This window comes from Labeo rohita, chromosome 7 (assembly GCF_022985175.1).
Source record: "Labeo rohita strain BAU-BD-2019 chromosome 7, IGBB_LRoh.1.0, whole genome shotgun sequence".
NCBI classification, from domain to species: Eukaryota; Metazoa; Chordata; class Actinopteri; order Cypriniformes; family Cyprinidae; genus Labeo; species Labeo rohita.
The window spans coordinates 18,051,001-18,180,557 of record NC_066875.1 but is presented as its reverse complement, the minus strand read 5'-3'; the positions used below and the strand labels follow the sequence as shown (position 1 = coordinate 18,180,557).

The window sequence follows — 129,557 nt, the reverse complement described above, 5'->3', positions numbered from 1 at the left end:
GCTTTGATGACTGATGATATGAAAAATTCAAAAATAGTTAAAAGTTACAAAAATAAAAGTTGAACATAAGTTCACAAATAAAATGTTTTTTATTATTATTATTATTATTACTGCCTTGAGTTATTATTTTGGAATAAATGTAAAATGTATAAAAAACACCAACCTGATAAGATTTTGTACTTGTATTAATAGAGTATTAATTACATAGTTAATGTAAAAATAGCAAATAGAATTTTTTTTTTTTTTCCGTATTTAATGTTTTTTTAACCAAGAAAATGTGACTGGGTCATAAATTCACATTTGATATATATACACACTTGATATATGTGACCTTGGACCTCAAAACTAGTCATAAGGGTAAATTTTTTGAAATTGAGATTTATACATCATCTGAAAGCTGAGTAATTAAGCTTTCCATTGATGCTAGGATGGGACAATTTTTGGCTGAGATACAACTATTCGAAAATCTGGAATCTGAGGGTGCAAAAAAATCTAAATATTGAGAAAATCACCTTTAAAGCCTTCTTAGCAATGCATATTACTAATAAAAAATTACATTTTGATATATTTATGGAAGGAAATTTACAAAATACTTTCATGGAGCATGATCTTTACTTTATATCCTAATGATTTCCTGCATTAAAGAAAAATCAATAATTTTAACCCATACAATTTATTTTTGGCTATTGCTACAATATACCTGTAGTCATGATGACTGGTTTTGTGGTCCAGGGTCACATATACAAACACACTTCTGCTCAAAAATGAAGAGTTTTTGAATGCTTTGATATATATTCTACTCTCTTACTCCCTGCGCCAACCAGCAAGACCACCTCGACAAGACATTCGGTGCTGCTTAGCTAAATCAGATTCTATATTAAGTAACTTCATTGCTGCATCAATGGTGTCTCTTCTTTATTTTCATTGTAGCTGCTGGAAACGTCATTCTGTTTGTGGATTGTGTTACTGGCTACAATGATAAACACTGATAAACACATTGATCACGATGTGATGGACACATACTGTAGCCAAACTAAGCACCATGGGTAAATGCTGAAACAAGGCACTGAGCTAGGTCAGACGCTGTCAATTCCAGACACATGAAGTGATATTTAAATCCACATTATGATCTCAGTAAAATAATAGAACTATATGAGAGCAATTATCATGACTGCCACAATAGCCTACACAACAGTCTGCCTTCTAGACATCCTCTATTCGTTTGACCAGGACAGTACTATTGACCCAGAAATGTTCTTCTGTTGAACATATTTCCTCAAGGCTCCAGGCTATCACATCATCCCCAGTTTTGTTGTGAAGGCATGTGTAGACATATGCAACACTTGTTCAATCTATAGTTCCTTTATACTTAAAGAAGACCACCATTGTGCAAGTTCTAAGAAACTCAACATTATTAGCAAGAGATAAGAGAGAAAAAATATCAAAGTAACTTCACTGTTCATTACTAACACTATAGCACTATAGGTTTTGAATAAGTGAGCACTATTGAATCATCCCAACATCCTCAACGCAGTTTTTGAATGCTACTGCCTGTCAAGGAGGTATGCCTACTCTACCACATTTTTTACTTCCTGTGCTGCATTCCAACTTGGCAACCCTTTTTATTGCACATTTAAAAAAGTGGCATCTAGTTGCCAACCTTGGAAATCATCTATTAGTAAAAATGTCGTAACTAGTCTGAGCCGGTAGTGTCATGGGTGCTGTGCGGGAATGTGCTTCATGCGACCCAAGTTTGAATCTGGATTTGTGGTGGTAAAAATTGTGGATGTAATTACTTACAGTTGATTCTGTGATCAGCAGAATTGGTGTACTAAAATTGGTACTGTACAGTACACTTTTATAGTACCAGTTTTATTTTAATCATATTTATATGCTATTGTAAAGGGACAGTTCACCCAGAAATGAAATATGCCCTGAAGGGATATATAAAAGATATTAAAATAAATATGTAAAAATACAGATCACAATGCAAACTGGAAAATGTTATGAACTTTATAGTCGTCGCAATTGCATTGACAACATCCTGGATCAATACTATTCATGTACCGCAGTGTAAAATTAAATTATTTTACATTTAACCAGTTTATTATGGAGAGGCACTGAAATGTAGACATTCGTTTATGTGTTTTGTACATTAGCATGGACTCACTAACTTTAACATTAACTAGTTTTAGTTGGAGATCCCTTGCTGAAGCACAATATGACATTAATGTTATCCTTGAGCAGATGACAATTGTAACTTGATGAGAGTATGACAACCAGAAAATGAACATTTCCGTCTTCATTGTTGTGATTTAGCTCAAAAGGGAAATGTATATAAATAATTACAGTTAATTAGGATTAATTACAATTATTTATATCAGCTGCCAGTAGTAACTGTAGCAGGATTAATTTTCCGTCAACTAATCTGTTCATCCAGCGAACATTCAGTATGATTATTATATCAACTCTAAGAAATGATATTTTCTTGGCCACAGAAAATAACTTTCTTAAAGTACTGTTGTATTAGAGCATGTAGCTCAAATCGGAATCATAAAGGGACATTAATTTACAAGGCAAAATCAGAATCAAAACTCATGTAATTTGTGCACGAGAGTTTTATTAACGAAGGACTAACACATAACTAATCTAAACAAACAAACATGAAATCACTCATACATGGGGGAATGGTCAGTGAGAAGCAGTTAGAGAGAGACAGGGAAATGAAGCTATGAAAAGAGTCAGTTAACCACCTGAGTGAAACCATCAGTGCTGTCTACAGCTTATACTAAACCTCTGTTTTGTTTAGTTAAATGTACGATACTTGCATTGCCTTGGTTGATGAACAAGTGTCCAAATGCAGTCTCGGGTGAAGGTCTTGATGGTTTGGAGCAGTGGTGGTTTTGGAATCGTGATCACGTTCTTCTGGGTCCGAAGAGTGATGAACTCCAAAGATGTTCTGAATCGATGGTGACTGGGAGTTTCTTCCCATGTGAAAAGTGAAGAAGAACTAAAAGCTGAGAGGGACCCAGCTGAAGTCCTGTGATCTTTGGGGAATGGAAAGACAAGGCCTGGTGCACGCTTTGGGAAGTCCTGAAGAGTTCTAGCTCATCCTCCTCATCCTCTTAGGTCACTCATATGAGATGAAAACACGGAAGAGAAATGTCTGTTTGAGGACATTTCATGAAGATGAATTCCAGGGTTGAGTGCCAGTGTCTGGCTCTTTGTGGTCGAGAACCACAGCTCTATATGTTGAGGCCTGTCGGGCCCGCCGGGCACGCCCTGTGCCGGCTCAGGCTCCCCGTGGGTTCCTCCTCACGGGCAACAATCGGAAGATTTTGCAGAATAGCGATGAAGAGAGAGAGAACAAGCTCTTGGGATGCATTTAAAGTCTCTGGAAGCTACACCTCCAGGAGGTCCGAGAGCCAATGGCGATTTTCACCTTTGGAGGGAAAGTTTACGACTCTTTGTCTGTGGGCATAGTATTTTGCATATGTTATTCGATTGGGTGTTGATGAAAAACTACTAAAGTTTCTTAAAACACTAATATGTTGCATAGGTATCAGCATATAATATACAACATCTTTTAGATGATCAAAATACAAATTCAGAGAGATCAAACATGGCATAGGTGTTATACTACACTACAGATCTATCATAACAAATGCATACAACAGAATACAATGAAAACACAAAAATTACAAGGCAGTAATAGTAAAACTACACAATGACCTGGGCTATGTGTGACAGGAAGGTCAAGGACAGGTTTGTCTGTGAATGAATAGGAAGGAGTCCATTTCCTATAGCAGTATGTTTCTGTTTTAGAGAGATTTAAGTAGGGGAAGATTCTCTCTACATACTTGTAGGTCGTAAAGTTTATCTGATCTGGCTGAGGTATCCTGATTGCCATGGTAACCAGGGGCTTGGTGGGCCATTGGAGACGTCCCGGCAGCCAGTGTTGTGGATTGAGTGAGGGGGTCTGTGATTATTTGTTAATTCACTGAAACATTGATTTAGTAAATCGAATGAACAATTGTGTGTCTGATTGGCCCAAACGCTACATCATTGTGATTGGGGTTGAATGCTTAGGGACTTTCGCTCTGTTTTGGTTGGATTTAGCAAATGGAATAAAATACATTTCATTGCCTATCGTCTCAGGATACCTGGAATCAGTGTTACAAGTACCCCAGGCACATCGTTCATCCATTTTTGTAGCATAAACACCATCAATGAAAGCTTCGGATCTTCCAATGTTTCTCTATGGTGCTGAAAACAAAATATGTCCAAGTTCTGGCAAAGACTACAGAAATACAAAGAGGGTTCACTCCTATATTTATGAATGGGAGAAACTGCAATGTGCAATATGGTGGAAAAGTCCCACCTTCTAAATGAAAAAGCCTTTCTAAATGTAAAGTCATTGCGTCACTGCAGCGGCCGTTATAAGCTCCGGTTCCCATAGAAACCTGAGGCTAGACCAAGCGGCAACCTCCCGCTTTCTCTATTGAAACCAACACGGAAGTGACTTGAATTGCAATTCATCGACTGGCCGCTAGAGACTGGCTCCAAAAAGGAGTCAATCCCATGTTACAATGGCCAACTTTACAGCAGAAAAAAAAATGTTTACAGCCTGGTACAAAAAGTGGTTTTGGCCTTCATGTCAGCTGTGAGGGGGGTGAATTTTTTTTTATAACTCATTCATTTAAATTATATTAGGCTTTAAAGTTCTGCATAATTTAGAGCGTGGCCACTTGAGTGACAGGTGGATTGCCGCTGCTGTCACCACTGTCATTCTAGGCGCGTGGTTTCAGCAACCAGTTCCATCCATGTCCCATAAGTGCGTTATGACTGCACATGCATATTGGCTGGTCTAGCTTAAAAAATATGCGTTTTAAATGCTATTTGAGTATAAGAAACAACATTCATAGGGTAGTTCATTTCAGATTTTGTTGCTGATTTATAATATGTAATTTAATTGAGAGTTCAGCGAGACGTGGATTCCCCCATTCATTTAGATAGGACTTGGTCTTGTATGAGCTGCCTGGAGGCGTTGCAAATATGGCCACCGAGTAAACAGAAAGGGACTTTGGTTCCGATCCACATGCAACTGATATTAAACTGCCATTGGCTCATTTGCACTCGAGGGGAGGGGCTTACCGGTAGGTCAATTACTCACCCTCAAACCTGACCTTCGTTCATCTTCAGAACACACATTAAGATATTTTTGATGATATCTGAGAGCTGTGCCTTGTTTACGAGCAGAGGAATGCACACATGCGTCACGGTACTCTTGATAATGGTGGCAGATGGTGACGCGGGGAGAAGAATAAAGTTGTCATTTTTGTTTTGTTTGCGCATTTTTATAGTTTCATAAAATTACAGTTGAACCACTGATGTCACGTGGACTATTTTAACAATGTCCTTACAACGTTTCTCAGTCTGGGAACACTGCAGTGCATTGCTGTCAATGGAAGGTCAGAAAGCTCTCAGATTTCTTCAAAAATATCTTAATTTGTGTTACGAAGATGAACGAAAGTCTTATAGGTTTGGAACGACATGAGGGTGAGCAATTAATGACAGAATTTTCATTTTTGAGTGAACTATCTCTTTAATATTTTTGATTAGATTTTAATTTCAGTGTAAGTTTTAGTGATTTTATGTATTAACATGTTTGTTATATATTAATATTTATCCAGTTGTTTTTATTAATAGTAGTACTTCAACTTAAAGTTATTTTATTTCAGATATGCTGCCAAGGCAACATTTCTAATTTTCATTTAAATGTATTTAAAAAATCAAACATTTATATATATACACTACCGTTCAAAAGTTTGGGGTCAGTACATTTTTATTGTTTCTTTTTTCTTTTCTTTTTTTTTTAAAGAAATTAATACTTTTATTCACCAAGGATGTATTAAGTTAATAATTAAAAGTTTATTAAAAGTTAATAATAAATAATTTACATTGTTATAAAATATTTATATTTTGAATAAACACTGTACTTTTTAAACTTGTTATTCATGAAAGAATCCTGAAAAAAATCACAGGTTCCAAAAAATATTTGGCAGCACAACTGTTGATATTATCCAACACTGATCATTCTAATAATAAATCCGCATATTAGAATGATTTCTGAAGGATCATGTGACACTTAAGACTGGAGTAACAGCTGATAAAAATTCAGCTTTTCATCACAGGAATAAATTCTATTTTAAAGTATGTTAAAATAAAAAACATTATTTTATATTGTAAAAACATTTTGCAATATTACTGTTTTTTTTATATTTTTAATCAAATAAATGCAGCCTTGATGAGCATAAGAGACTTCTTTAAAGACTATTACAAGTCTTACTGACCCCAAACTTTTGAACGGTAGTGTATATATATGAACAGTTCAGATGCAAAACCAGCTAAATCCATCTGATGTATTTCTTTAAAATAAGCATTTCTTTCTGGCTACTTTGTATAGGTTTCTATGCAAGTACTGGTACTTCTGATTGGGCTGAAGCTGGAATTTAGCCAGTTGGAAGTAAAAGTATTAGATGGACGTATAATATGTGTCAGGAGCATTCACTCAGTATCATTATTTCATTTTTGACCGAGATGGCTCTTAGCTGGTTTTGCATCTGAACTCTTCATATATATATATATATATATATATATATATATATAATATACATAATTATTAAATGATTTATCTAGTCTAGATAATACCCTTATTCCTCAGCTGGGGTCATTTAGAGCCCTTTGAAGCTGCGCTGAAACGGCATTTTTAACCTTCAGTCCGTTGAGCACCATTGAAGTCTACTATATGGAGAAAAACCCTGAATGTTTTCCTTAAAAAGTCTTTGCGACTGAAGAAAGAAAGACAAATATATTGGATGACATGGGGGTGAGTAAATTATCAGGAAATTTTTATTCTGGAAGTGGAGTAAACCTTTAATGTGTGTGAGCTTCTGAACAAATGATATACTGTGGTTTTCTTTTATATATTTTATTAATAGTTTTTGCAGTGAAACAGCTAACAAATGACAGCTTGAGCTATCTGTAATTAATAATAATAATAATTAAAAAAAGCCCAGAGTAGATATTCAAACATTTTGTGCTTTTACACTGCAGTCAAAGAATATCGGGTTTCACTGAAATTATTTTTGCCATATGAAACCATAGGCAAAAATGGACAAAACCAATTTATCATATTATCCTGTTTAACCTTTTTTTGACCAGCATTTCTGTAAACTATCTATAGTTAAAGTGTTAATGGTAACACTCAAAATGACAGTCACATTAAGACATTTCAGCCATATTGCAATTCACATTCCACACAGATACCAATTTGGCATTCCATATTGGATGCACATGAAAAAAATACAACTTCATACAGCTTGATAAAACATTTGACTAGAAAACAGTGTGGCACCTTGCTTTAAAGTAACTGAGAACATCTCAGTCAGACACTAGAACAGTAACATTTTTTGCAAGTTTGCTGTTCTGCTCTAAAACCTGAATCCTTTAATGATTGATTTTTTTTTTTTTTTTTTTAAGAAGATTAAAAGAAAATGTGTCTGTACATATTTTTAAATTTTGTTATGAACTGTTTATTATGTCATCATTCTATTTTCTCAGCATGACTGTATAAACCAGCATTACTAATCAGTAAAAATATGTAACCATCATTCAGCTTTTACATTTTAAGACATAAGAGACATTAATTGGAACAACAGACAATGAGATGGACTGACATCATAAGCACTACGTGTTGATATGATAAAGCTTCTCCATGAATTTTCCCAACCGTTTATTCAAGTTAAGGCACCTTTAAAAAAAATAAGTGGACAAGGCTGCAAAAATTAAAGGGATGTAAACGTAAAACTCATCCAGCATGCAGTGTCCAAATACTCTGGAAAAAAAAAAAAAAAACTATTTTCAAATAAGTCCTCATTTTTCGACCAGCCAATGAACTTTTCATTGCTAGGTTTTTACAAATAAAGAAACAAAAAATTGCTCTGATAAATATATTTTGGTAACATCTGAAGGAACACTCACTTTCCTACAAGATAGGGATACTTAGAAACAAATTGTTTCTCTCTAAGAATAGATTAGGTAATAAAAATGTTCATTTTACATATAACATATACAGTATTCAAAGCTCATGCAAGCACAGTTTGCAAAAGATCAAAGAAAACTACTATTGATACTCTTTTGGACACGGATATCTCAATAAAAACAGAAAAGTCAACCGTTACATATTTGGAAGATACAGGTTGGTGGTCTACAACAGGTTTAATAAATGTACATTCAAGGAATCTATCCTTCAAGAAAGGCACGAAAGGCATACTCAGAGTAGTGCAGAGAAGACATTTAAACTGATGATGAATGTGGTCTAGGCTTCACTTTGTATGAAACAGTCTGTCAATTCCCTCTGAGTTTCTATTTGCCGTAGAACTTCTTGTTAAGCAGGAAAATGAGGAGGTTAACATTTACAGTAGCCCGATCGAACAGCTTCATCACTGCCACACCCTCGTACTGCAACTGCAGCAGGTCCTGTTATTAAACACGACAAAAAAAAAAAAAAAAATACATATCAAACATTCCTTCTGATGACATGACGTACAGAAACTGAAAATATCAAGAGAAGAACTTTCACCTGGTATTCTAACATTAATGTCTCCAAATGGACTCCCATGAGCTTAGCTTTCACATCAAACACGCCTACAACCTCAGATGGCGAGATCTCGAAAATTACATTCTTATACCTGTAAAAATAGGAAACAAACGTATCGTTACAGAACAACGAGAAAATGTATGTAGATACAGTGCCTTGCGAAAGTATTCATACCCCTTAATTTTTTCACATTTTGTTACGTTGCTGCCTTATGTTACACTGCTTTATATTACTTTTTCCCCACACATCAATCTAGCATTTATATGCATTTATACATCAAAGAGCATTTATATGCATTTATACTGCTTGTACATGTTACTAAACTTTGAGTGAAGTTAACCTGTGGCCAATTCAATTGAATGGGTATGATCTGGAAAGGCACACGTGTCTTAATAAAAGGTCTGAACATCTGAAATGCATATCAGAGCAAAAACCAAGTCCTGAGGTCAGAAGAATTGCTTGTTAGAGTGGTGACCAAGAAGCAGATGGTCACTCCAGTTGAGCTCCATTATTATGTGTGGAAACAGGAGAAACCTACAGAAGAACAAACATCACTGCAATACTCCATCAATCTGGTCTTTATGGTGGTGTGGCAAGACTCAATCCTTTCCTCAGCGAAGACACACGAAAACACACTTGGAATTTGCAAAAAACACCTAAAGGATCCTCAGACTGTGAGAAACAAGATTTTCTGGTCTGATGAACCTCAATTCCAAGCATCACGTATGGAGGAAACCAGGCACTGCTCATGACCTGCAGAGTACCAACCCAAAAGTAAACTGTGCTGGCAGCAGCCTCATGCTGCGGAGCTGTTATGCAGTGGCATGGACTGAAGGACTCGTCAGAGTAGAAGGAAAGCTCAACACACCAAAATATTAAGATATCCTTAATGAAAAACCAGTCCAGAGCATTCAGAACCTCAGAGTGGGCGCAAGGTTCACCATCCAACAGGACAATGACCCTAAGCACACAGCAAGAGTGGCTTATAGACAACTTTGTGAATGTCCTTGAGTGGCCCAACCAGAGCCTGGGCTTGAACCCAATCAAAAATTTCTGAAGAAACCTAAAAATCTGCATCTGCCCCCATCCAACCTGACAGAGCTTGAGAGGTGACGAGGTGAGGAGAAGAATGGCAGATAACTGCCAAATGCTGATGTGCAAAGCTTGTCACATCATACCCAAAAAGACCGAGTTAAGGGTATGATATACTTATGCAATGTACTTATTTCAGTTTTTTTTTTTTTTAAATACATTTTCGAAGTTCTGACAAGTCATTATGGTGTATGCAGTGTAGATTGATGTGGGGGAAAAAAGTAATTTAAACCAGTTTACCATAAGTCAGCAAAAGAAAATTGAAGGGGTATGAACACTTTCACAAGACACAAATAGATGAACTCAAAAACACAACCAGAAATCGCAACTCACTGATTTGGCTGCAGATCCTCGATGTCGATGAGCACTCCCTTCTCATGCAGACGGGCTGCTGTGTACTTCTGCGAAACCTGCTTACTCTTCTTCGCCTTATTGTCTCCAGGTTTCTTAGAAACTCTGTGTGTGAAGCAATGGCATTTTCCATGACCGTAAGCTAAGAGCTCAACAGCAATTATTCAATCACAGATAACGACATAAACCAAATACTCCAAACACTCGTCACTCACTTGCCCTTGCTGGCTAGGTTGTCCATGCAGGTCTTGATGTATTGATTGTAGTAGTCAATCTGCACATTGTAGAAATTGGTCTTGGAGTTCAGGGCAGAGTTGGTCTGCTGAAGCTTCACCAATTCTGCCTTTCGCCTCTGACGGTATCGTCTCTGGTTACGGATGTCCTACAAATATAAATCAACGAATAAATCAAGACGCTTTAAATGTAAAACAAAATGGCGCATTTGAAGTTTCATACTCATGTGTGACCCTGGACCATAAAACCAGTCATAACGGTCAATTTTTTGAAATTGGAATTGATACATCATTTGATAGGTGAATAAATAAGCTTTACATTGATGTATGGTTTGTTACGTTCCATTTATGTATGCTTTGATGTATAGTTTGTAAATATTGTCAAATATGACAATATTTGTCCGAGATACAACTATCTGAAAATTTGGAATCGGAGTGCAAAATAAAAAATAAAAAAAAAGTTGTCCAAATTAAGTTCTTAGCAGTGCCTATTACTAATCAAAAATTAAGTTTTGATATATTAACAGTAGAAAATGTACAAAATATCTTTAAGAAACATGATCTTTACTTAATATCCTAATGATTTTTTCCATTTAAAAAAAAAAAAAAAAAAAAAAAAACAGATAATTTTTACCCATACAATGTATTTTTGGCTATTGCTACAAATATACCCGCACCACTTAAGACTTGTCTTTTGGTCCAGGATCACATATGGTCTGAAAATCCTCAAGGGGATAGGAATGGTACCTTGGCGATGTCATTGATAAGATCCTGGTACTTCTTCTCAGGATGAACTTTGCCCAACTCTCCTAGCCTTTGCAAGTTGCTCTTGATTTTGTCCTTCTTGCCTTGCAAGGTAAGACTGTCATCCACAACTGGTTTGGCTTGCTTCATCTTCTCCGGGGTCTTAGCATCACGAATGGCTCGTCGCTGCATGGCACGCTGATACTCGGCTTCCTATTGCAAATTAAAAATGCAGATATGAATACAAACACCACTGGTTTGATGAAGTTTTTTAGTTGTAAATTCTGCAAAAAGTACCTGCTCTGGTGAAGCTACCGTCTCCAGAATCTCAGTAAGCGTCTCTCCTGGCTGAAACCTGATCACATCTACTATGAGCCTCTTGGTGCTAAATGAGAAAGATGAAAGGATCAAGATTCATGTTAAGTACTTCAATTTAATTCATTAAGTAAAAACATTGGTTCCAGAACGTAGCAACCTAGCGTCAATCATTTCCAATGGAGAGCAGTACCAATTAAAACTTGGAAAAGTTTGGAAATTCTTTGCGAATGTTAGAAATAGCTGAAAGGACTGCATTATTTGGACTGAAACATGATTGCTGCCTTAAAAGGCACCTCATTAGGTTTCATAACAGAAGAATTTAAGTAATTTAACATTGTCCTTACTTGAGGAGGAGAGTCTTGGCGTCCATTTCAGCATTGGCTTCATCAGGAACATCAAATTTGTTGGTGAGGGTGAGAGAGACTTCTGTCTTACCCATCATTTCCTTATTAGGATCATCAGCGGGAAGTGGGCTCTCACCTGTGAGAGAAACAACAGTCCATGACTCTGACTCTGCAGGACCTCAGGTGTCTTGAGACATTAAAGCATTTCTTAGAGGCTCACCTATTAAAGACTCAATGGTGGGCACCTCTCCCAGGTCATCTAGCAACTCATGGATAGGATCATTGTGATCTGGTGCAATGGCATCCTGGTGATCTAGCAAGAGCTAAAGAAGATACCACAGTATGTTCAGTTCTGAAAACCAACTTTGCTAGATGTGATATACCACAAAGATGTTTCTCTTTCTTTCTTCAGTCAAAAATAAAGTAAGGTTTTTTGAGGAATTGTTCTCCACCTAGTGGACTTCATTTTTTTTTTTTTTTTTGTCCACTACTGCCGCTTCAAAGGGCTCTACAGAATCCCAATAATGGTCTTGTCTAGCAAAACAATTGGTCATTTTCCAAAAAAAAAAAAAAAAAAAAAAAAAAAGGACAATTTATATCATTTTTAACCACAAATGCTCATCTTGCACTAGCACTGTGATGCTCATCTTCACGCATTGCGCAATGACATTGGAAAAGTCTGGTTCTCCGTCCATGTGCTTTGGTTCAAAAAGGTAAGTTAGGGCAAAAAACAAAAAAAAACAAAACATCTCATTTTCTCATCCAACTTCAAAATCGTTAGACATCACTGTTGTACCTTTTTTTTGTAAAGGGTGTTTGATTTTATTTGCACATTCGCTTTGTACTTCCTTCTACGTCACAAGTGCATGATTACGTAATACGCTACTTCTAGATGAGAATTTGTGGCTAAAAAGTATATCTTTTTTTTTTTTTTGAAAATGACCTATTGTTTCACTAGGTAAGACCCTTATTCCTCAGCTGGGATCACGTAGAGCCATTTGAAGCTGCACTGAAACTTCAATTTGGACCTTCAACCCATTGATCCCCATTAAAGTCCACTATATGAAGAAAACCTTCCTCCTGGAATGTTTTCCTTTTGACTGAAGAAAGAAAGACATGAACATCTTTTTATTCTGGAAGTGAACTAATCCTTTAAGTCTGGTTACCGTGTGAGTGTTGATGATCTCCCCAATGGAAATGTAGATCACAGGCTTGGTCAAGGTGACCAGGTCAGAGTACTGATCCACATTGAACTTGTCTTCCAAAGATGGGGCGTCACAAGCAGACAAAAAGAAACGTCTGGAAGACAGAATAGTTCTTGCATCAGTACGGAAATAAAGAAATAAGAAAGCAAACAGATGTGCTTTGATGTCACTTCTACCTAAATTTCTGGTAGGAGTTAGAGAGGTATTCATTGATGGGGTTCAGATGGGCATTGTCTCCGAGGAACATCTTGTTGGAGGCTGCGTGCTGTAGCATTTTGGCGATTGATCCCAGGTTTCGCCTTTGTTCTGTGGTCAACTGACCTCCAGCAGATAGATCAATGATGTCAAAGGCATCAGGAGCCACAATGGCGGGGTTCATGTAGCGGTAGTACAGCAGGTTGCCCACAATCTTTAAAGATAAAAAGGATGAGTAATGTCCTTTTTTTTGGTTTTAACAAAAACAACATCTGTGCCATTTCTTAAGGCCTATTATCTCTGTTTCTATCTTCTACAAGGGGGTAAACAAAATTACTGACAGAAAGAGAAGCAGCAAGGCAAGAATAAGAAAGATGTGGCTCACCTGGACTGGGTGCTCATCAAAAACCTCTTGAAAAGGGTACAAGCAAGGGCCAAGAGGACAGCTGGAGCCAGGCCATAGAGAAAGAGAGAGACAGAGCATGTGTGGAACAGATAGATAGAAATAGAGAAAAGAGGAATCTCTTTCCAGAAGAAAAGGAAAGAGATGGAAACCACATTTATTATTCAAAGTGAGGAGACTGGAGTACCACAGAAGAGAAAAGCAGAGAAATGCTCAAGATTCAGCACAATGTTCCACAGTGGGACAGAACTGATATGGGGAAGCAGCGGGTGCCAGTTTAGCAAAGAGGTAATCAGAGTGTTTAAGACATCTGAATAAAGCCTGTCTTGGTTTGGAAGCTAAAAGCGTACAATTACATCAGCCAAATGCTGTACAGGAATAACACTGCTGTGATTTCTAACAGCTGTGATGTAACAAACCTTCAAAAGCTCATCCTCTGTGGCATCAGGAAACCTTTCGTTAAGTGTGTCCTTCAGCGTCTTGGCAATGAACCGCATACCATATCTACAGGGAAACAATGAGTCACACACGCAGAGGCTTACACAAATGATTCTTAGTTCGAACATTTGAATATTGCTTTAGATTAAATACCACTTATTCCAAAAAAATGTGTAGTGAATGTAAATACAGGTAAGGATAAAAGTTTACATACACCTTGCAGAACTGCAAAATGTTAATTATTTTACCAAAATAAGAGGGATCATACAAAACGCATGTTCACTAAACACTTAAAAAAAAAAAAAAAAAAAAAAAAAATTCAGGTAACCACACGGTATTAAGAATCAAATGTATATAAACTTTTGAACGGGTTAATTTTTATAAATTCAACTATTATTTTCTCTTGTGGACCATATGTAAACATAAGGTCAGTACTAAATAAAAATAACATGCATTTTGCATGATCCCTCTTATATTGGTAAAATAACTAACATTTTGCAGATCTGCAAGGTGTATGTAAACTTTTGACTTTTAACTGTAAGTCTACATGTGAACAAACACTTAGTAATACTTATTTCATAATGTGGTCCATAAAGGGTTCATACACAATAACATGGTAATAGTTCTTGGATCATTTCAAGTCAAACATGAATAAATGTTCTGATGAGCTAGAAGTCAGTAAACTAGTCAATTCATAACTGCATCATAATTAATTCATAATTGTTAATTGTGCTCTAATGGATTCAGTGAATTATTTATTTGAATGATATATTTAGCGTTCATAAATTATTAAAGGGTTAATTCACCTAAAATGAAAATTCTAAAATCAATTAATTTCTCACCCTGATGTTGTTCCAAACCTGTAAGATCTTTGTGCACACAAAAAGTAGTCAGGGGTCCCTGACGTCAATCGACATAACGTCTCCGTTCCCTCATTCAGGGAACGAGGGTTACATATGTAACCGAGAGATTCCCTTTCAGTCAGTCATGTTCGATGTGACAGCTCTCTGAAGCTCTCAGATTTCATCAAAAATATCTTAATATGCGTTCTAAAGATGAACGAAGGTCTTACGGGTTTGGAACGACATGAGGTTGAGTAATTAATGACTGAATTTTCATTTTTAGGTGAGCCATCCCTTCAAAGAAATGATTCAGAGAGTCATTCATAGTATGTTTTTTTAGTTCAACAGGTAAAGAAAAGGTATTATAAAAAATGTGTTGTTTTACGTGGTATTCTGCCCTTTTTCTAGTTAAGTAAGAGCAGCAGCACAGTGCCACTCTTTAGCAGTGGTTTAATATAGACTGTGCACAACCGTGAACAAAGAAACAGCTCATGTAACAGACATGTATTTGAATATTCAAAACTGGGCTTGCTAAAAGTCATTTTCATATATTCAAGAACAATTTAATGGTAGGTGAGACTAAAAATAGATGCAAGACATGAAATTTGTTGATTCTCAGAAGGAAATTCAGGTGGTGAGATTTTATCAACTCACGGGATTTTATCCACAGAAACAATTATGGCGGAGAGGAATTTGTCTGTGACCGTCCTCATGTTCTTGATGGAGGCTTCCAGGCGGGTTCGAACCTCCTCGTGACTCATCGCCTGTTCTGGTGTCACATCATACGGCAATTTACTGCAAAACAGAATTACACGGTCATTGAAACATTAGGTAGCAAGTCATTTAGCATTACATTTGATTTTTGTGTCCAGACTGAATAAAATGAACTTCAGTCTTAAAGGAGAAGTCCACTTCCAAAACAAAGATTCATATATAATGTACTCACCCCCTTGTCATCCAAGATGTTCATGTCTTTCTTTTTCGTAAATTTTTTTTGAGGAAAACATTTCAGCATTTTTCTCCATATAATGGACTGATATGGTGATTTTGAACTTCCAAAATGCAGTTTAAATGTGGCTTCAAACGATCCCAAATGCGGATGTAAACTATCCCAGCCGAAGAAGGGTCTTCTCTAGCGAAACGATTGGTCATTTTCATTAAAAAATAACAGTTTAAATACTTTTTATTTGCGAACGCTCATCTTGCCTTGCTCTCATTAAACTCAGTTTAGGGACAGTTAGGGTATGTCGAAAAACTCTGTCAACTTCAAAAATAATTTCAAAGTCATCCTGCATCGCTGCAGAAGTACTGACCTAGTCTATGCAAAGTGAACATACAAAGAAGATCAAACACACTCAACAAAAAAGGTAAAACAGTAATATTGGAATACAATTTTGAAGTTGAGGGAGAACTTGAGATGCACTAACTGTCCAATGAACCGGAAAAAAAAAGTCAAGGCAGAGTAAGACAAGACAAGTGTTTGACATTAAAAAGTATACAAATAGAACTTCTTTTATGAAAATAACCAATCGTTTCGCTAGATAAGACTCTTCTTCCTCGGCTTGGATTGTTTACAACCGCATTTGGGATCGTTTGAAGCCGCACTGAAACTGCATTTTGGAAGTTCAAAATCAGGGCACCATATCAGTCCATCATATGGAGAAAAATGCAGAAATGTTTTCCTCAAAAAACATAATTTCTTTATGACTGAAGAAAGACAAAAACATCTTGGATGACAAGGAGGTGAGTACATTATATGTGAATCTTTGTTTTGGAAGTGGACTTCTTAAATCCATTAAAATTTATATTGATTATTATTATTATTATTATTATTATTATAAGTATTAATGATTGCTAGTAAAACTGCAGCTCTCAGCCAGGAGGCTGGGGGCTACAGAATGATTTAAATTTTTTTAAATGAACAAATTATAATTAATATGTTAAAATGATCAAGCCCTAATCTAAATTAAAATTCTAAAAACACATAGAATCAAGACTAAAATCATATATTTTTTTTTTATTTTCCCCTCAATAAATACTGTTTTTATTATAGTACAGACAGTTCTGTATTATAAAACAACCTGTGGGACCACAAAATGAATACTTAATAATAATACTTTAAAAGAATAAACCACATGAATAATTTGATACATCAATAAAAGTTTAAAAACAAGCAGCTTTGTCATAACTACAGCAGAAAATATTGAGAAAGATACTGTGTCGGACAGTGATGACCCTGAAAACACACCTGGCCTCTCCAGTTTGACTCTCCATCTGGTTCACCCAGCTCTTGTATATGTCGACTGGGTCAGTTTTAATGTTGAGTGTCTTGTCATCCATGATTTCCTTCACGACCGGAGCCAGGATCTGCCGAAGTGCGTTCTGACCTCGGGCTCCTCTGTTAAAGCTCACCACCATCTTGATGACTGTTGGGTTTCCTGTGACGATCTCCTGGATTTGGTCCACTTTTGACCTGCATTTACAAAACAAATATCACTGCGAGACCACAAAAGATATAAACGTATCTTGATAAATAGTTAAAGAGTACATAAAACATGGAATATCATGCAGTTCCTACTTGATTTCCTCCTGGAGGGCTGTTTTGAAGAGATTGAGCAAGAGGTACTCCTCACGCTGATTGGAAGCGTAGTTGTACAATGTGAAAATGACAGAATCCATGAACTTGGTGGACTTGTTCTGTGGCATCTGAAAGATCAGCTTGGCCAAATAGGTTGGATTTGTCTAAGGAAAACAGAGAGGGGATTTAACAGAACTGTTGGGACACTGACCAATACAATTCTTGGGTTAGAGCTGATGAGGTTTACCTGTAACAGGTAAAAGAGAAACTGATACGCCTCCAGCTTCTCCCTCTTCTCTTTACTAAGTGCTTTCAGGCCTCCTTTCTGCTTGTTCATCATCATGAGGTTGGACAGCTCACCCTTGTTCTTCTTGGTGAGCTTCTTGCTGTGAGACACCACCTCCTGAAGGGTGATCTTGTTTTTCACCAGCAGGCCGATCTTGATGTCCATCAGATTAAGGTCGTTCTCCAGCTGCTGGTTGGAGCGGATGTTGGTGATCACCTCTTCTCTTAGCCGCATCAGATCCAGCTCTTCCTGGAAGTCCTGGTCGCTGTGATCCAGCAGGTGGACAAACTTACGAACGACTGCCATTGGAGGATCGTCTGCGTTGACTGTTAAAGACAGGATTTATGGCGTTCAGTGGTAGTATACTCATACTAGTTGGAATCAACAATTTGAAGGTATACGCTTTTCTTTTTCTTCTGGAATAGCTAAACAAAAACAGTGATGACTCATCCTGCACTCTTATTTCTGTCCAATTAAATGTTCCTCCACTTAAAGGTATAGTTCACCCAAAAATGAAAATTCTGTCATTCTGTCTTGATATTATCATAGTCACATGACGATATGAAACGATATAGGTCTTCCAGGCAAGAAGTGAAGATTTGAACTCTCTTTGAAGTGTAGGAATTAGAAAAGAAGTATTGGAATTTCCCTGTTTTAGTGTAAAGCAAAAATAATATACCTATTATGTATACATTTTCATTTATTTTACATTGCAGTTGTTTTACAGTATATGGCTATTGCTGTCATAGGAATAACAATAATATAAAATTGTTATTATTGAATTATTATATTCTAATTATATTCTAAAACACCAGTGTCAGTGTAATTCAGACTGAGACAGCACAGTATATCACAACTAAAAAGAGGGTTGAGACCTCTTTAAAGTTTAGGTACAAGCCAATTCACTGACCTTTTTTCTGACTTAAGTTTTGGGTTAGATTAGAGCTTTTAATTTTGAATTCTCAAAGTGCATTAGATAGAAGAATGTAACTTTAAAATGTTTTTCCAAGTCTTCATTCGTATTTTTTAAAATATCGCAATAAATATTGTACCGTAGACTTCATAATCACAATATTATCGTATTGTGCGAATTTGATAATGTTCCATCTAGGGCCCTATGATTTCTGCGATGTGGAAAACGTGGATGGAATCACGAAATCCAGATGTAAAAACGGAATTTACTGGATAACGCGGAATGTCACGGAATTTGTCAAATTTTGAATTAATTAATCAAAAGTTGGTCATTACACTTAAATCAAACCACAATATGGACTAGTATCTGTAAATATTATGGCACAAATATACAATTTAAATGTGAATCCTGCATGTTCTGCGTGTCTCTGTTTTAATGAATGAAGCAGATGAGCGGGTTTGTTTACTACACACACTGAAGTGCACAAGTGACGCTCGCGGTGATTTCAGCGTCTCACTAAATGAGGACAAATAAATGAACAATATCTGATAAGAGTCACTTCATGAGCATATGACCATTCCTTTTTAGGAAAACTAGCGTTATATCATATACACGCAGAAATGTAAATGTAGACATGGCAACTCGTCAAAATAAAAGTCTGGTTTAACACACACACATATATATACATATACATACATATACATACATACATATACATACATACATACATACATACATACATACATATATATATATATATATATATATATACATATATATTACTACTATTACTAAATGGAACAAACATTATTTTTTAGGGTATAATCACACAACATTTCTTGCATGTTTTTTGTGCTAAATGAAATTAATGTTTTATGCCTTGATTTGATAACCAGAACATTTTAAATTCAAAACACAGAATTTCTGAGGGTAAAAAAACCTTTCATAAGGCTATTTTAAGAATAAAGTTGAATAAATTAAGTATCCATTCAAATAATTAGACATGAATTAGATATAATTAGACAACATTTAATTTAACCATTAAAAAGAAGTTGAGAAAAATGAAAACGGAAAAAAAGGAATCCAGAAAAATAAAAATGGAAAAAAAACTGAATTTGGAGGAAAAAAAAAAAAAAAAAGGATTTCATAGGGCCCTATACATTCCTACTGAATAACTCTTTTATTCTGCAGAACATTGGTAACATTGGTAACCAAACAGTTGACTTCCACTGTATAAAAAAAAAAAAAAAGCCTTACATTTCTCAAAGCAAATTATTATTATTATATTATATAAAGGTTGGGAATGACATGAGGGTAAGTAATTGAAGGCAGAATTTTCATTCATGAGTGAACTAACAGAACAGCAAGAAGCAAAAAACCCTTTTTGATGTGACATTAAAAAAAAGCCTTAAAGAAAAGTAAACACAGAAAACAATTATGGTGATCTTCAAGTTTTAACAGCAATCAGAAACAACAATTACACAGCTTCAAAAGAAAAAAAAAAGTTATCTGGATAGAAATTTGAGGCATGTTCTCAGTGAGAGGATGTGAAACAGAATTTGAAGGAAGTACATGAATTACTTACTAAGTGTTTTGTAGTCATCTCTTGCTTTGTTTGCCCGAATAAAAGCCTGAATTTTCACCACATCATTGATCTGCGATGAGAAAATTGAATGGAGAACATTAAAGACTGACCACACTGCCATCAGATTATATCAACTATAAAAATATACAAGTCCTTTCATTTTGACTTAAAACTCACATGGTCTTTGAAGTACTGCAGACGATCTCTGTATTTTTTGCGAGCTTGGTGCATCCTGACCATTGACTGAATCTACAGAAAAACATCATATATTTATCCAAATTCAGATTTTACCACATTACCAATTTATCTTCATTGAAATAAAAGGAAGAAACACGATAATTAGGTGTTATACCACTTATTGTCTGCCATATGTTGTATAGCAAGGAGTACAATCCATGTCATGCTGCTGCTCATCATTGTCTTACCTTGACGGCATCCCCAGCGTGATCATTCAGGTACTGCTTCCTGTCATTGTAATTCTTTCTCTCCTTATAGCCTCTCCAGTGGGCCTATAAAGCAGAACCAGAAGGTCATGATTGGCTTGGCCCAGACCCATTGATGTTATTCTTGCTATTATTTACATTAATGCCTTCCGGTCTCGTTTAGGACTAAGTGAAGAAAACAAAAGGAGAATGACCTGTATGCATGTAACGGACGGCTCCTGAGACTTCAAGAACCTAAGACGCTCTTTCATTCCGCGACGCACCAGAAAACCACGGCAACGGGCTTGCAACTTGGCGATCAGACTCTCATTGGCCAACCACAGTTGCTCTCGGTTATACGCTGTAGTTACTCCTGACACAACAGACTACAAAGACACAGCGGGTAAATCAGCAGAAGAAAAAAATAAAACAACATCAACATAACTGTACATTTCAGCAATTATATTATTAGATATATTATATCATAAATAAACACCGGATGAAGATGTACCTGTATTTCCTCCTTGTTGAGCTGAGTGTTGTTTGGAGTAAATTCCGCAGGCTCTTCCCAGGTGCCTTGTCCAGTCTTGAGGTTATAGTAGTAGTTGTGTCCTCCCTTCACCCAATGTTTCATCCATTCACTACCATTATCCCCTATCAAAAATCTCTATTACTTTCTCCATCACAAAATGTAAATGCTATGTTGAGATATCACCAGACAGTTTAAAACTAATTCTTTAACTGAGAACTTGAGTAGAAACAGAAAATGTACTTATTTTAATGTATATATTCCTACCAAATATCAAAGAATCAACACCAAACCCATCTCACCTTCCTTTTTCTTGTCCTCTTTAATTCGAAACAGGTCATCCTGGTAGGTCTGAGCACATTCAGATGTGACTCCATACAGACCAGCAGCAGGTGAACGCAGGGCTGCCAGTGTCTGAGCAGAGTCCTTGTTATCCACAGCCTCATTAATGGCCTGGACCGCCTGAGAGACTGAAGATGGACACCAAGATCATTCTTTAGAAAAACTGAAATGATTCTAAGAACAGAATCCTCTTTTTAATTTAAGAATCATATTTATATTCAAGCTGAGAGAGGTACAGACTAAAGTAAATACACAAACATAAAAGAATCTAAGTTCTGAGTTTAACAGTATAGTACACTAAGATTTAAATGAGCATTTTTACATTGCATAGCATCCTCTGAGTCCTTGTTGGCTCTTAAGATCGCACCCTGGATCTCATCTAACCAAAGCACTGCAGAAGGATCTCCGGTTTCCTGTAAAGATAAGAAAAAAAAAACCCCAAGAAGTCAATTACCAATGAGTAACCATTTCAAAGAATTAGGATGTGTTCTCATTGCTGTAGTCAAATATAATTTACACAAGGTCCCCACACTTCGTGTTCAATTCATTTCTATATTTTATGACTTTTGCAGTAATTTTGATGACTAAATAAATATTTTTAAGACTGAATTTATAACAAGTCATTTCTAGCTATAAAACACGAACTAAGCATAACAACAAGGCTTTTTTGTTTGTTTGTTTTAAGATTTTGGGCATTTTTGATTTTATTTTGAGGGCAGGATCAGGACAGGTCCTCGAGCCAGGATTAAATCTTGGGACGCCCATAGCGCAACAACACTATGTCGGCACACTTCCCACAAGGCTATTGGTGCCAACATAACTACAAACATTTACATGAACTATTATACACTACCAGTCAAGTTTTTGAACAGATCAATTTTGTAAAATATAATGTAATGTAATATCATGTAATGTATTCCTGTCACATGATCCTTCAGAAATCATTCTAATATACTGATTTGCTGTTCAAGAAACATTTTTTATTATTATTATCAATATTTAAAACCGTTGAGTATTTTTTTTTTTCAAAATTCTTTGAAGAATAGAAAGATCCAAAGATCAGCATTTATCTGAAATAAAAAGCTTTTGTAACATTATACATTATACCATTCAAAAGCTTGGAGTTAGTAGAATTTTTTATTTATTGTTTTTATTTAGCAAGGATGCTTTAAATTGATCAAAATTGATGATAAAGACATTTATAATATTACAAAAGATTTCTATTTCAGATAATTGCTGTTCTTCTGAACTTTCTATTCATCAAAGAAACCTGAAAAAAAATATACGCTGTTTTCAACATCACAGTAACAAAAAAATGTTATTTGAACAGCAAATCAGAATAGTAAAATTTCTGAAGGATCATGTGACTGGAGTAATGATGCTAAAAATTCTGCTTTGAAATCACAGGAATAAATTACATTTTAAAATATATTCAAATAGAAAAATATTTCAAAATTGTACTGTTTTTGCTGTACTTTGGGTCAAATAAATGCAGGCTTGGTGAGCAGAAGAGACTAAAAAACATTAAAAATCCTACTGTTCAAAAACTTTTGACTGGTAGTGTACATACATTTCACACTTTTGAAGTTGCAGATTTTTAAGGACCATGGGAAGATTTAAAGATAAAGCTCTGTACCACCAAACAAAATAGTATAAAATAATCATGTTTTCAAAAAAAAAAATTCAAGCAACTCCAACTAGATTTTAGTTTATATTCGATTACAAATACCACTCATATTGACACTAGGTGTCAGTCAAACCTGTAATGAGATTATTACAGACATTAAACAATCCATCTGTTGACAGTTAAAACATTTTTAATAGAATTAAAGTGACGGTCCCCCCCAAAGTGTCATAACTTACTCACCCTCATGTTCCAAACCTGTATCACAAAAAAAGCCTCAGTGTCTTTTTGTCCATACAATGAAAGTAAATGGGGTCCAGTGTTGTTTTGCTACTCAGTAACATTCACTGTATGTTTTTTTTTTTTTTAAACACCTTTTGTTTTCCACCGAGTAAAGTTCAGAACAACATGTGGGTGAGTAAATAACATCATTTTTGGGGTGAACTGTCACTTTAATTCCATTAAAAATGTTTTAACTGTCAACAGGTACAGTATGATGTGATGATAAACACATCAAGGTCATTTAATAACAACAAATGAACTGGAAGAAACAGTGTTTCATTATTCAACAACATACCTGCCAAATTTAGATTAAAAAAAAATAGCACAATTTCCATCTAGAAGTGCTGCACAGAGTTAGAAACAAGATCAAGCTGACGGACTCAAATGCAGATCATGTTTTTTGTCTCTATAAATTTTCAAATTTTATTTGAAGGGAGTGTTGATTTATTACTACCACCACCAGATGGTGCAGTTGCCCGCTTATGGGAGTCCCTGACCGCATGCTGAGCTCAGTTTCCGGAGTATGATTTGCAGCTCTCTGATTTGCTGAGTGCAGCGTCCCCCCCTCTTTGCAATCTGCCCGCCTTCTTGCAAACGTACAGCAGCGGCGCGCACCAAACCTGAGGGTGTGGCAAATTGTGCAATAGAGGAAAACGTTGTTCCTTCAGGGTTGATAAGACTCTGCTTCACTGCACTATGTTTTATCGGCTGTATAAAGCTAATGCCTGCTGGATTAGAGCGCAAATAGGATTTAATGTGTCCCAACGGGGTGGAGTAGAAATGATCAGGATCTGAATATGTGAATAAAGTCTGCCAACTGTAACTAAGGAAGTGAAAAAGGGTGTGGTGTAATGTCCAAGATTACATTACCATCTCTTCTGGGCCTGTTTACAACATTGAATGATAAAAGAGGAACTACTTCTATCTATTCCAGCTAAACTTTGGTGAAGCTCATCGTAAAATGCTTATGTAGGACATTTAGCACAGGATGTTGTGTAAATAGAGATGTACTTCTAAAAAGCATATAAATAACAGAAGCAAAACAGACATTTTTGTGTATGAATATCTATAAATATTCCATGTCTGCGTGTGCGTATAGCACTTCACACTATTGTACGTCAACTTCCCAAAAGTATTTCAAATCAGCTGTTCATTAACACAATTAGGGTGTGATTTTTTATATTTTGCTCATTACAAGAATAAGACTTCCTTGTGATTAGGTAAATCAGAAATGTCTTGAATCGTTACTGTGAGGTCACATGTCACTTCATCCTTTGAGATTTTTGTTTAAAAACATAACATCAAACTTTTTTCCTAACCACTTCCTGTGTCAGTTGGAGCAGATCTGGTTTTGTCAGTGCTTTACACTTCAGTGACCCAAGCTAGCGTAAGCCTAAAGGAGAGCGTGATGTCAGTGCTAAAAACCCTTTCTTGAGCCACGCCAGCTAATGGGACCAGAATTTTGCCCTTTTAAGGCAGAGAAAAAGTCATAAGCTATGTTATTTCCGATGCTTGTGCAAATCGTGGCTAAAGGAAACACTTTGTTTTTCCAGCCATGTTTTTTTTGGGTAGCACGGGCTCAGCTCTGACAGCTATTATGAGTCCAAGAGACAAAAATTGCTTTTCATGTGATCCACTATTAAAAGAGTGGTTAGTGACGTAAAAGGTAAATATCACTAACTTAACTCAAAATAACTGTTTCCAAATAGGTGAATCAAACTGATTTAAAGATTTGTTTTTCCATAACGCCTCTGAATGAGTATTCTGGGGGCTTGATCTCAAGCTGTCGTTGTAAAAGACAGCTCTTGGCCTCAGACTTTATTTCAGCTCTGAACCACACTGGCACACTGCTGTGGTAAACCATGGCCTTCTGTGTGCCCATTCACCTGCATGCTTGAGGTTTCAGTTTCACGTCCACAGGAAACACGTGGGGCGTGGCCTAAAACACTGACTAGACACAAACCTGAAATATGCTACACATGAATCTGCTTCTTCAGTGAGCCTCAGATAAGGACCAAAATGTCCTATTATCATATGCAAAGGTGGTATGTATGATACCTGAGGTGTGGGAGATCAAGTGTTATTTGTACATTCATTTGAAAATCTAAGGGGGCTTTCTAATGAAGGGGGGGGTGGCTAATAAAATCCAGACAAAATATGGGGGTGATGAACGAGACGGTATGAGCTTAGATGATGTCATTAGACTAGAGTCATGAGATGCTCACAGTGACAGAAACTCACATGATGCATGCTGAGAAAGAGAAATAAAAAAGAAATTTCAAAACTGCTTAGTGTAAATACAATCTGTTTCAGAGTGAAGCACAGCACTGTGTTCTTTTACACACGAGCAGCTCACGATCCAGTGTGTTCAGTTAAAAGAGTTATGGTTTCATTTTTGAAAAATAAAAAGTATATTATATTATTCTTTTCTAATACTCACCTAAGGGCGAGTACAACTACATTATAGTGCCACGTTAAGTTAAAAAAAAAAATAAATAAATAAAAAAAATTTTATTCTTGTAATTTCAACTTTTTTTTTGAATATTATGACTTTTTTCTCAAAGATAAATAATAAATAATAAAGTCGTAATATTTTGATAATAAAGTCAAAGTGTTTCGAGAATAAAGTCAAAATGTTTCAAATAATAAAGTCAAGGGGGGTATGCTGTAGCTCTCTTATTTAACCCTTTTTAATAAACTACAAATATATGTGGGATTATTAGCAGAAATCATACCATGCGTCATACTCGCGGGGACAGTATGCTTGGAAATAATATTTCATGTCTTCCATTGCATTCGTTATTTATAGTGCACCATCCCCCCAATAGCAATAAGCTTTGTGCTTTTGGTACTTTTAATTTAAAACAAAGTCCCCGCTTTCAAAATCTGTTTTATAGCAAAAAACAAACAATGTGTCTTACAATGAAGGTTTTTTTTAAGCTCTTTAATGTGGCGTAACAAACCACTATATTCATGTGAATAAATTCATTAAATTATACTGTTTTCTTTGGGAAAATTTCACCACCTACTCCGCAAAAACGTCTGTGGCGTCCAACATTTCATTCCTCACATGTATTTAATTAAAAACAACAATAAAACTATTTTAAAATTGTAATTATAAATGTTGTCTATTCTAAGGTATATAAAGTTCACAAGCTGTTTTAATCACGGTATAATACAGTAAAAGATTGGACATAATATTTAACGTCTTCCGTTCATTATTTGTAACACGCCAGACACCCAGTAATCACAATACAATTTTGTGCTTTGTTGCTTTTAATATAACACAGCTCAGCCACATTAAAGAGCGTGAAAATACATTATGGTAAGACATATTGTTTGTATTTCAAAATACTACAACTTTAATCTTGTAATTACTACGAATAAATTCTAGTAATTGTAACTTTGTTCTCGAAACATTCCGACTTTGTTCTCGTAGTGTTTCAACTTTATTCTCATAGTATATTGACTTTATTCTCAAAATTGTATGACTTTAATCTCGTAATCATAGATGTGTTTTATTTTTCAACATGGCACTAAAATGCCATGGCAGGCAAATAATTTATGACAGAATTTAAATTTTTGGGTGAACTATCCCTTTAATAATAATAATAATAATAATAATAATAAAAATAAAAATAAAAAGCACAGCAAGCCTGGAGCTTTTCCACATTTTAAATCACAATTACAACCAGGGCTCTGAACCAGTTCAAGGAACGAAAACCAGAAACGAACAAAATTTAACGTAACAGAACCAGAACCAGAAACCGGTATTTTTTTCAGCTCGAACCAGTTTTTGAATGATAATAATACAGAAGAACGCAGGAATGGAAATGTTAAAATATCGGAGCGATCCAATTTAATTTTTTTTCCGTTTTCAAGCCCTGATTCTATCAGGAGGAAAGAAAAACATTAATTTTTTTGCCTTCCACTTTCAGACCTCCAATGATAAAGGCATTCCACCATCTGTTGGGCAAATAAACCAAACTCATTCTGTGAGTAAGAACAAAGTTTTAAGCACCCTCATCAGATCATAATGCTATTGTGTTTTCAGAGGTTGAAACAAGCTCCCATTAGTGTTTGTACAGAAAAGGAAACAAAAAACTAGACAAAAACCGGAATCGGATATGAGAGGATGAAAGCAGTGCGTGTGGCCAACATGTTGAACAGTTCAAAATAAATATTAAATAGTTTATATTTTTACAGTTGCAGAGGCAGGGTTTTGTGTGGGCTGTGTTATTGTTATGGGTCTGTACTGGTATACATACGTGGGCTTTCTCTCTCCGTGCCTCTTGTAGTATATCATAGTAATGCTGAGCCAAAGATGGATCTATATCTGTTAACTTGGCGGCTGGGTTCTGTAAAGCAGCCATTGTCTTCTGTAGGTCACCCTCATCCAGAGCCTCGTTGATCAGACCAATAGCAGCAATCCCTAAAGTCGCAAAAGGACATGCACACTGTTCATAATGCAGCACTATTTGAATTCGCTCCAATAATACTGAGGACAAATGTGATGCTTACTTTCATGCTCCTCTTGAATGGTACCGTTGACCTGGTCCACACAGGCCTGGATGTCATTCCAGGTGAGATAGTCACTACCCTCTTCACGCGCAGCTGCCTTCAGACGCATCAACTCATCTATATACCTGCAGGAAAACGACAAACAGTGGCTAAAACCAGGAGACAAATCAACACTGACATTTACAACCTATTTTGCTTCCGTACTTTGGCATATTTCTAAGCAAAAACAAAAAAACAGCAGGACGAGACCTGATTTTAGCCATCAGAAATGGATTTGATCATGAAAAGTGGGTGTTGCATACAAGAATAGAGCCAGATTTGAATGAGAGTTAGGTGAAGTAATGCCTAAATAGCTATTTGGCTAATCGTTGACAATTCAATGGCCCATGAAGCCTGTGACTTTCAGCTGAAAGGAAAGTAATTTCAGAAACTGAGTAAGCTATTGTATTTTGATGAAAGTTTAAGATTGTGTTCTTTAGAATGACTGATTAATCATCCAAGATAAGACCAGGAATGTGTCTTTACAGTAAACAGGACCAATTCCAATCACATGTTGGCTTCAACCGTACATGTCACTCTAAGCCGTCCCATATCCTCACCTCTGGGCGTACTCGTCCTCTACATTGCTGAGGCCGGTGAGGGTGCTGCTGAGCTGTTTCCACACAGTTGCCCTGTCCCCTACATTCAGCGCCTCGTTTATCAGCACCACCGAGGACAGCATCTCAACGGCAACCAGCAGTTCGGGGTGTGACAAAGAGCCCTGTGCAGTCAAGCAAAGCACAAAAATCACTCAGACTAAACTAAACGGTTACAGGTCGTCAACTTATGTAAACTGGATGTAAATTACTGCCATTCTAAAACATAGTAAGATACTTAAAAAGGCAACATAGGTAAGCAAATAGGCTGAGATGTGCCACTTTGACCTATTCTAAATTCTAAATCAGCATCTCAGAGAAGGAAATCCCATAATTCAATGTGACAAACTCAAGTGGAAAAAGTTAGCAGCCAAGGTGAAAAATCAATAACAGGGCTGTCACTGTACCAGATTTTCACTACAAAAGAATTCAGGATAGCACCGTTATTGCAACAGCTATAGAAAGATTCATCTTTAGGTAGCGGAAACAGAGTTTGTAAAATTGAACAAAAGGGTACAAAAACCTGTTGATCACTAGGCTTTTGTGAGTTTGGGTTTATTATAACGTTCATCTGGGAACACAACACACACTATTTCATCAGATTTGAAAGGTAAATTATTTATAAACCTATGCAAACACAGGAGAATACATCATTATCTTTCTCAGTATGCTAACTGTTAATCACAATTTGAAAATAAAAGTTTAAATCCTCACTCTGAATTTACACATTTTGATGTCCACACATTTAAGAAATTGCAGTGGCTATAGGGTAACAAAAGGGCACAAAAGGTTCAAAAACCTGTTGATCACCACCTTTTTTTTGGCAGGTTTTTGTATGAAAGACCGTTTCCGCCACTAAATAAAAAATAAAAAAGGTCACTGCGATTTTTTTTTTTTTTTTGTTTGTTTTTTTTTTTTTTCACCATTGTATAATACAAACTGTATAAAGTTTGTCTAAACAAAGTCAGAATTGTGAAACATAAATTTGCAATTCTGACTTTTTAAATCTCACATCTCACATCCCTTTATCTCACATTTCTGACTTTTTTCCATGCAGTTGCAAGTTTATATCTTGAAATTCTGACTTAAAATTGTGAGAAATAAGCTCGAAATTGCAGGTTATAAAGTCCAGTTCTGAGGGGGGGGAAAGACTGATATTTTCTTAGAATTGCAAGTTTATATCTCACAATTCTGACTTTGTAACTCCCAATTGCAAGTTTATATCACGCAATTCTGAGAAAAAGGTCAAAATTGCGAGACACCTTATTTGATAATATTAAATTCTGGATATATTCAAACTTACATTAATAATATAAATGGTTTACTCTATGCAAAATTGGAATGTTTTACTCAATATTTGTGTGCCATTTATTTGTAAGCTTAATGCTCTTTACGGCTGCAGTTACTCCTTGATTTTATTAGAGTATTTGATTTTTAAAAATCCTCAATTGCATTTTGCCCGTGTTGAGCAATTGGCAAAAAAATGGAAGTGGCACATTCCACATATTAAACCAACAGAAAAATCATATAAATAAAGCATAATGCTATTAAGAATTCACAAACGCTATGATTCAATAAATATATGCAATGCACTTTATTTACAAACGTGTAGGTTATGTACGTGCATCTCAGAGTGGCTCCGTTCACAGTAAATGCTGCTACACAAACTGTTATTATTTACATGTGTGGTGCATCTCAAATTCCATCTCTGCATGTTGTTGCGAGTTTGGGTGTATTATAAGGTTATTCTGAGAATGCAACATGCACTATTACATCAGATTTGTAAGGTAAACCATTTATAAACCTACACAAACACAGGAGAATACATCAGTATCTTTCTCAACTGTTAACTGCGGCTTCACAATAAAATTTCTGAATTTACACATTTTGATGTCCACATATTCAAGAAATTACAGTGGCTGTAGCTTTTCTATCATAAAGAAATGGCCAAATATTAAAGATTAAGTGGACATTTGAATTATATGTTGTTGCCAATATTAAAAAATGATTAGACTGCGCTGTAAAGTGTAAAAACACTCGTCAGCAGGCATGTGTTATAATGTGTAATGTACATTAACTCTATTGTTTACAATACATTATCTCCCAGTTTCACAGACAAGACTTAAGCGTAGTCTCAGACTTAAATGTAAGTCTGAGCTGATTCACCTGAAATAAACTTGCACTGACAAATCTTAAAATATATGAGTGCCTTTGTTTTGTCTTAGGATGCACACCTGTTTTTTTCTTTTTTTCTAACTCATGTTTATAAAAACTACTTAAATGTTTTAATTGAACTATGACCTAATCCTGGCTTAGTCCAAGCCCTGTCTTTGAAACCAGGCCTGTGTATTTTAACAGTTTTGTTAATAGAACTATATGATTACTTGCTTTTGATACTTTATTTGAACTAATTATTATTGTATTGTATACGTATTTTAAGTTATTTTAAAGGCTATTGTTCACTTAGGTCTGCTTTTATTACTACAAAAAATATATACAATTATCCAATTACTCGATTTAGCATCAGAATAATTGACAGATTACTCAATTACCAAAATAATTGTTAGTGACAGCCCTAATGCTCTGGCAAAATGCAACTGATAAACTGTACTGAAATCAAGAGCTGGTGGCTTTGTAGAGAGTTTCAAATTGATCACTTATTAGAGGCCAAGACCTTTAGGATGCTGTCTGTGTAGGCCATAGGCAGCTAACTTTGTTCTGCAGTTAATGTCCCATTAGAAGGATGGTCACAGCAAAATAACCAGAGTGGCAGAGTGAGCTGAAATTGTGTGGACGTGAGTGTGTTTTAACCTCTGCGCTCTGCTGCTGCAGGCTGGCGAGTTCTCTCTGGTACAGATCTGCAGCACTTGGGTAAACCTGTGGCAGCTGGGCGTCTGGGTTCATCAGTTCATTCACTGTTTCCTCTGGTACACCTTTTCTAATGGCAGCATTAATCCTCTCCACTGCTCGCAGCACTAAAACACACACACGCACACATCTTATTGTTCTTTTCAAAGAGTGACAGCTGTAGGACAGCATTAACGACACATAAAAGAGAGACAAAGAAAACACTGATGTCTTTCTGATGTACCGTTCTCTAAACATACAAAAGTACTCACGGGTTCAAAAGAATGCAGTGATACAGAAGGGAGTACATACATTTTTGATAGTCTGCTGCTTGTGAATTGGCTGCATCCACTCCACTCTGTAAATCCTCCTTCATCAGAGGCTCTCCTGGGGCGTTCTAAGCATGAGGAAGAAAGAAACAAACCAAAATTGATAAGATTAACAGCTTCTATTTTTTACAGCTCAGTTTGTATTACAATTCAGTTTTGGTTTCTGAAGCTTGGTGCTGACGCGACCGTCATAGTGACAACAGCCAATCACTTTACTTTTCTGGTGTTGCATGAATGTGATTAGTTAGTGTGTGCACTAGGGTATTTGCATAAGGTGATCCGATTGGCTGACGCCTGCACTGGCGCTTGAAAAGTTGAAAGTTTTTCCAACTTCTGCTGCGAGCAACGGCAGTGGCGTGACACGACAGATCCACAATACAGTTCGGCAACGCATGACACCCATTCAAAGTAAATGAGAAGCGTTAACGCTGATGGGCTGTTTGAATGGGGCGTAATAGGGAAGCAACAATTAAGAAATCTTTTCAGTGCCATTATCGCAGGATATTTTTTTGCCACATCAGCTATTGCAGGATAAACTGTTATTGCTGTTATTATGGTTACCATAACAAGCCTATATTTCTGCTGAGCCCAGGGTTTGTCAAATATGTGCTGTGAAAGGAAATTGATCAAATTCTTGCAAAGAGACACCACACCATGCATATGCACTCCATATTTAGAAGGGATCATTAGACAACATATTAACCGTGGTACAAAAGTGTACCAAACTTTTATTCCCCTCTTGAGTAGCAGAAACTGTTACCTGTTCCTTCTGCTCTCGATCTGCCAGCAGCTGTTTGAGGTACCATCCCTTGTTCTGAGCCTGCACTGACTGCAGGCCTAACGCAGGGGAACGGAGAGTGTTATACAGCTTGTCCTCATCGGCACTCAACAGAGCCTGTTCTGCTGAATTCAAGGCTTTGTTCACTGAGAAAAAGTACAAACACAGAACTCAGATCACATCAGCAAACTCAGAAGAACATGAAAAGCTGGAGGTAGACATAGGTGAGGTACATACAATTGACTTTGTTGATGTTTCCCTGGATTTCAGCATGTGTGAGCAGCTCATCGTAAACATCCCTTTCAGCTTCAGCATTCTCTCCAATCTAGAGAATAACATACATTTATACCATTATCTTCATACCAGTTTTCAATTCATACACAATGGATAGACAGGTTGTTAACCAAATAAATGACAAAAGCTGAAAAAAAATAAAAAATAAGTTTAAGTACTAAAATTACTAAAACTGAAAAAAGGTGAAAAATCATCATCATACTAGTTTTCAATTCATACACAATAGATAGACAGATTTTTTTAACCAAATCTAAAACTATTAAAAACATTTTTTGTTAAATGACATTTAGCATCTATTTTAAAAAATAGATTAAGAACTTAAATTTAAACAAAAATTAGAAGTGTTGCCTTGCAAAATAACTGAAATAAAGAGTTTAAGTTGAAGTACTAAAATTACTAAAACTAAAAATAAAGTTAAATAGAAATGTTAAATAAAAACAAACAAATAAAAAGTATAAGCACATAAAACAACTAAAACTTAAACTAAAATTATACTAATAATCTAAAAAACAAAATCTAAAAATAAAAGCTACTTTAAAATATTAATAAACACTATAATAGTATATAATTAATACTGAAATAACTCATTAGCTTAATAGTTTTTCAGCCTCTGCATTCTCTCCAATCTATACCAAAAAAACAAACATTTATACCATTTAACTGAAAAAAAAAAAAAGTTAAAGAGAAATACTGAAAAAAGCGAATAAAAAGTATAAGCACAAAACAGAATGTCTAAAACTTAAACTAAAAATTGTATTAAAATTAAACCTAAAAAAATTTTCAGCCTCTGCATTCTCTCCAATCTATACCAAAGAAGCATACATTTGCACCATTATCTTCATACTAGTTTTCAATTCATACACAATGGATAGGCTGATTGTTAACCATACCTAAAACTATTAAAAATGTTTTTTATTAAATGACAAATCTGTAAAAATAAAGATGAAAAACCTAAATTTAAACAAAAAATTAATAATAAAAAATGTAAAAAGTTAAATACTGAATTAACTCATTAGCTAAGAGTTTTTCAGCCTCTGCACTCTCTCCAATCTATACCAAAGAAACATGCATTTATACCATTATCTTCATACTATTTTTAAATTCAATGGATAGACACATCTATCTAAAATTATTAAAAATGATTTTCGTTAAATGACAAAATCTGAAAAAATATCTTTAAAAAAAGACAAAAAGCTTAAACTAATTTTTACTTCAGCTAGTTGCCAAGGCAACTTTTTAAATTGTATTTTTTTAATTAAATTTGTTTAAACTTAGGTTTTTCTAATTTTGTTTAAATTTAAGCTGACGTATTTTCAGTTGTAGTAATTGTACTAAAGTTACTAAAGTTCAATAGAGATATAAAAAAAAAAGAACAAAAAGGATAAGCACATAACAAAATGCCAAACTTAAAACTAAAAATTATACTAAAACTGACTTTTAACTGACTGTACAACACAAAAAGTGCTCTAACGCTTAAAGCTGATTCAAATACATAACACGACAAGAATTTTGCTAAACATGCATAAATATTGGGTTAAAAAGTACATATTGCTTATTTATTTAATTATTTATTAGACGGGCATATTTTGATTGACACTTTGCAGTACTGAGTAAAACGTAAGCATGTCTACTGTATACATTTCAGCGATCCTGTCACAAATGAATGACGGGTACGTGCCATGTTGCCTGAATTTGGCCAAAATTATGTCAGTGACTTTGTCAGTGAAGTTTACTGAAGATGGTAGACAGAGTTTGTTCATTATAAATGTTGATTACAAATATGCATGTATTTTATGTATCAATTATGCTGTCTACTATTTAGAATAGCCTTCACATCACATTTCTGATATCTTAAATGCAGTCTACTTTCGCAGCTTGCTAAGTTTTGGAACAGAGATAGTGTGTACATATATTAATTTAGACCCTTTGTTTTCCCAAATATAGCAAATCTTTTATTTTTAGAGCGAAGTTCGTACTCTCTTTCGGGAGCTGGCCACTTTCTCACTCTTGGCCTGGAACAGGGTGTCCTGGTAATGCTGGGCAGCGCTTTCATCCAGCTGCAGTAACATGGCGTTTGGGTTTCTCATGGCAGCTAGAGTGCCCTCAGGGACTCCGTGGTCAATGGCATCATTGATGGCGATCACAGCAGCGTGCACTGAATCATTGCAACAAAAGATAATGCAGATCTTTTAAGCTCAAAGCAATGCAAAACAGATCGTAATTATTGTGCTGTTAAACTCTTGGCTGTACAAGTTAAGTCTAATTGTTTATGTTTACAAGGGAAGGAGTTGGGCCAAAGAGCCGAGAGGAATTCGACTTAAAAAGCAGAGGCTGAAATAATGCTCACAGGCTGCTTCGTCCACTGATAGCTCGTTGGCTAAAATCCCGCCAATTTTGCTGAAGGCTGGCATTTGAATGTTGTACTTCTCTAATTCAATCTTCATGTTGTTAATCTCCTCCTCTGAAAAAGAAGAAAAAAAACAAGGAACAGAAAAAAAATTGTTGATATTATTTGGCTCAGTGGAAAGTATTCTGTTTGTTTTCATTATTTTACACTGTATGATTCTAGACAGGCTCAGAGTAAATATTGCAATGTCATGCTTTCATGAGCATGGTAACCTTTTGGAAGGTAATCTTGGCTTTGCATTTTTCCCTTGCTTTGATGGGACTGGCTGGACATTGTTCTCAATAGGTCTGGTAAATAATGTTTTCCATCCATGGACTTGGCAGGCAGTTTCAGGCCAGCCAAAATGGCAGGAAACGCTCATACAATTGATAATGATTTTCACATTGACCACAGCTCCCGGGAAAAGGGGCTTTTCCAGCTTTTATTATACAAACTCAGTGTGATACTACAGCAAGCTGACTCACCTGTGAAGGCGACCTTGCCATACAGGTCTGTAATCTGGGGCGCAAGCCCAAGTTTAAACAGGTAGAGGCTGTAGAAAGAAACAGAAAGTAAATATGAGAAACCAAATTCCCAGAGGACAGCTATTCTATTCCATAGGTGTGTGCGGGGGAAGGCACTCCTGAAAAGAGAGTCAGATGTTATCTGTATGGCTTTCAAGTTTGACACACATCCCTTCATCAATATCAACTACAAAGATCGACTGGATTTAGTACCCCTCACCCAACGCCAGGCCTCTGCCAAATTCTCGCCCCCGAATGCTGTTATTTCCTGTTTCTGAAGGCCAGATTTATGGCCTTTGGGCCCAGTGTCAAGTCTGCACTGAGCTGGAATGTGAGAGTTACAAATGGCAGGATCCTCTAGCCTCATGTTAAGTGCCTCAGCAGAAACCAGAACAGGTTTCCTCATTAATTTTGACTCATTAATTCTGAGATGCATGTCGACACAGATCAAATGTACACGGAGACATACGTGCACAATTATCCATGATTAACATAATTGAATACAAAAAGGGAGAGTTTGGGTCTAATTATGCATATTGCACTTGAGTTGGAGACGCTATTTTGAAACAATAGTTAACTTAGTAGTTATTTACAAGTATTTATCTGTAGGTAGAAGGTACACTGGCATTCAAAAGTTTAGGATCAGTAAGATTTTTTATGCTTTTTAAAGAAGACTTTTCTGCTCAGCAAGGGTGTGTTTATTTGATTAAAAATGCAGAAAAAATTGTAATATTGTGAAATATTATTGCAATTTAAAATAGTGGTTTTCTATTTTAATATACTTCAAAATAGAATTTATTCCTGTGATGCAAAGCTGAATTTTCAGCATCATTACTACAGTCTTCAGTGTCACATCCAATACTTTTTTCAGGATTCTTTGATGAATAAAAAGTTAAAAAGAACATCTTTCATTTTAAATTAGAAATCTTTTGTAACATTATACACTAACATTCTAAGTTTGGGGTCAGTATTTTTTTCTTTCTTTCTTTGAAAGAAGTCACTTTTAATCAGCAAGGGTGTTAAATAGATAAAAACTGGTAGTAAATACTTATATTGTTAAAAAAGACTTTTCTTTTTACCTTGCATTCAAAGAATCCTGAAAAAAAAAGAGCATGTTTCCAAGATTCATTATAAATCAGCATAGAAATATTTCTAAATGATCATGTGACATGGTTATTTTAAATTGCAAATTGCAAATAAATGGAATCTTGATGAGCATAAGAGACTTATTTAAAATAAAAAAGAGAAAAAAAAAGAAAAATCTTACAAAAATTTGTGTTAGGTACATTTTTTTAAATGTTTTTTTTTTTAAGTGTCTTATGCTCACCAAGACTACATTTATTGGATTAAATTTACAGTAGAAATAGTAATACTATGAAATATATCAATTTAAAAATAACTCTTTTCTATTTTATATATTTCAAATTTTAATTTAATCCTGTATTATCAATGTTTATAACAGCTGTGCTGTTTCATATTTTGTGGAAGCTATGAAAACTCTTTTATAACACCAAAAATGTCTTTACTGGTTTATCTTTAGTAAACTTCACTGACATATAACTAATTTCAGACAAATTCAGGCAACATGGCAAGTACCCGTCATTGCTTTGTGACAAGATCACTGAAATATATACAGTAGATATGCTTGCGTTCTAGTCATTACTGCAAAGTATCAATAAAAATAGTTTCATCTAATAATAATTTAATAAATAAGCAATATGGACTTTTTAACCCAATATTTATGCATGCTTTGTATTTATTGTTCTTGTCAGCATCTTTTCAATAAAATTATGTCCAAATATGTCTTGGAATAAGCTGTGTCAGAATGCTTTTTGTGTAGTCCAGTCAATTAAAAACTACTGAGCTAATGAGTTATTTCAGTATTATTTATATAGTACTATAGTATTTATTATTGTTTTAAAGTGTCTTTTAGTTTTAGATTTTTAGTTTTCATTTTAGTATAATTTTTAGTTTAAGTTATAGTCATTTTTTTATGTGCTTATCCTTTTTATTTGTTTTTTTTCAATGTCTATTTAACTTTATTTTTAAAATTACTGACACCAGACTTTTGAATGGTGTTGTATGTAAATGTCCAAGCACTACATGCATGAGTGAATCATTTAGGATAGTTTAATTAGTTTCATTTTTAATTAGTGCATGTAGAACTGTGGCTGACAAAAACTGCATTTTGTTACTGGAAAAGCTCTACTATTAAGAACACACCTGAATTGACGTAACATGAAAACTAGCAACCCTTCTTTCGGTTAGTTTCTCCCCAACAATAGATTTATGAATAAGCCCACAGCGACATGGTAGATACCTGAGAGCGTGTATGCAATAGATGCAGCGGGGCATGTTCTTCCTGTCGTAGATGTCTGTTGTCTCAGGATAGAAAATCTGACCGGGAGAGACAAGTACATGTATTTTGATCAGACTGAATGCAGCATTGTTGCCAAACATGGGAAAGAAGTTTACGAGGCAAGCTCTATCATGTTAGTGACTCAATAAAGCAGAAGAAATGCTGCTAATGAAAGAAGCAGGCAGACTCGTGTTCACCGCCTACACTCCTCACCTTAGGAAGGCCCTTATCTGTCATTGCATTCAGCCACTGAATGATATTGTCTGTGTGTCTGAAATGGAGCCCAGTGGCCTACAAGTGGGACAAAGAAAGCAACAAATTAATGCAATCCATCTGCTATTTTAATATCAGTGCTTCTGAAAACACTTTCCAAACTTACCTTGTACCGTGTTTGTTCACGGTCATAGATCCTTTTGAGAGAGACCACACTGGGAGCAAAGAAGTTTCCCAGCTTGGCCAGGTACACGCCGTTTCTCAGGCCCTCCTCCAGCTCGGTGGTAGGCGGGAGATCCTCATTTAAACACGCTTCAATCCATCTGAAACATAAAGAGACATATTTAGCAAGGCAATATCTGATGCATATTTTACCTTACATTGTTGTAAAAGAGACATGCTATAGAGTCATCGTGTCAGATTGCTTTGTTATAATGCATTTGCAGGGCTTGGCAGTTTCAAATACATTTGAATACCTCTATATAATTTAAACCTCTTGGGGAAGTACTCAAATACTTGGATCGTCTAAAAAAACAAAACAAACAGTACAAAAGGCGATACTCATACTATGAAAATGAGCAAATTAAAGCACACCCTGTTCTCTTCTTCATGTGTTGTGATGTTTGATTACAGGAGGGAACACCACATACCAGCTATAGTTACATCACATTGACTACATTCTCCTGTACAACTCAACCTGCAGAAACTGACCAAAAAAAAAAAAAAAAAAAAAAAAAAAAAACATTCCATGAAGGCCAACTATTGTTGTTTCAAACCAGAAACAACACAACCTGGCATACTTTAAATACTGAACATCTGGAACAGATGGAAAACATCGAAAGCAGGAACTGAGATACAGTCTTGCCTTGCTAAGGCTGTCGTCCACTTGCAGGTCAGATGGATGACAACAAAAGATCACGATGCAAATTTCCATTACCAGGGAATTTCCATGTCATTTACATAATGCTAGTTGTCTGCTTTGCAAAGGCTAATTTTGTTTGCTTTAGAAAAGCAGCAGGCTCACCGTTTCAGTTTCTTAAAGTCATAGTTCACCCAAAGAAGAAAACTCATTTTTATCATTACACTCTTAAAAATAAAGGCACCAAAGGGGTGTTTTTGCAGTGATGTCATAGAAGAGCCATTTTTGGAACCTTTCAGTGAACAGTTCTTAAAGGGGTCCTATTATGCTCTTTTACAAAGTCTTGATATTGTTTTGGGGGTGTAGTAGAACATGCTGTCATGCTTGGTGGTTCAAAAATGGCATTATTTTTAACATAATTTACATTATTACAATACATTTCTCCCAGCCTGGCACATAAGGCTTGCTTAGTTCCAGGTTTAGTGAAGGCCCGGCTTCCGAAAAACGAAATGTGCTGTGATTGGTTAACTGTCCCACTGCGTTGCGATTGGCGAACAGCTTAGACAGTGTTTCAGTACTGCCACGCCCCTTGTCAAAGCAGCAAGTTCCGTGTACAACTGTTAGCGCAAGCTAGATTAAAGTGATTCTTACGTTTTAAATATAGATATTTTTCTTACAAAACGCATCAATTCGATAAAGGAGTCCTTTATTAACCCCCTGGGGCCATGTGAGGCACTTTTTATTTTGGATGGATGCATTATTATTGGACTTGTTTTGGACTGCTGAGGAGAAACACCCGTCTATTAGGGGTGTGACGAGACACTGATCCCACGAGAACAAGACGAGATGAGACAAGATTTTTCTTAAGAAATCCTCAATGATGAAATATATTGGAAAAATAGTCTTAAATTCAACTGAAAAAGACAAAATCCAAAAAAAAAAAAAAAAAAAAAAAAAAAAAAAAAAAAGTAGGTGTATTTTGAACTTCATGAAATTAACCTTCCATTTTAATGAATTATATGCAGTAATAAACAACATTTAAACAAGAGCTTCACGACTCTGGGTAAATTAAGAACCCCAGTTATTTTTAATAAACTGGAGACCATGATTCTCTCACGATTCTGGAGAAAAAAAGATTAGAAAACTAAACAAAATAACGTAATTTACTAGTGGTTAATAGCTAAATCATTGTCATCCAGGAATACGACCGCGGGGGTGTTTGAATTGAGATCTTGAAATTTTAAGGATTGTGCAGCTCTTATGTAAACACTGCAAAATGTTTTGTGAGGATATCGTCACGAGATCTCGCGAATCCAACTCGAGATCTCGTCACATCCCTACCGTCTATGCCATTCTAAAGCATGGTTTGCCAGGATAAATTTTAATATAACTCAGAGTGCATTCGTCTGAAAGAAGGAAGTCATATACACCTAGTATGCATAGAGGGTGAGTAAATAGTATGCTACAGTAGTGCTGGGTCCTATCATCAGCCTGCGAGATCACCGATACGTGATATTATCATGCTAATGTATTTAATTATTTACATACTTCGTTTCATTGCCTGAAACCAGCTCCAGCATAAGGCTAAAAGCAGCCTAACGTCCTCAAAAACATCACTGATTAGCCTAGCCTATTCTAGTGCAAGTTTATGCATTTTAAAAAACACTCGCTTTATAAGTGAAGCTAACATTATCTACACTGTACGATGAATAAATCTCTTACCACACACTGCACACGTCTGCAGCGTGTTGCGGCTCTGAAGCAGCCACTCCAGTCAATGCTTGTGTTTATACCCGCCGCTCTGCGCTCATTGAAGCGGTTCTCTTCGCTAAAGTTAGGCTAATCCCCCACCTCATCCCTACCCTCCCTCCAACAATTTGAATTTCCATGGGCAGGATTTAATTTAATGATATTTCAATGGACCGCTTTGTGACATCATTGCATGCAACATTCGTTGTAGTTCTTGAAAAGGGATTTTTTAAAAAACAAAATATCTCCTTTTGGAGTGGACTTTGAGATTTGTAACTTTGTAGATCTTTTTTTTTAATCCCCAAAGATACACACCACACACTGACTAAAGTTCAAAAAGTGAAAAAGCATAACAGCACCCCTCTAAAAGAACCATTTTGAAGAACATTTTAAAAATCTATTAAAAGATCCTTTTTCCACTATGAAGAACCTTTTCTGCATTTGAAAGGTTCCGTGGATGTCCAAGGTTCTAAGAGGAACCATTTGTCAATGAAAAACCATTTTTAAGAGTGTATGTTTTCTGTGGAACACAGAAGTATTTTTTGAAGAATGTGCATATAACAAAAATCAGACAGTAGGGAGCCTTTTAGCTCCAAAATGGATGAAAAGGTATCATAAAAGTAAGCCATACGACTCGTACAATATCTTCTAACTATCCTAAAGCCATACAATCTTTGTGTAAGGAACCTGACACATCATATTCACACAAGTCATTGACAAAAGGGTTTCCAAAAGTCTCTTTTAGAGAGTTGGAAACTCCATAGTAGTGTGAATGCCAGGCATAACCATAGCAAAAGATATGCATTTTAAAACTAGGGCTCAAAACGGGGTCAAACGATTAATCGCGATTAATTGCATACAAAATAAAAGCTTGAGTTTGCCTAATATATGTGTGTGTGTACTGTGTGTAATTATTATGGTTATATAAATACACACAAATTAATGTACATTTAAGAGAAATATGTTGTTTATGTACAAAACATTTTTATTTATATATAAATTATATAAATATTATAATATTTGCATATACTTTGTATTTATATATTCATAATTATACACAGTACACGCACATATTAGGCAAACTCAAACTTTTATTCTGTATGCGATTAATTGCGATGAATCGTTTGACAGCCCTATTTAAAATGGAACCACTAAATATGCATATGCACAAATGAGCTTTGAAAACTACAGCAGAGGGAAAGATCATCTGTAAAGAATGATTTAGCCTTTTGCAAGTGATGAACAAAGAAATATATTGCATTAATTCAAAAGACATGCTATACTTGTCTGCGTGTTTTTATCGTATGGAAAAGAGCATGTGAATATAATTAAATTTTATTATTATGATTAAAATTTTACTTGTATAAAGTCATAAAGATATAAAGTCATAAAGGTTTGGACTGAGATGGGCAGCGTAAATTATGACAAAATTTTCATGTCTGTGCAGGGATGTGACAAAGTTTTCATATCACAATAATTGCTAAAACTTATCACAGTATTTAGTATTATCACAGGAAACTGGAACTGAAAAATATATATATATATATATATATATATATATATATATATATATATATATATATATATATATATATATATATTAAAAAAAAAAAGATAAAGTTTAATAATATTTTTAATAACATTTCCAAGTAACGCAGTTTCCAAATAAAGCAATAGACAATAAACATGTATGTGTAAACAAATGTTTCAGAAGAACATTACTATACAGAAGAATAATAAACAAACATAGCTGCAAGCAGCGATTACTGGGGTTCAAGCAAATATGGAAAAAGACATAACATATTGTTTAGTAAGCTTGTAACCACCTAAATCAATGACTGAAAAAAAGCATATTTGGCAAATGCGGGCAATTTGTCAAATATAATGTTTTTTTAACGTTAAAGACAGTTAAAGCATCACCTGTGGTCCGATCTCCTTAAAACTTTGCATGCTCGTTTAGAATCACCTGTCGCATGTGCTCAGTAGGCTTCATGAAGTTTTGAGTTTTCCTTTAGGCTTTATAGGATTTTGGGTAAATTTGGGCAGGCCCCTTTTCTAAATTTCTAAATGAGCTCTTACATAAGTGTTCTGAGTTTGGTGAAGATATCTCCATTCTATTCAGGAGTTATAGGCACCTGTATGCAAGCTGTACTATAAATCATGTGTTGCCACATGAGGCAACACATCAAATCTTGCCAAGCATGTCACTTGCTCATCCTGATCGTTAATGCGAATTTAGAGATCGATAGGTGAGTGCATCATTCATCATTCATAAATTCAGGTTTAATTAACTTCTATTTACAATTGATCAACGCACATAACTTACCTAAGATGTGATACAGAGTAAACACGAAAGCTCAAATGTGCGTGTGACACGCTAGAACCAGTTAAGCTTTGGTCACATAATATTTGTAATATTTGCACTTGCATTTCAAATAATCAAATATTAACTGAATTTGAATAAAGCAAGAGTTTTGCTATAATAATTTTAGTATCAGTAATATGAAGGTAATGTTTCTGCCATGTCACCGACCGCTAATATGAAGCAGCCGAGAGAGCGACATTTATATTTAATGCTTTTTCTTTCGATATCTGAGTCTAAAATCAGAGAGAGAAAGATAACGTGATTTTGAATACTTTGACTCTTAGAATAACGCTTTACAGTAACCTTTGTTAAAATTCATTAGGTAAACGGACCTAAAATCATTACAGCACTTATTAATCTAGGTTAATAATTAGTTATAAAAGATAAATGAACTAATACATATTTAGTACATTACTTACAAAATTGTTTTCAATTTACTTATCTTTTAAAGGAGAAGTCCACTTCCAGAGCAACAATTCACAAATAATTTACTCACCCCCTTGTCATCCAAGATGTTCATGTCTTTCAGTCGTAAACAAATTATGTTTTTTGAGGAAAGCATTTTAGGATTTTACTTCATATAATAGACTTTAATTGTGCCCCCGATTTTGAATCTAATAGGATGCTGCGCATGCGCGACTGAACGAATCACTCCCCGTGACGACTCGTTCTTTGCGAGTCACATTGAAGATTTGTTCAAAATTAACGAATCGTTCAAGAATGACCCGTGGACACCCATCCGAGAGCCTTTTTTTTTTCGGAAAAAAAGTCAGATTGTTTCACTAGATAAGACCCTTCTTCCTCGGCTGAGATCGTTTAGAGACCTTTGAAACTGCATTTACACTACTTTTTTGAAGTTCAAATTCGGAGGCACAAATGAAGTCCATTATATAAAGAAAAATCCTAAAATGCTTTCCTCAAAAACCATAATTTCTTTACGACTGAAGACAGAAAGACATGAACATCTTGGATGACAAGAGGGTGAGAAAATTATTTGTGAATTGTTGTTCTGGAAGTGGACTTATCCTTTAAGGCTGGTTATTTGTCACCCATGGTATCGATTTAGTATCGATATCCCGAGGTACCACATTCTGGTATCGTACTTAAGCCAAAATTATATGATATCAAGCCATCCCTAGTCTGAGCTGGCATTGTGTAGTCCAGATTAAAATGTGTAAATGTAAACAAATGTTGTACTCAAGTAAACATTTATCTAAATCAAGTATTTATTTAGGCGTTTGGTGTTGTCTGATAAACACCATATCAAATACAAAAATCTGAATTGCTGTTTGAATACATTTAAATACTACTGTCTACCAACATTTGATATTCTTGATGCTGCTCTGCAGAACTCCGCTATGCACCGCTCAGTTTATTGTTAGGATGATGTGATATTTTTAGGTTGGTGTGCCTCGGCAGTCTAACAGCACTAGTCAATATCAAAAAGTTGGAGATGGCCTATCAAATTAAAGAAAGTGGGCTTTACTGTTCACAGAAGTTAAGCATGAATTGCAGCACAGTGCTTCGGTTATAATGATGTAAGAGCACAAGGTACTGTCAAATATGACATGTTTTATGATAAATGTAATATCCAGTAATGGAAACTTGACGTTCATCGTCAAATTTTGCCATTTTTAACTGAAATATAAGCTATAATTCACTTGATCCTTAACTTAATGTGACAGGACAAAAACAAGACTTTTTTTTTATTACCAGGCTCACAGTTAAGAATGAATGTGTGTATTTTAAAAGTAAAGAATATTTGCACTTCTTTTTTTATTACAAACCGATTAAAATAAATATGGTGCGGTGGAGCGGTGGCTAATAAGTCAAAACGTGATAAAAGTGTGAAGCGAAATATGACCAAAAAATACATATACTGAGGCAAAATCATTGCAAGTTAACTGCAAAACATAGCCTGAAACATCTAATATAACACGTTATATAATTTATTTATCATTTATTTTTAAATGGTTAAATAACCACAGAAACACTCCTAGACACAGCTGACTCTCTCCATCTCAGACAGTTATCTCACTCCACTTATCCCAGCATTCAAAGATAGCCTTATGAGCAGCATGCCAACATAAAGCACCACTGTGAAAAAAAAGTTAACGTAAATGTGCAGTATCCATCTTTGCCTGGCATTTATATACTGTATGTCACCCCACTCATCCCAGCATTCACAGCAGCCTACGCTGTTAAAGGAAATCTGGGCACATCAGTGGGCACATCATTTCTGCCTAGCTTTCCAGCAAAAGAACAATTTCTCCTACTGGACAATTTGTCTCCTTCCAGCCATCATCCCATGTACTCTAATTAACATCCCCATCCCAAATAACAACAGAAGAGTTGCCATCAGATCTGAAAAGACTCAACTATTTTTGCAATAGCTGATACCCACAGTTCTCGTCATTTCACAGTGAATGGCGAATCGCTGGATGGACGAATTGGCCTTCAAAAGCTCCTCAACTCTTAAATTCTTCTCAGGAGCTAACTTTTCCTCCTGAGCCCAATCTACTATTTTGTCCCACTTGCTCTACAACATCCAGTAGCCATTGCTGAGACAGAGGACTGTAAAGCAGTACCTATTTATTCTATTTCTTTAATTTCATTTTATTTCACCATCACAAAATGCTATTCAACGCAATGCATATTACTAAATTATATTGTAGCAGGGCCGTAACTTTGAGGGAAATCATGGCCAAATTGCTAGTCCACCTCAGAGCTTCAAAATGACTGAGAGGGGCCCTGAAATCAAACACAAGGTTACAGCCTTGGATAACAATAACAATACCTCTACCTGATCTGAGAGTGCCCACATAGGACACATATTGCCTAAAAGCCTTCACTCTGCCTCTTATCTGAAAAAAAAAAACTCTGCAATGGTTCTTTGTGACGGACATGCCTGCACTCGCGCACACAGACACACACACACGGAGGAGGCACACCCAAGTCAATGCTATTAATGGGCGATGAGAACGACACAAAATAAAATCTGAATTCCATAATTATCATATATGAAACTATTCATGAATTACATCATACAATCTGGAGACATTTCACATGTAAGCCAAAAATACGCAAGACTGTAGCTGGGTATGTGTAACAGAATCTACTGCAAATGACTTCCTTTCAGTGTGACACAGGAAGACTGAAGCCGCACAGTTCACAGGTCATTTCAATAGGAAGAGGTGAGAGTGAGCTCACACTCTCCCAAGGAAGACACACAAGAGCTTTCCGCTTCTGTTTTGTAACACTCCAAGAAAAATATTTAAGGGGTCATATTGTGAGAACATTAAATCAAACTGTCCACATGTTATATTTCCCCAATCTTTTGGAGTAAGTTTGAATTCGGGCTGGATGATACACTGAACATTAGAGCAATAATTTTGCTGATGATGTACACTACCAGTCGAATGTTTTTGAATTAGTTTTTTTTTTAAAAAGTCTCTTTTGCTCACCTGCATTTAGCCTGCATTTACTTGATCCAAAGTACAGCAAAAGCAGCATTCTGAAATATTTTTATTAACTTTTATTATTTTCTATTTTAATATATTTTAAAATGTAATTTATTCCTGTGGTCTCAAAACTGAATTTTTAGCATCATTACTCCAGTCAGATGATCCTTCAGAAATCATTCTAATATTCAGATTTGCTGCTCAAAAAACATGTAGTATTATTATTATGTTGAAAACAGCTGAGTAGATTTTTTTCAGGTTTTTTTGATGCATAGAAAGTTTAGAAGAACAGCATTTATCTGAAATAGAAATCTTTTGTAACATTACAAATGTCTTTATCATCACTTTTGATCAATTAAAAGCGTCCTTGCTACATAAAAGTAATAATTTCACGACTAACCACATTTGACACGTTCAGAGTTGAGATACTTGGGACACGCAGTCACAGTGTGGTATTGAGGAAAGAGGAAGCAGAGATGTTATTCCTAAACAGAATAACTAACAGTTCGGGAGACAAGATTTCAGCGCAGATGGTTTTGCGATCCTGGGACAGTAGATGGTACACATCTGTAACTCATCAGTAAGCCCCGTTCTACTTGTCATATGTGGTTGCATTATATGTGAGCAACAAAAAAAATAACATCTAATTCCTAGAAATAGAAATAAATGTAAAAAAAAAAAAAAAAAAAAAAAAAAAAAAAAAAAAAAAAAAAAACCAACACACAACTTGCTGAACATAAACCCTTTCAGGCAAAACAATCACAGGTTAAAATACTCATTAGTATGCATCACTTATTAGTAAAAGTTAAAGTTAAAAGTAAAAGTAAAAGTTTTATCAGTAAACACCATTTTAACTGGGACTCAACTCAGTGGATTTCAACACATGAACTGTACTTTTTACCCAGTTGGTTTTGAGCCGCCTCACAGCTGCAGACCACAAACAGTCACTTCCTCACACATACAAAAAAAAAAAAAAAACATCAAAGGCAATCTCCTACACAAATACTCTACCAATCAAAACACTGCACTGCATGAGAGGGGGCGGAGCCTTTAGTGGGAGTCTATACAACCACTGCTCCAGTATTTGAGTTTACAGGCAGTTACAATTATGGTCTTAAGTTTACATTTCCCCTGCAAAACCACAGAACCAATATGATGTTTAGCTTTAAAAAAAAAAGACATACAAACCTAAACATTTTCTTAGTATTACTCTGAAAAATCTTCACAACAAAAACCTAACAATATTTCATAAAAGTACATGTTAACTGGCAACAACTGGCCGCAACAGGTGACCACGATGTGCATTTAAACCTCCAAATACTTGATTATGCATTGTGTCACGTCTGAAGACTGTAGATAGACTATGGAAAACCAGCTATTGTCATTATTGACATTAACTAAATATTTCTCTCACTAAAAACAGACTATGCCATGAAACAACCAGCTGTACATGTTTATTCTTGCATCTGCACCAGTTCAGATGGGCAAAGCACAGGCAAATCAGTGGTGGAGCTTATCTGACCACATTACAATATCTGAGAAAGGCACAGGCACACCTACTTTCCCCACCCTTTATCAGCAGTGTTTTTGCTGTGACAGAAAAAACTAAAAACACTACATTTAGTCTCATTAAAAAAAACATATCAAAAAAAGACTGGATTGAAAGATAAAGACAGAAAAAGCCCAGGCACAAGAAAGAGAGCGTTTCACAGCGTGCAGTAGCCAAAGTGCTCCATTACATGCTCAGCTGCAGCGGAGGAATTCAGTGCAGGATGAACTCCATGATCAGGTGCCACAGACACTCACAGACTGAGCCGATTCACCTCTCAACAGGAAGCCACTGTCTGAAATTCGCTCACCCTGAAACAACCCCATGAACTGCTTCATGCTTGCCAAGTCTTCAGATGGGTCTATTTCTAGTTGAAAAAGTTTTACTGTTGAGTTATTAAACACAAAAACTGGCCTCTCTCAGATAGCATACAACTCTGAATTTACTTCTCTCACATGGCTTATTATAGCAAGGAGACTGCATTAATGTTTTAATTTATTGATAAACTAGTGCTTTCTTCGTCTTTGGCTAAAGAGATGAAGTCGGCAACACGGACTCGTCATCTCCGCAGTAGTGACGCGCTTGTATGCCTGTTTCATACGGATTACATAATCTGAGAATATTTGTTTTCCATTTGAATTGGTTCATTTGAAAGTAAACATTTCGCTCTCTATAGACATATTTTAATGTCTGTAGAGCAAGTATATGCCGAGTTTCGTGCTCAAGTTCAGAGACTGAGAAGGCAAAAAGCACATCCTGTTTGCTTTCATTATTTTACAAAAGCGCAATGTTTTGTTGTTATTGTGAGTGCACACAAGTAAGCGTATCGAAAGTTGTATTACTTTTATCAGTATGACCAAAAATGACGGAGTATTTTAGAGCAAGCGACCGAACAAGCACCTCCATCTGTCATGCAGTGAACGCACTACTATTCAGCTTCCACACTCCGCACAAAAAAAATTTAACAGCGCACATTTTTCTAGATTAACATTAAATTGAGCACCCATGTTAAGCTGCTACTACTTGCATATTTTAGATGTTAAGCCACATTTGAGGTTGATAAATGATAGAAGTGTTTGGATGTCCTGCCCGATGTATTCTATTACCACACTGACCAGCTGTTCACAGGCTGCGTGACTTCGCCACTTCCTGTGGAAATTTCTTTTCTGTGACCAAGCGACTTATAAAATTGAGGTTGACAAAGCCTCTTCTCGACGACTAACGGTTAGTCGACTATTAGGAGGGAGCCCTAATTTCATCTGTCAAATAAAGAAAAAAAATTACATCAAATTGTCCATCTTGACAAGTATTCATTAAAACTATATCTTTAATGTTAATCAAAGTGCAAAAGATAAAGTGAAAATTACTCAATATTTTTGACTAAGTCACTTTATTTGCTTACATAAAAAAATCAGAGTATACTGTGATTCATACAGTGAAGTCTATGTAGGATTTAATTTTACATTTGATTCATTTTCATATTTAAATGCTAGTGTTGAATATATATATTAGTCTATTCATATAAAATATATATATTTTTAATTTATTTTCAGAAATACTGTGCTCTGTATTTGCATTTTTCTGGTAAACATTGATTTCTAAAGATTATTAGTAGTAGCAGTAGAGCTATCATTACATTAAGTAATATAGTTGGTCACATTTTTTTCAAATAAATTTGTGTATTTTTGCTATATTTCTTAAAATATAAAAATCAGGCATTAATTATTTCAGTTACCTAATGCAATGACATTCAATCAAGTGCTTAAGTGTCCTCATACCCTACTTTTGGGGCCACTGTAAGCATTAGAAGCAGAGGAAATGGGCCTTGTAGCCAACGTCTCCAATTTCTCAAACATTAGACAAGCTGAGGCATCAAAATGAGGTTGTGGTTTCAAAATGAGCGGGCCCCCTTCCTTATTTTAATGTGTGACAAAGACTTAGTGTGCGCTTGTTTCACTGATATCACAGCTGCGACCCAGGGGTCAAGAGATCCTGTAAAGTATTTATGTGTTTCAAGAGAAAAAAAAGTCACTCATGAAAGACAAATAATCTCACTCCCACATATTCTCACAAAAAATGTTGGATAAAGCAACAACTAGTCCTAAGACGCTCAAACTAAACACAAAGAAATAAACAGATGTAACTTCAGCCTGACAAGTTAAAGAGTCATTATAAAAATGCTGACTAAGGCAATCATTCCCAAAGTCAAAGCAAAATGGATGCTGCCATTTTCCTGGGAAGAGCACCTGTGAAGGGTTGGTGAGGGAAAGCAGCGGGTAATGAAGGGTGGAGCGGCCAAACACAGAGGCGTGGGGCTTTTTCCTGTCCAAACAAGGGAGAGGCTGTAATATGTGTGAGTGAATGAGAACCGTACTAAAGCAAATCACATAATGAACAATGACCTCATGTTTCTGTAGAATGATATAATTATATCACACAGCAGAAGTTAAGAGAACGAAGTATCACTGGTTCCCCTCCCTGACACTAAAGTCATTCATTTTCTCTCCATTCACTGCTGGCATTTAACGTTTCACTGTTATTGGCAAAGTGATTTACAGGTAATTAGAGGTTCAACAGATCTTAGTCGATCCGTACGAACCAGGCCGCTTGGTTTGGCATGCGTATGATTCAGGGAGTAGTTGCAAAGCTGAACCATTACAGAGAGAAGCAATTTGAAACCTATTAAGCGAAAGAACTCAATTCTGTACTCGCCCGTTTCGGCAAGTGTTCTCATAAACAGCCTGTTATGGTTTAAATGAAGTGAATGTAAACAGAAAGGACGTGTATAATTATATCAAATCTGTGCTTTCAGTCTTAAAGTGACAGCACCCTATAAATACCTTCTTGGTGAGGTATCGTTCAATCACTATTCATGCAGTATTTCGCTTAAGTAGCATGTGATAAGTACAATATACAGCTGAATCACGGCACAGTTATACAGAAATATTCTGGGTAACATCCATTGATAACATCTATGACATGCGGGCTATACTTACAGAGCAATTCCACCACATCCTTTGGTTTAAAATAAACAAGAAATGTGTTTATAGTAGGGGTGTAACAATGCATGCACTCGTACCGAACAGTCACGGTACGGGCATCTCGGTTCGGTGCATGAGGCCTTACAACAAATACAGGCAATTCACCCTCAATCCAGACGGGGGCACCCGCAGTAATGCAACTCTGTTTGATAACCGCCAGCAGAAGAACAGTGCATGCCAGGAGTTGCGCACTTGAAAACAAGACCGTGATCATGTGCTGATTCTAAACGCATCTCTCACTGACAAAGGAGTATAACGTTACTTTAAAGGCTTCAGCACTCAACTGTCTGTGAAATGGAGCTTTGTGCTCTTGTATCCTACCTCTCTCATTTGAAACGAATCCAAATATTCCATAATATTTCTATATTTGCGATGCATAGTTTATCAAATTCTAAACTATTATTTATTATGTCAATTATAGACTTTATAGGCGTTCCAACGGTGACACAGTGAGGCGGGCGAGCTGATGTTTGGTTCACTGTGTTTTATTTTGATAAAGTACCAACTGCACTGTCAAGTTTGCAATGCTAGAAGCCTGGAACTGATATGTTTTGTGTTTGTGGGCACCGGCGCTATTACTTCAACTTTCCTCATACCAGCAAAGTCAACTTAAACAAAAAACAAATAGAATGTCACTTTCTGCCATTTGAGTTTCCTTTCTGCAACAAAACTGAACTGAAACTCAGTAAATATAGGCTGCGTTACCTGGCACACAGTTTTTTTTTTCCCCCTTGTCTATCATTTAACTAAATTAAATATATTTCAAGTATTTATTCCTTGTATTTACTGCAGATTTTATAGTCTATATATATATATGACATTCATTTGATATAATATTTAGTATTTTCACATGTAGGTGGAAAAATTTGTAATTTGCACTACTGTCTGTTTAAAATAAATGAAATCTAGCATAGTAAATTTGTTTTTTTTTTGTTTTTTTTCTGTTGTGCCGAAATCGTATCGAACCGTGACCCTCAAAACGAGGTACCTAACAAACCGTGACATCTGTGTACCGTTACACCCCAGTTTACAGTAATGTATTCACAATGGAAGTCTAGAGGGTGAACATTCTTTACATTGAAAATCAAACTTGCATGACACAGAATGAAACAGAGCGACCTCTTATACTGAATTTTAATATCTGCTAATTCTAATTCTGATGCAAGGCAGAGCAGAGATATCTTACTATGGTTTTTATGCACAATCTTACAAAGAACTTTGAAATGAACCACCTTAACTTGCCAAAGATGACCTTTATACATCTGCAGAAGAACTGAGGTGCATTAAAAATCAATTTGGAATCAGGTAAGTATATATATATATATATATATATATATATATATATATATATATATATATATATATATATATATATATATATATATATATATATATATATATATATTAGGGATGCACGATATTATCGGACTGATATCGGAATCGGCCGATAATGACTTCAAATGTAAATATCGGCATCGGCCCGATATGAAACATTATGCCGATATGTTTTGCCGATAAGATGAATATGTTAACTCACATGTGCTAAGGGTGTGCTAGGGATTAGATCATGTCAGCAGTGTGGCTCATTCTTGAAGCAAAGTTTTGACTGAATGAGGAGTAGATTCACTGTTTTGGATCGCTGCATTTAAACTGAGAATACACATACAGAATGATGCATAGCAATAGCACGTGCAGTGGCAGCAGCGGCTATAGGAGAAAACGCGCAGTTGTTCCATTTGGGATAATTTACTGTTGCCTGTTTCATATCCAGTCACTAGATCGCTAAATGCACATTTTAAATGGTTTTATGGTGCTCTTTGTTGTATTTTGAAACCCAATGGCTGTGTTTGCACATGACATGATCTGCATTTAAAATAAAAAGTAATTACGGCGCGCGGTCAGTGAATTCTCTTTCTTCGGCGGCGCAACGGCAAAACACACTGTTGCTCATATGAAACATTTTTCGTGAATATGACACAAGTGAGGTACAAAGCATTCTTTATAAGTTAAACAATTGGTTAGCAGGCAAATGTTAGTAGCGACCATACTTTTGGATTCATGCCGTTCGAGCCAATACATTTAAAGCCATAAGCGGCTGTGTGTCCTGTTTTCCCGGTTGGTCACGAATTGCCACAAACTTAATAATATTTATAGTTTCTTTTCACAAATCATCACCGTCTCACCCTTTAATTTCGCAGGTTTGTTTTCTTGGCATTTACTTTTAATCCATGTTGTCGGATCATTTATGCGGGTAAACTGCGTGTGGGAAATAAAAGAATAATAATAAAAGAAAATAAATTAAGAATTCGTTAATACGACTTTTTAATTCGTTCCCTTATTTTACAAATTAATAAATTAATAAAACATAGGAACGAATTAACAAGTTGTAGGAAATAATTATGTTCGTGTCCTGCAGCCCTGTCAGAGCGAAGTGCACCATATAAAATAATTAGAAATTATAATTAAACATGACTTAGTGACTACATTTCTATTACTTTCTTTCCATGTTGAATGCCTTTGTATTGCAGGGCTCTAGACTGATCAAAACTGTCACATTTTTTTTTTTTTTTAATGTGCAAGTTAAAATTTGACATGGTCGCACTGCTCCATACAGCGCGGGTTACAGAGTTACAAAGCCGTGGCATATTCAGGATTTCACTGATCACGCGAAGAGTAGTTTTCGTTGTGAGCGCTTCGGGTGTAGAGCCTGGTTTGTATTTGTAGTGTCAGCACGAGCCAGGCGGTGACGGCAAAAAGGACGCGACTATTCTGGAAAGATTGCGGACGGAGGATTTGGTTTTCGAGTAGGGTAAAAGACCGCTTGTTAAACCAGAGAAGGTAAACATGTTGGTATTCTTGTGCAAAAAAGGTGTACTGTTTTGCCAGTTGGTCACGAATTGCGACATAACTTAATATTTTTATTTTCCCAAATCCTCACCGTCTCACCCTTTAATTTCTTAGGTTTATTTTCTTGTCATTCACTTTTAATCCATGTTTTCGTATCTCTTACTGTGATAAATTGCGGGTGGGAAATAAAATATTTTGTGGGAATAAATTAACAATTCGTTAATACTACATATTAATTCGTTCCCTCATTTTACAAATTAATAAATTAATAAATCATAGGAACGAATTAAGAAATTGTAGCAATGAATTATGTCCTGTTCATGTCCCGCAAAGCACCCTCACAGTCACCCAGTTTAGTTCTACTTTTCTGTTTTCGTTTTGAAATGTTGTATTCAGATTGCAAAATCGAAAGTGAAAGCATCCGAAGTTCGGCTTATAACATAGCAAAAGTGAACTTAATTTACAAAATTCAGATCATAAATAATGCTAGTCTACTGATGAAAAAGAAGGGATTGAATGTAAACCACTCATTACTATTTATTTAATCCTAACAAATAAGTTATTGTTAAAAACTAACTTTCCAAATAAAATGATATATATCGGTATCGGTATCGGCCAAAATGAGATGAAAAAATATCGGCATATCGGATATCGGCAAAAATCCAATATCGTGCATCTCTAATATATATATACATATATATATATATATACACACATATATACAGATAGATAAGGTATATAAGGAGCAAGTGTAAATCAGAGGTGAATAAATAGCCTACCACAGATGCTGTCAATAGAGTTGAAAGTAGCAACAGATATTTTCTTGTGTATTGACAAGTACATTTATGGAAGCCCATTTCCGGCACTGAATAAAAAATAAAAAATAAAAAAGGTAACTACAACTGTCACAATTCTGACTTTTTTTTCTCTCGCAATTCTGAGTTTACATCTCTCAATTCGGCCTTTTTTTCTCCCTCAGAATTGTGTGATATAAACTTGCAATTGCGAGTTATAAAGTCAGAATTGCAAGAAATAAACAATCCTGCAAATCCTCCAATACTGAAAAAAAAAGTCACAATTGTGATTTATTAAGTCAGAATTGTGAGATATAACGTCTTTTTTTCCTCTCAGAATAGGACTTTGTAAGTTTATATCTCAAAATTATGAAAAAAAAAAAAAGTCAGAAATGCAGGAAAAGTCAGAACTGTGCGATTTGTGAGGAAAAGTCAGAATTAAGAATTTGTATCTCGAAATTCTGACTTTATAACTTGCGTGTTTTTAATCACATAATTTTAATCACATAATTCAAAAAAGTCAGTATTGTGAGTTTGTATCACACAATTCTAAAAAAAAAGTCAGAATTGTGAGACACAAAATCACAATTGTGAGAAAAAAGCTCAGAATTGCAAGTTTTTAATCATGCAGTTCTGACTTTATAACTCTCAATTGCTCGTTTATGTCACATACGAGAAAAAAAGAAGTCAGAACTGTCAGATACAAACTTGCATGTGCAAAAAAAAAAGTCAGAACTGTGGGTTTATCTCACGCAATTTTGACTTAACTCACTAGTTTATATCACATAATTCTGAGAAAAAGTCATAACTGCGAGTTTGTATCCCTCAGAATTGTGAGATTAAAAAGTCAAGATAACTTTTTTTTATTCAGTGGTGGAAATGGGCTTCCATATACATGGTTCAATTCATCGATTATTGATTGGATTTTGTAGGTGTACTCAAAAATAAATGCGAGTTGATTGATACACCACTACAGAGAAGTCTTGTTTACATTGGAAAGCTGAGTTATGACATTTAGATTGAACATTACAAAAAAAAAAATATACATGGACGAATCATTCACAAAATCTACAACATGCATTTACAACAAACGCTTTTTTTTTTTTTTAATTTCAGGCAGACTTGTAGTGTTTTAATACATCTTTAAAAGGATGTAAGGAAAGGGCAGTGTATTGCACAGTTCCCCACATCCCCTGCATTGTTACTAATACAGTTCTTTTCCCTACAGACAGCCACACACACACATACACATACAAAAGGTTTCTGTACTTCACTTGAGAGCATATTTAAGACCGCCTGTAGCTCAACAGGAAATTACATAAAGTGTTTTTTTGTAATAAGAGGAACAGGTCACTGTTTTTGTATGTCAATTTAATAAAACATTTGGACAGACTCACAAACTGTCATTAAAACTGACCTTTCTCAGTCTGCCTCAATTTAACCATCCATGAAAATTTAAAAAATAAAAAGTAGAAAATAGCATTCAGTTCTCAGAATTTTGTGGTGGTAGTAAGAAGTGCAGAGAAGTGCAGAGAGCAGCATTTCGGCTGGAAACTGAAGTTTAAGTGGCGTTCAAACTGACAGAGTGACCTTAAATGAATCATTTTCAATGAAAAATGACAATTTCCAGTGACGTGAGCAGCAGCAGCTGCGGTGAAGTGAAGTGATGTGGGTGTGTCCATAAATACACTGACAAGTATAACTTTATGCAAATGAGAAGCGACATGAACCGGCCAATAAAACAAGAGTTTGAGAAGTTACTGTTACTGTGAGCAAGCTGCCTACATAGTGATGTAACCAAAAAAGGACACGTGGAAAACCCTGTCAGAAAATGACAAGCAAGTTTGATTCTTGCATTTATAATCGTTATTAATCATGAAATGCTGCACACTATAAAAAAAAAAAAAAAACTTTTTTGTGAAATCAACTTAATCAACTTGTGAAATAATTCACATTAGGAATAACATAATACTGTTTTTCTTTGAAATTGTGTTTCAATAAAACACTTTTATGGTAGAAAAACATTTTTCACCAAAACAGAATGACATTATTTTTGATTGGATTTATAAAAGCTTTAGCCAGTTAACCAACCTAGCAATAATAATGCAGATGCAGGAACACTTTCTATTGACCCACAGTACATTGACCTGGTGACCTACAGCAATAAAACTGCTATCAGCCTGACAGAGACATAAATCAACACAATGTTTTCAAAACAAAGTGTTCAATTTTGAAACAAATCATCATTCTAAGCATGTAAGATGCTGTACTGGCCATAAAAGAGATCTAAATATTAATATAACTCATCTAAATATTTTCCTTGAAGAAAACAAGAGAGCATAAAACAAACTATTTTATATATTAACACGATACTAGCACAAGATGTATATAATGCAAAGTAACAGAGGAATTTAGCATAGGCTACACCTATAGAGAGTTATGAGAGGGGTGGGGCAGTTCTGAAAGGCTGAAGCAAATATTCGCAGCGTGAATGCCAGTAATAGCAGCGGTGAACCATACTGCCTCATGGACAACTGTTGCTGACACATATACACCATTGGTTATCTTCTCACAACCCTCTCTCACGCTTCTCTTTCCCTGTATCCACAGCATCAATCTCTTCTCCACATTTACAGAACAGAAACCTGCAATTAACAGCAGGCAAAATGAGAGGTTTGTAAAACACTTCGAAAAACTACAGCAAGCTGCCTGTAGACGTCTTAAAACAGTTTTCACATGGAGAAGAAGACCTCTAGGTCAATTACAAATAAGAGTGTCAAAAGTCAAATAAATTTAAAATCTGGTTTAAAACGTGGTAAATTCTTAGATATATACTCAAAATGTACTTAATTTTTTACAAAATTGAATGGCTAAAAATGTCATGTGGTCAACTGACATTTAGAAGTATAAGAAAACATTCATATTTTAAACCTAAATCACTGTTTTCATCCGTCATTAGAGCAGTGTCCCGAGCCACTAACACCGTGTCCCAACTACACGCGACGTGACAAGATTCCAGCGACAAGCAATTTGGGTGTCCACACCACACGTGACACAACACCGCGACGTGACGCTTATCACAGCCATTCAGAAGGGCAGAAGTGCACTGCACTTCCAATGAAATGGGAAGTTTATGATATAATTCATAAACTGAAATCTTTTTAAAATTATTAAATGTACATACTGAGTAACTGATACTGTCTTCGTTATGGAATACACTTGTTGGTTCGCATTGAGGTCACGGTTTTAATGTACACCTTTGCTTTCATTTATTTATTTTTTTTTAAGATTTGAGGTAAACTTTCTATTGCTGCTTTCAGTATGGCTATAAAGGTGACACAAAATGATATTCAAACTCACATTAGACACATTCAGCTTTGAATAAAGCACATAAACCATACCTGACATTATCACTGTCATTGTTTTGTATGTTGTTGTTCCAGCCGCGACGTTGCGGAAATATAAACCGATTCTAAAACAGAAATTTTGTGTGTCGCCTTATGGCTAGTTGGGACAAAAACTCCAATTAACATGGAAAAAAAATCTTTTATCACATGTTGCAGCGTTGCATCATGTGTAGTTAGGACACGGCGTAAGACAAATCACTCCAAAATCTGCAGCAATATATTTCATTATTTCATATTTGATTAAATCATATCCTTTCTGATTTGGTAATCATAGTAGGCCATACGGCTTTCGGTTTTATTTTAATGAATCATGCAACCCAAACCTACAAAGTCACCTTTGTTTTCTGTCACTCAAGGTTATTTACAGTTGATCTCATCAGTATGTTTCCCTTGGAAGAACGTGCCAGAGACATTGGATTGGGTATGACTTTAAATAGATAACATACCGGAGACATGTTAGTCAACATTCCCCAAGAGCATTTTACTAGACAGAATTGTAAAATGAAGTAACAAAACAAAAAGCATCTGAAGTGCCAACCAAAAATGACTGACTCCCGAGGGTAATCTATTACTAGCTCCACCTGCACAGCTGTGACCTTGTGCCCTAACCTTCACGCATCTTCACTCATCTAAACCCAGTTTTACAGCAGTTCTGCTTCTGTTGTGCTCAAACTACTCTAATTTCTAGATGACATCATACAGTAAAAAAAAGATGGTTATTTAAAACGGTTTGGTTCTTTATTCCCGCCCTTTTGTTTTTAAACTCTTAACTGTCAAAATTCTTTCAAACCACCTTATTAGTGATTTTCTAGAGCTCAGCGTTACAACTACATAATGTCAACACACTCAACACATTAAGTAGGTCTACTTAATGTCCTTTTCATTTTGTCTACAAATTAACATTCTACGTTTACTTTAAAGCTTTCATACTGTAACTGGGTTTTACCAATCGTGTTGTTTTTCATTTTAGAATATCAACAGAGCATGTGTGAGCAGCTCTGTTTAGTTGAGGATACTTCTCTCCTCTTCTAAGCAAGCAAGGGACAAATCTTCAATTTATGATCCACACTGTTAGACTTCTCAATTATTGCTTGGATTTATGCATAAACATGACCAGTCACATAAACATTAATGCTATCCCATTGTTTTTGTGAAGGGCTCACACAGTCCATTCACAATGGCTACTTTTGACCTTTGTAAACACAATTGCTTTTACTTAAAGGGTTAGTTTACCCAACAACGAAAATTCTGTTATTAATTACTCTCCCTCATGTCATTCCAAACCCATAAGACCTTCGTTCATCTTCAGAACACAAATTAAGATATTTTTGATGAAATCCAAGAGCTTTCTGACCCTCTGTAGACAGCAAGGGTACTACCACTGTCAAGGTCCAGAAAGGTTGGAAAGACATCATTAAAGTAGTCCATGTGACATCAGTGGTTCAATCGAAATTTTATGACGCTACGAGAATACTTTTTGTGCACAAAGAAACAAAAATTATGATTTTATTCAACAATTCTTCTCCTCTGCTTCAGCCTAGCGCCATATTGGAGAGTATCACAATGCACGCGTCAATAGCATGCATTGTTTACATGTGAGGAAAGCCTGTGCATGATATTCTCCATGGCGCTAGGCTGATGATTGTTGAATAAAGTCGTTATTTTTGTTTCTTCGCACACAAAAAGTATTCTCGTAGCTTCATAAAATTACGGTTAAACCACTGATGTCACATAGACTATTTGAACAATTTCCTTACTACCTTTCTGGACCTTGTCCGTGGTAGTACCCTTGAAGTCTACGGAGGGTCAGAAAGCTGTCAGATTTCATCAAAAATATCTTAATTTGTGTTCTAAAGATGAATGAAGGTCTTACGGGTTTGGAACAACATGAAGGTGAGAAATTGATGACTGAATTTAAATTTTTGGGTGAACTATCCCTTTAAACAAATGGAAGAGACACACTATGACTAAAAAGTGAAATGTGACTAAAACTTCTTCACAGACAGATGCTGACACATCGAACAACCTCATCATCTAACGAGAAAAAGAGATCATAGAGAATTATGAAGATATTTCACTGGAAATTGGTCTTCAATACATACATTTTGCTGTTTTGTTTTCGTTCTGCAATTATTCATTTTTGATACAATTTCTTATGTCAATACAAAATATAAGTACCTAACTGGCACGACTTGCTGTCAGTTTTATTAATACCAGTTTTATTAATCTAGCCCTGCTAGAGGCTATACAGTATTTACAGACCAGGCAAATAGAGAGGTTAAAAAAAAAAACATATATATATATATATATATGTATGTTTTTGTGGAAAGCATTCCAGGATTTTTCTCCATATAGTGAACTTTAATGGTGATCATCTGGTTGAAGGTCCAAAATGCAGTTTCAATGCCGCTTCAAAGGGCTCAACACAATCACAGCTGAGGAATAAGGGTCTTATCTAGCAAAACGATCTGCCATTTTGTAAAAAATAAATAAATAATTCACCACCTACATCATGCATGACCTTTCCAACATGACTATGTAATATGTGAAGTCGAGCTAGTGCAAGATGAGCATTTGTGGTTTTAAAAAAAAAAAAAAAAAAAAAAAAAGTATATACACTTTTATGTTTTTGTTTTTTTTTTAGAAAATGATAGATTGTTTCACTAGATAAGACACTTATTCCTTGGCTGGGATCGTGTAGAGCCCTTTGAACCTGCACTGAAACTCCTATTTGGACCTTTAACCTGAAGTCCACTATATGGAGAAAAATCCTGGAATGTTTCCCATAAAAACCTTAATTTCTTTTCGAATGAAGAAAGAAAGACATGAACATCTTGGATGACATGGGGGTGAGTAAATTATCAGGAAATTTTAATTCAGGAGTAAAGTAATCTTTTAAGGTTATAGCGCATTCAAAGCATTATAAAAAGCTGCTGCTATTACAAGCATTATTATTTTTAACAGTGTAAAATATGAAATGGTACAGTTGACATTCACAAATGGAAATAGAGAGGATAAAATACTGTAGGTGCAAAATTTGCATTGCATCGCTCAGAGACACACACACACACAATTCACTTGAGCGCATCATCATACAGACCTTTGGGCTTTATAGCAGACAGTAATATGGAAATAAACTAATGATAAAAGCCGTTTGGAAATATCTGCACTGTGCTATTCCAACAACTATCACAAATTCACAACCATTTGCTTTCAGACACTGCATATAAACCTGCGAAATTCCCATCATACCACAGACTGCTGCACGTCACGATCGCTGCAAAACCCAAGCATTCCAGCATTTCTGAATCAAGCCTGAAGGCAAATACTCTCAGCTCAACAAGGCCTGAGAAAGAAATTTTCTCTCATCCTCTAGGCAAAAGCCTGATGGATGACGTCGAGCATAGCGACTGTGTTGGTGTTTTAGTTGATTTATTAAAGTGCAGACAAACTGTAAAGATCTGATGTTAGAGCAGGACAAATGAGGACACCTGAACAGGGTATAAAAAGTACAGACTTTGACTATATTGAACTTATCTGCCCACTATGTATACAGTGGCGTTTCTTTTTCTCCCACTATGTCACGCACTCATTCCCTCAAACACGCAGACACCGGAACCAGTCTCTATGACAACCTCATGTTGCCACAGCTACAGAGTGAGATACTGAAATCAACAGGGACTGACTCACTTCCTCTTGCACCACTGATGTGTCTATGTGTGCATGTAATGAGTGCACTGACAGGCTATAAACTCCATAATCTCCAAAAAGATCAGAAAAATATAAACAGAGCAGAGTAAGGAGTTCAACCCTTAGTATCAAACTTTGATGTGCACAGCAAGTCCTCACACACCTTTTGTGGTTCCTCATAACGTGTGGCTTGTTGAGGAGGGGTGTGCTACTACTTTTCTAAGCCAGCCAAGCTGGGCCAAGAAATGATCTCAAATGCCCATGGAACCACAACAACATGCTTCAAATCACTTACAACACACAAACCACAAAGAAACACCCTGACAACCACCCACAATGGGCAAGCACTAGTCGCATTTTCACAGGAAAATGTAAAAACCAACCAAACAAACAAAAACCTACAAATTCAAAGTTTGTGGTGAGTAAGAATGTACTTTCATTCATGCATTAAACTGTTCAAAAGTGATGGTCAAGAAAGGTATAATGTTACAGAAGTTGAATTAATTCGAATTTTTCAAATACATGCTGTTCTTTTGAATTTTATATTCCATCAAGGAACTGGAAAATTTATCATGGTTTTTAAAAAAATTATAAACAATTATTAATAATAAATGTTTCTTGAGTAGCAAATCAGCATACTAGAATGATTTCTGAAGGATCACGTGACACTGAAGACTGGAGTAATGATGCTGAAAATTCATCTTTGCCTTCACAGGAATAAATTACATCTTAAAATACATTAAAGTAGATAACGGTTATTTTAAATGGTAATAATATTTCATAATATTACTATTTTTACTGTACTTTTATTCAAATAAATGCAGCCCTTGTGAGCATTAGAGACTCATTTTCCATACGTCTTTGGGTTAATTACAGTAATACTTAACCCAAAAATAAAATTCCATCATTATTTTCTTACCCTCATGTTGTACCACGCTTCTGCATTACCCAACAGCTGAAAATTTCTTCAGAATATCTTTTATGATCCACAGAAAACAGGAAGTCATACAGGTTTGGAATGACATGAGGGTGAGGAAATGATGAAAGAATTTTTGGGGTGAACTCTCTCTCTAAAGTTGACTTAAATAGGAATTCATGGAGAGCCTGGATTATTTAGAAATTCACTGTAGTGGGTCTTGCTGGGACATGCATGAAGGCACCCACAATCATGTGACAAGTATTCAACTCAGAGACATTAAACAACCACCAACTGAAAGCTAAGCTGCTATTTAAAGCAAAACGCTCTGTATTAACCGTCATGAATTAACATAACTGCCGAGGGGCTGAAATGGAGAACTGGTATCTTACCGTTTAGCCTCTTCCAAGTGGCACAGGTATTCATAGGCCATGTTCTGTTGACGCCGCTCATCCATCTCCTCAGCGGTGAGCCGCTCCACGCCATCCAGAACAGCTAAAATGAGACAGGCAGGTATACAAGATGTGAGACTGAAACAAGCTGGAGATATGTACATAAACATTCAAAAGTTTGAGGCCAGCAAGATTTTTTTTTCAGGAAAGATACATTAAATTGATAAAAAAGTGACAGTAAAGACATAATGTTACAAATGATTTCGATTTCAAATAAATGCTGTTTTGTAACTTTCCTTTCTTAAAAAAAAATCCTGAAAAGAATCTAAAAATATTAGGCATCACAATTGTTTCTTGAGTAGCAAATCAGCATATTAGTATGATTTCTGAAGAATCATGTGATACTGAAGACTGCTGAAAATTGACATTATAAAACATAAAATAGCTATTTTAAATTGTAATATTTCACAACATTACTGTATTTATGATTAAATAAAGGCAGTCTTGGTGAGAATACAGCCTAAGTGCGAATTTGGTTAAAAATGCACTGACCACAAGCTTTTAAACAGTAGTATATAGATATATTAGTCACACACTGTACATATTCACTAGATATAGTGGCTCTCAAATGTTTAAAATAAAACATTAACTGCTACACTCTAAACAAACCGTTTTAGCAGTTTATGCAAACTTCGCAATGTATAACATGTCTTGCATGCCTGAACTCCAGCAACCTTAAGATCTGTGATTATTCCACATACTGACATCATTTAAAAGGGTTTAACATCATGTGGAAAAAGAAGATAAATCTAATTATTACTGTAAATGGCTGCACATATTTCAGACAGAAGAAGAAAAAAAGGAAACTTTGGAAAAACACATCTGTCTGTGAAAGACCTTTAGTGAGGGTAGATGCCATACTGAACTTTATTTGAATGAAAACAATGCTGCCTTTTCAATGGCACAGGCTATATAAAGGTGCACAGACTTTTTTATGGAGATTTTGTTTACTGAAACTTACTAAAAAATAATATTTCAGCTAAATAATAGGCATGTTGTTAAACAGTACAACAGTACTTCTATCTCTCACAGCCTTATTTACATGCCTGAAAAAAAAAAAAAAAAAAAAAAAAAAAAAACACACACTAAGTTATACGATTTGGGGGGGAAAAATCCTAATTTCTGTCTCTAGAGTTGTTCAGGAATGTTAAATATGATCTGAACTGTTACAACCCACTTTATTTGTAGCTTTTCCCAATGAGACCCTATTAATATGCAAGATGCAATTCTAAATCAAACTTCTGTTGGAAAACAAACATTAAGGAAAAAAAAAAAAAATCAGCCTGCAAAGCTCTGACTCATACACTGGATTTCTTCCGAGTCTACGAGCAGATCCTAAACTTTGAATATATGTTTTTATAAGAGTAAGATCATAACAGTTGCAGTCTTGAATTATGAAACATCAATACAACCATTTGCCCTGCAAGTCAAATGACTTGTTTGCATGTTCAAACATGAACAAATCTATGACAAGGATAGTCCTTAAACTACCCTTACGTAATTCCCAGTGATACCCTTCTTCAGCGAGGTATTGCTGTAAAGGCTTTCCAAAAACAATACAATTGATGCCATTTTTCCATTTGATACAGAGAAAAACAAAGTCTAAAAGGTAATAAAATTATATAATTCGATTACCAAATGATTTTTTGATCAGAGGTCAACAGACTCAAGACTACATTACCCTACCTGTACGTAATAACTAGTTTTAAAACATAAGTGAAATACAGCATTAATTTATGAAACGATCCGTTTTGATAAAAATCATTCTCACTCATTTCCTCAAGTCTCTAACGGAAATTCTTAAGTCTCTCCCTTCTGAAGTGCTTTAGTCCTGGTCTTGCCTTCAAAGACTTTCAGCACAAACCAATATCATATCAAGAGCAGGCTGTGGAGGAGAATATTCGGTAACGGTTAACTAACTACTACACTAATTACTAAGATAACGATTCAAACTAACTACATGACAAATAACCCTTACTTTGAGCATTTAACTGTTTTCAGATTGAAACAGAATGTGACAGAATTAACTAAAACACCTTCATTGATTAAAAAAAATAATGTTTGCACAGTTTGTCATATAAAGTCAATCCTGCAAAAAAGCTGAATAATTCTGAATGTGTAAAAGTTACAGAATTAGTCACCTAAAGTCACTACTTAAAGGGCCAGTTCACTGTTGGTGACATGACCAGACAAAACTGAAAAAGCCTTATGGCTTTCCCTTTTGCTAAAAATACGCGCAGATATGATCTGCAGTTTTCATAACGCATTTTACATCAGCTTTTAATGACAAATAAATAGGGATGTCCAGGTGCAGGCAACACTGAGAAAAATATATAGCTCACCGACACTGCAGATGTAGACTATTAACATTTTAACCATACAAAGCTGGTTAAAAATTTGCAACTCACTCATTAAACTTTCTATTTACTTAACCTATCATTTTGATTGTAGGGTTTGATTCAAATTGTGCAGTTTAAAATCTTGTTTCAATCAACCAAGTGTTTTTATTAACGAATCGGATGAGTGAGTGATTCGATGACTGGTTCATAAAACCAAAAAAGACTCGTCTCCACCCTCTGCCCTAACTATACAGCTTTCTGAAAGCGCCAATGAACGAATAAGCAAGAGAATCTAAACGAATCTTTAAGTGAATCGATTTAAAAGATTCAGTTTACAGATACGATTCACAATTCTAAAGTAACAGCCTTTATATGTCTAACTCAATTTCTAAATCGAGTGGTCTGGCAGCTATGGGTTAGTGAAATGGATGATTAAAACTGTATTGGTACCAGAAACAGTTAACCGCCTTCACGGTAGCAAAGTAACTTTCCATAAATAGTCAGTTTGGTAATGGGGTTTTCACTCAGGCCAGGGGAAAAAAAAAATTATTACGCACGATACAAAGACGCTTTTTACCAGCACTAGAGTCACTGGGAGTGACGTTTGACCTTCGTTTGGGCGTTTATGGTGACTGGTTTTCTGCTTGGAATAAAAACAACACTTCTAGAAGAGCGAGATAAAGAATCGTTGTGGAGTGCATGCAAACCACTGACTACTTAAAAAAAAACTGTTTTTCAAACGGTTTAGATTACAGATAGACAGACAGTATGTTGGCCGTGCACAGTCGTTTGATGCTCAACTTATGTAAACTTGATTAGCACCACGGTTCAACAGAGAGAAAGAGTGAGGATGTCAATGCTTCACGTAAAATTGCAGTAAAAACAACACGCTTGGTTGTTCAAAAAAGTTGTCCAGGTGACGCTCGGTTGTGCCCTACACATACAGTACTATAATGCGGAAGTTGTAAGACATGCCGATGCAAACTTGAGCATTAAAAGAATGGCCAATTGTACATAAACTTCAAAATCAGATGACTGCCACTTTCTTTGAATTAAAGCATTTGCATTCTGTGAAAACGAGCAGCTTTCTTGTAACACACAGAGCATCACGTTTCAGAAGAACGCCTGAAGAAAACGCATTAATACTTACACCCATATCTGGGACGGAAACCGTCTGACTCGTCAGAAGTGGACATGTTTTCTCAAAAAGTTTAGAAGTCTTATTTCCCGTGAGTTTTCGATGCAGTCCTCTGTCCTTTAGGATTTATATTTAGACCTCGAGAAGGCACCTCTGGCCCCCTTCTTACTTCGCTGCACAGTTTCAGCGACTGTTTTTCTTGAAAACCCACTGATGTCATGGGCGTGTTCCTTCCTAAATCCTGAAGTATGCGTTTCAGGAAACACCCATTTTAAGAAGATCGGTTCAAAACTTTTCACTGTGACTGCAGCGCCCTCTACTGCCCACACACGTCATATTCGGCCACCGCACTCGGTAATTCTCGTTTACAATCGTGATTCTCCAGCAGGGGGCCTCAGCTGAGCAAACTCTGTTGCGGGACACGATTTTGAGGGTTAGTGCGGGACACGTGTGTGAGAGATAAATACGCTGTTATAGTATGTAAATATTGATTAACATTAGTTGAAAGGCGGAGGGTAAACTAAGTGAAGGGCAAAACTAAAAGAAGCCTAATGCTAGTGTCATCTAGTAAATCACAAACCCGCCCTTACGAAAATCAACCATGGTTTACAAATAGATAAAAACTACAAACAAAACCAAAAAAAAAATGGTTACACCATTTCCACAATTTGACAATGGTTTTGCTACACTAATCATAGTTTAACCATGGTATTTATAGTAAAACTGTGGTTATACAAATGGTAATCAGTATGCAAAAAAAAGGTTACTATGCTTTAACTGTAATAAAACCATTGTTAATTTTCGTAAGGGCCTCTTTTTGTCTGTCGCGAGTTTAAGCACTTTCAAACCAACTCCGGCTATATATAATGAAGCTCTCTACACTGTAAAATTAAGCTCTTACATCATACGTACATCTGCGCACTGTACTAATCAGCGAAGACTAATCTGAACTCCTCTGATTGGCCATTGCAATTCCTAAAATCAACAGAGTCGTGTGTGATTGGTTATACGCAAATGCATTGTTAAACTCCAATCGCGTTTTAGTATTCTATTCTACTGTGGCGTTGTAATTGCAGGGAAGATAAAATAATACAGCCTACTAACCTTATGATAGCTAATTTTATTTTATATAATATTTGTATTTAAAATAAGTTAAATTAAAAAATAATTTAACTCTAAAAAATAAACGTACAGAATATAAATTACACTACACTTAAATTTCATTTAATTGTAATTTTATTTCATTTTTACCTTTTATTTTTATTATTGACACTACTTCTGTCTGTTAATAAACAAATATAAAACAAGAGAAAATGTCTATCTATCTATCTATCTATCTATCTATCTATCTATCTATCTATCTATCTATCTGTCCATTTAGGAACAAAACTTATCCCAAAAGTGAGCTAAACCTTCCAAAAACCTCCATTTGGGCATATCCTCGTTGGTAAAACGGGTATAAAAAAAAAAGTAAACAATGTTGTTGTTGTTGTTGTTGTTGTTGTTGTTGTTAGGGTTAGGGTAGGGTTAGAATTAGCTTATAAAATCTATAACTTATCTGTTCATAAAAACAATAGAAGTCTAATGTCCCCATTTAGATAGCTAAGTAAACGTGTGTGTGCGTAGGATGTATATGTATATATGTATGTATGTATTCCATGTATACTTCTTCTCAAATAAGAAAGCTCATGAAAACGGCAGAAATCATAATAAATCATAATAATAATAAACGTATTAAGGTGTTTTATTTCAGATGGATGTTACACAGCAGGATGCAACTTCCAAAAAGTCAGCCTATATATATACCTAACCATCCGGCACCAATGTGGGCTTCATTTAATTTGAATGAATGAATGAATGAATCACGATAATGTATTGGATGGATGCTATTAGGCAGTAGGCTAAGTCAATATAGGTTAAATGTCAATATGGGAATATTGCTTTTTTCCTCCTTCTTACATAAAACATGAAACATGACCTTTCTATTCTATTCTATTTTATTCTATTCGATTCTATTCTATTCTATTCTATTCTATTCTATTCATTCATTTACTACATCTACAGCTGCAGCCTGCAAAGGTGCAGTATATGAGAGCAGGTATGCAGGAGAATTGAACATGTAATAAACTGCTTGTTTGTGCTCCAATCTCAGCGTCAGCAAAATAAATATCCTTTGCCCAATAGCTGACCCGATATAATCCGTTAACCAAAGTCAGGGCGGGGCATATCTGTTTATAAAACAGCCAGTGAACTGTTAAGTAGCCCGCGTTTATTAAGTTGCCCGACCCTCCACACCTCAGTGTGCTGTGACTGTGACCCGGACAGCTGACTATAGGACCATGACGAGCTCAGAGATACTGACCGGACTGATCCTAGTCGGGCTCTTTACCGTCATGTGCTCTGGCCAAACTTCCCAAGAACTTACAGATGACACACAACTGTCCCAGCAGGAAACGGAGAACGAACTGGTGAGTAGGCTACCAGTAAAACGCCTTTTTATATTTGTTTGTTTTTCTTTGTAGTGTGATTTTTATATATAGTGAGAAATATATGTGGCAATTTATCTGTAAACCAAAGAATAAATAACTGGTTGGTGAAATGTCAGACTTGTTCGTGTTTATATTTAGGCTATATTTTAATTTTTATTCATATCTCAAATAAAAAATGTGTTGCTAATGGAGGCTTATGTTTTGCATAGGTTGAAGCTATGACAGCACTTCTGGGCAGATATCAGCCTTATTTACCATCTTCAGAAAAACGTGGCATTCCACAGGTAAATTTTGCTCCATCTCTTTGTTATTTGCATATTCTGCATATTAGAAGTTATTGAAAGATTCCTTTAAAACAAACTTGCTTAGATCTTCACATCTGATCATTATTTCTCTCTCTCTTTAGTGTGCTGTGGGGTCCCGCTGTGCCATGAGACTGGGTCCACGCTTTGGGAAACTGTGTGAATGCATCAGAGGATCTAACTGTAATTCATTTCTCTTAAAATGCATCTGAGTCATTAAAAAGCAGCAAATCCATAATCCTTTCTTGAAGCTGTGAAGTCATGCACCTGAAAGAGGCAGTGGGTAGAAATATGTTTTCTGAATCACTTCTGAGGTCTATGACAAGCATTTACCAAAAGGCAGCATGACAAGCAAAGCATGGGTTTATAATGTGTTTATTCATTCATATTTTTAATGATTGTCTTGTGTTATGAATAAACATGGATATTCTTCAGCACATCATTGTCTTCAATGAATTATGCATCTGTTTAATACACCCTTAAAAAATAGACTAGTATTTAAGAACTCTGAAATAGCTTAGAGTTGGAAAATGTCATCATTTCATATATAAAATTATTAGTTTCAACAATTATTCAAACTGAACACAAGCAACTGAATTACAAATTGAGGACGACAAATTGACAAATGGATGGTACTCTTCCTCCGTAGTTTCTTCATCCATATATAAATTAGATATATATAAATGAGATGTGTATCTTATGATAGTATTCAACAATATATATATATATATATATATATATATATATATATATATACACACACACACACATCTTAGACAAGGATGTACAGCCAGCAGAGGTGTTTCTCTTCAGACAGTAATAGGGGTGGGGCTATACAAATTGGCAAGCCAAATGCATTATGGGCAATGTAATTCGCATTCTCACTGTGAGCTGTTGGTACATGCAACCCACCCCCCATCACAAATCGATTTCTAGATTATGCAATAATTTAGTCTGAAGAAAATGAGAAGTATAAAGTGCAAAATGGCAAAATGTGAATCATTGGCTACAGATGCACGTCAGATGTTTAAAGTCAATGAACTAGAAAATTACTAATTTAAAGATCCTGTAGTTTCATTGCCTTTAGGAATAATAGTGATGATATTCCTAAATGCTTTCTGCCAAAACAATAAAATGATGTTAGTTGAGTGCAGTGCTCACAGAATTTCAGTTCCTGAGGGCATCCAGGCCTTAATGTTTGAGTTCAGCCTTTCTCGATTAAAGTCAATCAGGCTAAAACCCAGGGGTTCAATATAGTTACTCTGTGCGATCTAGGCCCAATGTCTCAATTGATCCAGAGAAACAACAATGCCCTCTGAGGTACAATAAAAAGCATATTGTTAGGCACATATAATGTACCAGAAATAAGATGTTATACCATCTGAGACTTTTCCGCTTCTTAGATTATCCTGCTGAAATATACAAACGTTTTCTGTGCTGACACAATGTTGTACTTGGGAATATTCGAGCAAACTAACAGTAACACTTAAGTAAAATTCATCGAATAAACCAAAGGAGCTGTGAAACAGAAAGTATGTAAAAAGGCCTACCTTTATTTGACCTTTGAACTTTACACACTTTGTGCTGATGAATGATTAAAGATTATAAGCTATTCTTCAGTGCTGGACGTTTTTATTTATGCATGTCGTGCATTTAGCTGTTTGACTTCTATGAGGCTCTATAACAAGACTGCAGTGTGAATGTTTCCCTGGAGAAAGCAGACAGTCAATATATTGGTAGTTCAGAGCGCAACTTTCTTGAAATTGTCCCCTTGAGATACAGTGGTGCATTATTTAGGTGTCCTGTGTTATGCACACAGGGTCTGGCACTTTAATGACCACTAAATAAATATGTTTAACCTGTTAGTCATGAGCCAAACCACTAAATTATTCATTGTTCCAGTGTTTCACTGAATGATATTATGGTGACTAAACTCACTGCACAACTGTGTTGTTTTGTACCTCAGTTTTCATGCCTGTAAATGTTTTCTTTTTTTAGGATTTGACATTAATGTATGCTTTTAATATATTTAAATGTATTTATTCACTGAACAATATTGTATTAATTTACAATACTTTTACAGTTTGATTACATAGTATATAGATCATTTAACATAAACAGTGACATTTGATTTACTCTGACATGTTAATTATGTTGTTTAACCCATAATGACCGGGGTGATTACTTGTTTCCAGCATGTTTGTGGTTCGTAACATTTCTGGCAATTTGATTAAATGCTTGGAGCAATACAGTTAATGGCTTTAGAGAGGCATGTTTGCAACGTGTTATTAAAAAATGTAAATATCTTGCAATTTTTTCATCACTTTTTATTATGACAGACGCTTTTGTGTTGGAATATATGTCTGTAATATTATTATTAAACTACCTGTGAGCTGGAAAGGGATTTTAACTAGTCCTCAACATCAATATTTCTATCACTGCACAATTTCTTACGTCACCTTCCACAGCCTGTTTAATACAGCATGAAAATGATCCATCACAAACAAGGGAATTGCAAAAGTACATTCTTTGATTCACAGAAGCCAACAATATTTATACCACATTGCATCAGCTGAGAATTGGGAGCGATTGGGTTCTTTTTGCATGCTACTTTATCAAAGCCAAAGGATTTCAGTTGTGGCATGCCAACAGTTCTGTGTTTACATTCATTATTGAGAAAATACTAATTAAATGTTTTTTTTTCTTTGTTTTAGTTAGTTGGACAATAAATAATAAGTGGTAACTCACTATTAATTCAGCTACCAAACTGCAATTTAAATTATCAGTTGTCACAAGATGAATTTTCATATTGATGCACAATTAATATTTAGTCCATGAGCTATTTAATCAGTATTCCATTAAATTTCAACACTGGTGTAATTTAAACATTTAAAATTAGTTGCCAGTATTTGTAATATAATAAGACAGCAAGACAGTAAGAACATTCTGTTACAGATAACTGAACATATTCTGGTACAAATAACTGTTGAAAATGAAGATCATAGCAGTAATTGGTTTCTGAGGGTGTTCAGCTCATTTGAGTCCTGCTGTGACAGATGCTTGATGACTGTCCACCCTCAGTAACACCTTCATTTGATCTTTTTCCGACAGTTTTCTGACATGTGGAATGAAGTGGGAAAGTTTTTCAAAGTATTTCAGTCTTGTATAATGAAATGTATGGCAGTAGGAAAATGTGTGCTCTCCATATCAACCTCACTGACCTTTTCTTTCCTTTTGAAGCCATGCTTGTCTGCTTTTTTCGATGGCTAGACTGTGATCACTTGTATTTGGTGAGGATCTGTCTCTGCTTTATACAGTATCTCTGATAGAGAAGAGATATTTGAGAGATATTTACTTCTATTTGAAGCCATAACAACAGAAAATACATTCTGAAGAAAAAACTTGTAATGTATGAACATACACAGCAAGGAACAAACTTTACAACATTCAAAGAAAACACAGTATCACAATGCATACAAATATTAATTGCATTTAGCCTGTAGGATATTGTAAGGTTGGGAATGTATTTTCTTACATTTCAGAACTTCACTGTTGCACGTCCTGATTTTGCTAAGTTAGATGTGTTCCTGGGTCAACATATTTTGTTGACCCTGGAACAACATTTTAATACAAAAATTTAATCTTGACCACATCCCTACACCTAAACCTATGAGTACCCATGAGTAATCCCTTAAATCAGAGGAAATGATAGATGAATGACACTGATGTACAATCACCAAACACTGATTGTAAGCGTAAACTTCACAAAAACTATAAACTGTTTTTTCAGATCTGATTGGTTAATCACAATGTTGTTCCAGGGTCAACAAAGACGTTGATCCAGGAACATGTCGTACTTGGTAAAATCAGGTTCTGTCTTCACGGTTAACAACATATATTTAGTAAATTAAAACATATTGGCCAGAAGCAATATATATACAGTATATATTTTTTGCTGTATGGGTGTACTGGTGGTTGGCCATTACTTCATGTGCAGCACATCATGTACCCTGGTGAAACAACTAGCATATGCTGGTAAGTATGTTTTGATGCTGGATTATGCTGGTCCTTAGCTGGTTTATGCTGGTCATTTGCTGGTTTATGCTGGTCATGTTGCTGGTCAAGGACCAGCATAAACCAGCAAAGGACCAGCTTAAACCAGGACCAAAACATACCTAACCAGCATCCCAGCATCAAAACATGCCTATCAGCATATGCTGTTTTTTTCACCAGGGTAGGCCATTTTTCTTTATATGTTTTTTTTTCCACAATACTGTTTCCCTCATTGCTTAATTCATTATGAATCAAATAAAAATCATTGTTTTTGATTCGTAGCCTATTCGTTATGTCCATTGAGCACTAGAGGGCATTGTTTGTTTACCTTTTGTCAACATTGAGCCTACCTAAATCAGATTAATAACATTTCAAATCCCCAAAGATCGATATTACACAGCCTCCTTTATGCATAAAACATAATGCAATTTTTTCTGACCCTTAATAAGGTTCAGTTTGAGTAAAGGAACTGTATTCAAACCATCCAAATTTTAATTTCGATTTTTTTCAATCCACCAAATGTTATTAAATGGGTGAAAAGCAAATACAGCCGAGTTCTGATATCCGGCTCAGAAATCCATAAAACGTATAATTATAAACTTGCAAAGATCAGAAGCGAGACATTCCAGCAGGGAAGATAACATAACACCGCCGTCCTCGTCAGAACCGAAGGCATCTCTCTTCCAATGGCTTTATCAGTCCTCGGCGGAGGGAAGCAGTTAGTGAGAGACTGAGTGAGTCATTAAGTCTGCAATAATCAGCTGCTCACTTCTTTAATTATTTATGCTGTGTAATTACGCTTCCGAGGAGCTGGTGGAGGAGTCTGGCAAAATGAAGAAGTGCTTGTTTTTCAAATAAATGTTCACTGGATGATGGAAACTCAATTTAGTCATGTTGTTTGACGTGACACTAGTGTGGTAGGTTAATGAACAGCTTCCTTGAGTCACTTAGAGAGATATTTGAAGTCCATCTAAAGGCTACTCGGCTGACATTCATCATTCTGTCCTCTTTGTATCCTGCAGATCATCTTCCCTCTGTGACAAGCCACTCAAACCTGTCCTGCTTTCTTCCTGGCTGCTGTGAAGAAGAGGCTTCTGAGGCTCATTAGTTCTGTCTGAGAGAATATTGTATGGACTGAACACATAAAACACTACTGTTTTACTCAAAGTGTTTGTTTATTAAGAAGGTTATGAATACACCACAGACTATACAAGACAGAGATTCTTATGTAACTTCTTCCCCTTCCACAGGACTTCGCTGGTCAGAGAACCTCTGCTGTTGTGCAGAGAAACTTATATAGTATATAAAAACAAACACATGTTAATATTTTCTATTTAAAAATGTAATATTAATAATTTTATATATGTATGTATGTGTTACTTTCATCTTATGTTTAAAGGCACTATATAAATATATGTAAATTCATTTATAAGTATGTGTGTATTTGTATAGGCTATAATTATAGAGGCAGTGATATTTACAGTTTAATTTTTAAGCAGGTTTTTTTTTTATTTATTTAAATGTAAATGAGCAATATCACACTCGTAGCCATGCGACATGGCTGTATATTGGCACAGCTGTGATTTGGCAGGTAATCGCAGCATGCTGATATACAGCCACGTAGCAAGTGTGATATTGCGTTTATACCCCAGTTCAACGCCATGAGTGTGTAAATACATAAAAAAGGAGTGTCTTTAAAAACGCTATTTTGTGCAAAACTACTTTCTTTCACCGCTGATTCAAATCTCCATTACTAATTTGAAAACGTCACTTTATAGCTAGTAACAAAGAAATGTTGAGTTTCTTCATAAAAGGCTTATTGTATTACTGTATTAAACGCTCACTGTATTATGTAGAGTAGCCTATTATAAGAGAGAGATGGACTGAGTGAGTGTAATTACCTGACATAAAAATGTACTATCCAGACTTAAATTTTTATAATTCATGAATGAAAACATTTTGTAATATGATTTTAATGTACATGTTCCGTGGTAATGCAATGTCTGATTTTAAAATGCCTTTCAAAGGATGAATTTTGAGATTTTAAGATTTGAACTGATACATCATTTCTTATGATTTCTAAAACATGATAGGGGAAAAGGCAACGAAGAAAGTCTTTTTTGTGACAAAGGTCAGAGCTAATGTTATGATGTAGATTTTTTTAAGTGGCACTCTTGACATATATTAATCTATTACTTTTCCTACATAATTTGTAACAGAAAAATATGGTCAATATCTATTTACGATGTATAGTTTGTCATGATTAGATGGTGAAGTAAACTTAGGCGTCCCACAGAGGGGACGGTGACAGTTAAAGGGTTAATAATATTTAATTATCAACAACAGACGTCATAAAAGTTGCTAAGCAATTCAGTCAAAAAGTACAAAGGCAGCATTCTGATATACAGCAATACATTTACATTAAAATATAACATGATGAGATTTTGCCCTAAGCCAAAACTATTTGCTCTGTAACAAATAATAAATTGATAATAATGAGACCAAAGACTGTCTGTTAGATTTACCCAAAATGAATTATATTTCCTGGTTAACCACTATAGAGACATCAGAGACAGCAGCAAATTCCGGAAGATGTGCTGGACTCCTGCTGACGCTCCGAAAACATTGAAGTAAATTTTCAAATAGATGTTATGTTTATTAACCAAATGCATATTTGAAGTCTAAACAAGCACATTCTCGTCTAAAAAAAAATAAAAAAAACCCCAAAAAACAGTATTGTTGGCACAGATAGGCTCTTGGGCAGTGCATGGACATTTAATCAAACATACAAACACACACTATATAAAAACATATAAATTCATTCATAAACACACACATATTTATAAATACATTTATGTATATTTATATAGTGCAACTAAACATAATATGAAAGTAACACATGCATACATATATGTATATATTTTTTTAAATTGCAGTTTAAAAGGTCTTTATAGAGATGTAAATATTATAATAATTATTATTATTGTAAAATATTCTGTGCCAGTGATTATGTAGTTTCATTTTTAAGCAAGTTTGAGTTTTAAAAGGTCTCTGACACAGCAGTTTTCTTGGAGAGAAAAAGTCCTCTATTAATATTTGCCATAGAAGTCACCCAAAGTTCTTCTTTTAAATTCCTTGGCATTTTCTATCCTCCTCAGCCCGCTTTAGTCTGTTATGTTGGCGTTAGCTTAAAGATGTGAAGCTTTTGTCTAAAAATGGATTTGAGAAGAGTGGGTGGAATGGAAGTGGAGTCGTTAAGCAATATTATAAAGCTTAACGCCACACACGCGATAGCTATACAGTGCAATTATGGAGATAAGAAACTCCTCATCAGAACAAATAAAGCTTTGTAGGCAGGGAAGAGTAGAGGCAGATTTTTCAGAGACCCCTAATTACCTCACAGTGACGCACAACAACTCAGACTGCGGACCCTGGTATGTGTGGACAGCCTTTCTAACAATTTTGTGAATATATCACTGATGCTTTTTGCCCCAAGCAAAAGAGTGGATGTAGAAAAGCATTCACTTTTTGTATTTGAACTGAAATGAGGACATTTTGGTAGAACAAATTAAACCAATGCAATATGCATGTAACAACGTCAGTTAAGAACGAACATTTGAACAAGACAAATGTCAATCCCATTAAAGTCAACAACCCATGTTCATTCCTCAAGGGCTACACTGTTGTTCCGACGCATCAGAAGCAAAGACGTAAAAGCAAGGGTTTAATTATTCATCAACTTAAACAGAAAGCATGAAAAAATTATTAAAAGACAGACGATTACATATGAGCTCAAGATCCCCTACCAAACCCGCAGGAACAGAACGTTGCACAGTGTTATTTAAAGAAGCGTGTTGTACCCTTTGCTTTGCTCTGTGTACTTTTTTCCCTTTAATCTTCTCCTTAGGTATGACAGGCTTTGCAATCAAACAAGCTCGTTCACATCTGCTCCTCTTGTTTGCCTGTTATTTATCATTCTTTGCCCATCCAGACCCTGAAACACTCAAATTGCTCTTTTGCTTTGTGCTTGACCATCTCATTTGCTCTCGAGAGAGTGTTTCTGATAGAGGTGAGACAGGTCAGTTTCCAGTACAAATATGCTCTTGCTGCTGTAACTACAGCTTGCATGATAATAGCTATAGTGATTCTAATCCTTACTACATGACAACACTCTTCTCACTCTTCATCTGTTAAGGAAACACACTAACAGGCAAAGCTTCTGCTGTTAGCCTAATGACTGACGCAATCAGCGGACTGGAGTGTGGCCGTCACTAACGCATGAGATAATCTTTGTGGCACTATGAAGTGACCTAATTCTGTGTCTCTCACCATGCTGACATCTAACATTACCCACTGGCCACTTCACAGCTTGATTAACTGGAGTCCCATTTATCAGCTCCATTTTGGGGTTTTAAGATCTAAAGGCTGACTGTTTGGCTTGTGTTTTGAGTCTGAGTGTCGGCTCCCTCCCTCTTACATAATAGGGAGTCTATGTTGTGCGCTGATAAATGAGGGTCTGGCACTAACAAGGGACCTCTGGTGCGGTGGTAAAGTGTTACAGCCCTTCGAGTAATTGACAATTCAGATGCAGATCTTTCCTCTCTCTGAGTTATCATGCCCCCTGTTGCTATGCTGAAGCTCTGAAACTGCATGTTTTTTATTATTCTTTATAAACCGGGTTTGATTAAGCTATATCACAGGAGCAAGAGTGCTTTTTCAAAAATAATTACAGCTCTGATTGCCTTTGGATGAGTAGAGAGTGTGATATTAATTGTATACAGTTCAACAAACAAGAGTTTAATATTACATTTTAACTTTCACTTTAGACAGAATACACTGTCTAGTTTGGCTTCACCAGCAACGTATTTAAGCAGTGGTGTTTTGTTATTGTATTAATCTTTTTTTTTTTTTGAATGACTTGTTGAGGGAATGATTCAATGAATCACTCTTAAAGACAGAGGGTCTTTCCCAATATCTACACTTGCAGTCTTTGCACTTGACCAGTTGTCTACACAGCTAGATCCTAGTGAAGTGGCAAATTACAGACCTATTTCAAATCTTCCATTTACATCTAAAATTTTTGAAAAAAGCTGCCAAACTATGCGTGTTCATGCAAATATATATAGATAAATATGTGTGTGTGTGTGTGTGTGTGTGTGTATACATGTGCATCTCAATAAATTAGAATGTCGTGGAAAAGTTCATTTATTTCAGTAATTCAACTCAAATTGTGAAACTCGTGTATTAAATAAATTCAATGCACACAGACTGAAGTAGTTTAAGTATTTGGTCCTTTTAATTGTGATGATTTTGGCTAACATTTAAAGGGGTCATCGGATGCAAACTTCACTTTTTCATGTTGTTTGAACATTAATGTGTGTTGGCAGTGTATGTACATATCTACTCTATAATGATAAAAATCCATGCAGTGGTTTTTAATTAATCTGTAAAAAATAATATCCCCTTTTTCAAATCGAGCCATTCTCAGATGCTTGTCGGTGTGACGTCACACCGACAGAGGCCGCTCCCACCATTTTTGACTGACATGAGCTCTTACCTCAGACCAGCTGTCACAGTCCAGTAACTTTCCTCGTTTCGATGCCGAAGCAGGAAAGTAAGTTAGACAAGAATATCTCCGATTGAGAGATTGAGATGTTGTGTTGCTGGATGTAATAATGAACATAGTGGTCGTCATTTACTCCAGACATCTGACCCGCTGAAGATGCAGTAGATTATGTTTGTTTGTGAAGGGAATGTGCCTCCCGATCTACATATATCCGTCTATGTTCGCGCAAATCATTCGTGATCCAGCTTCACTTACAGCAGAAGTGTGTATAAGCGTTTTTTTTATGAATCTTTGCGATTGCCTTTCCTTATAACGTGGTAGTTAGGAAGTTTAGCGGCTAAACGCGGCTAAATGCAGCTAAAGTAAACAAGATCGTCATTCCACAGAGAGAAGAGAGGGGTGGGGTGAGCAGAGCTCATTTGCATTTAAAGGAACAACCCCTTAGAATGAGATGATTTTTGCAGAGCTCATTTTGACAAGGTAAAAGGGTGTTGTTTTACAAAACCATTGAGAATTTTTAATCAAAGTATATTAGAGACTTTTCATTAAGACCCTAAAGAATCATGTCAACTTGTGGAAAATGGGCATCCGATGACCCCTTTAACAAAAACCCACCAATTCACTATCTCAACAATTTAGAATACTTCATAAGACCAATTAAAAAAAACAAAAACAAAACATTTTTAGTGAATCGTTGGCCTTCTGGAAAGTATGTTCATTTACTGTATATCTACTTAATACTTGGTAGGGGCTCATTTTGCTTTAATTTAATTTGCTTTAATTGCAACCGGTCGTACCCGGAAGCAGCTCCGGGTGGATGACGTAGGACGTCGGTGTTGCGCTGGAGAGTCTCCACCAACATTTGTTTACAGGAGGAAAGGAAGCAAAGTGTCCTTACTTTAGCAAAGGAAAACCAGTCTCCTCTTGGTTTATATCGAAATCCTCCAACATTTTCCTTTACAAATCCTCACTTTGAACTTCTAATTCGTGACCGCTGTTTTGTTTTTATCTGTCCACGGCGCATTCACCACTTCTGCACGGCGCATGCACAACGCCGACGTATTACGCCATCTGCCTCTAGCTGAAAAATCAAAATGGCTTGATAACTGGGACTGTTTAGGGTTTTTTTTTTGTTGGCAATTAAATAAAGGAGTGAATGGATTTTAATCTTTGTAGGGTGGTTGTGTTCACACACTGCTAAGACACTTTATATGCAAAGAAAATGTAATAGTGAATTTTGCAACCGATGTCCCCTTTAACCCTCTGAGGTCTGAGTGTGTTTTGAGGCCCTAAAGAAGTATTGCCCTGACATTTGTGCTTTTTTCATTATCTAAAAAACATATTAATGGCTAAATCTGATTATATTGTAATCAGCACAAACTGGGATACAATAATATGTAAGCAACATGAATGTACATGTTTGTGTTTTTGAGAAAACAACATTTGTGCATGGTTAGTAAAAAAAGCCACTGAAATAAGGCCATGAAAACACATAGATTCAGATCATCATAGACTGTTTTTGTACAGTTGAACTGCTGATAACTGGCTGGAGAGTCTTATGAATGAACCTTCGTGGTAGGTAAATCACTTGAATCCACCAAGCTGATGTATCACAAGTATGTCAGGTCTTAAAGGGGTCATCGGATGCTAAGTTCACTTTTACATGTTGTTTGAATATTAATGTGTGTTGGCAGTGTTTGTACATATCTACTCTATAATGATAAAAATCCATGCAGTGTTTTTTAATTAATCTGTAAAAATAATATTACAGATTAACTACCGCTTCCACGATAGTTGATTGACATGAGCGTCTTACCTCAGACCCGCCCTGAATCAGCTGTAACAGTCCGACCTCCATTGTTTTCGATGCCTACAGCAGAAGTGAGTATAAGGTTTTTTTAATGAATCTTTGCTAATAATCGCCTTTCCTAATAATGTGCTAGTTAGCACGTTTAGCGGCTAAATGCGGCTAAAGTAAACAGGCTCGTTACTCAACAGAGACAATAGAGGGGCGGGGCGAGCACAGCTCATTAATGTTTAAAGCAACCTCGACCAGGACAGGATGATTTTTGCAGAGCTGTTTTTGGCAAGGTAAAAAAGGTATTATTTACTCTACCATTGAGAAATTTTAACCAAAGCATGTTATAGACTTTTCATTAAGACCCTGAAGAATCATATCAACTTGTGGAAAATGAGCATCCGATGACCCCTTTAATTCATTTATAATTTTTCAATGTTAGAAAGGCAATAAGGCCGTAATGCACTTAACTTGATCACTTGAGTGAAGAGGGAAATCACACACCCACACGAAATCAATTCCAACGCAGGGTCTTTCCGGCTGAGGTAATTTGACTCTCTCATGAGGCTTAATAAGGTGGGAAACAGGTGGGAGGTCATCGACATGCCAACCAAAAGAGAAAACAAACATCTTTGAACCAAAACAAATGCGCCAGGATCTTAGAGTTTGAAAGAATACTTAGATAAGTCAGGAAGATAATGAATTCCGATCTCTCCCACACAACACTCATGCATCCTCTTTGAGATTTGCCTTCAAAGGACAAAACCTATCTTCCTCTTCAGTGCATATACAAACAGGAAGCTTTTTTCGAGAGGCCAATAATCTTAATGGGAACTTAAAACTGAGAGTTTATTATTAAAAGATGTCAGACTTCCTTTGTTGTGGCTGCTTGGCAGAAGATATGTTACTTCCTAAACTTAAACCAGAGCCAAAGCTTATTAGAGGGTGGCAAACCTTCACCACATTGAAAGATTACAGCAACTACCATTTACAAACTGTCAAGTCAAATTGTGAATGAAGCCTGCATGCAGAACAGTAGCAATGCTTATGCGTAGTTTACTGCAACTGCCAGTGTGTATTTTAGGTTATGTTCCTTTCAGCCATTCTCACACTTGGTCTGGGTTTGACACCCTATGGCAATCCTGTCCTATCCAGTAATCATCTTTTCAAAAATGGTCTACACTGTTTTGACAGGAATGACACCCTCAGGACCTTATTTTAGCAGTGTGGAGAAATGTTAGGCGAATAATATCTGTGAAAAGCGAAATATTTTGCTGGTGTTAAACCACTGACATGCGTCCTTATGCATAGGAACTATCTGCCTTCACAAAATTGAATAATTTTTCTTGGAAGAAGATGAAAATAGAGCTCATTTGACGTGAGTGGTGAGCAAAACTAACCCGACAGTGGTCGTATTAATAAACAGGTAACCGTGCTGAGGGAAAAGTTTCTGACAGCCAATAATACATGTGGTAATTGGAATGATATGACTCATGCAGCCCACAGAGCAGTCAGACGGACCTGGTTTGATTCCTGCCTCTAACCGACAAAAGATCCTCATGAAGCAACTAAGACCGGATCAAAGTGAGGCTTGGCTTTGCATTAATCAACAGGATACAACAAAATAGCTGTGCCTAGAATAGGATTAATCAACAAAAACGGACAAGCATCTTCTATAGCAGCCACTTTTAAATTGAAAATGTATTAACTAATTTCATTCTTGTGTATAGGACACTGTATTTAATAAAAATGGCATTTTTTAGTTTGTCCTGCTCTTTTGCAGGTTTGCTTTCTGGCAAGCTACTGATGTTCCTTTTGGATGTTCAATAAAGGCTGCGCCTGCTACACAAAAATCTGACAAACTAGAGATGAATGCGAGTAAGACAGCTGGTATAGAGGGACACTTAAGCTTCACCATCTTTATCACAATGTGTACATTCTTCCATTACTAAAAATAAGTAAACTTATATGCCCACCGCTCACTGTTTTTGTTATGTGAATACAGATAAACTCGGCCTCTTTCACATAATTTGTCATTTGAATATATTCAAAAAAGTGGGGCAAGTTGTCACACGGGGATTTGTATTATATGGTGTTTTTATATACTTTAATATACTAATTTACCTTTAATACTTTACTAAAGCTGTTGGATAACGAGAGAACACAGTATAATCACATCCGCATAGATTTAGATTTTAACTGAAAGTTATGAAAATATGTTCTCTAGACAACAGTATTTTCATAAATTGCAGGTTGCTTAAATTTTGATGTTTTAAATGTCACATTTTGCTGTTTTTTATTGTTTCAATACCCAGTTTAAACTGGATCCAGTCATACACCTTTTTTCTAACTGGCTTCAGGCATTTTTAATGGTTTTATGTTTGTTTGTACGTGTATGTATTCTGACATATATGATTTATGAGGACAAAAATGGGTACTACAATGTAAACATGGTTTATGAAGACACTTCCTTTGTTCATGTAAACCAAAAGTCTTAAAAACATACTAAACTGTTTTTTGAAATTCTTTCTGAAGTTTAGTTGTACTGTTTTAATAAGGGAATAGAATATACAGTATGTACAGTATACCCCCAGATAGCACACATATATCTGCAAGATCACTTGATCTGAAAAGAATCTGCTGTGTACAAACATCTGACAGACATCTGTAAGATGTCAGTTTTACATATATTCCAAATCACAAACATCTTAAAGACATCTAATAGATGTCTTTTTGACATCTGATAGGAAATGTCCTACAGATGTATTGCAGATGAGCAAACACTCTAAAAAAATAAGTCTTGCAGATGTACATGCAGATGTCAAATAGACGTCTCCATGATGTATGTCTGCTATCAGGGCCCAGATAGCGCACATACGTCTGCAAGATGTCTGTTAAAGATCGCTTGATCTGGAAAGCATCTGCTATGTACAAACATCTAACAGACATCTTAAAGATGTCAGTTTTAGATACATTTTAAATCCTAAACATCTTAAAGACATCTAATAAACATCTACCTGACATCTGATATGAAACGTCCTATAGATGTACTGCAGATAAGCAAACACTGTAAAAAATAAGTCTTGCAGATGTAAATGCAGACGTCAAATAGGTGTCTCCATGATGTATGTGTGCTATCCATTACGCAAAAACCATTACGCCTATGGAGAGTCCCGTAAACCACATACGTAAGAATTTGTTTGTGCACGTTTCGTGCATTATTTTACCGCTTAAATGGTGTAATAAAAAGTGATGGTGCATTTTGTAGCCAATACATAAAGTGATTTTCAAAAATAAACCTGATGTAAACAATGTTAGAACTAACCCCATCTCCCCATCTCAAATACTGCTATTTTTATAGCTAACGTGACTACAAAACTTACCATGAAACAATAAAAAAAGCTGAATTATATATAACAATTGGTAAAGACATGTTTTCGTCCCTTCAGACGTCTTTCTGTCTTGTTTTTGGACATAAACTCGCCAGCTTTTACGCAATGAGTCATCGTCGGCGTCCTTATTACGCATGGACAAAAATCAATGTGTAAGGTGGAGCAAAACAAGGACCGAAGAGAGTGGTGTGTCAGTGGAGTAGATATAAGGTGATTGGACCGCGGGAAGCGAGTGTTCACTTGAATCTCTGTGCAGAGGACGCGTTCAGTGTTGGCTGTGACCATGGAGAGCTCCAAACTCTGGACCACAGCGATGGCATGCGCTGTACTGGTCTCCTGCATTCAGGCTGCTGAAATGGACGTTGACAACGAGTCCGACTTAGAAACGAGAGCTTTAAGAGAGTTTTACCCAAAGGACCCGAATCTGACCAACGAAAAGCAGCTCGTAAGTATTACGTAATTCTCGGCGCATAGAAAGCAAATGATGTTGCCTACTTTAAAAAGATTTTAATTACACTTACTTGTATTAATTGACGCGAACATGTTCACAGCTCGGGGCTTTACATGACGTTCTGGAGAAACTGCAGAGTAAACGCATCTCACTTTGGGAAAAGAAGTTTGGGCGCGTTCCTACAGTGAGTGGATTTTTGCGAGAATTTTCTGTGTTTCACTATTTAAAATAGAGTAAAATATTGTGGTGCCTAGATTAAAATCATGCATTTACTATTTACGTTGTAAATAGTAAACGCTGACAAAGTGATCTAACATTTACGCTTTTCTTTCACCTCAGTGCGACGTTGGTGAGCAATGCGCCATCAGGAAAGGATCAAGAATCGGGAAAATGTGCGACTGTCCACGTGGAGCGTTTTGCAATTACTTTTTGCTCAAATGTTTGTAAAGATAGAAATGGATTGTGAATTGGAAATATACTCATGATATTACAGACATTTATACATTATGTGATTTCTATTTTTATGATTATGAAGTGCTATGAGAAGAACAGATGAATTTGAAAGATTGTTTAATTATTTGCTGCTCTTGATGTGTAATTAAACCTGAATAAATTGTGAGCTTTTGTTTTCTAAGGCAGTCTGTGTGTTTCCTCTAAATGTTTGGCGTTTATATATGTGTGGCATATTAACAAAACATTCTGCACTGTTTAAAAAAAGAAAATAAAATTTACTAACATAAAATTGTTATCTTCTAGTAATGTAACAGTGAAAAAAAAATCACTTTTTTCAACTGCTTTGAATTACAGATAAATAAAAAATTAGTTTAAAATCAAGTAACTGAAAATTACAAATTAAACAGAATATTGTAAAATGTTTAAAAAATCTAATATGTTGTTGTAACATTTAGTCACTGATGAAAATTATGGTAAACATTCTGCTATTACTGGTTGTAAAGCAAATTTATAATTATGATTATATATGCCTAACAGACATTTACACTGTTCACATTTAGATATTACAAGATATCAAGAGGAAAACGATGTCAAATTTATGCTTTTAAATTTCTAAAAGTACCTCAGCATTCCAAGTCTTATTTTCAGGGTATTATTTTCAGAGAATTGAAAGAAATGGAAACGATGACGTGTTTAATAAAACACATTCACTGAAACTCCATCATTACAACAATATAATGATGGAGTTTCAGGGAATGTGTTTTATAAAGCGACTCAGTTCCTTGTAATTTTCTTCAATTTGTCTCACACATCTCATTCCATCCGCATGCATGATTTCAACAGCTTAGTTATAACAAGGGGTCAGAATATGTGACATTTCTGTATTACAAAAAGGCTCTGACTCATAGGAGAGAAAGAGGAAAAATGCATAGTTAGTACAGGCTGTCCCATGATTAGCTCTGCCTGAGAGGATGAGTCCAGCTTGCAGCCAAGCAGAAAAACACACCCAAATTCCCTCAAACGTCAATCAAAGTCAGCACTTAAATATGCGCTTTCACTCCTTGTTAAGTTCATTTACAATTGTTAACATTTTGCAGATTGCCAGCAGAAGTGGAGTGGAGAACGATGGGAAATACATGTCTGCGGGTGCTTCCTGGCACTGAGAAACAGGCCAAACGCATCTCTGCATAAAAATAGAAGTTGATGTGTCCAATTTTATATAACACCATTGTACAGCATTGTACACCTTCAAGCCATTTAATATTCAGATATCATAACCATTTTTCCACATTCAAAAGATATTCATTTAATTGTGTAATTGCATTGAGGTTGCTGGAGAGGAAGCAAATTGATTGCGTGGTGTAAATATGAGCAAAGCACTATGTGATGTGTAATAAAACTGTCATTTGCTTTCGGTAATAATTACAGCTGCTGTTTTACAAGAGATTAAAAAATGACCAATGATGTTATGTAAACAGTTTTATACTCAAATTACTATGCTTGGTAAGGAATATATCCAAATAACTGATACACAAGACATATTCAGGCTGAATCAAATGATATCCCTTTAGTGCTTACAGAAATAGTGCTGCGAACAAATGAATATAAATGGGAACTGATTAAAGAAAGCAAACAAATATGTAAACAATATGTATTATAACTGGAGCCAGATTAAATCTTGCTAAAGAACTTTAATTCTAGTTTTAACTAGCTGTTAATTAGCATGCATATTACTAACATGTTGGCTGTTTATTAGTACAACAGAAAATAATAGTTAAATTTATTTTTAAAAATGACACCGTTCAAGAGTTTACATAAACTGTATTCTTAATAATGTGTTGTTACCTAAAATGATCCACAGCTGTTTTTTGTTGTTGTTGTTGTTTTTTAGTGATAGTTGTTCATGAGTCACTTGTTTGTACTGAACAGTTAAACTGCCCGCTGTTCTTCAGAAAAATCCTTCAGGTCCCACAAATTCTTTGTTTTTTTCAGCTTTTTTTTTCTGTATTTGAACCCTTTCTAAGAATGACTGTATGATTATAAGATCCATCTTTTCAAACTCAGGACAACTGAGGGACTCATATGCAACTATTACAGAAGGTTCAAACACTCACTGATGCTTCAGAAGAAAATGCAATTCATTAAGATCTGGGGGTGAAAATGTTTTGAATTAGAAGATTAGGGTAAATTTCACTTATTCTGGGAAACTATATGAAAAAATATGATATTTAGGCAAAATAAGAAAAATTCTGTTCAAAAGTTTACATCCCTGGCTCTTAATGCATTGTGTTTCCTTCTGATGCATCAGTGAGCGTTTGAACCTTCTGTAATAGTTGCATATGGGCCCCTTAGTTGTCCTGAGTTTGAAAAGATGGATCTTATAATCAAACAGTCATTGTTGGAAAGGGTTCAAATACACAAAAATGTTGAAAAACACAGAATTTGTGGGACCTGAAGGATTTTTCTGAAGAACAGTAGGCAGTTTAGCTGTTTAGGACAAACAAGTGACTCATGAACTATATATGTAAATATCTTTTATGTGAAATATCTTATTCAAGTCAGTACTAACTAAAAAAATAACATGCATTTTGTTTGATCTCTCTTATTTTGGTACAATAATTAACATTTTGCAGATTCTGCAAGGTGTGTGTAAACTTTTGACTTGTTAACTGTATTAATTAACTGTATTAATGCTTTGTTCTGCATGACCATATTCTACATCCCTTAATCCTACCTAATAACCAAACTTAACAACTACCTTACTTTTTATTAATAAGCAGCAATTAGGAGTTTAGTGAGACAAAAGATGTAGTTAGCTTAGTTAATAATGAGAATTGGTCCACAAACTAAAGTGAGACAGAAAAAATGAAGTGTTTTAAAGAACACCTATTATGCCCGTTTGTACAAGATGTAATATCGGGCTTGTGTGTCCCCAGTATGTGTCTGTAAAGTTTCAGCTCAAAATACCCCACAGATCATTTATTGTAACCTGTGGAAAATGTAATTTATGGGTGTGTCTAAAAAAGAGCTGTTTTGGTGTGTATCAGTTTAAATGCAAACGAGCTGCATGTGTTCAGAAGAGGGCGTAGACCTTATTTTTTTGTAAGAGCGAGCGCAGCCATTTGTATATTGTATGGGTTTGGCTTCCTGTCTCATTCAGGTCCAGCTTTTTTTAGCTGTACAAAACAGCTTGTTTTGCTGTTTGATATTGCAAATCTTACAATGCTATTTTAATGTATTTTCTTAATTATAAACACACTGGTTTGTAGTGCAAACAGTTTTATCATTTAATGCACATTGGTATTCTTTCCATTACCTTTAAAAATAAAAGTAAAAGTAATAATAAAAGACAGCGTACAAGTAAAGACAACTCGCTGAGGGCAGAAACTACAGTAATGCAGGACTGTCAGTCATCGGCTGTGATGTCACATTGCTTAGAGAATGAAAACAGCATGTCTAATGAGACTGATTTGATTTAAAAGGGATTACAAAATAAGGAGTGGGTGGATTTTTATCATTGTAGGGTGGTTGTGTTCATACACTGCCAACACACATTTATCTCCAAATACCATGTAAAAGTGGATTTTGCATAATAGGTACCCCTTAACAAAAATTATTTTCAATCATAGCTGAAAATGGCATATCATTAGGGACTAACCATCTTTTCAAATATAGTGTGGCTTTTATGTAATTCTTACAGCAACGTCCATCTTTATTCTTTACAAATAGCAAAACATATGGACACTTGTTAAACATTTAGGTAACACTTTATTTACAGGTCTAATTCTCACTAATAACTAGTTGCTTATTAGCATGCATATTACTAGCATATTGGCTTTTTATTAGTACTTATAAGCACATATTAATGCCTTATTTTGTATGACCATGTTCTAGATCCCTTAATTCTACCCAATACCTAAACTTAACAACTACCTTAATAAGCAAATTAGGAGTTTATTGAGGGAAAATTCTTAGTTAATAGTGAACATGTGTTCCCAATTCTAAATTTGAATAAATATGAAGATTTCATAAATCCGTAAGTATTTCTCTTAAGGTCTATTCGTGAAAATGGCTTATGTCTTTGTAACATTTTAATAAATGAAATTTCTTTAAATATTTTTGTCATTAGGGTCAGCATGATATGTGGCAAGTTTTATGTGAATAAAACCAAAAGCCTTGGAAGAGATTTTCGGTAACACTTTCAATGAAGCCTGTATTTATAATACATTATAAAGGTATTCTTAAGGCATTACAATGAATGCATAATGCATTATAATATATAAAAAAAAACTTTAAACTGTATCATCTAATGAATATTTATAAGAACAGTTTTAATGTATTATAATATTTACTTATTTGTGGTTATAGCTTTTAAGAACATGATGATTTATAACACAATAAACTTGTTGCATCCACTTAAGTTACAATGGATTATATTTCTTATAGTTATAATGTATTATAAGTCTCATATCTTGCCATCTTACTCATGCTACTTTGCTTAAAGCAGACAAACTTAAAAAAATATTTTTTTTTTCTCAAACAGCCATAATATCATATATCAGATCAGATAAATGTGTCATATTTTATTTTGATGGTCCCCTTAGTCTATGTACTATAAGCTACTTTGTCATGTAGTTTGCAAAGTAGCTTATAGTCAATAGACTAAGGGGACCATCAAAATAAAATGTAACCATATAAAACACTGCATTATTTTTCAGTTGAAGAGTATTAACTAGCTCACATTAAAATTATATTAGCCTTACAGGAAACACTGAAAATAACACTCACCACCTAACCACTCACAAGATGTAGTAAGATAATGTACGGATGTTGCATAAACAATATCAAGATATGATAAACACCATTATACTGTAAATGAAATAGATTTAATATGGTGCTCAGTGTGTTATTAATTATCATACTCTTGTATTATAATGTATTATAATTGTTATGATTATTCATGAGTTGATATCATGAATATGAACATATTATATGGTTATTTATAATGCATTATAAAGCCTTAGGAATACCCTTATAATGTATTATAAATATGTGACCCTGGATCACAAAAACAGTCATAAGGGTCAATTTTTTAAAACTGGTTTGTTAGGATAGGACAAAATTTGTCCAAAGTACAACTATTTGAAATTCTGGAATCTGAGGGTGCAAAAAAATAAAAAAATAAAAAATAAAAAGAGAGAAAATCACCTTTAAAGCTGTCCAAATGAAGCTCTTAGCAAGGCATATTACTAATCAAAAATTAAGTGATATACTTATGGTAGGAAATTTACAAAATATCTTCATGGAACATAATCTTTACTTAATATCCTAATGATTTTTGGCATAAAAGAAAAGTCATTCATTCTGACCTATGCAATGTATTGCTGGCTATTGCTACAAATATACCGACTGGTTTTGTGGTCCAGGGTCACATAAGAGCTACATAGAAAGTGTTACCAGATTTTCAATTCATAATAGCAGAAAACTCACCTGCGGTAAACTGCAAATGTGGGGATCTTCTGATTCTAGCTCTTATATTTACAGAGTTATGAACTAAAAAGCAATTGTACTTATTATATTGCCATGTGGTGTCTAATCTGGAACCATCCCATAGAGTTTGAGATTTTTAGAGATTCAAGATTTTTTTATTTTTAAAATGTCACTACCAAACAAACAAAACAAAAACGGACAGACGTAACATGTTACATCTTATGAAATCAGAATATAACCCAAGTTAAACCTAAGTAAAGCTAGCAGTTAATTTAACCATACATGTACACTTCACTGATATGCCTGCTTGAACATTTAACATTGGTTTGAAACAGACGGCAGTTTTTATTTGACATTCAAAGAATCTGCCCAAAGGTCCACAACAACAGCAACAACATCACCAAACCTCATCACAGTGTATGACCAAGAAAGTGGTTATGACATGTATTAATAAATAAAAACTGTTCAATATACGTGAAGCAACAGAAACTATAAAATAACAATAACAGTGTGTCATGAAATTCTAATATCTAACTAACAATGAGATCTTATTATTACTGTATTAATATTTACTGTAATATTTTCTTTTAACAATCAAAACTGAGTCTAACCATTACAATTTAGTTTTCATTCATGTATTAACCCAAGATTTGTTTTTGTGAATATTATCTTTTCTGAATATCGGACAACCTCTGTCAACTGCAGATTGTAGTTTCTCACTGTAATGCTTTAGAAATAAATAAAAAGTTATTGACATTTTATCAATTAAAATAGCAGCTTTTTAAACCACCAACATCAAGGTCAGACTGAACTATAACCAGAGTTATGGATGCTCAACAACCATGGAGATCTAAACCGTCTAAACTTAAAAACACAAAACAAACAAGACTCTAAAGCAACAGCATAAGCTTTTTACAAGGCACAATCGCTTTTACAAACAACTATAAACCTGACAGTCCTTCTCCATAGTGCCATTCTGATTGAGAACAACTGAAATCTGAACAAATTAAACTCTTTGGAACTGCAGTGAAAAATGTCTCCATAACTAAATCTACAACTTTCTATCACTGTGGCAGAATGAAGCTCTACTGGTCTTCCTGAAAGGGGTAGCTGAGAGCTGGAGGGAAAACCTGGCTCCTGGTCTGTTCATCCAGCAGAACCAAATCGTCAACGTCTCGTCCTCTGAACCTGCGACGGCAAACTTTCACTGTCACTTTTTGCCCTTGAAATACTTTGAGCGCTTCTTTGGAGGCCATTGCCTTGGCAGCGCACTCATCACGCCCGTAGCCCGTACCCATGTAGACGGTGCAGCAGCGCAGTTCACAAACCTGTCCTTCTTTCTGGGTACGTCCCATAGGCAGGTCAGGAATGTCTTTGAGTGGAACGAACACACAGGTAAGACTGGCCTTGCATGACTCCACACAACTGCGCAAGATTTCAAAGTGTTCCAGGTTGGGGCCAAAGCCACCAGCAGACACAAGCTTCCAAGCAACTGCCTTATAGAGTCGATTAAAAAAGGGCTGGTGTTCTGCAGGAGCCCCCGGCGGAGGGGCCGATTTCAGGGTACTGGCAGATGGACGTCCAACAGTCTTCGCATGAGCTTTGACGTCTGTATCACTGGCTTTAGCCTTTTTACTCTGGTAATCAGCATCCACTGCTACAAAATACAGATGTTTTCAGCAACATTAATAATAAGGAATGTTTTCTTGAGCAACGAATCAGCATATTAGAATGATTTCTGAAGGATCATGTGACACTGAAGACTGGAGTAATGATGCTAAAAATTCCACTTTGTCAAATTACATTTTAAAATATACTAAAATGGAAAAGTTATTTTAAATTGTAGTAAGTTTTTGCTGTATTTTTTTTTATTACAATACTTCTTTTAAAAGCATTAAAAAAGCTTGCCAACCCCAAACATTTGCATGGTAGTGTACACTAATTCAATGACACACATTAAAGATAACCCATTTACCTGAAACTGCAGGTCTTTTTGTTTTTCCCATGATTTCATCTCTAGTCTTTCGCTCAGGGGCGTCAGTCACAGTGATTCCTTCTGCCATCTCATTTACCTTGTCCATTACAGGCTGTGGATATCTGCATTTGGGTCAATGACAAAAAAGAGTATTCTTAGTTAAAAAAAAAGAAAATTCTTTGCAAAAAAAAAGTCTAAAACATTAAAAATGTATTTGAAGTGTGGTGTCATTATTATTTGGTGGATGTTTTTTCAAATATGAATATACTAATAAATAAAACTAACTGCTTTACTGTTTTTCATATTAATAAACTGTCAAACTGTTTTCTTTATTATATAATCTTTATTATGTTATCAGGACAGTTCTATGACCTTTACATTTTCTACATTATGTGACAAAGAATACACAAATGTATTTTAAAACAACAATATTAACTTAAATAGTAGACTATTTTTTGTAAGTGTATTCAAGTCATTTTATGTATGCATTGAACACTACCTTTTAAAAGTTTCAAAATACTTTCAAAATATATATATATTTCTAAAGTCTCTTATTTTCACCAAGGCTGCATTTATTTGATCACAGAAAAATTGTGAAATATTATTGCAAACTTTATATTTTCAAATGTAATTTAATGTTGTGATGACAAAAAAGATTTTTCAGCAGCCATTATGTCTTATTTTTACTATCAGTGTTAAAAAGTGCTTAATATTTTTGTGAAAATGGTTTGTGTTTTTTTTTTTATTTTGTGAAAAAAAAAAACATTTTTTTTTTTCAAGATTCTTTAAAGAATATAACATTACAAAAGACTTTATTTGAAACAGACATATTTTGTAACATTATGACTTTTTTGTCACTTTGGAGCAATTTAATATTTTTTTGCTGAATAACAGTACTGAAAAAAAAAAAAAAAAAAAAACTTACCAACCCCAAACTTTCAAAATAAATAGATTCACCAAAAATTATTTACAGCTGAGGCTTTGCAGAATCTGCAAAATGTTAATTATTGTTAAATGCATGTTATTTTTTATTTAGTACTGACCTGAAGAAGGTATTTCAAAAGACATATAGTCCACACAAGAAAGTAATAGTTGAATTTATAAAAATGACCCCTGCTTAAAAGTTTATATATAATTGATTCTCAATACTGTGCTGTTACCTCAATGATCCACAGCTGTGTTTTTTGTTGTTTTTTAGTGATAGATGTTCATGAGTCACTTGTTTGTCCTGAACAGTTAAACTGCCCGCTGTTCTTCAGAAAAACCCTTCAGGTCCCTTTCCAACAATGAATGGATGATTTTAAGATCCAGTGTCCTTTTCGTACCGAGGACAACTGAGGGACTCATACAGAACTATTACTGAAGGTTCAAACGCTCACTGATGCACCAGGAGGAAACACAATGCATTAGAAGCGTGAAAACGTTTTTAAATTTAAAGATCAGAGTAAATTTAACTTATTTGGTCTTCTGGGAAACATGTAAGTATCTTCCGTAGCTTCTGAATGGCAGTACTAAATGAAAAAAAAATATGACATTTAGGCAAAATAAGAAAAATGTACACATCTTCATTCTGTTCAAAAGTTTTCACCCCTGGCTCTTAATGCATGGTTTTTCCTTCTGGAGCATCAGTGAGAATTTGAACCTTCTGTAATAGTTGCATATGAGTCCCTCGGTTGTCCTCAGTGTGTAAAGATGGATCTCAAAATCATACAGTCACTGTTGGAAAGGGTTCAAATACACAAAAAAATGCTGGAAAACCAAAGAATTTGTTGAACCTGAAGGATATCACTCAAAAAACCCCACAGAATCCACAACACAGCTGTGGATCATCCTGGTAACAACATAGTATTAAGAATCAAGTGTATGTAAACTTTTGAACAGGGTCATTTTTATAAATTCAACTATTATGTCCTCTTGCGTTTATATGTAAACATCTTTTATGTGAAATATCTTATTCAGGTTTGATCCCTCTTATTTTGGAAAAATAACTAACATTCTGCAAGGTGTATGTAAACTTTTGACCTCAACTGTACACGTCATTGACCCACTAACAACTGCAATAAGAAATGCTATTTTGTGTTTATGAAAAAAATCCAAAAATGACAATTACCGACAGCCCAAAAACACGTGATTGGCCCAAACCATGGACAGAGACAGAAGTCTGTCCAAACTAGAACTTGGGATCCCAGGTTGGATGGTAGGAAAGGCCTCCATGTTGCGCAGGACAAACTCTCTTCTGGCATGCCACTGTTTATTTGTCTCACAGGTTCCTCTTAAAGATTCCACCCAGTTCGCCAGGTGTGGATTCTGACTGAGGAACTCAGAGACAATATCTTCTCCTCTCCCTGCCGCCATCACTGCAAACATACGAAACAATCAAAAATCTATTTGACAAGTTTATATTAAAAGAAAGTGTCCCACACAACAGGTTCAGGGCCTGAGGGCTGTAATTCTAGGCATGTTTCCCAGCGACAGACAAACAAACACTTCAACAGCAGTTGGCAAGATATTTAATGCTGGATACTGGACAGTTTACACATAAACATAAGTGTGTACTTTCAATTTACATTAGTGTTACATCAGTGTCGAGTTAATTGTAGCACTTTTAGGCTTGTTTTCATTCGAGTTCGCACAGATTGTTATTATAAGTTATCACGTTATAATCAGCAAAGCATTTTAGTAACCCATTATAATTACTACTTTGCTAATTTTGTAGAGATTTGCATGACTGTAATCTCAACTCCAGTGAGTCTAATCAGTCGTCATATGTGCAATGAACATTTGTAATAGAAATGACAGACAACCCCCACAGACAAAACTGTTACAGATCGTTAAGACAAAATAAGCACTGTTTACCTCTAAATATATTCTCTGCAAAGGAGTCCTCATCAGCTGTATATGGTAAAATATTATGTTAAATGTGAGTGTAGTGGAGCTGGCTGAGCACTTCCCCTGTCGCGCTCGGGATTTGCGTCATCAATATGCGACCGGGGTTTTGGCGGTGCGAAAATATTAATGATGAGAGCTTACTATCTGTATTTTTATTATCGTGTGTTTCATCTGAATACGCTATCTGACTAACGACACCGATAAAATGATCCATGAGCTGCTGCTGGCTCTGAGTGGATATCCTGGGACAATATTCACCTGGAATAAACGCAATGGATTGCAGGTATTTTATGGAGTACTTTGTCAGTGATGCATCTAATAATGTTAGTGTGTTTAACTGTATTATATAGAGTGGATACAGTGCATTATGACTTATAATTGCTTTATAATGTTTAGCTAACATGCAGTGTTTGTATTGTATTAGTACATTTACATATAGATTTATTTTAAAAGAAGGATAGTTACTTGGTACTTCAGAGAATATCATCATATTACAGTACATAAAAGGTAATACCATGATAGTATTCTGAAGCACTTCAAAAAAAAAAAAAAAATACTGTGTAAGTGATATGCCAGTATAATGAGAATCAAGTGTTGCTGATCACAGGTGTCCCAGGATCTTCCGTTCCTCCACCCCAGTGAAACCAGTGTCCTCAATCGGCTCTGTAAAATGGGCACTGACTATGTGCGCTTCACCGAATTCATAGAGCAGCACACGGGTCATGTCCACCAACAGGTAATCTGAGTTTATTCTGCATGCATTGTGTGTCAAGGACATGATCAGAGCAAGACTGTAATTCCGTCTATATGTCTCACAGGAGCATTACTCCAGCCAGCCGAGTCAGTCTGGGCTTCATGGCATTTACCTGCGGGCGTTCTGCACTGGGCTCAACTCCATGCTGCAGCCCTATCGACAGGCATTACTGGACCTTGAAAAAGAGGTTTTACATTTGGAGTTTACATTTGGAGTTCTTATGGTGCTTTTATGACCAAATAATGGCAGCTAATATTAAAAATGTTAATTATTAATACAGTAAATTTCTTTCTACAGTTTCTTGGTGATCCACACCTCTCCATTTCTCATGTAAACTACATGCTGGAACAGGTAAATCTAACTCTTTAGATGTTTCACCTATACATCCATTCCACTGAAATATGCTGAATCCCAAAGGTTTGGGATCAGTATGATTTATTTATTTATTCTGCTTTGTTTTTTTTGTTTTGTTTTTTTCTTTTTACGAAATGGATACTATCAAAAGTGACAGTAAAGACATTTTTAATTTTATTTTTTAAGACAAGATTTAAGATTTCTTTTAAAAAAATGAGTGCCAAATAAGCATATTAGAATGATTTCTTATTTTTGATTTGATTTGAATGATTTTGTGATGGTTTCATTGGAGAGTGGAGTAATGACTGCTGAAAATTCAGCTTTGCCATGACGGAAAAATATATATATTAAATAGAAATATATATATATATATATATATATATATAGTTTAAAAATGTTAAAATAGAAAACAGTTATTTTAAATTGTAAAAATATTCCACAGTGTTGCTATTTTTACTGTATATTTTATTAAAAAGGTGCAACCATTATAGCATAAGAGATTTCTTTCAAAAGCATTAAATATCTTATCGACCTCAAACCTTTTGAACAGTGGTGTGTATATGGAAGTTTAAATTAATAACTAATTTAAAAAAAATGATTAGATTTACATTATATCAAACTACACTACCAGTCAAAAGTTTTTGAACAGTAAGATTTTTAATGTTTTTGAAAGAAGTCTCTTCTGCTCACTGAGCCTGCATTTATTTGATCCAAAGTACAGCAAAAACAGCACCATTTTGAAATATTTTTACTATTTAAAACTGTTTTCTATTTGAATATATTTTAAAATGTGATTTATTCCTGTGATTTCAAAGCTGAATTTTTAACATCATTACTCCAGTCACATGATCCTTCAGAAAACATTATATTTTGCTTTGCTGCTCAAAAACATTTATTATTATGTTGAAAACAGCTGAGTACATTTTTTTTCCAGTTTCTTTGATGAATAGAAAGATCAGAAAAACAGCATTTATCTGAAATAGAAATCTTTTGTAACATTATAAATGTCTTTATCATCACTTTTGATCAATTTAAAGCATCCTTGCTAAATAAAAGTAGTCATTTCTTTAATTTCTTTCCCAAAGAAAAAAGAATTATACTGACTCCAAGCTATTGAATGGTATAGTGTATAATGTTACAAAAGATTTGTATTTCAGATAAATGATGATCTTTGAATCTTTCTATTCATCACAAAATCCTGAAAAAATGTACTCAACTGTATAAAATATTATTATTATTATTATTATTATTATTAATAAATGTTTTTTTGAACAGCAAATCAGCATAGTAGAATTATTTCTGAAGGATCCTGTGACACTGAAGACTGGAGTAATGATGCTGAAAATGTAGCTTTGATCACAGGAATAAATTATATTTTAAAATATATTCAAATAGAAAACAGTTCTTTTACATAGTAAAAGTATTTCAGAATTGCATTGTTTTTGCCGTACTTTGGATTAAATAAATGCAGGCTTGGTGAGCAGAAGAAACTTCTTTTAAAAACATTAAAGATCTTACTGTTTAAAAACTTTTGACTGGTAGTGTAAGTCCCAGATTTTTGATATGTACACCAATTTTTAAACCCCACTTCATATGACTAACTTGCAGTTTATTCTCTTGTTCAGTTTCAGCTTCTCTTCCCCTCTGTGATGGTTGTTGTGGAGACTATCAAGTCTCAGAAGGTCAGTAACTTGACGGGTACCACCGGTTTGTGGTAAATGATTAGAAGAGTGCATGGTTGAAAATAATAACCTTCTAAAACTTTCTTGTTTTAACAGATTCATGGCTGCCAGATCCTAGAGACCGTGTACAAGCACAGCTGTGGAGGACTGCCTCCTGTCAGGATGGCCTTAGAGAAGTGCGCTCTCAAAAACCCAAATAAAACCCCCTTTAATGCACATGGTGCTTGAACGTAAGACAGAGGTCTATTTTTACTGCTCTAATGGTAGTGTCTGTTTCGCAGGATTCTCGCAGTCTGCCATGGCGTGATGTATAAGCAGCTGGCTGCGTGGATGCTGCACGGTTTGCTGCTTGATCAGAGCGAGGAGTTCTTTGTCAAGCAGGGCCCCAGTGCGGGCGGAGCTACAGCTGCACAGGAGGAAGAGGAGGAGGACCTGGGTATCGGAGGGCTGAGTGGAAAACAGCTCCGTGAGCTGCAAGATTTGGTGAGCGAGTCTAATTGTATGTTTTTTTTTACTCTTTTAAGAAGTCTCCAAAACATCAACTATTGCATTACTAATTTGCTCACTGAAGGTTCATTACAAACACTAAAATTTGCAAAGCAAAAGAATAGCCCATATCCACCTAACACTTATAAAAATGAATTGCTCCCTGGCAAAACATCTACTATGTGATGTAATATTTGTAATACGTTGCTGTTTAAAAATAAATAAATTAAATGCACAGCTGCCTTTATATTGGCCATCAGTGGAGATCTGGCAACAGAATGGTGTAACTATAACACTCACCTGCAAGGGCTAAGTAGACTACACTAAACAGCCCAACTCTGTCTGCTTGTACATTAATTGAAATTCGGCAGTGTACTGCAGTTACTGGCTGTGACTTAACACAATTTATACTTGTTCTAGGATTAAACTGTCTTCTATTCATTGCTGTTGCTCTATAGAGACTGATTGAGGAAGAGAACATGCTGGCTCCATCCCTGCAGCAGTTCTCTTTGCGTGCGGAGATGCTTCCCTCATACATCCCTGTTCGAGTAGCTGAAAAAATCCTCTTTGTTGGGGAGTCAGTGCAAATGTTTGAAAATCACAACCAGAGCCCATCCAGAGCTGGTGAGTGAAAGAACATTTTGCCGCTGTTGTTCGAGTGCATTGTAATGGTTTAGTTTTGTAACGCTGCCCTCATGTGGCTGCTCAGGGTCTATACTGAAGCACCAGGAGGACATGTTTGCAGCAGAGCTCCACCGACTCAAACAGCAGCCTCTCTTTAGTCTGGTGGACTTCGAGAATCTTGTGGATGGCATTCGGAGCACAGTTGCTGAGGTTTGTCATGTAATTAGATTGGTATATGAAGGTGAATCCTGTGAAAACATGTCTAAAACATCTCTGGGTAATATTTTACAGGGATAGTTCACACAAAAATGAAAATTTTGTCATTAATTACTCACCTTCTTGTTGTTGCAAGCCCATAAGACCTTTGTTCATCTTCAAACACAAATTAAGATATTTTGGATGAAATCCGAGAGCTTTCTGACCCTGCATAGACAGCAATGCAATTAACACATTTAAGGCCCAGAAATGTAGTAAGGACATTGTTAAAATAGTCCATGTGACATCAGTGGTTCAACCGTAAAGTTATAAAGCTACGAGAATTCATGTTAGCTCAGATTCATTAAATAATATTAACAGATAAAACCTAAAAAAAAAAAAACTCTAAAAAAAAACCCTCTAACTCTAAATTTGGTTTTTCAGCATATTTGTGTATTTGAACCTTTTCCAGCAATGATTGTATGATTTTGAGATCCATCTTTTCACAATGAGGACAACTGAGGGACTCATATGCAACTATTACAGAAGGTTCAAACACTCACTGATGCTCCAGAAGGAAAAATGATGTATTAAGAGCCGGGGGTGTAAACTTTTGAACAGAATAAAGATGTGTACATTTTTCTTATTTTGCCTAAAAATCATATTTTTTCAGTTTAGTATTGTCCTTCAAAAGCTAACATACTTACATGTTTCCCAAAAAACAAAATAATTTAAATTTACCCTGATCTTCAAATTCAAAAAGTTTTCACCCCCCCAGCTCTTAACGCATTTTAATGTTTCCTTCTGGAGCATCAGTGAGTGTTTGAGTCTTCTGTAATGTGTACATATGAGTCCCTCGGTTGTCCTCAGTGTGAAAAGATGAATCTCAAAATCACACAGTCATTGTTGGAAAGGTTTTAACAAGGGTTTAACTTAAAACAAACAATGGACTCATGACCAACTATCACTAAGCAAAAAAAAAACAGCTGTGCATCATTCAGGTAACAACACAGTATTAAGAATCAAGTGTATGTAAACTTTTAAAGGGGTCATTTTTATAAACTCAACTATTATTTTCTCTTGTGGACTATATGTAAACATCTTTTATGTGAAATATCTTATGCAGGTCAGTACTAAATAAAAAATAACATGTATGATCCCTTTTATTTTGGTAAAATAACATTTCGCAGATTCTGCAAGGTGTATGTAATCTTTTGACCTCAACAGTATACTGTATGCTTTTCATGTTTTCATGAAATTCACCCACACTAAAAGCACTTCCAGGTGTCTAGATGTGACTGTGCTTTTGTCTTTTTCCTGCAGCACCTATGGACTTTGATGGTTGAGGAATCTGATCTTTTAGGACAGCTGAAGGTACATAAAGAGCAGTTTGTTGATTACATGCTTTGTTGGTGTTTTATAATGAATGATGATTTGTTGTTTTAGATCATAAAGGACTTCTACTTGTTGGGACGAGGTGAACTGTACCAGGTCTTCATTGACCTTGCTCAACACATGCTGAAAACCCCACCATCTGCCGTTACTGAACATGGTATTAAGACGCTTTTCTTAAAAACCATGAAATTACCCTATTCCAATTCCTCTTTTCCCCTTCATAATTTTTCTGAATCTGCTACATATGTTTCAGATGTCAATGTGGCATTTCAGCAAGCAGCTCATAAAGTTCTGCTAGACGATGACAATCTTTTGCCCCTCCTGCATCTCACCATAGACTACCAAGGGAAAGAAAGCAAAGGTATTGCCTACTGACTAGCATTTTTATCTTTCACCAACCCTGTTCACATATTAAATACTTGACAGAAATTGATTAGTTATGCTTGCAGAGGCTTCTGGGAATCGAGAGGGCACAACTCCTCCACAGGAGACTTCTCCTCGCGAGGCTCCGCCTACCGGCTGGGCAGCGCTGGGATTGGCTTACAAGGTTCAGTGGCCACTACATATTCTTTTCACTCCTGCCGTGTTGGAGAAGTAGGTCATTGTTTTATATTAGCAATTTTATATTGCATCATTAATCAAAGACCACAGAAGCTAATAATAAGTTAACTCTTGGTTGCTTCCAGGTATAATGTGGTGTTCCGTTACCTGTTGAGTGTGCGTCGAGTCCAGTCTGAGCTGCAGCACTGCTGGGCCTTGCAGATGCAGCGCAAACATCTTAAATCAAACCAGACGGATGCAGTTAAATGGAGACTGCGCAACCACATGGCCTTCCTAGTGGACAACCTTCAGTATTACCTTCAGGTTACCACTTCAATCATCTATTTGGCTGTCATGCTACACACACTGAATATATATTTTAGTAAATATGAATACATCATAGGATTATTTTGGTGTTTCCTCTTGTTCTTCAGGTGGATGTTCTGGAGTCCCAGTTTTCACAGCTCTTGCAACAAATCAACGCCACACGAGACTTTGAGAGCATTCGATTGGCTCATGACCATTTCCTCAGCAATCTACTCGCACAATCTTTCATTTTGCTCAAGCCTGTGAGTGACCGTAACAAACATGCATTTATGTCAGTAATCTAGGCTGTTTTGATTTTGGTTAATCTTAATTTTATCTCTGTCCCAGGTGTTTCACTGTTTGAATGAGATTTTGGACCTCTGTCACAACTTTTGTTCCCTGGTCAGTCAGAATCTTGGGCCTCTGGATGAAAGAGGTGCAGCTCAGCTGGATATTCTTGTGAAGGTAGTTTTGCTTGTGTGAATCCATTTTAAAATGAATCCAAATGTAAGATTTATGGAATATTTATGGAAGCCCATTTCTGCCTCATGAGAAGAAAAAACAATATGACAAAAAGTCACAAAAAGTCAAGTTTATGAGAAGTCAGTTATTACATTTAAAATTATAGAAGATACTTATGATGATACTTATTAAGTGGAAATTGAGTAAAATGTCATAAGTTGTTGCTTCGATTTAAAAACAATTATGACAGCCATAAAAAGTCATAAATATGACAAGTTGAAGTTGAGACAAAAAGTCATGAAAAAAGTCAAAATTATGATTAGAATTTACTAAATATTTTGATAGGAAAGTGGCTTCCATAAATTCAATGTCATAATACATAACATAATTATAATTAGAAATTGTCAAAATAAAAAGGTAAACTATTGTTTTAAACTTCTTTACAATTTCAACATTTTATCTCTTTTAAAATTATAGAAGATACTTATGACACTTTGAATTGAATAGAGTTAAAAAGTCATAATTATGACAAATTAAAACAAAATGACAAAAATTTTAATTATGACAGAGACAAAAAGTCAAATTATGAAATGTTGAAAGTGACATAAAAAGAGATGGCAGTTAAAAGTGAGATACTAAGTAAACAAAAAATTTTTTTTTTAATTATGACATACCAAGTCATAATTATGACAAAAAGCAAGATTTACAATTTGCTAAATGTAGATAGTAAATAGGCTTCCATAAATACAATCTTAAATTTGGAATAATGTCAGAATCAGGGTTTTTTATGTCATAATTCATAATTATATCATTAATTGTCAAAATAAAAAGGTAAACAATTTTTTTCACAACTTATTTCACAATTTAATCCAGCATTTCATCTCAGAAAATTATATAAGATACTTATGACAAGTTGAAATTGAGTTAAAAATGAATAATTATGACAAAAATGAAAATTATGATGAGAGCCGTAAAAATTGAAAAATTCAAAGTTGAAATTGAGATGTCAATCATGGCAGTTAAAAGTGAAGCGGAAAAAAGTCAAAATTATGACATACTAAGTCATAATTATGACACAAAAAGTATGATTACGGTTTACTAAATATTTTGATAGGAAATACACTTCCATAAATACAATCTTGAATTTGGAATAATTTCAAAATCAGGACTTTTTATGTCATAATTCATAATTATGTTTATGTCATAAATTGTCAAAATAAATTTTTGAAACTTATTTCACAATCATTATGACGCACAAATCAAAACTTAGATTAAAAAAACACAATTATGACATACAGCCATAAAAAAGTCAGTCATGGCAGTTAAAAGTGAGATACCAAGTGAAAAAATTCAAAATTATGACAAAGTCATAAATATGACATAAAAAGTTTGATTTACTAAATGTTTTGATAGAAAATGGGCTTCCATAAAATATGATCTTGAATTTGGAATAATGTTAAAATCAGGACTTTTTGTCATAATAATCCTAAATTGTCAAAATGAAAACTTTTTTGAAACTTATTTCACAATTTATGATTCACCTAAGTATAATAAAGTTTTGATAGATATCACTGTGTCCGTATCTGTACTGTATATCTGTACTTCTGTTTCACAGGGTTTCAGTCGTCAGTCATTCCTGCTCTTCAAGATTCTTTCCAGTGTTCGTAACCACCAGATAAACTCTGATTTGGCACAACTGCTGTTACGTCTAGACTACAACAAATACTACACACAAGCAGGAGGCACCCTGGGAAGGTAGGCGTGACTGAAACAGTGCTTCATTGAGCTGATTCATGTAAATATCTAACTCAAGTTGTTTTTTGTCCTACAGTTTTGGGCTATAAAACGACACCTGAAGAATTGATTCACACAATGGTGCATTTCAGCTTATTAAAGCATGCCTAGTACAATGTGTGTTGATTTGTATATTTAAATTATTGTAAAATAGGACTCTGATCATTGTTACAATTTGTGTCCTGCTTTTTCTGCACTCATCTGTCTTTCAAAGACTTAAATCTATTCCTTGAACGTGAACACTTAAAACCTGTAAATACCATATGCTTTGTAATGTTATAAAATAAAACAGACAAGTGAAACAATCACATTTTTTTATTTCATAAAAACTATGTACAGTAAAATGCATGCACTAAAACACAGAGGACGTTTAAAGACACGTGAGAAGACTTGAGGAATAATGGTTTATGTGGAAGGGTTGTGACAGAATTCAGAGTTGCTGTCATAGCTGAGGCACTTTCCACAGATCAAGCTCTGAAGCAGCCACTCCAGAGACACAACGGGCATGTCCGGGGCCACACGTTTCAGCTCCTCAGATGGACATGCAGATGATGTCACTGCCAGGTCAAACTTCTTATTTGGAATGTCTGTCAAAAATGTACAAATTATTCCATATAATTTTCTAATCACTTTGTCACCAGATAGTTGTGCATCCTAAAGGGATAGGTTACCCAAAAATGAATATTCTGTCAATAATTACTTACCCTCACGTCATTCCAAACCCAAAGACCTTTGTTCATCTTCGGAACACAAATTAAGGTATTTTTCATGAAATCTAAGAGCTTTCTGACCCTGAATAGACACCAATGCAACTAATATGTTCAAGGTCTAGGACGGTAGTAGGGACATGATTAAAATAGTCCATGTGACATCAGAGGTTCAACCTTAATATTATGAAGCTATGAGAAATTTTTTGTGCACAAAGAAAACAAAAATAATGACTTTATTCAACAATTTCTTCCATGTCAGTCTTGGACGCATGTTCACAAGAGTACCACGAACGCACACGTGTGCATTCCTCTGCTTGCAAACAGAAAATGTTGTTAAATAAAGTCATTGTTTTTGTTTTCTTTACACACAAAAAATATTCTTGTAGCTTCAGAACATTACGGTTGAACCATTTTGTCAGATGGACTATTTTAACAATGTCCTTAATACCTTCGTGGTCCTTTATCGTTTTTTCAGTTGTGTTGCTGTCTATGCAGGGTTAGAAAGAAAGCTCTCTGATTTCATCCAAAATATCTTAATTTGTTTTTCAAAGATGAACGAAGGTCTTACGGGTTTGGAACAACATGAGGTGAGTAATTAATGACACACTTTTCATTTTTGAAAGGTCTATATGCTAGAGTATATACTATTACCCACCAGAAAGGTCTTCGTTTTCTTTATGGTGATGAACTTTTGCTGCACCACCCATGGAAAGCAAAGAGGTCCACAAATCCACACGATCTTCTGATATGAGCACCACCTTTAGAGCTTTAAAAGGGTTACAGCGAGGATGCCTGAGGACAGAGCAAAGAAAACCATATTCACAAAAAGAAAATTCAAGCTTCTTTGAGCTTTGTTCAGACAGGCAGTAAAAATATGCTTTTTTGTTCTTGTATTCAACTCAGCTTTGTTCTGTTGTTTCTAGTCTGAACAGCAGTCCAAATGATTCCATATATAATAATAATGCCGTTTTTATAATTGCCATTTCATTTTCAAATATAAAAGTTAACATAAGTACTTATGTGAAAATAAAAAGTAAATATGTGACCCTGGACCACAAAACCAGTCTTAAGTTGCTGGGTTATATTTGTAGCAATAGACAAAAATACATTGTATGGGTCAAAATTATAGATTTTTCTTTTATGGCAAAAATCATTACGATATTAAGTAAAGATTCAATGAAGATATTTTGTGAAATTCCTACTGTAAATATATCAAAACTTAACTTCTGATTAGTAATATGCATTAGAATCCATATATTTAAATATTTGTATCTCAACGAAATATTGTCCTAACAAACCACATACCAATGGAAAGCTTTTTTTATTCAGCTTTCAGATGATGTATAAATCTCAATTTAAAAAAACGGACCCTTATCACAGGTTTTGTGGTCCAGGGTCACATATACTTATTTAAGTTTAAGATGACTTTAAACAATTTCTTGAAACAAATAAGAGTTGGTATTAGTCAAATTAGATTTTTAGTAGTTTTTTTCCCCAGTTTTTTGAGGCATGGCTTAAGTTAAATGGCAATACGGTCTAATATGACATTTCATATTTATTAAAAACCAAACCATTAAAAAGGATGCAAGCGTAAAATATGGTACATGCTTGATTCAGTTCAGCAAATGTCAGTTTTCAGTACTCTCTCAAGCTTTTAGGCATCATGCAGAGTCTGAACTCATTACTATCCACCTTATTCTTCAACGTGGAAGTAAGCCTATGGTTGAGACTTCTGGTTCAATAGCCACTATAGGGAAATAATGAGAAAAATAAACTGTAAAACTGTTTGCAATACAAACCAGAGTGTTCATAATTAAGATAATACATTAAAATAAGACAAACCAATTTGCAATATCATGCAAAATGAGCTGTTTTGTACAGCTAAAAATAGCTGGAAGCAGATGAGACCGGAAGCCAAACCCATAAAATTTACAAATGCCTGCCCGCTCTTACGGGAAAAATAAGGTGGATAGCAACTAGTGTAGACGCACTGGATGTTTACAATGAAAAAACTTGGAATGTTTGCCAAAAGTCAGATTTGAAAAACTTTTTTTTAATATTAGATGAGAAAATGAGTCATACCCAAACAAGACAAGCTCTTACCACTCCACAATGCGTCCCTCTGGACCCAGACCAGCAGGAAGTAGGTAGTTCCTGTAGTTGAGCAGCTTCTTCTCCTGGCAGCAGTCTCTCACCCACATCTGAGACACGCAGGGAACTCCACCTGCCACACACAGCAGGTACTTCCTGGTCCGGCAGTGCTGGTCGGCAATCAGCAAGCTCTGATAGGCTGCTTTACACTGACGATGCAGAAAACGCACATACATAAAACATGCACACACAGCAAAACAAAAGTATGCTGTGCAGCGCTTGCAGGACGGAAAGGAGTGGTGCTGAATATAAACTCACCTGTTCTTCATTAAAGTCAAGCAGGATCATTCCTCCTCCTGCCTCCAGCTGTCTCACTGTATAGTGTTTGTTGTATGGCGCTCTCTGAACATATTCTAATGAGAGAAATCGCGTTTTAGAAATCATGTACAAACACACACACACACTTCCAAGTCTTATGCTCTTCAAGGCTAAAATTATTTTTATTTAGTTATTAAAAAAAAGGGTAACAATTTGTCTCCTCCAGCTGCGTCACAAGGATCCGCATGGCGCAGCTGACACAGAACAGCACATGCGGTTTGTATTCAGCGGAGATGCTCCAAAATGGCGCTAGCGTGACGCGGAGGAGACAAATGGTTGAAAAAAGGCGTTATTTTTGTCTTCTTCGGGTACAAAAAGTATTCTCGTAGCTTTGCAAAATTACAGTTGAACCACTGATGTCACATGGATTATTTTACCGATCTCCTTGCTAAGTTTCTGGGCGCTGATCGTGTTAATAGCTGTCAGAATGCATCAAAAATATCTTAATTTGTGCTCTGAAGATGAACAAAACTTTTACGGGTTTGGAACAACAAGGGGTAAGCGATTAATAACAACATTTTTATTTTGGGGTGGAGTAACCCTTTAAAATAAGTGCCTGTATTTTTATACATTTTAAAAAGTTATTCCTGTGTTAACAAAGCTAAATTTTCAGCAGCCATTACTCCTTTCTTCAGTGTCACATGATCTTTCAGAAATCATTATAATATGCATATTTGGAGCTTAAAAAACACATTATTATTAAGGTTTTTGAGGATACATCCAGGATTTTTCTCCATATATTGGACTTTAATTAGGAACCAACAGGTTGAAGGTCCAAATTGCAGTTTTAATGCAGCTTCAAAGGGCTCTACACGATCCCAGCCAAGGAATAATGGTCTTATCTAGCTAAACAATCACTAATTTCCTAAAAAAAAAAAAAAATAATAATGTATATACTTTTTAACCATAAATGTTTGTCTTGCACAAGCTTGAAGTTACTCATTACGTAATCAGGTTCTAAAGGTCACGTGATGTAGGCAAAAGTAGTGTTTACAAAGCGAATGTGCAAAGAAAGTCAAACACACTTTACAAAAAAAAAGGTAAAACAGTGATGGCAGACAATTTTGAAGTTGGAGGAGAAAATGAGATGGAGTTTTTTGGCCTACCATACTTTTTGGTACACAGATGAAGAATTAGCCACGTGTGACTTTTCCAATGTGATTACGTAATGCGTGAAGTCGCACATACCCATCACAGAGCTATTGCAAGATGAGCATTTGTGGTTAAAAGTTGTATAAAGTACAATTTTTTTAAAGAAAATTACAGACCGTTCCACTAGATAAGACTATTATTCCTTAGCTGGAATCATGTAAATTTGGACCATCAACCTGCTGATTCCCATTAACGTCCACTATATGGAGAAAAATCCTGGAATGTTTTCCTCAAAACCTTAATTTTTTTCGACTGAGGAAAGAAAGACATAAACATGAAACAGCAATTTAGCTGCCTTAAAATCACTGCTTCATATGGTTACTTTTACATCACCAGCAAAAACAGAGCCTTAAAAACAAAGCACACTCAACACCAGTCTTTATTTGTTCAACCCCTCACCTTCATCCTCATCACTGGGCTGGTGGTTGGAGTCTCTGTCGTTTTCAGAGGATGCCGTCAGCATGAAGACAAACCCCATAAAGAGAGAGGTGTTTTCCGGCAGGGGTCCATGTGTTGCCACCAGGTCATTAGGGTCAGGGGGCAGGTCTGCGCCACTCCCAGATGTGTTACAAGCAGCGATACGCTGTCCTGTTCAAATGAAACAAAAGAAAAATAAGTATGGCATGACACCATTTTGAATCAAAGACTGCATGTGTAACAAAGAGCCCACAAAGAATAATGAACTGTGAGGAATTAAACACAAGCACCACTCCCATCTACCCTGTTGCGTGCTCAACACCACAAAAGGAAAAGCATGTTATACCACATACCAGTTGCTGTTTAGAGCCGGAGATCTGCACTCTATTTAGTTGTATCAAAAGCAGTATTAATTCACACCTTCAGGGTGGTTTATCAGATGTTTTATATTGTAAAAACACAGTTACATACAACAATGCAAACACTGTGGAGAAAGGCACTCATATGGTTTGTCATTCATACGTCCGAATTCATTTAAAAATACATTTACAGATAAACGTAAAACAATTTCATAGCCACTAAAATGTTAAAAACCTAGAATAAAAGACCAAATTAGTCAATAAAATCAGGCATTTGATAAAACGTTCTTCTAAAATTGAGCAAATGCTTTGGTCCATATTGTTGAATTAAAGTCTGTCTGCAAGGGGCACCGTACCCACTCTGGCCCCTCCCCCCCTGCGTCCTCTCTTTGGAGGAGTCCTTTCTTCCTCTGTGCCGCCGATGAGCTTTCGCTTCCCAGAAGGCCCTGGGTTTCTCGGGCTGTTGATGGAGCTGCGTGTAGGGGTCCCTGGTCCACTAGAGTTCCCTCTGCGTCTCCGCTTTCCTTCTACCAGGTTATCTGAGGACAAAATAACATTGTGATCCCAACTGTGACAAAACTAACACTTCAACTTGTGTGACAGAGCACAAACCACAAAAGTTCAAAGTCTGGCAAGTTAGCATGGATGAATTAACCCCTGCTGGTAGACACTTTACACCATTAAATAAAATCAAAATTTGTGCAAGCAGCGTGTAAATTGCTAATTTTTTTTATATCATAAAAAATTATTCATTTTTATAGTTCCAGAATCCAGAACTTGTTTCCACTTTCACAGGTTTGAACAGGCCAGTTGAAGACTCACCAAGGCTGATATCAGAGGCCATGGTTTGGGGTGTAGATGGTTCGTAGGGTCCCAGTCCATACTGTTCCCTCAGGCGGCTACCCTGCTCCATGCTGAGAATCACAGACGTTCTGCTGTACCAATTACTTTGACCATCTTTCTCCACAGAGTAAAGGAACTCAGAGCCTTGAGTCTTATGACCCTTCACCACACCTGAAAACCAGAGACAGAATCACTATAGTTTTCGCACAATATAAATGTTTCTTAACCATTCTTTTAAAATTATTTCTGAATTTTGAAACAAAATAACTAATCATTAGACAATAACAGTAAAAACATGAATTATGGTAGACAGAACAACAGACAGACAGATAGGTGATAGGTGGATTGAACAACAAGCAGACAGACAAAGAAAGATACACAGAATGACAGAGAGACAGAGCGGTATATAGACAAACAGACATAAACATATAGACAAAACAGAACAACAGACAGAAAAATATAGACAAACAGAACAACAGACAGAAAGATATACAGGCAAATAGACCAACAGACAAAGATATATAGACAAACAGAACAGAAATACAGACAAATAGAACAACAGACAAAAAGACATATAGACAAACAGAATGACAGACAGTACGATTTTTAGGCCCGGTTTCACAGATGGGGATTAGCATAACCAGGCCTTAGTTAAATTAAGATATTTAGGCAGCTTTTATAAAATTGCCTTAGAACAAAACATTATGACAGACAGACAAAAAGATATAGACAAACAGAACAACAGACAAACATAGATTGACAGACAAAAAAAAAAAATAATACATAGACAAAAGAATGACAGACAGTAAGATATAGACAAACAGAACATCAGACAGAAAAGTATATAGACAAACAGAATGACAAAGATAAATAGACAAACATAAAATGACAGACAAAAAAAAGATATAGACAAAAAGAACGACAAAGATATAAACAAAACGACAGACAAAAAGACAGAAAAAAGAGCAGACAGAAAGATATACATACACAAGGACAGAAAGATATATAGACAAACACAGAATGACAGAGACAGAAAGAAAGACAGACAAAAAGAACGACAAAGATATAAAACAAAATGAAAGATAAAAAGACAAACATAGAATGACAGAAAGATATAGACAAAACGACAGACAAAAAGATATATACAAAAAAGAACAGACAGAAAGATATACTTACAAACACAATGACAGAAAGATATATAGACAAACACAGAATGACACAGACAGAAAGATATAGACAAAGAACAACAGACAAAAATAGGCCTAGACAAACAGAATGACAGACAGACAAAAACATATATACAAAAAGAACAGACAGAAAGATATATAAACAAAACGACAGACAAAAAGACAAAGAAAGGAAGATACAGACAAAGAATGACAGACAAAAAGATATATAGGCCTAGACAAACAAAAGGAAAAATAGATACACAAACAGAACAACAGACAGAATATATAGGCAAACTGAAAGTTAGACATACAAAAAGATATATTGACAAACATAGAATGACAGACAAAAAGACTTAAAAAACAGAACAACAGACAGAAAGACATACAGACAAAAGACAGAGAAATGTGTATATATACACAGACAGACAAGATTTATACACAAAGACAGAACGACAGATAGAAATATACAGACAAAGACAGAAAGATATACAAACAGACAGAATGACAGGCACAAAAAGATATATATACAAATATATATAGAACAATGTAAAGACACACAGGCAATACAGACAATAAAGACAAAGTGACAGAAAGATATAAAGACAAAGACAGAATAACAGACAGAGTGACAAAGATATATAAAGACAAAGACAGATTTGTTTTTGTTCCGGCTTACCTATATTAAAGTACTCCTCCTCGGTCAAGGCAGTGACTTCCGTCTCTAGAGGAATGGGATCACAGAGCAAGATGTCTTTTCCTTGTACTTCACACTCCTGGTTGTCATCGAATAAAAGGCGGAAACGGTTCTCTCCCAGGTCTCGAGTGATACTCCCAGAATAAAAATATGAGTTGGATGACCACTTGGCTAGAACACGCAACCCAACAAAACTGCTGGAGCCAGCGCTGTTATCCGGAGAGGTGGTGTTGAGAGAGTCAGAGCGGCTTGTAGCACTGGGCTCTACTGGGCTGCCTGGTGCTTCAACATGCCTTTGGGCAAAATGCTCCTCTTCTGAGGATGATGCACCCTGGCTGTGGGCACCACCTCTCTGTCCTGTCCTGCCACCTCTGAGAGTCAGAATTAGCAGGTGGTGGAGAAAGAACAAAAAAGTGTCACAATGAGCATCACAACACCCATTAACTATGGAAACAGAGACCTTATCCTTAATCTACAAAAGAAAGTGTTAAAGTTAATACTACTTCATACAAATGATTAAGACATATTTGGGGAAAAGGAAGTCATGCAAGAGTGGTTTTATAAATTAGTGCCTAGTTGTGGGTACACACAGTGTCTTGGACCCTGTCAGCCTATCCAGGAGCACCTCACCTGGACAGTGGGCCGCGGGAAGGAGGCCTTCCTCGCCGGGCACGGCCACGGGGGCTCAACTGGGTGGTGACCTCAGACCCCCGTGCATCCGTCACCTCTGACCCCACCACCACAGTGTGAGTCCTCGGCTGCTGCTGCCGTCCCCCCCGCCTGGGGTTCAAACACACACAAGCAGAGGAAGCGCTCAGCTGAAACGCCCTCGACCGAATGTGTATGGGAGCAGCAGCCATGAGAAGATGCTAAAATTATACCACGTCCAATAACGAGCAGGTGAGAACATGCTGGAAGGAACGTACTGACAATAACATGCACACAAGACATTCTACGCAACAGAGCCTACTTCCCTACAAGTACGACCGCTTCCGAGACCCATGTGTTAACGGCAGAGTGTTAGTAATGGAAACAGAGACAGGATGACTTCTCACCGGCCAGATTTGGCCCCTCGGCTGGGAGGCATGAGGAAATCAGGCATTCTGATGGGGCCCAGGCCCCCACTGCTTGTCCCACTGGAGCTGTGATGTGATGGGGCCTTCGAGGAGAGCGAACTGACGTCAGCCAGGTCTCCTGATGTCATGGAGCTTCCTGTGCGGGACGGGGAGATGTCATTGTCTACGACGCAGCGATCCACCACAGGTTCCTCTGACTCCTTAGAGAAAAGATACAGCAGAGGGTTTAATAGCTCAATCCTTTATCAAGACCATTAAAGGTGCACAGTAGTGTTATCACGATACCAAAACTTTTACTTACGATACCCAACTAAAATATCACAATACTATTACTAAACCGATACTACATAGAACAGGAAAAGTAATTGAATAATAGATGATCCAAATGGAGAGCATAGTTATTTTATCTATTAAAACAAAACATTTCATCCCCCCTTTAAAAAAATAAAATAATACAATAATAATAATCACATGCCAGTGCCACTACACAGGATTATGGTGAACAACTACCGAGCCTACAGGTATGTAGAGATCTTGCTATATTGGTAAGTTAGCTTAAAGGATAAAGCCAAATCTTATAATCATAATATAGTAATTATGTCACAACAACAATTTATATCATGACATAGTCATTTTTTGTTATTTTATCATTATTAATAATAAGAACTTAGATGCAAGTAACAAACTAAAAGACAACTACAACCAAGAAATCTGTTTTATTATTCCTTAAATTCCATTTTAATTTTTCTCTTTTTTTTTTTTATTTTTTTTTTTAATGGTTATATTAAAAAATATTTATCAAAAAGCATGTTTAATTAATTGAAATCATGAAACTTGCAGAATTTAACAGCAATTTATTAAAAGTTTAACAAAAATTACATGTTTTTAAGGCCCTATGAAATACGTTTTTATTATTTTTCTCAAATTCAGTTTTGTTTGTGAATCTCTCTTTTCCATTAATTTTCTGGATTCTATTTTAACCGGTAATACATTTTAATAATCAAAAGCATGTCTGATGAATTTATAAAGAATAATCAGACTTGATAAAGAATTAATTTATTATAGGCTATTTATTTCTTTTTTTCAGAAATACTGTGTTGTGTATTTACAATTTTCTGGTAAATAAACTTGGTCAATATTTTTTCTGGTAAATATTCCTTAAACATTGTTTTACAAATATTTTTATTAGTATTAGTAGTACTATCTTTACATTAAGCAATATATTAAAATATTTCTGACTGGTTAAACTTAACTTTAAACTAAACTTAACGGATTGCTGTGAAGATCCACAGGGTTATATGACAATATGACAATAGTTTTCCGCATAAGAAACAGTAAAATGGTCATGAAGTGACTTTCAGAGCAGTTTTAGAAATTATGTTTATGTATTCATGTACTCATATATTGAGGCGGCAGAGGCTGAAAACACCACAAGCGTCATGTGTATGTGTGTAGTAAACAAAACTGCAGAAATACGTCTGTTATTAAAAAGCATACTTAAAGTAATGCGATACTTTTTAAGTACCGCTATATTGTGCAACACTAGTGCACAGTAGCATTTTCCTTATTTATTTACTGCCAATAAAATAAATAGCAAATAAATAGCAGTTCTAAAAAACTTTTACAATCAATGCAACACTTCTTACATGGGTAACCTTACGGTCAACCTCTCTGCCATCTTCATAGTAGACATCAGTAATGATGCGAGTGACCGTTGTTCGGACTTCCTGGATGGTGCGAACATGTCTGCGCAATGATGGGCCTGGATGGGTTCTGGTTGGTGTGCTTGGTTCTCCCTTTAAGAGTAAGAGAAGACTTGAAGATACATTTATCAAGTTACAGCCTTTTATATTTTATAATAGTAAACAAGAACGATTTCTTGCAATCTGTGACACTGTGACATTGTTTTTATATTTACAAAAAGTAACAAGTCATTATAAACATTTATTAAAATATTTTACCCTTCCAGACAGGTTATGTGGTCCAGACAGGTCAAAACTAGTCTGCTGAGACACAGCTCTCTGACAAACCAAAAGAGACAAAGAGAAAAAAATATAACATATGGCACGTTAAAGCACTTTTTTATTTTTAAATGTAACCTGAAATAACCAACACTTTCTTACTTTGCTAGGTGGGCTGGTGGTCGAGCTGATATCCACACTAGTTTGCTGTGACACGGCTCTCTGTCGGATAGGTGTTCGAGGTTTGTCAGAAGTGCTGGGAGCTTCTTGTTCTCTGGCAGGGGAGGACAGGCCACTGACCAGAGGTTCAGAGTTTGCTTCTGTATCACCAGGATGCAGAAATACAGCTTCAGTGACTCGATCTGAGGCTCTGCCCTCTGCGGTTTCTTTTGGGCAGTTGGGAGACAGTCCAGAGTCATTAGTGTTGGGGGACCTAAATAGCTGGCTTGCTTGCCTGTTGGAGAAATGGAAAGAAAAACACAGAGCCAGAAGTTCAGAAAGGCTATAGAAGGATTATGATATAAGCAACCCAAACTCAGAGATGAGTTTGTTTGGAGCAGCATTTAGCGCAAACTGAGCAGCTCTGAGACACCAAAAACACCTGATCATGAGTTACTAGTGTACAAAAACACAGTGCCACTCTGAAACATGCAGTGAATATTTTTACTTACTTATTTTTAAATCACCACATTTGAATTTTAAGGCCATATTGTGATTTGGGTTATTTGAAGCGCACAGCCCTACACAATAATGTAATGAAAAAGTGTAACTCAACTGATGTTTCCTTAACAAAAATCTAAGGCTGATGATACATGAAGCAACTTTTTGAGCAATGTTGCCGTCAATGAGCAACCAGGTAAGATGCAGGGCCCACGACCGATCTTACTGAATTACACTGAGGACAGCAAAAGGACTCAAACACAACTATTACAGAAGGTTCAAATATTCACAGATGCTCCAGAAGGAAATACGATGCATTAAGCGCCAGGGGGTGAAAACTTTTTGAAAGTAAAGATCAAGGTAAATTGATCAACTTAATCAACTTAATTTGCCTTCTGGGAAACATGCATGCTTCCAAAGGGCAGTACTAAATGGAAAAAAAAAGCTCTTAATGCATTGTGTTTCCTTCTGGGGTGCCAGTGAATGTTTGAACCTTTTTTAATAGCCGTGTTTGCATCCCTCAATTGTCCTCAATGTGAAATGATGGATCTCAAAAACATACAGTCATTGCTGGAAAGGGTTCAAATATGCAAAAGATGCTGGAAAACTGAAGAATCTGCAGGACCTGGAGGATTGTTCTGAAGAACAGTGCTCAGTTTAACTGTTCAGAACAAACAAGGGACTCATGAACAACCATCACAAAACGTTGTAGATCATCCAGGTAACCACACACAGTAGGGTTAGGGTTCCCAAACTTTTGCAGGGCGCAATTTTAATAATTTCAGCTACTATTTTCACTTGTGGACTATATGTAAACATCTTTTATGTAAAATATCTCAACCAGGACATTACTAAATAAAAAAAAACATGCATTTTATATGATCTCTCTTCTTTTGTTAAAATTATTCACATTTTTACAGATTCTGCAAGAGGTTCCAAAACTTTTGCATAAAACTAAGGTTGCACAATAAATTGCATTCAACTGTCGTCGTATCTCCTCAGTAAAGCCGGTTTTGTGATTAGTAAGTTGAAAAATCATTGACAAGCTACGCAATATCGCGTTTATAATCGCAGATGAACCGCATTCGATTATGAGCACAGTTTTGCGTAGCTTGTCAGTGATTTACGGCTCCGCGCATCAATTGCTAGTGATTTATCATGCAGCCCTACATAAAACTAGAAGTTTGTTACCCATTTTCAGTGGCAAAGTGCCCAAGCAACACTTCAAAAAAAGCTGCCCTGTGTATCATCAGCCCAAGATCACCAGGAAAACACCTTGAGGAACCCAGGATAAAGACAAAGACCAAAACAAAACCAAAAACATCCCAACCTTGAGCTGCTGAAATAGGTCATGCTCCACTGTACGGCGCTCTACAGCCCTGACCAGGCAGGAGTGGCACTATCAAACCTACTTTAGGTTTCTAAAGATATCCAACACCAAGGGAACTCTATTTATAACCTCAACAAAAACGAATTCAAGGGCAGTTGTGCCCAAGACTATTCTTATGCAGACTAGTGACTTGAGACAGGGCTTTACGCTTACACTGTTTAATAGCACTCATGCCCCTCCAAAAGCAGTGCTGATCACCTTATGAACATCTGATAAATAAATATTTTGATTACTCTATTACTAACAATTGTAAATTAAAATAAAAAATATTCATGGCTGTCTTTACTTCTTTAATTTTTAAACATTTAACAAAAAAACGTTAATTTTGCCGAAAACTACAGGTAGACCTTTCTGAGGGATTGTTCCTTTAAATGCAAATGAGCTCTGCTTACCCCGCCCCTCTCTTGTCTCTGTGGGGTGATGAGCTGCTCTGAGAGATTGTTTACTTTAGCCGCGAAACTTGCTAACTACCACGTTATTAGAAAAGGTGATTGCAGAGATTCATAAAAAAACCCTTATACTCACTTCTGCTGTAGGTGAAGCTGGATCACGAATTATTTGCGTGAACATAGACGCATTTATGTGGATCGGGAGGCGCATTCCCTTCACAAACAAACTTAATCCATTGCATCTTCAGTGGCTCAGATGTCGGGAGTAAATGACGACCTCTGTTCATTATTACATCGAGCAACACAACACCTCAATCGCTCAATCGGAGATATTCTTGTCTAACTTACATCCCTGCTACGGCATCGAAACAATGGAGGTTGGACTGTTACAGCTGATCTGAGGTAAAACGCTCATGTCGATCAACTATCATGGGAGCGGCCTCTGTCGGTGTGACGCCACATGAGGGTGAATAATTAATGACAAAATTTTCATTTTTGGGTGAACTCTTTGAACTTCTCAATAGTTCACAACTGATTTATAAAATAAGATGCTTGAGTGCCTTACATTTGACCCAAGTGACCCAAAGAAATGAAGTTTGTGTGGAGCAGCATTAATTGCAAACAGTTGCTTGTGCATAAAAGAACACAGTAATTCTGTTTTTAATTATTATCTGACAGCACAAAAGACGTGGTTCTCAATTCATACCCTGTGACTCCTCGCAGGCCCCCCCTCCCAATGCAAATTTCTAAATATGTATTGACGCACTATGCCTTAAATTCAGCACAACATTATAATTAGCCAGGCTTTCTACACTGCACACAACATGCATTAGGGATTCACAACAACAACAGGATTTTAATCCTAATGTTATGTTTTGATCAGGTGCATCCAAATAATTCTCACATTTGCACACAGTAATTTTCAGTCGCAAATGCTCAGAGCCCTGTGAGAGCACATCATTCAAGATGCATTGCAAACATGATACTATTTTTAAATAGAACTGCACAAACACACACTTTTATCTCTAAGGAACACCTGGAGGTGATTTAAGGTGACTTATTTCAGAGAAGTGTGGTACCTGAGCGGAGGATCACTGGATTCTTCATCATCCTCCACCTGGACCTGCCTGTGGGCCTCCCGAACACGACTGAACACAGAAGGACTGAAAAACAGATACAAACAGGGAAATAATTTACCACACAAGTTCCCAACAATGACAACTAAAATCTAACTAAAATTTCAATGAAATAAGAAACAGTGTTGAGGCATTATTAAGAATAATTACAAATGTGTTAAAAGACTAAGGCAGAGAATCAGCAGCTGTGAGTGACAGCTGAAAAATGAATCCATCCCACAGATAAGCTTCTGCATAGCAACCACTGCAGGTTACCTGGTTACATCCATGGCAACAGTGGTAGCCTTGGAGACAGATCCTTCCTCATCTGTTAATGGTGGTTCTGGGGAAGCATTAAAATCAAGCTTAATGGGTTAAGCATCAGACCACTTAAAAACAGTACTAGCGTTAGTGCTGACTTAATTTACTGACTTAATTCATTACATCCCACAGTATATAACTATGTTTTAATCAATAAAAAACTAAAAATATACAATAAAAACAAAAATATATTATTGTAATAAATTTTATTATATTTTTAAAACAAATAAAAACTAAAACACAGCAAATAAAATAATTTAAATGAGATAATTAAAAGTACATAATTTTAACTAAATAATTTGAATTATATATGATAATTATATTATGTGTTTTTGGTGTAAGACGATGTGTGAAAACATCAAAAAACAACAACAAAAAGCGACTTTTACTCTGCAGGCTGAAATGTTCTGAGCCCGAGCTGCCCTCCTCCACCGGGGTCACCAGTTTCATCCTGAGACTCAGTTTCCCATCTTGCTCCACTGCGGCTGGCTCTTCGCCTTCTCTGCTCTCCTCTACCGAAATCTCACTGGCCGCCATAGTTGTCTCCCTGGTAACATCGGCCTCTGATGGCTCTGAGAACGAGGTCATCTCTGCAAACCGTCAAAAAGGCATGAAGAAACAGAAAAACGGTTCGGCACAACAAGGACAGGAAGGTTAAGAGGGAGGGGTGTGCTGTTTCATCTCAGCATACTGATATTTAAACACAAATTCGTTATGCAACGAAAAGAAAGGGACACCCACCAATAGGAGTGCTGTGCCTTGGTGTCTTTTTCAGCTGACTAATCTGTGGAGGAGTCGCACTCACTGCTGGGCGGATCAGCTCGCCCTCTTTGGGCAATGTAAAGTGAAACGGAAGCTCTGGGCAGGAAAGAAAGAAACAGAAAACGGCTAGTTGGATTCACTGAAGACAGCTTACATAATCAGCAGGGATAATAGATCACTTGTTCGCAGCTTAATCCCACCTCCAGAGCTGTCGCTCAGACTTCTGTTGGCCGCATTGTCCGAGTTTTTTTTGTGCTGTCCTGCATCACTAGGCTGTGTGCTCTGGGACTTAGTTCTTTCAAGCTGTAAAGGTGAGACCTCAGTTGATCCCACCGGCTGAGACACTGAGATCTTTGCCGTGGGCTCACGTTTGTCCTGCACGGAGCCCCTTACAGGTTGTGAGGAGCTTACGAACGGCTGTGACCTCCCATCATCCTTCACTTTCTCTTGAGAGATCCTCTGGCTTTCTTCTAGCACCATGACACTGAAGCTCTCCTCTTTGCTGGAGGAGTGCTCATCTCTGCTGGGTTCACCTTGGGATGTTTCCTTCTCCTTCTCCTCTTCTCCGTTCTCCTCCTCCATTGGTTCTGGAGAAAGCACCTCGCTCTGAGACAAACCCAGCTTGATCCCGGTGTCATCACCAGTCACTGTACTCTTAATCTCACCTTCATCCATCCGCTCCTCCTCTTCGGCATTTCTAACACTGGCTGTAACAATACTGTGGCTGTGTGTCAAGGGCTGACTGAGTCTCTGGCTTTGGCTAACACTTTCTTTTTCCTTCTCTGTGTTCTTTTGGGATGACACAGTTAAGACTGACTGAGACAGAGACTGTTGGGGAACAGGTCTGTCACCTGATGGTGAGGCTCGTGAACAGTCAGCGACTGTGGTTTTGCTTGTTTGTGGTGCATTAGGAGTGTCTGAAACACAGTCTGCACCGACAGAAAGCTGGGACGGAGTCGGACCTGGAGAAGCGGTTATATTCTGTTTTCCTACATTAGCATTAACACCCTGTGATAGCTTTTGAGAGGGATTACAGTCTTCTGCTTTTTCAGTTGAGTCAGGTACCTTGGAAACACTTTTTGAATTTGATGTTGTAACAGGCTCAGGGTCCATATCATTCTTGCTTGCATTTTGGGAATGGTGTTTAGGGCTTGAGTTACTCTTCTCCACACCAACGGTTCCTTCCTCTTCCACGATCTGTGTGGCTTGGCTGTCCTCCTCCACAATGAACAACTGTGTCCTCTGAGCAAAGCTGCTGTTTTCACTGTTGAGCTCCAACTGAAAGCACTCAGCCACCTCAGAGGGCTGTAAGCCACTGCTAGAAGGCTTTTTTAGCTGCTCTTCTGGGCTGGTCTGCTTGGCCGATCCTGACTCGATTGCTGATGGGTTGTTTTGGTTAGGCAACTTCTTTGAGCTCTCAGTTCCTTGACTATTGTTCCTAGGTTCAAGACTTGGAGTGGAAACAAACACGTCCTACATTGAGAAAACACAGAAAGGACATAATAAACAAAAGAATGTGCAGAGATGTTTAATTGGAATGGATTAGGTTGTGACAAAGTTCAGGTGCGGTCACATTAGGGTCGGAAATTAACAAGGGCTTGTGGCAAAATGCCACTAAAATGAACAAAAACGGCCAAATAAATTCAAGACAAAGGGGTAAAAATGCCCTTGCACTATTGAACAACTAAATGTGAAAATGAATAAATAGTGTTAACACTGCATCAGATTGCTTTTACGTGCCGTTTTGTGCAGCGTTGAACCTTATAACCAATCAAATACATTTCTGTTGAATTTAGGAAAGCACTGGCCAGTCAGAGGCGCTTAAGTCAGTGTTGAAAGCGATGAGTGTGCACTCTTGCGAATACTCTCATCATGAACAACACAGTGCAGATGAGGTGTAAATAAAATATTAATTTCATAGCTTCAGTGCACATAATGGGAGTTTTTGCATAACTTGCGCTAGATTAGACTAATGTCATGGACCGACATGTTTGTCTGTGAAGCCAGAAATATGATGTGCCAAAAACAGACAAAACATTAAAAAAAGTAATCATTATTGCAATATAAAGAGCAGTAATCTACAATAATGTTTTTTTTGTCATAATATTGCACCCCTGTGAGCTCCTGTTTTTTACATGTATAATTTAGATACAATTTAAACAGTCTATTGTTATTGACAACAGTTTAAAATATTGATTCAAGTATTTGGTTAAATGTAAGTATTTTACATAAAAAACAACTTAGTAAGGAAATTATAATAATAAGGTGATTATAAAAAAAATGCTCTCACAAATATCAAAAATGCCCCTGGAAATCAATTTCAAGGTCAATTCTGACCCTGGGTCACATTAGCAAAATTTCTGCAAAAGTCCATCATCTATAGTCAGAAATCAGAGGTCTGACAATATGACCTTAAAACAAAATCTTGATTAACTGAATGTTTAACCTCAATAATGAATGATTATTATTATTTCATTATTATTTTTTATGCTCTCATAGTTTTTTTTATACCTTTGTGGTTCTAATGGGAAAGTATTAACAGGATTTAAAAAACAAAATAACCAACATGGGAAAATTACGTTGGTTTGAGGTTACGAATTTTGGTTTTGATTACTTTTCGATTAATCGTCCAGCCCTAACTTAGATTAGTCAGACCTGACAACGCTGGAGCTGGGTTGAGTGCACACGTTCGCAAATTCCCTCACCATAAACAACACAATGCAGATAAGGTGTAAATAAAAGATTCATTTCATAACTCCAGTGATTATAATGGGAGTTTTTGAATAACTTGCGCTAGACTTGACTAATGTCATGGACCAACATGTTTGTCTATGAAGCCAGAATGTGACATGCCCAAAACGCAGACGCAAAACAAAAATGTTTTTATATTGTTCTCTATATCAATATAGCCCTATGAACTCCTGTGTTTCGCATGTATAATTTAGATACAAATTTAGTATCTAACAGTCTATTGTCGTTGACAACAGTTTAAAATAATTGGGTAAATTTAAGTATTTAAGCATTTTGGACATGAAATTCGACAAACAGCGGTAAATGTGACCACATCTGTAGACCTAAATAACTGATGCCTACATGTGAGAATTCGGGCTGGCTGGGGACTGAGAGGCTTTTCTCCAAAACAAATCCAGGGGAATTCTGGGACACTGGAGTGGAGGCTATGGGTTGTGGTTTGGGACAGGGGTCCATGTCCATTGGCTCCTCCTCTCTCCCTGGTGGCAGGTCCTCAGGAGGCGCTGATGTGTCCATTGGGGATTCAGCGGCTTCATTATAATCTAAATGGGATAATTTAGGAATGAGTTTGAAAAACTTCTGACATCACATAAGACTCATCTGTATGTGAAAAACACTTACTCTGCTCTTTTTCTGTGGGTGAATTTGGGACAATGTAGGGTGTTTGGCTTAAATTGTCCTGAGTGGCAGCCACAAAGTCAACAGATTGCCTAAAGAAATCAAGAAAACATAGGCAGTTATTAAATATCACAATTAACCTTTTCAGTGAAACAGAGAAACCAATTAAAATGGGATCATTAACAATCATTAACATTCTTAAGTGAGAAAAAGTTTCTATAGCATTCATGCTATGTTATTTTGGAATATCATAGCTTAATATTCTTTGCTTATTGTATAATCTACAAAATAACAGATTCTTTTCACCCTCCAACCTTAAAAACAAAAAAAAGTAAGTATCAATAAATCATGCTAAGAATAACCACTTACTGTGAAAGACTCTCCTGCACAAGTGTGCCCTGTCCAGACAGATGAAGCAAGCGAAGACTCTGTGCAGGTGTGGATGTTGGCAGGTGTTCTTTGTCAAGCTCTGAAACACTGCTGTCTGCCTTCGTGCCTGTTATAGTGAACATAATTCGATAACAACAATACACTAAACAAAAAGACAATTAGTCAATAACAATAACTGGAATAATTTAAATCTACACACCATTTCTCTCCTTTTCAAACATGTCATCCTGGGAGGAAACAAGCACATCTTCTTCATCTTCTTGACTGTCAGTTAATTGAGAGTGCAGTATAGCCTGAATACTGAGTTTTCTGCTTTCCCCATCCTGAGGCTTCAAAGCACAACTTGAACTGACCTCGGACCTACAATATCATCAAGAAAATTAGAGCTGTCAAACTAAAAACTGAGCAAATTATCATTAGTTAGAACTGCACAGTTATGACAAAAATTATTCCTTAAAATGTCATTCATTACCGAAAACTAATTTAAGCCACTGATTTGGCATTGCACATTGGACGTGTTGATATATTTCACAATTAGTTAATCATGGAAGCTGTAATAATTGTAATCTTGAGTTTTCAATGAAATGTGCAGCCCTATCAACAGTACTGCTTTTGAAAAAGATTCTTGCCCTGTAGAATTTCCATCTTGATTGGATGATGTTCTTTCTGAACTCTTCAATTCACCTGGCAGAAGAAATGAACAGAAACCCACTAAAAAACTAAAACGAAAACTAAAGATCAGCAGATCAATAGTTCACAGTAAAATTTAAACATACATTGGCTGGCTGGTTTCTGACTGTCTGTTTGATTTGCAGGAGCTCCATCCTGCTCATCTTCCTCAAAAACACCCTGGCTCTCCGACAGCTCCAAGAGGCCGAACTGAGACATCTCCTCTGTGATCAGATTAACACAATTATTCATTTATTGTATGCAATTTATTCTACACCAAGCATTTTATTACTAAAGTACACTTTTGGGAAGCAGCATCGTCTGAAATAAATGGCGATGGTGCATTAGTGTTGTTAGAGTTAACTAAAACAAACTAAAGTATAAATATTATATAAAAAAGTTAGCTAAAAAAAAGTTCTAATTGAAGTACTAAAATTACTATAACATAATTTAAAAATAATGACAAATAGAATTAAAAAAAAAAAAAAAAAAAAAAAAAAAAAAAAAAAAAAAAAAAAAAAAAAACAAAAAGACAAAATGAATGATTCAAAGTAAAGTGAAAATGTAAAATAAATGCTAATTTAAAATATTATTAAATATTACGATAGTACACAATTAATACTAAAATAACACTGACATCAGGGTCAGAAATTAACGAGGGCTTGTGGCAAAAATGCCACCAAATTGAACAAAAATGCCCCATAAATTTAAGACAAAGGGGCAAAAAATGCCACTACACAATTAAACAATGTATTATGGCTGTCGCAATTAAAATGAAATGTGAAAATGAATAAAAAGTGTCAATTTGCAGATTTACATGCTCACACTGCATCACATTGCTTTTACACACTGTTTTGTGAGCCTTATAACCAATCAAACACATTTCCGTTGAACTTAGGAATGCACTGACCAATCAGAGGCGCTTAGATTAGTGAGCACTGAAATGCCAGAGCTGTGTTGAGTGCACATTCATGAACTCCCTCATTATAAACAACACAGTGCAGATACATTGTAAATAAAATATTCATTTAGTAGCTTCAGTGGCAATATCGAAAGTTTTCGCTTAACTTGTGCTAGATCAGACTAATGTCATGGACCATATAATGAACTTCAATTGTGCCCCCGATTTTGAACTTCCAAAATGTAGTTTAAACGCAGCTTCAAAATGCTCTAAACGATCCCAGCTGAGGAAAAAGGGTCTTATTTAGTGAAACTATTGTTTTTTTTGTTTTTTCCAGAAAAATAAAAATTTGTATATTTTTTAAGCACAAAAGCTCATGTAGCACAGACGCTGGGATGTGCGTTCTTAAATGATTCATTTATTTTGAATGGATCTTTAATGTGACTCGGGAAGAACGAGTCGTCTCGGGGAGTGATTCGTTCAGTCGTGTATGCGCAACATCCTATTAGGTTCAGTACTGGAATTAGTTCACCTGTTTCGAGTCTTCGGGTTTTTCGAGTCATTCGTTCATCTTATGGGGCTGTCACATGACGAACGGACAAACGAACGACTCAAACCCGAAAACCTGTCAGATAAGAGGTGAGATAAGACCCAGGTAAACAATAAATTAATCTTTTCTGTTTCTTATAGCATTATAGTTTTGCGTTGTTTGTAGTGTGATCAACGTTTGTGTAAGCAGTAGTTGTGTTAGGGAAGTAACACGTAACAATTGTCATTTCTTTTATTTTAGCAAAATATACGAAATGACTCGAAAAAAAGATTTGTTCATTTTGCTGAATGAGACTCAAAGGTCCGAGTCAGTAAAATGATCCGAACTTCCCATCACTACTACGAATCACGTCTAAGTTCATCGTCTGTGTACTCCGGCTCAAAAAGGTAGAGAATGGTGAAAAACTCCATCTCATTTTCTCCTACAACTTCAGAATCGTCCGACATCGTTGTACCTTTTTGCTTGTAAACAGCGTTTGACTTACTTGCACTTTCTTAGTCTTTGCGTGTTCGCTTGGTAAACACTGGGTCTGTTTTTCCACCTACGTTCGTTGTGACCTTTCGACATGATTCAATAGTATGTGAACGCGCATCCCAGAACCTGTGCTACACGAGCTTTTGTGCTTAAAAAGTATACAAATTTTTATTTTTCGAAAACAATGACTGATGGTTTCACTAGATAAGACCCTTCTTCCTCAGCTGGGATCGTTTAGAGCCTTTTGAAGCTGCATTTAAACTACATTTTGGAAGTTCAAAATCGGGGGCACAACTGAAATCCACTATATGAAGAAAAATCCTGAAATGTTTTCCACAAAAACTATAATTTCTTTACGACTGAAGACATAAAGACATGACCATCTTGGATGACAAGGGGGTGAGTACATTATTTGTAAATTGCTGTTCTGGAAGTGGACTTCTCCTTTAATGATTTTTGTCATAATATTGCAGCCCTGTGAGCTCCATTTTTCTTTTATAATTTAGATACAATTTTAAACAGTCTATTGTTATTGACAACATTTTAAAATATTGATTAAACTAATTGGGTAAATTTAAGTTTTTGACATTAAAGACAACATAGTGCGGTTTTTATAATAATAAGGTGATGATAAAAATTTTATGCATGAAATTTGAACATTTCTGTCCCTGACTGACACGCATAAAATGTTTTGAAATCTCACCATGTGTCTCTGTACAGTGTGTGGTGGAGTTAGCCTCAGACTCCATGTGCTCTGTATCACTTCTGCATAAACACAATTACAAACAAAAAAAAAAGCTTTTTAGTAACATGGAAGATTTCGCTTTGCATGAAAATTGTAAAATGCATCAAGGCAGCACAAAATCGGCTTCATTTAGTACCTTTTTGAAACAGGATAAGAGTGAACTTCAAAAACTTGACTATGCTCTGTAGCTGCTGAACCCAGGTTAGACTGCAAATTGTCTGAAAAAAAAAAAACAACATTGTTAGTAAACAAATAATGCTTGTAAAGTGAAATCCCGTGTCCATAGGTTAATTTACTTACCTGAGTGTGCTGTGTTGTCACTCTTATCAGTCTGACTGTCACTTTGTAAACAACGACTTTTAGTAGGGGAGGAAATTAGCTCCTGCAAAGACAAGATGACTCAGTATCAACTTTCTGAGTTTTTATAGAGAGAAAAAAAAACCCACAAGCTGCTATGGTTTGTGATGTCTCACCAGCACAGGGCTTTGTGATGTGGGCTGCAGGTTGGAGAGGCGGCGGGCAAGAAGGGCACAGTAGCTGGTGTCAGGATCGTCCTCCAAGGCCACGCTGTCAGGCTGGGAGTCCTCAACTATGAGGCAGGGGTTTTCTGTCTGAGGAAAACTTGAATCAAGATCACTCTCACCAGGATCCATAAGGATGGGACAGGGTTAGCAGATGTCTACATACACAGAGATTAAACAGGAGGGTTAGAACACAGAGACAACAGATGAAACCGACTGATGTATGTAAGTACATGATTTCATAATGTAAACTAAATAAGATTATGTTTTTGACACAGGTTTTGTTTAGATGTACACTTCCAGTCAAGATTTTTAATATTTTTCTTCTCTGTCTTCTATAAGTCTTCTCTGCTTACCAAGCCTGCGTTTACAGCAGTAATATTGTCAAATATTTTTTACTATTTAAAAAAACTGCTTTCTATTTGGATATATTTTAAAATGTAATTTATTCCTGTGATCAAAACTACATTTTCAGCATCATTACTCCAGTTTTCAGTGTCACATGATCCTGTAGAAATCATTTTAATATGCTGATTTGCTTATTTTTATTATTATTATCATATTTAAAACAATTGAGTGTTTTAACTAAATATTTCAGGATTCTTTGATGAATAGAAAGATCCAAAGATCAGCATTTATCTGAAAAAAAAAAAGGTTTTGTAACATTATACACTTACCATTTAAAAGCTTGGAGTCAGCATGTTTTTATAATACTTTTATTGCTTTTATTTATAAGACATTTATTTATTTAGCAAGCAAGATTTAAATTGATCAAAAGTGATGATAAAGACATTTTTAAAGTTACAAAAGATTTCTATTTTTATCTACTCAGCTGTATAATAATAATAATAATAATAATAATAATGTTTTTTGAGCAGGAAATCAAAATATTAGAATGATTTCTGAAGGATCATGTGACTGGAGCAATGATGCTAAAATTCAGCTTTGAAATCACAGGAATAAATTATATTTTAAAATATATTCAAACAGAAAACTGTTATTTTAAATAGTAAAAATATGTCAGAATTGTTCTGTTTTTGCTGTATTTTGGATCAAATAAATGCAGGCTTGGTGAGCAGAAGAGACTTCTTTAAAAACCCATTAAAATCTTACTGTTCAGAAACTTTTGACTGGTAGTGTATTTCCATGTTTATGCATCGTAAAGCATCTAGTGTACAGGCTGAAAGTGCTATATAAACTTTACATATTATTATACGTTTATTGGTATTATCTGTAATTCTGTTAACTATGAGAGAAAGACTGGTCACGTGTTTCTTCATGATTTTCTGAAATTAGTTTCAACTATAGTCAAGACACCTTTATTTCTATAGTGTTTTACACAATACAGCTCATTTCAAAGCAGCTGGTAAACAACAAAATAACAATTCAATGATGCAAAGAGAATTTAATTCTGCAGCTTTTAATGTGAATTTCTTTTACTAGCACAAAAAGACAAAAATATGGTCTTTCATGTCACAATATTCACTATTTTAGCACTGTCCTGTTTTTGTTCGTTTGTTTATAAACCCATTTCGTGTTTTCCTTCAAATCTTGCTCTTTTTGTTTGTTTTTGTTTGTTGTATTTGGGCTTGGTCATGTGATATAAACATGGCTGCGCCCATAACGGGGCGACTCGCTCCACGTAGAAAAACCCCCAAGAATTTCCTTGAAGACGCTATCCAGAGTCTTTATCTCATGACAGTGTACTGTGTTTTGGATATCATAGCAAAAATGTGTGCGTGTGTTTAAAGTAATATTTTAATGCATCTTAGACCGAGCATGTTTTCCAACAACTTGTACATAAAAACTTAATTTCATTTACACAAATGGCGATTTTTAATCGCGAGATTTCCTGTTGTTTGAGTGCACAAGACTACATGTAAAATCAATGCAAATAATCCCAAAAGTAAAACCTATGCCACCAATGACATCACGAAATGCACAGACGAACAGCTAAGACTCAAAAAGCCAAACACGTGGATTATTTACACAGCTCATTTCCCACGAAAAGCCTTTTCCCTGTTTTTTTTTTTTTTTTTTTCACGGAGAGAGTGCGTATACGCCGATGTAGGTAACGTTAGCTAGCAAGCACTGCAGCTGTAGCCTGAAAAGAAAGCAGC

General features: G+C 35.7%; 6 protein-coding genes across 10 annotated transcripts in view; 3 read left to right on the top strand and 3 right to left on the bottom strand.

Moving 5' to 3' along the window:
* Positions 1 to 7,901: 7,901 nt before the first annotated feature.
* Positions 7,902 to 67,114, bottom strand: iqgap1 (IQ motif containing GTPase activating protein 1). Its single transcript, XM_051115176.1, has 37 exons — positions 66,894 to 67,114; positions 63,345 to 63,447; positions 38,441 to 38,597; positions 38,275 to 38,352; positions 38,023 to 38,099; positions 35,664 to 35,731; positions 35,140 to 35,253; positions 34,769 to 34,947; positions 32,736 to 32,823; positions 32,481 to 32,644; positions 31,704 to 31,788; positions 31,356 to 31,519; positions 28,509 to 28,669; positions 27,910 to 28,034; positions 27,657 to 27,820; positions 21,805 to 21,895; positions 21,443 to 21,610; positions 21,123 to 21,265; positions 20,827 to 20,997; positions 20,615 to 20,698; positions 20,367 to 20,438; positions 20,190 to 20,259; positions 17,653 to 18,017; positions 17,406 to 17,569; positions 17,076 to 17,300; positions 15,482 to 15,622; positions 13,967 to 14,051; positions 13,126 to 13,358; positions 12,911 to 13,043; positions 11,965 to 12,067; positions 11,745 to 11,880; positions 11,380 to 11,467; positions 11,086 to 11,295; positions 10,321 to 10,487; positions 10,088 to 10,210; positions 8,645 to 8,753; positions 7,902 to 8,541 (listed from the first exon to the last, which is right to left on the bottom strand). Exons 1-37 carry the CDS (start codon positions 66,937 to 66,939, stop codon positions 8,428 to 8,430), a joined length of 4,968 nt encoding a protein of 1,655 aa, XP_050971133.1. The 5' UTR covers positions 66,940 to 67,114; the 3' UTR covers positions 7,902 to 8,427.
* Positions 67,115 to 69,134: 2,020 nt separating this feature from the next.
* cartl (cocaine- and amphetamine-regulated transcript-like) lies at positions 69,135 to 70,029 on the top strand. The gene is made up of 3 exons (XM_051115223.1): positions 69,135 to 69,349; positions 69,580 to 69,654; positions 69,777 to 70,029. Exons 1-3 carry the CDS (start codon positions 69,221 to 69,223, stop codon positions 69,882 to 69,884), a joined length of 312 nt encoding a protein of 103 aa, XP_050971180.1. The 5' UTR covers positions 69,135 to 69,220; the 3' UTR covers positions 69,885 to 70,029.
* Positions 70,030 to 84,654: 14,625 nt separating this feature from the next.
* Positions 84,655 to 85,566, top strand: cart3 (cocaine- and amphetamine-regulated transcript 3). The gene is made up of 3 exons (XM_051115222.1): positions 84,655 to 84,926; positions 85,033 to 85,116; positions 85,272 to 85,566. The coding sequence occupies exons 1-3, from the start codon at positions 84,765 to 84,767 to the stop codon at positions 85,377 to 85,379; spliced, it is 354 nt and encodes a 117-aa protein (XP_050971179.1). The 5' UTR covers positions 84,655 to 84,764; the 3' UTR covers positions 85,380 to 85,566.
* Positions 85,567 to 91,860: 6,294 nt separating this feature from the next.
* On the bottom strand, positions 91,861 to 95,850 carry cdkn2aip (CDKN2A interacting protein). The gene is made up of 4 exons (XM_051115216.1): positions 95,707 to 95,850; positions 94,961 to 95,207; positions 92,851 to 92,972; positions 91,861 to 92,532 (listed from the first exon to the last, which is right to left on the bottom strand). Exons 2-4 carry the CDS (start codon positions 95,203 to 95,205, stop codon positions 91,961 to 91,963), a joined length of 939 nt encoding a protein of 312 aa, XP_050971173.1. The 5' UTR covers positions 95,206 to 95,207; positions 95,707 to 95,850; the 3' UTR covers positions 91,861 to 91,960.
* tubgcp4 (tubulin, gamma complex associated protein 4) lies at positions 95,834 to 104,636 on the top strand. 2 transcript variants are annotated; one of them, XM_051115201.1, is made up of 18 exons: positions 95,834 to 96,022; positions 96,347 to 96,475; positions 96,558 to 96,680; positions 96,791 to 96,844; positions 98,473 to 98,529; positions 98,626 to 98,705; positions 98,811 to 99,012; positions 99,474 to 99,639; positions 99,725 to 99,849; positions 101,158 to 101,208; positions 101,281 to 101,386; positions 101,483 to 101,590; positions 101,667 to 101,823; positions 101,916 to 102,093; positions 102,204 to 102,338; positions 102,424 to 102,540; positions 104,153 to 104,292; positions 104,369 to 104,636. In XM_051115201.1, the coding sequence occupies exons 1-18, from the start codon at positions 95,945 to 95,947 to the stop codon at positions 104,379 to 104,381; spliced, it is 2,019 nt and encodes a 672-aa protein (XP_050971158.1). In that variant the 5' UTR covers positions 95,834 to 95,944; the 3' UTR covers positions 104,382 to 104,636. The 2 variants fall into 2 exon arrangements, with proteins under 2 accessions (XP_050971158.1, XP_050971159.1); XM_051115202.1 differs by having other exon boundaries at positions 95,836 to 96,022; positions 101,679 to 101,823.
* The window catches only part of tp53bp1 (tumor protein p53 binding protein, 1), a 27,575-nt gene continuing 2,646 nt past the window's right edge, over positions 104,629 to 129,557 (bottom strand). For 2 of the 4 annotated variants that reach the window (XM_051115173.1, XM_051115172.1), the window contains exons 2-29: positions 127,390 to 127,595; positions 127,217 to 127,298; positions 127,053 to 127,134; positions 126,875 to 126,936; positions 124,354 to 124,470; positions 124,207 to 124,261; positions 123,777 to 123,937; positions 123,557 to 123,683; positions 123,191 to 123,279; positions 122,912 to 123,111; positions 120,019 to 121,291; positions 119,798 to 119,914; positions 119,446 to 119,646; positions 119,012 to 119,078; positions 118,700 to 118,783; positions 115,344 to 115,635; positions 115,182 to 115,241; positions 114,867 to 115,016; positions 113,200 to 113,420; positions 112,775 to 112,924; positions 112,127 to 112,515; positions 110,261 to 110,452; positions 109,795 to 109,977; positions 109,062 to 109,250; positions 107,451 to 107,545; positions 107,145 to 107,341; positions 105,697 to 105,833; positions 104,629 to 104,918 (exon numbers count right to left, since the gene is read on the bottom strand). In XM_051115173.1, coding sequence (XP_050971130.1) covers positions 104,737 to 104,918; positions 105,697 to 105,833; positions 107,145 to 107,341; positions 107,451 to 107,545; positions 109,062 to 109,250; positions 109,795 to 109,977; positions 110,261 to 110,452; positions 112,127 to 112,515; positions 112,775 to 112,924; positions 113,200 to 113,420; positions 114,867 to 115,016; positions 115,182 to 115,241; positions 115,344 to 115,635; positions 118,700 to 118,783; positions 119,012 to 119,078; positions 119,446 to 119,646; positions 119,798 to 119,914; positions 120,019 to 121,291; positions 122,912 to 123,111; positions 123,191 to 123,279; positions 123,557 to 123,683; positions 123,777 to 123,937; positions 124,207 to 124,261; positions 124,354 to 124,470; positions 126,875 to 126,936; positions 127,053 to 127,134; positions 127,217 to 127,298; positions 127,390 to 127,569 — 5,334 coding nt within the window. In that variant the 5' untranslated portion in view covers positions 127,570 to 127,595 and the 3' untranslated portion in view covers positions 104,629 to 104,736. Of the gene's footprint in view, positions 104,919 to 105,696; positions 105,834 to 106,733; positions 106,789 to 107,144; positions 107,342 to 107,450; positions 107,546 to 109,061; positions 109,251 to 109,794; positions 109,978 to 110,260; positions 110,453 to 112,126; positions 112,516 to 112,774; positions 112,925 to 113,199; positions 113,421 to 114,866; positions 115,017 to 115,181; positions 115,242 to 115,343; positions 115,636 to 118,699; positions 118,784 to 119,011; positions 119,079 to 119,445; positions 119,647 to 119,797; positions 119,915 to 120,018; positions 121,292 to 122,911; positions 123,112 to 123,190; positions 123,280 to 123,556; positions 123,684 to 123,776; positions 123,938 to 124,206; positions 124,262 to 124,353; positions 124,471 to 126,874; positions 126,937 to 127,052; positions 127,135 to 127,216; positions 127,299 to 127,389; positions 127,596 to 129,557 lie in introns of those variants that run through there. The other 2 variants (XM_051115175.1, XM_051115174.1) reach the window with 2 other exon arrangements.

What these genes read in the sequence shown, in the direction of transcription:
- cart3 (XM_051115222.1), top strand. Translation starts at nt 84,765, where the DNA reads ATGGAGAGCTCCAAACTCTGGACCACAGCGATGGCATGCGCTGTACTG. An exon ending in TGACCAACGAAAAGCAGCTC is followed by an intron (nt 84,927 to 85,032) that starts GTAAGTATTACG and finishes ACATGTTCACAG; the next exon opens with CTCGGGGCTTTACATGACGT. An exon ending in AGTTTGGGCGCGTTCCTACA is followed by an intron (nt 85,117 to 85,271) that starts GTGAGTGGATTT and finishes CTTTCACCTCAG; the next exon opens with TGCGACGTTGGTGAGCAATG.
- tubgcp4 (XM_051115201.1), top strand. Translation starts at nt 95,945, where the DNA reads ATGATCCATGAGCTGCTGCTGGCTCTGAGTGGATATCCTGGGACAATA. An exon ending in CCAGAGCCCATCCAGAGCTG is followed by an intron (nt 99,640 to 99,724) that starts GTGAGTGAAAGA and finishes GTGGCTGCTCAG; the next exon opens with GGTCTATACTGAAGCACCAG. An exon ending in ACTCCTGCCGTGTTGGAGAA is followed by an intron (nt 101,824 to 101,915) that starts GTAGGTCATTGT and finishes GGTTGCTTCCAG; the next exon opens with GTATAATGTGGTGTTCCGTT.
- cdkn2aip (XM_051115216.1), bottom strand. Translation starts at nt 95,205, where the DNA reads ATGGCGGCAGGGAGAGGAGAAGATATTGTCTCTGAGTTCCTCAGTCAG. An exon ending in CACGTGTTTTTGGGCTGTCG is followed by an intron (nt 92,973 to 94,960) that starts GTAATTGTCATT and finishes ACCCAAATGCAG; the next exon opens with ATATCCACAGCCTGTAATGG. An exon ending in AAAAAGACCTGCAGTTTCAG is followed by an intron (nt 92,533 to 92,850) that starts GTAAATGGGTTA and finishes TGTATTTTGTAG; the next exon opens with CAGTGGATGCTGATTACCAG.
- cartl (XM_051115223.1), top strand. Translation starts at nt 69,221, where the DNA reads ATGACGAGCTCAGAGATACTGACCGGACTGATCCTAGTCGGGCTCTTT. An exon ending in AGGAAACGGAGAACGAACTG is followed by an intron (nt 69,350 to 69,579) that starts GTGAGTAGGCTA and finishes TGTTTTGCATAG; the next exon opens with GTTGAAGCTATGACAGCACT. An exon ending in AAAAACGTGGCATTCCACAG is followed by an intron (nt 69,655 to 69,776) that starts GTAAATTTTGCT and finishes CTCTCTCTTTAG; the next exon opens with TGTGCTGTGGGGTCCCGCTG.
- iqgap1 (XM_051115176.1), bottom strand. Translation starts at nt 66,939, where the DNA reads ATGTCCACTTCTGACGAGTCAGACGGTTTCCGTCCCAGATATGGGT. An exon ending in CTCAGAGGATGCTATGCAAT is followed by an intron (nt 21,611 to 21,804) that starts GTAAAAATGCTC and finishes GTCCATCTTCAG; the next exon opens with TCTCTCAGGCGGTCCAGGCC. An exon ending in AGATGACTACAAAACACTTA is followed by an intron (nt 18,018 to 20,189) that starts GTAAGTAATTCA and finishes TGTCTTTAACAG; the next exon opens with TCAACGCAGACGATCCTCCA.